Genomic DNA, 101714 nt, shown 5'->3' with positions numbered 1-101714 from the left:
ATCTCAGTATCAGCAAGATCAAAATGCCAGTCCAAATCCTCAGCTGATGTAAAGCATCATCATGCCTGTGAAGTCAACAGAGCTGCCACAATTTATGCAAGCTGAGCATCTGGCCCTCATAGGACTAATACCATCCTGACAATGAATTTCTGTTATTTTTACCCAACTTAACTTCTAGCAAATAAGGAACTCTTGAGATCTGTGATCCAGAAATTTCTGTGAAAATATCTAAATTTGATGTTCACACATTCTTAAAATGACTAGCTGAAACTTGAAGCAAAGTAATAAAAATAACTAAAAAAAACAGTTTATTTGAATAACTGAGGTCATCAAGAAACAAGATCTGGCTTCTACTGTTTCTTCCCCCGTCACCTGAGCAAGCTCAGTAACTTACCACACTGTCAAAAGAAATGCCAGTTAGATCAGGCACCAGTTTCAGCTGCACATTATTCAGCTCACTTCCACAGATTTCTGTATAAAAGTGAAGTTGCTTTTCAAGATGAAGGAGGGAAGGTACTTCAAGTGGAGGAGGATGGGAGAAGTTCTTAGGCACTGGCTCCTTTCAGGGCTCCCATAGCTAGGAATAACTGCTGACATCAGTGCAATTAGGAAAACAAGTGAGACAAATGCATTGCAATATCAGATGTTTTACTTGTAAGTAATTATGGAAACATAACTAGCAAATTCGGTTATAAAGTCACTTTGCAATTTTTCTTTAGCCCGCTTCAAATTGCCTGGTTTATTGTATCTTGACTGAGATTGGTATCCTGACTCATTAAAGGCAAATTGCTTTTTCTCAGCATCTTTTCTAAGAAAGGCTGCGAGGCTTGACCTGCAAAGGTACATAGACTGCCGTTTCCAAAATTTGAATATTTTTGTTTACAATAGTACTGTGTCTGGAATGAGTAGCCTATTGTAATCAAATGTACACCACCATTTTCATTCATGAACTTCTCTCTGAAATATCTGAGATAGGAACTGGGGATAGGAACTGTAAACAGTGCTGCTTGAAATTTCTCTCCAGTGTTATCTTTACTGACAATTTAAATTTGACAAAGAAAGTCAGTGGGCTCAGAGGGAAGATTTCCCCAGCTTTAACTGGAAGTGTTGGAGCCCAAAGTAGTTCCTACTCTCAGGACTCTTGCCTCAACCCACCTCTGATCTCAGGTGAGGAGGAGATGTGGGCACACGGGGCTATGGCTTGTTCCTGCAAACTCTCCAGTCCGGATGAGTAGAATGGAAGCTGTAAGACCTTCTAAGGATTTACCCACCTCACTGTATAGACAGTCACCCTTTCCCCATCCATGTCCTTGTATGATCTATTCTGCATTCCACTTCTACCTCTGACCATCATGGCAGAAAGGCAGTATCCCCACGCAATCAGTGCAGGTGTGATTGCCTCCCTATTGTGTGAACCAGCTGGAGAAACATGTAGGGTATAGGAAATCCAAGCTGAATTCTTGTTATTCCGGGGCCAAACCACATAACAGGCTGCTAACCTGATCTGGAAAGTAGGAAATCTTCTTCCTTCCTGAAGCTCTGGGCTGCACAAGCTCTAGACAAACTTCAGGACAAACTTTCTCTTCTCATCTTGACAGCAGATCTGCAGAGCCATCCAACTTGGCCAAAACTAGGAAGGGGGGTCTGAAGAAGAAAAAAAGCCTGGATCTGTCACCAAATTTCAAGTCCCTGTGAAAATAAAAATAAGGTGTGAAAGTGCCAGACTTTCTCAACAATGTGGGTGTTGGAATTTTTTCCCCTTAAAGAGCTATAAAACAATGCCTTTTTCCTCTATCACACTCTTGGATCTAGTTAAACTATATTTCACTCCTGCTTTCTCACACACACACACGCGTATTCATACACACAAAGACCAGCCCAAGCCAACGGCCTGCAACTGAAAATTTCAGCCTGAACAGTTACATGTTGGCAAGGGTATAACATTGGAAAACAGAATCTTTTAATGGGAAATGTCTGGCAACCTTAATTATAGGCACCACTGCCAGCTCCACCAATAATTATAGTTTAGTTTCAGAATCATCCGTGTGCTAACAAATATATTTAATGACAAGAACATTTGCCAGTGATATTCACCAGGAAAGACTTCCAACCGGTTAGAAGACAGCCATGGGATGCAGACATGACCTTACACTGCCTGTTTGCCTCCAGGTACTGATCTTCTAAGCCAGAGGTGAACCACTTCGTTGAGTATTTTAGATGAGCCTCGGGGCTGCTTTGTTTTCCTCCCATCTCTAGCCTCCCCCAGGCAGAGGGAGAACTATATCTTAGTCTTACATATAAAACGATACCTTAGTCCCCCGTGACCACCAGCAAGTGAGTCTCTTGCATCCTTATGTAGTCGGCAATGAATACAGAAAAGATAAATAAGACCGTCTCTCTCTGCTCCGCAGCTTCCCAGTGGAGCCAGGCAGCTTTACAACAGGGATACTTCAGATGCAAAAAATTGTTGATGCATACACAAATTTCAACAGCCCCATCAAAAACTTTGTTACTATCTACACGTGACAACTCTTGTCCCCCTCACAGGCTCTGGCAGAGAGCTCTACCCAGTGCTGAAATGGTTTCTGTCTGGCTCTTCACAGCTTTTTCAGCTGCCAGGTGTCTCCAGATTCACGTGTAAGGTGTGGAGCACCAAACGTCAGAAGTTAACTCCATTGAGTTCCATGGCTCTGGTCCAGGCTTTAACTGAGTCTCTGCTAGCCATGCTGTTCAGCGACTTGCAGCCTGGTTGCCCCAGTGCCCACAGCCATGTACATCAGGAAAGACATGTTGGAGCTCTAACCATCTGTGAGAAATCAGAGAAAAACGTCAAGTGCTGAATATCTCCAAAGATTAAAACCCTCCCAGCTCTCTGGTCCCTGTCCCACCACCCTCATTCTCTCCCCATTTGTCCTGGGCTCCAGCTCCACAACCACCTTGTTGGCCTCTGCTGGACTTGCTCCAATTTGTCAGCATCTTTTTTACTGTGGGACCCAAACTGAACATGGTATTGCAGACGTGCCCTCACAAGTGCTGAAGGGATATCCCCTTCTCTCGACCTGCGGCCATGGCATTATGCTGGGACCAACAGCCACTCTCCACTGGGCCTTATAAACACAATCATGACCAAGGACCAGACCTGTATGTCAGGCCATCAGCCTCTATGCAAGCCTAGAAGGCAACTCTATCCTGCTAAAGTTTCTAATTTTATCACTACATTAGTGTTAAAAAAAAATAAAAATAAAATAAAGTAAGTCTTTGATAACCGTAGAAAGATTCATAACTAACTCACATTCAGAAAGTAGTGAGAAGTAGGAAAACCTATGTTTTAAAAATTGTTATAATTTAAGATTTAAAAATTAGTTTCTCTATGCCTTCCACGCCTATGGTTTAGAAAACAGCTAGGCAATAACAAAGTTTAGCAATGGTTAGCAACTCACCGTTCAAAATGGAGCACTTTTCATTTTGAAAGTTTCCTGTTCTCACTTGAATTTGGTCTTTCCTTCGAAGCACAAGGATTCATACACTTTCCAAAAGTTATTTATGTTGATTTTTAATCCTGGCTCTTGCAGTTTTGGTGGTTATTGTTATTTATACTAATGTGCAATCCCTGACTGACAGGTACTCACTACCATGTTGGCTGCAGCAGACAGTGGGGATGGGATTTCAGACAAGAGGCCACAGGTTATGTATTCCAAAACAATCATTCCAGTATTGGGAAAATGGGGCAAAAACACATTTCACAAGCACCTGGTCACACATGCCAAAGGTTGAGAGCAAGTTTCAAGCTGATCCACTGTGACAGCCTATGTTGCACACACACCACCCTGCCCTCCCAGCTCCGGGATGGAGATGTGTTATGAGATGCCTGAAATCAAGCTAGGATCTCATCTGTGAATCAAAACCTTCTCAGACACAAAGTTTTACAGATGAACCTTATTTCTAGATTTCAGCTAATACTCTAATACTATTTAAAACCCAAATGTTCTTATTCTCCCTTTTCTTGAAGATATTAGCAACTCTTTTGTCTTTAATTCCACTTTAATAACATCCTTGTTTTAGAATTTCCATGGGTTTTAAATACTGTCTTTAGCATTTCAAGCCAGTCTCCAACATTTGGCAAAGTTTTCGAGTTCCCGTCAAATCTAAGGCGGCACTGGTAGACTGGCCTGGGAGTCTTGTTGTAGATTCAGAAACCAGGGTGTGATTCTCATTCCCTCACCCTCCCCATCCATTGTAACTGGAAATGGGTGTCCCGTCATTCCACCCAGGGAAGCCGATGGCAGGCAGCTGTAATGCTCGTTACAGAGCTTTGACTGGCAGATGCAGAATTGGTGTGGTTTGGCCACAAATCGGCTAAGCGGGCCTGCAACAACCCATTCTGGGCATTTGGCACCTGGATGCCACTGAAATTTCTTTCCAGTTGCCCACCTCAGCAGCTGGCAAAGGCAGCTCAGCAAGAGGATAAAGGAGATATGAGCAGGGCTTACAAGAGGAGTCTTCTCTTAGAAGCACTGGGGAGGACCAGTATTGGGGGAGGGCAAAGGAGGTGTCCAAATACCCCCTGAGAGGTGTCATGGAATACCCAGGAGAGCTCAGTGTATGGATACAGCATTTCAGATGCAGAAATTTACTTCGTGGGAAGGGTGTAAGCATTTTTCCCTGCCTGTGGACCTGTGCTGCAGAAGACATTTCTGCAGAGACTCAGAGGTTCTCCTTGATATGCAGCTGAAGCCACTGTCACAACACATAGCGCTGGCACTGAACTTATCCCAGGCACTGTGACTAGCTCACCCTTGCTTAATCTGTAACAGCAGCTGGGTCCTCAAAGGCTCCTCCCACTGTTCTGGTACCTGATGATGTATCAGAGGTCTCACAGCAGGACAGAAATCTCTGAAGCATCCCCAGGGAGAAGACTGTAATCCAGGCTCCTTGTCATCCTATTCCCAGTTTGCATGATGCTGTGATATGTAAATCAAACAAAAAATGGCCCTGGTTTCCAGGCACACTTTAAATTTAGTATCTCAGAAGCATTGCATTTAAGCTTAATAAAAGTTATGATACATTGATTAAATACCAGCTGAGGACTGAAAGAGTGCTTCCTGAGCTTTATAGGGCTGCAGGCAGTAAATCGTGTTGCCACCTAATTATTCTGTCTGACTGGGATCTCCAAAACATAACACAATGTATATTTGTCACAATGCCTGGGGAGGAGGACCCTGGCCTTTTTAAACTTTATCATAGCTCTGTGTTTGCAAGGGAGGCAGAGAGACCTGGTCCCAAGCCCACTCCTGCTCATGGCATAAAGCACAGACCTACCTCTGCCTGGTCTGCCAGAGCCTCAGCATATACCCTGCACAGCCACTACGTCCTGCAGCTAACTTCCCTGGGAGATTTATGCAGTCCATGAATTTTCCACCCTGAGACAAAAGCTCCCCCAGTGGGACAAATTTGTGCCCCATGCGTGATGGAGCCCAGAGAAATGTCTGTACCATCCCACCAGCCTCCTGAAAGGGGACAATAAACCTTTTCTACTGCAAGGCCAAGGACACCTAGAAGCATATTGTCTCTCCTCTCTAATCTATATGCATCATTATATTACTTGGCAGAGGGTGTTAGCTTTCTCTCTCAGCCCAAAGCAAGAGTAGGTTGGCTTGAACTTGGAAGGCTTGAGGAGCCCAGCATGGCCACTCGCTCTCAGTGGGCTCAAGGCAGCTCTCAACTTGTGCCCAGGGGCCAGCAGCTCTTTTATTGGGTGAATTACATCTGTGCACTGTGGGTCTCACTCTGCAGAGGACAGATGGACAAAACCTCTCCCAAAGCCCTAACTCAGAGGTGGGGAAGGGTGAGCAGCCTCACACATTGACATTTACACCTTTAACTCGAACAGAAGCTCTCTTGGAAAAGAGGAAGCTTCTTAAGAGGAAAAGCCATGTTGTTACTATTCTGATCATGGTTACCAAAATAGCTTTCTGTACTCACTCACAGTCCAAACCCATCTGCTTCAGATCTCAGGGAGAATATTTCATTGTGGGAAGGACGATGTTCAGCAGTGGAAGAAAAACGTCTTAAGGAAAATGCTTGGAATAAAACTTTAAGACACTGGAGAACAGGTCCCAGGCCCAACTCAGACTCACTCTGTGACCTTAGGCAAGTAATTTAGCTCTTCCGTGCCCACGCTTTCCACCAAGGAACCTGTTGCTACCTTGAAATATATTCATGAGGTACATGAGAGTTGCTGAAGTCTTTTTCTGCATGTGTACAGCCCCTAGAACATTGCAGACTCAATCTGTTATTTCTCTCATCTGAAAAACAATTTATCCTGGTCATGCAAGATGATAGAAAGAGTTCTTTAAAAAGGAATACAAAGGGCTGATTCATCCTGAATTAACCAATCTTTTCTTTATTTTAATGCAGATGTAATCCACTTGTTCCATGTAAGAAATCTCCTGCACACTGGTGAGTGCCAACCTCATCTCTCAAACTGCATATACAATTTTTACCTGTCCATCGGGAATATATCTCCAGGCACATGCATCTGGCCTCTTTGCTGGTCGGTATGGAGCACCCCATCAAAGCCCAGCAAGAGAAAACTCTCAGCATTCTGCTCGGGAAACTCTCAGGACCAGCCCATGAACAATGAACCAACAATAAAGATGGCTGTTCTTCCCATCTTATTTATTCAGCACTGGGAGCAGCAAGAGGTAAGAAGGGAATTGGTTTGGGTTTTTAACACCCTGTAATAGCTTCCACAGTCCACATGTCATTTCCAGATTCAAGCAGGTGGGAGTCTTTATCCATTGACTGCCAACTCATTCAATCCCCAAAACGCCAAATTAAAACAATGACACCAAATGCCATCCAACGATCACACATAATACTATCCTGAACTGTCAAGTGCACTCTAGCAAAGGTGAAAAGTGTAAAGTGATCCAGAGCTGGGTGTCAGGCTCTGCCACAATAGAATTCAAAATAATTGTGCTGTTGTTTGACAGGTAGTAAAATTCATGGTGGTCTATTAAATCAATGGCAATATAATGTGGAACACTGCAGATTAAAAAAAAAAAGCCAGAGAGTTCACAAAGGGAGGCCATTGGCAAGAATCCCTTTGGAGCTCCTAATAGGTTTGATTTGTGGCAAGAAAGGCTGATACATGCAAGAGAGAATAGATAGAGGGGAAGACAAGAATGGAAGAGAGAAGCAGGAAGAGGAAAAGCAAAATAAATGTAAAAGAGGAGACAAGTGATGGGAAAATGGGAATGAAAGAATTCTAAGGAAAGTACTAACAAGTTATTATTGTATATAGATGCCTCGGTCTTCCCACCTCTCACACATCATTGCACTGGTGCTTTTTTTGTCACAGCCAAGAGTTCCTTACGCCAGCTTGTGGATGCAGTCTGCTCCGGCTGCCAGGAAGAGACCTATTGATTAAGTTCAGGAAGTGAAATCTGCGTTTATCATCTTAAGCAGGATTCATCCCAAATGCAGGAATCCCCTCTAATTTTATAAAAAGAGCTTAAAACACTTGTCTCAAAGCCAGCATGTCAGACTGAGGCACGATGAGTATAAAACTAGCATTGGAAGAGTGCGACTTCCTGCAGATGGATGTATTATCTTCTCCTGGCTGGGGACCAAGTTGTAAATCCAGATAAGGAACCCAGGGTGCTTGGTGTTCACACTCGCAGGGCCAGCCAAGGATTAAAGGCCACTTGTGTCATATACATTTTAAAATGCAACGGGGGCATCTTTCACCCAGGAATTCCGGTGGGCCTACTATCTGGTAAATAATTTTGCCTTAAATCACAGTGTCCTCCTGAGATTATCCTTACCGGTTTCGTAGAAGCAGCTGTGCCAAAGATGTTTGTGAAGAGGAGCGGAGGTCTGAATACGTTACACCAAAATGAGTGGGAGCTGAGCCTGCAGAAGGCTGCGCTGGCCACGAGGGTCATGGAGGTTCACCTCCCAGGGACTGCAGTAGAAGGATTTCCACCTTCTTAAGACACCCGCAGCCTGTTCCATAGCAGTGGTTGAACTGGAGCGAACCTTTCAGAAAGCCATTTAGTTATGAATTAAGCGGCAAGCAGTCATGACGGATTCACTACTCTTCATGAGAGGCTGTTCCAGCAGTTAATTGCTCTCACTGTCAGCATCTTATTTTCCTTTGGAATTTATCACACTTAAGTCCAATCAAGTGCTCATCTTATGAGCACTCTGTTATGAGTTTGGTGAGAAGTGATGGGTCTATTAGAGCAAAGATCCTTTCAGTACCAGATGCAGGTGCTGACACTGAGATACCACAGCCAAATCACCCTCTAAAGCTTTCTTTTGGTACCCTGAATACAGTGATAGCTATGTCTCTGTGTGTAGGTGTTTGCTGAACCTCCAGCTTTATGACGCACGTGGGCATGCCTGTTCCCCCCTCCCTGCTTAAGGACCAAAACTGAATGTTGCCTTTCAATAATGATCTTCCCAGCTCCATTAGTGGAGGTAATACGAATTGTTTGCTCCAAGTCAGTATGCCAGGTGTCTCAAAACCCTTCATGCTTCAGGACAACGAAAGGAAAAACACATTCAGCTTCTTATTTACAACAACAAAAATCTCTTCAAATTCACTGCTTCCAGGATATACCTAGATTATAACCTCCTATAGCCCATCAGTGCTTCCTACATCTTTTGTTTCTAAATATTTGACCTTGCATTCAGTGGCATTGAAACATATGTTGTTTGATTTGTGTCAGCTTACCAGATCCGGATTCAGATAGCTATGTCAGGGATCTCTCTGCACCTCTACTTGTCATACCATCAATCCTGATTGTCTACAGAATCTAATTTTTTTCCATGCTATGAATAAAAAAAATAAATTCAAAGACCACAATCCAAACATACTGCACTGATATGATATCTAGTCATTGGTTACAGCACCTTGCTGCTTAACGTTTTGGAAATATCAGTGCATTTTATCAGTTCATACAGCCTAGATTAATTTTATAAAACCATTTTTTCTCACCAATTGAAACAGTCTGCAGTAGTAACTAAGTAGGTCCCAGCATTCCCATTCAAAGATTTTTTTTCTTTTTCTTAACTGAAAGTTATGATTTCATTGAACAGTTTTTAGGGGAGACTTTTTTCCCCATGGCACTGTTTCCTTTTTGTTAAAAATTCCTACTGTTCTATAAGAAAAGCTTTGAGATATAATTTTTATTAGACTGACTGAGGTGGTTGTACATGCAGAAGATCTCACTGGCTCCTATCAGCCTATACACTGCAAGTATAAGAACACCGTAAGTGTATTACATCTCTATTGTTAGCAACAAGTTTATCTTTGTCTTGTCAAATAAAATTTATATCCTTTTAGCTCCGTTCAAGCTCTGCTGAAAGCTGAAAAATTAGTTTCAGTGGAGTTTTCAACATTTCAAAACTTGTTCTAATTCTGCCTCAGATCAAGCTCCACCCTTGTGAAGTCCTCAAAGAAAAACAATATCTCAACTTTTTTTCCTAATATATTAAAAATACTTGATGTTTCATTTTGTCCTCAAACTTTGACATTCTGCTTCCTGTTTTCATGCAGTTTAATTGAGAAGCACTAATACAGTCACATAATTTTTCCATCACCAGGAATCTCAGATGTTTTCTTTCTCAGTTTAGTGTATAGCTCGAGAACAGACCACTCAATCATACCTGCTTATCAAAGACTCTTCATTTCAAGGGTCATCATACTTCTTAGCCTCAGAGTTCATCCACTCAACACAGATTGGGCCAGCTCTCAAGTTTCCCTTGGTCAGAAAGAATCCAGCAACCAAGGTTATAAAATGAGCCATTTTCCCAAAGGAATAAACCCCATCATGTAGAAAATTGTGAATTACACCAGCCCATGCTGGGCTTCATGATGGGACATGGTGGGTGACATCGCCATTGCTGATGGGCGCTAGGAGAGATAAGGGAGGTTCTCAGGGATGGCTGCAAGGGAAGAAGAGATGGAGAGAGACATTTTGGAGACAAGGCTGTCTTCTTTTGCATGAGAACATGACCCAGTGCAAGCTAAAAGCCAGAAGTCAAATGAAAGGCCCTGATGGCTTGTAGGACTCTCATCTTTCCCACAAGGCACTCACGAGACACAGGGCAGCCTGACTGCAGCTGGGCAGAGGTTAATCATGACCAGTGTCGCTTGTTGGCTGATCAGTGCCCACATTTTGGTAAAGGAGTAGCCCAGTGACGGTGCACCCCATGCCTGGCCTGCCGTTCTGTCTCATCCTCAGTTTAGGCCTTGAACACCATGGGCAGTGCCACAGAGCTGAGCCTGACCACAGCCTTTGGGTCACGTCCACAGTATAAAAGTGAAGCAACAATAATAAATCCCACCCAACCTTAATAATCCCGGTGAAATGCAAATCTCTCCCTCCTTCAGAACCAATGGTATCTTCATGGGGGCTGGTATATGGCAAGTTTCAGCAGAAAAATAAAACCAGCAGTACACAACTGTCCACCTTTGCAGAGCAGGTTTCCCTGCCATGTCTGGTTGATGGCAGCAGGACCCACCACAGCACCCTCTCCCCGTGGTGGGATGCAAGGAGCCCGCAACAGTCGCAGGTCACCAACAGATATCTTGTCCCCACAAGTGAGAGAAAATGACAGCCATCCCACAGCTGAGGGGAGGCCTATGATGCCTGCAAGCCCCAGGTCAACCTGATGCGATGGAGGAGGCCATTGCCACCTCGCTACTATGGAGGCAGCTCCAGGAGCAACCACCCTGGCTCCAGTGGAGGAGAAAGGCTGGAAGCCATCTCACACATCTTGTCTTCTGTCCTTAAAAACATATATTGCCTGAGTTAACAGAGAGGCTGATGTCAAGCATGGTCCTTCTGGCCCAAAACCAGAAGACTGGGACAACTAAAAGTTTGTCCCCTTTTCTGGGACAATGACAGAAAAGACAATAAAGAGGAGGGAAATTTCTATGGACTCCATCAAAGACCCAAAGTCATTGACTGAAAGAGCATGGCACCAGCTAGACATAAATCATGGAACTGCACAATGGTACTTATGTGAACATGCCTAAGTGTATGCTCGTTGCCAGTCTTGAAATAAAACCGGGTGATGAATCATTCAGCTTGTCCCAGACACACTCTCAGCACCAGATCTCCAAAGAGGCACGTAGTTTAATTTTGAATGCTACATACTGTGATTTCTAAGAAAAAAGTGGTCTGCAAGACTTTCTTTTAGATTTCTGCTGAAAGCAATCACCATGCTTCAAATTTGTACGAACCTTTTTCTGAATCCCCTACAGATGAAACTTAAACCTTTAAAAAATCATAACTAGCTTACCTGTGGGGATACCTCCAAGAAGGTCTCAACCCAGAGATGCTTTGCCTTTCCACAAACCTCCCACCTATGTGTTCAAAACATCAGAAATGCTATCAAATCCACACTTCACTTCTGCCCAAGGGCTGTCAGGATTTGATGGCTCATATAACTCTGAGTTCACTTCTTCAATTCATTTCTTCTCAATCTGAAGTACAGACCTCAGAGTCCTTCAGCTGAGGTTCCTCATTTTCCTCACTGTACAAGTTTGCAAGGCTCACTATATGAAAAGTTATTGAAGACTCAACGTTACTCCCAAATTGAGATATTGTATTAAATAAACTTGGAATACATTACCTGGCTTTCTCAAAATTACCTGCCTTCTCCGATTTCCCTTGACCACCAACGGAAACAGAAATCTAGACTTTCTACCTTGTCAAAGAGAAAGTTTAGGAACATTTTAAGAAAGGAATTTTTCTCCTGCAATTGTTCCATCAGGACATCACAAACAAGAAAATACGGACGGATAGAAAATGGATGCCAAATATTTTTAGGATTAATAAGCGGATGTAGAATGAGGATTTGCTTAGCATTTTATACTCTTAAAAATCAGTAGAATAACCCACCTGGCAAAGTAGTAGGCATACAGAAGCATATATGGATCAAGGCATTAAAGATAACTAGATATGAACCAAGCAGCTGTAGTAATTGAGTGAGTCATTGTGTGTGAAGAGTCACTTGGGGATTACATATAAGGAGTGTGCCGTGCCACCCCTGAACTAAAGCAGAAGCGTAACTGTTCAAGGAGTTTTGAAGAGACTTAACACTCTGGATTATAAAGTACTTGTACTTTTGTCTATTTTTTTTAAACACATTTTCAGGCATGCTTAATTATATCATGTTTAAAAGTCAGCCAAGTCTTGAAGTTACATTCTACAACAAAAAATTAGGAGTTTAGCAAATGAATGTGCGTGCTGTCCTTTGGATCCCACTGCAAAGAATTACTTTGGTTTAAACACTGCTGTTGTCAGCCGAGAATCTGTCATTTGCTAGTGGTGTCCTTTAGCTACCTATAAAACACAATTCATACAATAAACCCAGGTATTGCAGTGGTAATTAAAACCCAAAAGCAATTAGCCTTTTGTTTATTCCACTTGGGAATCTGACTAAAACCTAAATGAGAAAAACAAAAAAGAAAAGAAAAATCTCCAGTTTAGGCATAGGCCCAGACGTCTGAATGATGTCCTAATTAAGCTGTACTACAGCATCACAACATAAGCCAGCCCACATATATATGTATATATGTGGGTGTGTGCACTTTATTATGTGCTGTACAGTCCTGACAGCCTCAACAATTCATTTCCAAGATCTGAGCAGGCGGTGATTAAGGATTGAAGCACCGTGGGGGAAAAAACAAGCAACCTGCCTTTATCTTTCCTAGAAATGACCTGGGAACAAATGCCTTCATCTGTGAGGATGCAAAAGGGCTGGAAGCTACCTTAAAGGGAGATCCTTGTGAGGTCACTGCCTAGGGGTGTTTAGGCTAGAGGCAGGCAGGTTCAGCAGAATGAGGTGAAGATGTGTCTGAGGTTGAGTAGGGAGTTGCACACAACCTTCACTGCTTGCAGGTCAAACCCAAATCTGCCAAAGAGCTTCTCATCTGCTGAGATTTGTCCCTTCTGACCCACACAGAGACAGCCACAAATCATTTCTCCAGACTCTCAGAGGTGACCCCATCAACAAAGCCTCCATCTACTCTAGTATTTTTCAGTCTACTCCCACAGACTGTTGGTTTCACCCTTCTGGAGCCTTTCCAAGGTGTGACAGAGCAGGTTCCTGGAAGGAGTTAGAGACATCCAGGATTGGGTTCTCAGCCTGGGTGCAATGCCCAAATGGAAGTGAGACAGAAGAAGGGCTGTTTTCCAAGAGCAGAACTGCAGCTGTGGAGAAGTACAGGTCTGGGAGCAGAAGAAAAGAGAAATTAATTATTTCTGAAGGACACCAGGCCCAGAAAAACCCTCTGGAAATGCTGTACTCAACTTCAGACATCAGCTAAATAATACCTTGGTGATATCAGCTGCTTGACTATAGTATTCAGTAAAATCATATGCAGTACTCAGGAATATTTTTATGTATAAAAATAACAACTGAGTGAAGCACCTTCACGCAACCTCTCCCTTGTACATTATTAATGTCAAACCCCCAGATTTGCTTAGCTGCATAGTCTCCATACATGTATCCACAAATTTACCTGCAAATGTCTCTAGGAAAATGGAAGGATCACCGTCTGCTGTCAGCTATGTTGCAAATCTGAGCTACAAGCATGGAGCGAGGAGTAGCACCCGCTTCTAGCAGTGCAAAAAGAGAATAAAACTGAGGATTCTTAACCCTAATAGAAGTGCTCAGAATTTATATTTGATTTTTAGGGCACTATTTAAATAGAGTTAAATTGCATTTAATAAATCACATTTCTCGGTAAAGGGAACACGTTCAGCTTTACATCAGTATTTCAGGACTTACACAGATGCTGAGCAAGGAAGGTGATAAACCAGTTCTCACATGGGAGAGGTGGAGAGCACGCTCTCTTGTTCCTGTTATAGCTGAAACGTAAAAGGGGGAGACATGAGCGGTTAGATGTGGTTAGCTGGAAGGAGTTGAACTTAGCTGGCTGAAACACCCCCACATCCTAACTAGTCGCTAACAGCTCTTTTCAAAGGAGCTGTGTCCCCAGGGAGCAGGTTGGTTATGTGTTACCTGGGTGCTGGACCTGCCTGAGAACATGACAGCATAGACCCACGCCCAGCGCCACATGTGCCATACCGGTACATGGTGATAGGGTCAATACTCCTCTTGTGTCTTGCTTTGCAGAGCAAAACACATTCTATTATCTGCTAGACGCTGCTATCAAATCTACCAGCCATGCCTTTGTCCCTTGTGCTCCAGATCTTTATTTGTACCATCTGATACTTTGAACACCTTTTTTATTCCCCTCCTCTTAAAGGAAAGCACGCCCAGACACTGTCCAGCTGCATTGTTTTCCCCAGCCTCTGCAATTGTTTTTATGGTCTGTCTCTGAACTTTTTCTTTCCCACTGTCTTCTGCCTGTAGCAGGCATCCAAACTGACCACGGAGTTTTAGAGTAGGAGCATCAGTGTGGCTTTTCTAAGAATGGTTTAATCTTTCAGATGCTTTCCCAGAAGTCTTCAGCAGAGCAAATAAGCTTGTTTTCCTGATCTTTCTAGATATGTTCCAGCTACAATCTCCACTCCAGCCATTTTCCCCTCTCTGAGGTTATTGAAGGAGCTTTCTAGATTCTTGTAACTTGTGTTGAAACCAATCAATTCTTTGCCCTATTTTCTATTATCCTTGCCGTGATTGCTTTCACTTTTGTTTCACCATCTTCTTCCAGAGTTGCCCTTGCACAGGGAGGTGGAAGCCTGCCAAGCTCTGAGCAGGACATCAGTGTAGAGCCTGCTGAGGTCCCTTCTGACCTGAATTATTTTATGACTGGTATAAAATATATCTCTTAATCATCATGCTTCATCGTCCAATGAGATCAAAATAAAGATGGCACCCTGTAAGGTCAGGTGCTCTGTGTTTTCCCTGACTCTTCTAGATGACTATCAATCCCATTTTTCTAATGCTAGGAGTATTTCAAGGCACAGGGGAAGCAACTAGCTGTAGCAAGAACATGCTCGGTGAAGATTCCCCACTGCCCAGCTAGCTATGAGCCCATACAGCGGCTTAGCCTTATCCAGGGGTTTATGAAGAGCCTTTGTGCTGCCTATAGCTTGTATTGAACCTCCAGAAGGACGCCTTCAGAAAGCAAATGCACTGCAAGGTTCATGCTTCAAAGTACACATAGCCTGGTCTCAGAAATCTCACAGTACTACCTGCAGGCTCTCCATCCAGTGCTTTACTTTCATGCCCTGTAATAAGTCAACACACAAATTAGCATTAGCTTTCACTGTCCACTGAAGAGTTAATCTAGATCACCAGAATATAGCATGCAAGCAAAGAAAACAGACAAACTCAGAAAAGATCCCAGACTGTGACTGCAGTTTCTCCCTTTTCTGTTTCCTCCATCTTCCTCAACCTCCAAAACATTAATTTTGCTCTTTTCTTTGATGGAAGAACTAGCTCAAGCAGAGAAAGGGATAAAATACACCCAAATAAAAAAAAAAAAAAAAAAAAGAAAATAAAAATAAATCCATAACAAACCCCTTTCAAATACTCACCCTTCAAAAGGATGAAATTATTCCAATTTTGGTCTGTCTCATTCACTTCCCTCCCCCCTCCCTCCCTAGGTGTATATACATATCTGTATATTTAGGGAAGGTTTTTTTTAGTATTATTATTTAGTTAATATGAATTACAGGCCTCAAGCTGCCTCCCCTCTAAACCCAAAATGAAGAAGCTCGCTTTTTTCTCTTTTTTTCCCCTCTTCTTTCCCCCTCACCAACACGATTTACATTCTCAATGTAATGTATTAAAAAGTTGACAGGGCCGAAAGGATTCACATGATGTCGGCTAAGAAACCCAATTTCCATGATGAATTGCCCGGAGCCCCTGAATCACAAACCATTTTTTCCGCTGCTCAGAAGTTGATTTTTTTTTTTTTAAATCTTCTTAAAGCTTCTCTCCTAATCTTCGGCTAGAAGAGATGGGTGAAAGGATTTTTTTTTCTAAACTAAGGAAAGTATTAGCATCTTGGTTGTTGTGCATCAAATTTGAAAATGCAAGGTTAGTAATATTTCAAATCGGCTACGGTCCAAGCCACTTGATAAGTATGCTTGCTGTCTCTCGCTGTCTCTCCCCCAGCTCTAAGTTTCTGTTGGCAGGAGTACAGTACTACCGCAGTGATTGCGTGTGCAAGTGTGCGCACGTGCACACCGTATGTGCAGGTAGGGAAAGGACTTTCAGCCCCCCCACTTCAGCTCTTCCTCCCCTCTTTCTTTCCCTAGCGCATGATTTCCAGCAGAGGAGACCCATCCACCCCCATTCAGGGCTTACATGATTTGAGACAAGGCAAATGAAGCAACAGCCAAATCCAAAGCCAAATACCTACTAGGTTTCCCTTTCAGAAACAACCGTTGAGCTCTTCCCTGGGTACTGGGATAGAAGCCCTGTGCTGAAACAGTGTGCCCTGCAGGCACGCTGGCACATATATTTGTTTTTAAATGAACTCCTTCCCTCCATGGAGTTCCTGGAAAAAAACCTGCAGAGAGGAAACAAGTCATTTTGTCCACTCTAATGAGACATCCAGCCATTCCCAATAGCAAGACCTTTAATGAGATTTCCCTCCCTGCTCCCCTCCTTCCCCAGCATACAAAACCAGACTGTGATCAGAGGGGCTGCCTCTCTGGATTAAAGGAAGGACAGTTTCTTCCCCCCATGCTGCTGTTTCCAAACCGTAGTGTCTCCACCATTTGTAGAGTGCCCCTACTGCTAAACCATGAAGGAGGAATGTGCTGGCAGCCAGTGGATGGAAACGTGCTGTAACCAGCTGCCCAAATGCTTGAGGCTTTCAGGAAATGGCTCACACCATAAGTGCCAGATGCAAACCCCGGGGAAGGTGAAGCAGCACAAACATTAAGGACTCCCAGCAGCAAGTTCTGCATACAAAGAGTGGGATCAGCCTTAGCATAGCAAGGCATTTCCAGGGAATGCATTGCATTTGTCACTGTTATGTTCCCAGACAAAAAGGTATTTGCAGCTCTGGGACACTCAGAATATTACTGGGACCAAGTAGGGACCATACACTCATGCCATACCATGCCTGCTTAGCATTTGGGTCAAACAAAACCCTTACAAAGGTAGCCTAGGAATTTACCCAGCACACCCACTGGATGATCATCCAGCGCTAACAAAGCCAGCAGCTTGAATATACATTCTGCAAAGAAACACATCCTTCTGTCCACTGTGAAACTATTTCCTTACTACGGTCATCTGACGCCCCTTGTAGAGACCCCAGACTTCTCTACCTCTGGGAATACAAAGTTGTTATAAATCTGCTTCTGCAGTGGTATGTCTCACCTTAGCCGACCACAGCTCTCCACGCGTGCTGCCTTCTATGTTCTCCATCTCTTTTAGCTATTACCCTAGATGCCTAAAGGCAGGGAGTCAATTGTATCCATCATTTTGCATATAAATTTCTCCCAATGAGGAAAAAAACACTATGCTCTGCCAGAAAAGAAGCTGCCTCGGATGTCAGGTTTTTCTTACTGTGAGTGTTTCTGTTATGGTATATTGCCAGAGAGATGCTGGAAGGAGTGAGTCTTTCATGACGTTAGCAGAGCTACTACATGAGTCTCCACTACCTCTCTGTCATGATCTTTCTTAGCACAGATTCCAACAGCCTATTTTATTTTTATATATAAGATCCCTCCCTGGTCACCTTCAAGTCAGGATCAGCTTTGGGAGCAAAGCCAGAAGTTCAGGAGATCACCATCAGTGCACAGAGACCTGAGGATATCATCTGTTTGCTACAGGTATCAGAAACAAGTTTGCATCTAGGGGATGTGAGAGAGGCCATGGTGGACTAAATACTTCTGGGATCTGTCTGCATTTGAGTGGGAGGGACTGGAATCAATGACCTTGGAGATCTCCATCCATTGAGTGGGACCTACTAGTTGAGTAGCTGAAGAGGAAATATCCAGCGATCCCTAGCTGTAACCTGTGCCAAGAGCATGGCCTCAGACCCTCACGTTTCTTTGTAGCTGTTCTCCCACTTGCCCTGTGGATTTACACTCCAAAGCATCCCTCTGTCTTCAAATACTATCCCTCTCAATTGAAAAAAGAATCTCCTTTTCTCCCAAATTCAGCCTCTACACTGCAGCATTGCAGCACCCATTTCCACCCTTACCTTCAGTACCCAAAAGCCTGGGTTTTTGAGGCTGTTTCCTAAAGCATGTTGACAAAACTCTGGACTGAGGCATCCTAATACATTAAGCAAAGCCCAGTTCTCTTTTCTAGAGCCATGTTTGTTAGTCCCACCTCATGCAGAGCTGTAGGATCTGTGCCCAACAGCTGACTCAACTTGTTTCCCTGGTGCTAACATTAGTTTCATTGAGGAAGGTGATCCTGAGGATTAGAGCCCAAAGATAAGCATGATACTACTTTCTTTCAGGTACAGCAGCTGATTTTAATGCACAGCTGCCCAGGTGTTAGGCAGTTCTTAAACTCGGGAGTGTCTTGAGCAATTCTAGCCCTTACAGGTTTAGGAAAAACACAGGACTTCAGCAACTGGGCTTAGGAGCTGATCAGTCTGAGCTCCATTCCTGCAATCACATCACCAGACTTTGCTTCCCTGGATTTAGCACCACGAACATGTATACGAAGCAGCAGCAGGAGGGGGCTGACTCAGTAAGTATTGCTAGGAACTAATCCAGTCTACTCAGACTGATGAAGGCCCCCTCCCGTGCCCTGAGCTCTCAATCCCCTCATGGTTCTGCCTCACAGAGGAGCTGGGAGAGACCCCAAATCCCACTACCCCCTCCTGCTTCTCTGCTGCACGCTGCCGCTGAGCATACACCCAGCACCCACATACCCACCACACCAGGTGTAGACGAGGTGATGAGGCACACCTGAAGGAGCTGGACACAAACCAGACCAAGACAATGCAGACAGGCTGAGATTGAGAGGACTACCAGGACACTTAGAAGAAGGTGAGAAGCATCACCTGCAGTTGTTGAAAACTTGACAAACTACGTACGCTGAAGGCATTTTGTTGTGAGACATGAGACCTGTGTGATTTAAGGAGTTTTCCCACGTATTCCAAGGGCTTGATCAAATTATAACAGGCAAAAAAGCCCAGAGGACTGATTCAAAGGAAATCACCAAAACCCAGCTTATGGCAGTTGGAGAATTACAGAACTGTTTTCCTTAGACTCAGCATGCACTGATGTCTTTCAGTGAGATTGTCCCTCCCGATCCCTAGGGGAAAACATTATCCCAACAGTCAAGCAGATAAATGCAAGTTACCATCACCCTTACAAGCTATGTAATCTTCTCAGGACTTCGTGTCCTCTATGTCTGAAACAATTATTATGTGATTTTTATGATTTGCGTGCTCTGCACTCACCACATCCGTGGAAACTCTTGAAAACCAGCACATCACTCCCTCCTTACTTCTCCAGACAACACCAGGGAACTCAGATGACCTGTGTTCCCCATGGACACCACCTTTTTCTGATTACAGTGGAATGACTATCAGTCACAACATTGAACAAGTCTCAGCACACTTTTGGTCACTGTCAAATTTTTAGGAAAACACCTCAGAATGTGCTTTGACCTCTCACAGACAGAGCAGGTTTAAGGCAGCAGGCTAGTGCGGTGTCACCAAAAGCATCAACTTTTGCATGATGCATAAAAAGCAGCTGGAACATGGAAGCATGAGTGAAGCCATGTCTACAGGAGAAGTCAGGTCTCTCAGTGTTGGATGTCCAACTTAGGGTTTGCTTCACACCCAAGCTTTAAATCTAGTAGCTTTCAGAGTGTGCCCTATCTAGATTATCTTCCTCACTCATGAACTTCAAAGTAGTGAGAGCTTCGTAGGTCAAAGGAAAACCAGGTTCCTCAGCAGCAAGCTGCATAGAGCAGGGCAGCTGCGACCAGGCTGTATCTAGTACTACGCAGCAGGTAGCAGTACTGCTGTGCAAGGTGGGATCGAGCTGGGAGCTGAGGGTGATCCCAGCACAGACAGTGCCCTCACCCACCAAGACACAGTCCCTCAGCACCACAGAGCCAAGTGCTGGCAACAGGGTCCATCAGCAGTCCCTGACACAATGAGGGGATGGACGAGGTCCAGGGTCCATCCATAGAGTCCCCTTAGAAGATGAGGCAGTAACAAGCTAAAAACAACATCTATTCAAGATCTACCCAGGAGAGAGGCAAGACTGGAGAAAAGCATGGTCCAAGCCAGGAGCGAATGCCCAGGTCTGGGCTTCAATCGAGCTCCTGAGCCTATGGGCAGCAGGGTGTGTGGGGCACAGTCCTAGGGGAGCGTGCTCAGGGCAATTAAGGTGTGTTAGTACATTCAAGGCCCTGGCATTATGTGATGTATATAATGTCTATAATACCAGGGCTGTGACCCTTTTTTAACAGCTTCTAAATCTGAGAAAATATACAGAAAGCATCAAAAAGTCTGTATTTCTTATAAAAACACACCTGGGCACTGGTAAGTTAGAAGACCATCATGCTGCTTCAGCACAGAGACCCCTCTCCCATCCTAGGATCCGTTCCCAGCCTGTTGCCTTCCTTCCTTTGAAGGAGAGAAAGATAAGGGCGGAGGCTTCCCAGCCTTGCTCAGCCCTGGGCTGCTGGAGGAGGCCCAGGTGGCCTCATGTCTCAGCTGAGCTTGCCGGGCCGAGCTGTCGGTGGGTGCTTGGGGATGGCAGGCAGCTGCCGGTGGCTGCAAAGACAGCAGCAGCCTCCAGCGGCCAGCTGGCAAACAACACCAGCATGGCTCTGCGTCCGGCGTCCCACGCAAACGCCACTGTGGCCTCACGTCCAATGTCCCACGGCAAACGCCACTGTGGCCTCACGTCCAACGTCCCACGGCAAACACCACTGTGGCCTCATGTCCAACGTCCCATGGCAAATGCCACTGTGGCCTCACGTCCAACGTCCCACAGCAAACACCAGTGTGGCCTCATGCCCAACGTCCCATGGCAAACACCAGTGTGGCCTCATGTCCAACGTCCCATGGCAAACACCAGTGTGGCCTCATGTCCAACATCCCATGGCAAACACCAGTGTGGCCTCACACCCAACATCCCACAACAAACATCAGTGTGACCTCATGTCCAGCATCCCACGGTAAACACCAGCGTGGTTTCATGCTCCATGTCCCATGGTGAACTCCAGTGTGGCCTCACATCCAACGTCCCACGGTGAACACCAGTGTGGCCTCATGCCTGACATCCCACAGCAAACCAACATGGCCTCACATCCAAAGTCCAACAGCAAACACAAGCATGGCTTTGCATCCAGTGTCCTCACGTGGCCCGTCACCATCATCCCCTCCATCAGATCTAAGCCCACAAGGATTCACAGTTGGCCCAAAGCCAGACAGACATAAATGATACCCTTTTTACCAAAAAGGCAGCTTTTCAACAGCAGCATCGCACTTGCCTTTGCACGGACAGGAACGAGCCTTTTCACTTTCTGTCCAGAAACGATACAGACGCATGGGGCAGGCCCTTGCCCTTGTTGCATGGACGTGTGACATTGTGACAATGCCACCCCAGCAGCAAGGCGGTGTGAAGGGGTACGTCTCCTTCACTGCCCTTCACCCTGATGCAGTGATACAAAGGCACCATCCTTGGTCCAGAGTGGCTATACATATGGCCACAGGATCCGGAGGTCTCCCTGGGTGTTATTCCCCATTCTCCCCCAGAAGGATGGCCTTCAGTCCTCAGTGTCACCATGCCATCAAGGCCCTAAGTGATCTTCATGACAGAGCTTTGCCTGCCCTGTCTCTCCACGTCCCCAGTATCTCACCCCACGCGTTGCCTGGTTGTCTTCCCTGAGCTGCTGCACAGAGAACATCTTGCAGAGGAGGAGCCCACCCAGGTGCCTGGAGAAGCTGCAAAATAGGAGTGGATCAGCTTGTTTTCTTGTTGTCTGCTTTTTCTTAGTCCTTGGAAATAATCACAAACATAGCAATTATTGCAAAGATAAAACAACAGGGATTATGAAATCCTCACAGGCAAAATTCTCCATCAATTAACTAAATCAATCCTTACTTTAAAATATAATCCACAACAAGAAGCCACAGCAAGAGACAAATAAAATAAAAAGCACAACAAATAAATATTTTTGTGAAGAAAAGGGTGGGAAGGAGAGAGGAGAGATTTTTATCTGAGAACAGAATAATTTTGGGTGGTTGCATGTAACGTACAAGCACCAAAAATATCTCAGCAGGGAGCAGACTAAGACATACTGCTGAGGTTTTTAAATGTAGCTGAGGGACTTAAGGGGTGTCATAAGTTTGGAGGTACAACAAAAAAAAATGCCTGGATCAAGATTTTTAAAAGTAGTGCATAAAATTGTGTTCTTCAGTCCACATTTAGGGACATATAACTAGAAAAGCTCTCTGGGACCATGAAGTTCATTCCCCCACAGCACGGACAATGCTGGTGTTTAATCCTCTTCATCACTCACTGACCTCAGCATAAAACTAGCTCCTCTCCTGGAGGGGTTCAGTCTGGGCGATGTTGTGCTCAGTGCGCTGGTAGAGGGGCTCCTCCACAGCCTCCTTGCTCCACAGTCAGAAACCGGTTACTGACAGTCAGCTTAAGTTTCTCCCAGTTCAGCCCCATTTCTTCCAATATCAATATCCCTTTGTAATCCAACTAGCTGCCAACCACCCCAGTGCCCTCTGTTTGGGGACCAAAGTAAGCAGCCTGCTTCTCAGCAGCCCCGAGTCTCCTGCAGATGAGGCTGAGCACTTGCTTGCTTGCTTGCTTGATCAATTACTATTTTAATTGAAGTTTTGCCTAGTGACTCTAGCCAGGGATCAAACCTCAACGTCAGGAGGAGACGCCAACGTGAAGTCAATGACCGGACACGCGGCCTTCTGGGGCACCCCATAACTAACATACATGTGAAGGATTCAGGAGTGGTGGGCACTGATGAGGACCATACAAACCCCCAAGGCTTTGGAGAGATGCCCACCAAAAACTGTAGACTCCCATGACACTTGGGTTTGCCCCTGTAAAATGGAAGCAAACTGGTGTTGATGCACCATACAGCCTTAGCACCTTAGCACCCGGCTGGTGTCTTGAATAAGGGTAACTAGCCTTTGCTTGACCAGGCAGATTGAGGTTTCTGGCTTAGGTGAGCCTCCCATTTCTCTTTGTCCACCACTTCTCCATCCTCTACCAGGCGCTGCACGGCACAAGGCATGCGTGCTTTCCCCCTGTGCCCACGTACAGCGCCGAGCACAAAAACCTACCGTGCTGGAGGAGTGGAGAGAGCCCTGGGCTCGCTAGGCAGATAGAGCTGCATTTCAAACCTTTCTCTCGCGTGCTTTGTCTTCCTTTTGAACCGCAGAGCTCTTCTGCTGCAGCGGAGAGAAACCATAAGGGACAATCAAAAAGGTTAATAAAAAGTTGAGAACATTCTTAAATGGCAGCTCGGGCTTGAAATGTGAGTCTTCTGTTTGTTTTTCTTTGTAGCTTGACTTGAATATCCCTGCTAATTTTTTGAATATTGCTGTAGTGTACAGAAGAATTGCTGATGACACATTTTCCTAACACGCGCATTACACAAAAGGAGATTATATTTTAGCCTCTTTCCGAGACTATAAAATCAGATTCATCCTAACGAAACAGCAAATAAAAGGGGGTTTCCCTATTCTTTCTCAATCTCTTGGCATTTTTCCTCCTGTGGTTTTATTCTTCTCCTCCCCCCTTCTCTTTCTTACCTTATCTGTGTTTCCTGCTCATTTCAACTTGATGACATGTTGCTGGGACAACTAAGTCTCGTAACCTTCTTAACTTTGCCATTGTTACTGCCTGGAGTGTATTTAGGAGGAGTGTTTTAATTTCTTTTCGAATGCACAGCGCCTGCCCCGTAGAAAGATATTAGAAATGGAAGGGGGGGGGGGGGAAGGCTTTTCTTCTATAAATGTATGCTATTCAAATCATCTCTTTTTTTATTTCCTTTAAACCCATCATTTGTATGCTGTAGGTCGCTACTTTAAAACCCGGCTCGCTGTTGCTGAAAGGATCACCCGTATAATGATGTCATCCATATTCAGCTGAAATCTTGGCTCCGCTGGAGCCCAGCGCTTCCCTCCCCTCCCCCTGGAAGCCCAGCCACAGCCTTCCGACCAGTCCGTGTTCACCCAAAATTACCCCGTGGGAATGAGCGGGCTCAGGCGGGGATCGCAGAGGAAGGGGGTGCTGGCGGAAGGTGCATCGGGCGCGTGGAAAGGCACCGTGATGCACAGTTTCCATAGGAGCAAGCAGCAAGACCGGCTGTTTTGGAGACACCTCTCTTCTGATTTTTTTGATGGAAGGTCCTTCCTTGGGGTCTTCCCACAGAGGAGCAACGCTTGCTCTCGCTGAGACCAAAGGACTGGGTCCGACCTGGGTGTCCCAGCTCTTACAGCCTGGGGAGAGACAGGTTTCACAGCGTGGTGCGATATCTCAAACCCACAGTCGAGTGCCAGCTCGATGCCCCCGCGTCCACTCCGGTTTGACTCTATTAAAAACCTAATTGTACACGTGTTGTGCACGCGAACTCCCAGTCTCTTCAATGTCAGCTTGATGTCTCCCTGACACACTTATTGTACCTGGATCAATGCTCTTTTAACAACTAATTGATCTTTTATTAACGTATAATAACTTACTTATTAAATCTAAATTAAAGACTTAATTGAGACACTTAATCTAGAGTGGCTCAGTATATCACCCTCATAAGCATAATGTATAATTTAATTAATTGACAGAGCTGATAATAGCATGTCATCTGTCACCATTTCTCCTGACCTGGGAGCTGGTTGCAGCCCGAGGATTTTGCCATGGATGCAAATACAGGGCTCTCCCAGGGGTGGTAATACAGGGTTTGGGTTATGCTGCTCAACACACCGGGCGCAGACATCTGCAAAATGATCCTCACCCCTACCAAAATGCACACGCATAAATTGTCTGCCGCCTAGGATCAGAAATCAATATTAAAATTTTATCTGCTTAGAAGGAGAAGGCTGAACATGCGCCGGGCACACTGATGGTGAAGGACCAGCCCAGCTCCAGGGCTGCCGGAGGAGGACAGCAAGGACATCATTGCGCTGCCTCTCCCCTCCCTCCCAGCAGAGATTTCGGCTCCTCTCCTGCCTGGCAGCTGCCCCAAAAGCGGGGTGCAGGCAGCATCCCCCAAGTGGGGAGGTAGCAAATTGCCCCGTGTTCCTGGAGACACGAGGGACCAACCAGGAAGGGCTTTATTACTCCGCTGGTCACTATTCCTTCTGCTCCAACTAAAATTTGGGCCCGTGCACCATTCTTCACAGCCAGGCACTTACGTTCCCCACCCCCCCACCACCACCATCTCCCAGCAATAAAGAATTTCATTTTAAAAACTGAAAGATTTAATTTAAAAATACAAAATGGCAAAGGGAGGGTTTTTAAATAAAAAAATAAAGGTAAAGAGATGATGGTTGGAACAAAATGTTCTAGAAGAAAGCTGTTCCCTTGGGGTTTCTTTTCTTTAAGCTTTGCATATTACAATTTGAAATTTTTGTAAAGAGATCCCCATTTTATATTCACACTGGTAGCCTGAATTTAAATATCTCTCTCACCTGAGATTAATACAGGCTTCACCCTGAATTACTTCCCAGCTCTGAAGTACAGCTCTGGAGAGCTCAACTCTCCACAAATTCACTTCTCTTTTAGAGGCATAAAAGCTTATGAAATATATGAAATATTAAAATAGCGTGTGTGCTGGGGCAGAGAGGGGGGAAGGGAAGGCTGGGTCAGTGAGGGGGGGCTCCTTTGATATGAAAACACAGTTTTTGTCAAATGAAACCACGGATCTGTTAGCACAGGACAAGAGACCCATTAAACACTATAGGTGAAGATTTCATCCCAAAAGATAATGCTCTTCTTTTTTTTTTTAATTGTTAAGCCCTGCGAAGGGAGCCGAATGCAATCCATGTTGTGTGCGACAGAAATCATTATTCCATCAGCAACAGAAAATATCAAGTTTCTCTGGAGCAAAACAAAGTATTCCCTGCAAATGAGGTTATAAACAAAGTTGTAAACACCGACTCCTTGTTATGCTAACTCAGTATTAACCAAATCCACCTGACTGGGAAAAGTACTTTGTTTTACATGCTGAGGACCCATTAGCTAATTACCATAGAAATCTGGCATTTTATATAACGATTTAACCCTTGCAGAGCTGTCAGGCTGGTAGAAGAGGGCAGCCAGCCCAGGAGAGCAGGGTGGGCAGGGGCAGGGGGGCATCCCGGCATGCTCGCATGGACCACCTCTCCTCCTGGGGTTACGGCATCCCCCTTCTGCTATTGCCACAGTGTTTCTTTGCCGGGAGGATTTCAGCGCTGTGAAAACCAGCCCACGCTGCGTTTGCTTTCATTCTCTGCGTCTACAAAGAAATCAGCTCCAAGAAATTTAAGTTGTTTGCTTCAGCAGGTGATGCTCGAAGACCTGCTGGTCCCTGGTAGCCCCTCACACTGTCCCCATCTCTCTTTCCCCTCCCTGGCATTTTTCTGTGTCCTTCCCTCCCTGCCTTCCATCCCCAGCTTGCACAGCCCGAAGCAGGAGCTCCTGTCCCTGGCCAGCGGGGAGGAGAGGAAGCTCTCAGCCAACAAGGTGGGCTACTGCAAGGTGGGACCTCCTGGAGACCCAGCGTCGCTCAAATAAGTGATCAGGAGCTGGCAGTGCTGCAAAACCCTGTTTGCTCATGAGACGTGAGCAGAAGGTGCTGAGATAGAAATTGCTGGAATCTAACAGGGATGTCAGAGACAGCCCAGAAGAGGCCAAAGAGTGACTTTATATCATAGCTCTGCTGGCAAGCACTAGCTAGAGCACCATGCCTCGGGTCATCAGCAGGAGGATGCTGATGCCTGCCCCTGTCACGCCTTGCGATGCTCCACAACCCAGCAGATGGTTTGAGGCTGTGCTTGTGACCACCACAGTGACCCGCCAGGCTTGTGAACCACCGGCAGAGAAAACCTTCCTTCAGATGTATGGCTTCATTAGAAACCTTTCTCAAGGGTTCATCAGCATATAAAAACCCACCAATTTCCTCCTTCTTGGCCTCTGCAGTCTCCAGGGCTTGCAGGACACCCCAGCTTTGCAGCCCCAAAAGCCACTCCGGTTCACAAGCCCTTCTGGGCCAAACCCAGAAGGGATGCGTTGGTGCAGGCAGCAGGCAGCGGGCAGGCAGCCCACTGCTGCACATCAGCAACGAGCATCGAGCCCAGAAAACAGGCAGCCCACCTCCGGCCTGGGACACGACAGCGGGGTCCTGCTCCTGGATGTCCCCGCCGCACACATCACAGCTGCCGGAGCCACCCGGACGGGCACACCTGGGGATGTGTTCTGATGTCAACGCAAGGCTTGGCCATGGCGCTTTCTCTTCGCAGAAGCATTTTCCACGCAGACTGTGCACGTGTGTGCGCGCATGTACGCGCATGTATGCAGTTTTCTTGGAAAGGTCCTCGCTGCTGTGACAGCAGGACTTCTGTGCAGCTGCTCCATTCTGCCAGCTGCAATAAATTTCTTTGCTAGCTAGCGCTGCTCGTCTGAATCGAATATAGTTTATTTCATTTTAAGAAGTCTTTTTTTTTTTTTTTTTCATTTCAGGAAAATGAATGTTAGAGACAGATAAGAAACTATAGTCTGCTTTCAAGAAGGTTACAAGAAAACTGCATCTTGCATTACTAATCCTTTATCTTTCATGTTAACAAAAAGATTACTGACATATTTTTGAATGAAAGAAAATAAAATAGCAAATGCATCTAAAGAACTGTGTAACTTTCATGCAACACAAATTGGTTGTTAAACGTGGAAAAAAAAAGGAGGAGAATGAAGGGAAAATTCATAATACATTTCCCTTTGTAAACTGAGCAAACCAACTTTCTATAATAAGATAAACTAGTGGAGGACTAGAAGATGCTTCTTTCATAAACGGAGTACAACGCTATTTTTACCGGAGGCTGGATTCAGATGGCAAAGGAGGAAATCTCCCTGGCTCAGGTTTTCCAGGAAGGGGATCAGGCGGTGCCAGCCCCAGGGCAGCCGTTCTGCCCTCCTGGGGGCTGGGGAGCTGCATCCCCCAGCCCCTTTCACCAGCCTTGGCTTCAAAAGTGGCATCAGTCTGCCAAAAATCAGATGCAGGGTGAACACGTCCCACCACGTGGGCCATCTCCAGGACAGACAGCTGTCACGGGGGACCTGGACTGTGCCTCCCTCGGCGGTGCATTGCTCTGTCCCCCTGTGCCAAATCCGCCCAGGATGAGCTTTTCTGGTGCTTCTCTCCCCAAACCTCCCTGGAAAACCTAGTGCTGATCCTCAGCCCTGCTTTTCCAGGAGAAAACATCCCCCTGCCTTGGCACACAGTGGTTCATTAGGAAACCCGTAATTGAATTCCCTGACCATTCAGTTCTAAAACCCCTTTGATCGAGAATTAGTTAATTACATTGGGCCCAGTATATTCCTTGTTACAAATTTCGCCCATGTCCCCCAGATATGTGATTGCAGGCTCCGCTGGTATTGTGTCCTTTGAAATGCATTTATGAGCCTTTGAAGCTCTCCCCCCTTAATGATGCATTGTTCGTTAATAAGTTGCCTGTAACATTTCCCCATTAGGAAATAGCTGTCTGCGACTCACTTTGGCTTGAATGAGTAATAATAATCCAAATGTAATTGATAATGTTGGAGAATAAATGGGGATAGGCGCTACCTGGAGAATTGGCTCGAGCAGGGCGGAGGGAGAGATCGTGGTCCCTGCCTGCCTCCCCACCGGCGACCTTCGCCATGCTCGCCCTGCCAGAAATCCATTTGACTTTGAGACAGGGGCTGAATCAAAACTCCCGGCAGAAGATAAGAGCTGGGGAGATCACAGGTAGAGAGTCTCGGTGCGGGCAGCCGTCTCTGCCTCCAGCCGGGGGAGCGGGAGAAGCACGCCAGGTTTCTGGGGAAGGTGAGAGGAGATAAGGAGCATCTGGAAGCATGGCAGGAGAGGAGGCAGATGGGGAGATAAGGCTGAGATGGGGAGATTGCGCCTTGCTCATCTCAGCCAGGAGAGGTTTAATGAGGCAGATCGGGGGGCTCTGTGGAGAAAAGGTGGTGGACCCCCTTCGTTCTTCTCCTTTAGGGCTGGAGGTCGGTTGTGCCCTCTCCAAGCAGCAGCATCTCAACAAAAGTCCTATCCCGGACTCCCCAAAAAATGTCTATTTCCCCAAGGCTTTGCTCCCTGCCCCACACCACAGCAGCAGCACCGTGGTGTGAGTCTCTGCCCAAATAACCTCCCCAGCTGCTTGCTGGCATGTCCAACCCTCCTGGGCACCCTGCATCCAGGCAGGGTGCTGCTCCCCAGCACTCACAGCTCCCTGCCACGTGGATTTTGCCCTTCCTTTTCAAATAATTGCATTTGTCCCCATTAAAAAAAAAAAAAAAAAAAAAAGACCAGGTCTCAGCTCTGGACCCAGATGAGAATACTGCCAGGAAAGACTTCCCTGCAGTGTCTGTGCAGATGTCTTGTCCTGGCTGGGAGGGCAGGATCTGTAGGATCACGCTCCTGCCATGGAAAGCTTTCCTTGCTAAAACATCCCTGTGTAATTCCAAGCAGTGTGGGACAAAAAAAGCTGAAAAAACATATGTAGGAAATACACAAGCGGGATGTGAATACCTGCCAAGCCAGGCAGGAGCATGCAGGGAGCAGTAATGAAACGAGGCAGAGGCTCTTGCCCAAGCTGGTCCAGCAACAGGGAGGTGGAAGGGATGTTCTGCCTGCCTCTTCCCTGTGGCTTCCCCCCTGCAGCCCACTCTGGTTTTCCCTTTACAGGGCAGAAGGGAGCCTGCAGGCAGTGCCAGCCCCAGCCCAGCACGTCCCTCTGGCCAGGATGGAGGTTGGCACCCAAGGTCTCCAGGCACGTGTGACTATGGTAGAATTTGGTCTCCAAGAGACTAGAGCATCCAGAAAGAGACCCACAAACTGAGCTCAGCTCAGTCGCACAAACTGACTGGTTGGAATATAATCGGTGCTGGGAAATCTCAGAGCCTTTCCTTCCAGCACCATTCAGTGGAGGTGCTCAGCCATGCCTGTCAAGGCAGCACTTTTCACGTAGAAACTGACCTAAAATCAAGAAACTTTAAACAAAAGGGTTAACTATCTCCCCTTCTGTCTCCAGCTAAACGCAAAGCAATCAATTTTGGATTTATAAAAGCATTGTTTTGCTTTAACTCCTACCAAAATATCCTTGAATTGCTGTTTTGCTTCGACCCCCTTCTCAAGCCCCCCCCAAGCACTGGTCCCACTGCACATCACTCTGTCTGCACATCGCCCCCTCTTGCACATCGCTCCCGTTTGCCCGTCGCTCCGCTTGCACATCACTCTGCTTGCAGGTCCCTCTGGCTTGCAAACTGCTCCTCTTGCACATCACTTGCGAGGTCTTGTCTCTTCCATTTGCTTCTATTGCCCTCTGCTGGGGACTGTCAAAGGGAAGGCTGATCCCCTGGGCAGTGCCTTCTCCTTTCCGTCTCCCCCTGCAATTTTTGGGGAGCCGCAGAGCCCCGGGTCGGAGTGCCAGCACCCCACCGCAGCAGCGATCCCTTGTCACCGCTCTTAGGTCTCGGAGTGGCCACTCGCCCACGGCACTGCACACCCGCTCATGGACGTGGCTAGCCCCGTGCGTGGCCAGCGCATCTGGCCGAGAGGACACGCGTGACGGTGAGCAGGCACCAGAGACGTCCCCATGTGGGTGCACAGACATGTGTGAGATATAAAGCATCTCGGCTCTGCTTTCGCACCTACTTGTGCACAGCTCGAAAGCTCTGTGCGTCCAGAGCTGGGCCAGACTTTACCCACAAGCTCAAAGCAGGACAGAGCTAGTCCTGAGCATCACCTCCCAACACGCTTTGCTCTCTGCAACCTTTGCATTTCAGCTGGCGTCAGCAGGGGATGCATAGGGTGGTTCGCACATAGAGCAGGAAAAGAGGACATCCAGAACGGCCACACTGCCAAAACCAAAGTATGTGCTGTAATCTCTGGTGAGGACCTTCAGAGACTGACCAGGTTTGGGCTAAGGCAGTGGCTGAATCTACAGGACCTTTGTTTTCAGCGAGGGAGTGGTGGGAAGTGCAGGATCCAAAACGACAGGGCTCCAGGGGAACCAAATGGCAATGAAGTGTTGCCCTGAAGGGACACTACTGGGTCTCATTCATTAATGACCTTGGCTGGCAGAAGAAAGGTCCATCAAGTTACTGACGCCTCAAGACTGAAGAGCATCAGCAGTGTGAAGAGAAGACCCACAAAACCCTGAGGATTGCTGTGGGCAGCACAAAAGCTCGTGCACACAGCAAGCAGCAAGGAGGATTGCTGCTGCGACCTGGGAGCATCGCTGCTGGAAAGCCTGGAAGAGGAGGGCAAACACAGGAGCATGGGCTGATCCCGTCACACCCGTCACAGCGAGAGCTCCAGCCAAGCCCCTGCTGCGGCTGCGGTGCCAGCAAGCTCTCACCTTTAGGGCCTGGGAGCAATTTGGGGGGGCAAAGCTGAGCGCAAGTGTCCCACTGTGGCCATGCAGCAATCTCTCCCAGGCCAGGCAGAAACCCGAAGATGTGATGCTCTGTCACAGAGATAACCATGCCCCACGCTGGGCCGCCACCAGCCAGCTCAGAAAAGGAACAAATTGTCAGTATTCAGAGGAATATTCTTCATTTCCAAGCATATCATTTCTGTCCTCTGGCAAAAAGCCCCCCCGCCCAGATTTTTAGCAGCTTTTGCATTTCATCGGGCTGAATCCAAGGTGGAAAAGGGGAGGGAAGAAACTGGAGACCATTTTCCTTCGAGAGCTGGGGGGATTTCAGCAGCAGAGAGGTGCTGCAGGGGTCAATTGGGGCTCTCCTGTGCAGCATGGGGAACAGCGTGGGTCTGCACTCAGGGCTGGAGGGAAGGGATGGGCCAGCAAGGATGGGTCAGGAAGCAGGAGAAAGGGAAGTTACCAACCCACCAGCCCTCATAAAGGGTGTCCTGGGGTGCCCTGGGGGTGTCCAGCTTCAGGGGGGGATGATCTTTCCTCCTTCAAAGCGGTGCCACCTCCCACTGTTTCCCAGTCCCACCTGGACCTGCTTCTCCCCAGCAGCTGGAGAAAAAGTTTAGAGAAGAGTGTCACAGGCAGGAAAGGAGAGAAAAATAGCTGTGGGTCTTTGAGCACCAAGGGGACAGAAATGGAGGTGAGTACAAAATTTCAAAGCCAGCCTGTGCCCCTCGGTCACGGCCAGCACTGGGTGGGCTGAGGAGGGGAGACAGACGCCTGCCCAGCGGTCTCCACTTCCAGAAGTCTTTGCACACTCACCGGATTATAGATGATGGAGGAGAGGAACGCCTTATACCAATTAATTCCCAAAGTGTAATTAACGTCTGGGCCAGCTCTGTGTGATCCCCAGCTGCTAATGAAGCATGGCACCGCTTTAATTCCTGCTACGCTGCACCATCTTCTTATTAAATCCAGGAGTAAGTTCCATCACATTTCCCTTAGAGGGAAAAAGGAAAGAGAGAGAAATGGAGCAGGATTTGTCTCAATGAAATATGATAGATTAGAGTTTGCTGGATAAAGAAAGTAGGAGTGGGGGGAGGGCACGAAATGTGAAATTTCGTAGGTGTGTGCGTGAGCACGGGCATCTGTATATTCTCTCTCGCAATGACCTCCTTACACCCCATCCATCAGCCTGGGGTTGGCTTATTCTAACTAGCAGAGTCTTTTCTCGTGTCTAACAGGCCCATCAGACACAATCTGCATGCCAATTACCAGAGCAGACCCCCTGATACTGAAAAATGGAAATTAGCTGTCAAGCAAAAAACGGCATCAGCAGGCTGGGTTTGGATTGCCTGCGCTCCCCGCTCGCTCGCGCCGCCGCTCATATCCATATGCACTCTGCTCCGCGTGCAGCCGTGACAAGGGAGCCCCCGATGGAAAAAGTAATCTAGAATAATAATAAAATAAAAAATAATAAAAACACCCCCCCACACCCAACTAGCATATTTTATTGTTATTCGTATTGGTTGCCAACATTCAGGGCACAATGAAAAATTCACCAGAGGGCAAGAGCCAGCCAGAGGAGGAGGGGGGAAAAGAGTTTGGATAATTGCGTTTTCGCGGTGGGTAGATCAAGCGATGTAAGGGAAGGACGCAGGGAGGAAATGTTAGTGTAAGGGCAAACCAGAACCAGGTCTGGTTCCTCTGATGCTCCGGGGCGGACATACACCAGCAGCCACGGGGCTGTACCACCCTAAACCTGCCCACTGCAGCTCCGGCACCTGCTGCAGGGTGGGACAAGTCCCACTGCAGGGGATGTAGGATGAGGAAGCTGCCCAGGCAGACATTCCCCAGAATCAGGGTGGGAGATGGTTGAAATGCACTGGCCAGAGTACAGCTACCTGCAGATTTTTCCTTCCAAAATGGGGATGGCAACAGGCTCCCTGCAAGAAACGGTGGCCAGGCCATGCTTGAGCTGTTGCCTTGCACAGGCAGGAGCCGGTGGCCTCGGAGGCACTTGGAGAGCTTTTGCCATGAGTCAGGGGGAAAAAGGGAGCTGGAGCTGGGTGCTGGCAAGGCTGGTTGGTCCTGGAGAAATATTTTGGGGAAAAACACACCAAGACCCAATCGTAATGCCGAATCATCTGCATCCTGCTGACCCGTGGTGGAGAGGTGATGGAGGAGAAAGGCGAGGTGGGTCAGGAAGATGCATCACCCTTTGCAGCAAAGGACTGAAACAGGGCAGGGGGCTAAGGCTGGGGAGGATGAACTGCAGGGTCACAGCAGGAAGAGGGGGAGGAGGAGGAGGAAGGCAACTCTCTTCAGCCCACCTTTGTGCTAAGGGGAGCCCGTGGGGCCAGAGCTGCCCCTCTCAGCAGCCCCTTCCCACTCCTCGCCGGTGACTGTGTTCCCAGGGGGTCACAGCACCGTGGCTTGACAAGCATCACTTAACCTGCCTCCCTGCTCCGTAATAACCTCATATATCAACCGGAAAGAGACCGCAGAGCATGGCTAGAAGGGCTCTGCTTCTACATCCAGTGTCATTATCCCAAGGCCCCTCAGCTCGATACACAAACAGACTGCGGGTCCCCGGGGTGCTGGGAGGGGAGTGCCCTGCGCAGCAGACATCAGTTATTCCTGCACGGGAGGCTGTGCATGGGCACGTGGCCATGGCGTGGGCTCAGCCTGACATCTAGCAGCACTGGGCAAAATGGGGTGCTCCAGCTGGTGGCAAACTGGGCTGACTGGGAGCCTGACAGCCTCCTCTGCTCCCAGCACGTCTCAGGTACCCAGGGACCTCTTCCTGCCCTTCAAGATCATTCAGCAGTAACCTCCCATCTCAGGGCAGCTTTCAGAGGCACTGACCATCTCTGTCCACGTCCAGCCTCTTCCTCCCCTTCCAGCTGCCCAGCTTGGTGTGGTCTTTAGCCCCTTTTTAAGCAACCAGACCTCTTGTCTCACACCTACAGAGGGCATCCTGTACCTGGCACACTGGGCTGCTGAGGGCCCCAGCATCCCCCATGGAGACTGCAGCCATAACCCTCCTGCCTGCTCTGGGATCTCTGCCTCTCATCTCCACTTTCCCCCCAGTCCTGTTGCCCTGCGCATCATGAGAGGAAGATGCTCCTCCAGCAGCGGGATGTCTGCTGCCTGCTCAGGCTCCCTGGGGTGTTGTGTTGAGCGTGGCATGGAGGCAAACCTCATCCCTTCTCCCCAAACACCACAGAGCAGCAACACAGCAAGCAGGGACTCCCCAGGGCCACGATGGACTGAGCCACCCACAGCTAGCACCAAAAACTGGAGTCCCAGGGACGAGTTGTCCCACTGCTCCACTGGACTGGCCAAATGCCGGAGCACAAGCTCCAGAGAGGAGCAAGTGGGATGGAAGGGAGGGGATGGGGCCAACCTGGAGGACAGCAGAGATGGCAGCAACTGGGGCTGGTGGAGGGTGTTTTGCTTAGAGAAGGCTCAGCTCCACACCCATTCCCCTGTGGCAGGATAACTCGCACGCAGACTCTGGGAATAAACAGGACAGGTTGAGCTGAACGACTCAGTTGCTTTTATTGACGGCTTCCAGCAGCCCAGTCAACGGGCTGCCTCACTCAGCAATGCTGCGGAAGGACTGGACAGCGGGGCTTGCCGCTCCCCATTCCACGGGTTTGCGGTACTCCCCCTTGGGCAGCAGGTACTGCCTGCCCCGGTAGTTGGGATGCTCATAGAAAACCCAGACGCCCTCCAGCACTCTGCAGGCATGGACCTCGCGCATGTGCCACTCCTCCATGACAGAAGGGCAGTCTTCAGTGGCTTCGAACATCTGACCGCCAAAATCTCCCTTCTCAAATACCTGGATGTGGCTCCGGCCTCCACTCGGCTAGAAAAAGGGGAGAGAAAATAGCAGAGCACCGGAGGGAGACACCGACACATCCCCAGCTCCAACAGTCGCCAGTGGATGGGAGCAGAGCTGAAGCACAGTCAGACTCCCATCGGGTACAAACTACCCCCCAGCACACCAGGACAGGGCTGAACAGCTCACATCAGCCCCAAGAGCACAGCAGGGAGGCAGCCGGGATAACTCTTGACCCAGCATCACCCGCAAAGAGGGTACAAAAACACCGAGCTGGAGCAGAGCAGTTTCAGCTCAAACCCCCACCGCAGCCCCAGTTTCGCAGGCTGCAGGGAGGGATGAGACCACATCAGCAAGAGCCAGGCTCTCTATCCCAGGCAGCCTGCCCATCCCGCTGCTGGCCTGAACCCTTCAGCCACTCCACGTGAGCATCAGAAGGAGAGATGAACCCCCTCCACTCCCCGCTCCTCCGGGCAACAAGGAGTTTAATGAGCTGGTGACCCCAGCTGGGTTGTATTACAGGCGAACACAGCGTGGGTATTTTCCACTGTGATTTGAAGCGCTGCGTTGCCCGAAGGCACTGCGGCAGTTTTAATCTGCAGCTGCCTGGACACCGTCTTCCTCCGCCTCCCCCGTCTGCCCCAGCCTGCTCTCGTTGCCAGCCCCAGCTGAGCTCTGCGGGGTCTCTGCAGTTTCTCCGGGGCACTCGGACCTTCTGCCTGCAAGGGATGGGTCCTGTGCAACCTCCCCAGGTGCAGGAGGGGAAGCCCAGCACCAGGTGAACCTGCAGGATAAGGCCTCCACATTTCATCCTGATGGAGGAAGCTGTGTTGCTGTTACACCTCCCCGTGTGTTTCGGCTCCATCTCTTATGCCAGATCAGCGCTCTGAACTGGCTGGAAACTCTCCCTGCCTTGTGCAAAGGGATTTAGACCTAGCTCAAACCCAGAACAGGCTCAAAGTGGCCTTAGACCTCCAGACATAGAAGCAAAAGCCCTTCTCAGCTGTGAGACCTGCCTCACGCAATGGGAATCCACGGCTGTGCTATTCAAGCCAGCGATGCACAGGTCCCCACCAGTGTCTGCCACACTGCTGGCAAAAACACATCTCAACCCCAGTACACACCCCATCCACACTCCCATACCCGCCAGTTTTAAAGGGTGCTTCTCCCCACAGGCTTCCCAAAGGGATCGTTCCCTCTGTCCCTTTCTCCCCCCAGCACTTCCACAGGGTGTAAACGTTGCTCGCTATCAACCTACACTTCCCCCATCTTCTTCAGGACAGGCACTGCTGGAGGCTGCGGAAGCTTCTCCCCATCCTCAGTTAGGAGGGGATCAGCACAGCATCTATGCTGCAGCGGGGAGACATGCATCCCCCTGTGCTCCCCTAACACCAGGAGACACCAGGCTGCTCCAAGCATGCCCAAGGAGGGCTTCGGGCATCCTTCCCTCTCCTGGTCACTCCAGACCTGCTCCTGAGGCTGCTCTCCCCATGCCCAGAGGGGCTTGGTGATACTGAGATTCAGTTCCCCGTATCAGAAGGGAGCCCTGGCTTGCCAGAGAGGCAAACAAACTGCCCCTTATGAGTGCTCCTGCAAAATCTACATCCCACTGATACAAACCTTGTGCCCACCATCAGATTTGGATCAGTTGGCAGCACACCAGGGGGTAAGGCAAGAGGCAAACCTCAGAGCAACCTGCCCAGACGCTGAAGTCCCTAGAGGAACATGCAGATACAACTACGCTGCGGTCCCTATGGAAACTCACCTATAAAGCACTCAAAAGGATCTGCTTTTTCCCACTGCAGTCAAGAGTGGAAGAGATTTACCTTCTCCACTCACCAAACACCTTGCCATTCCCAGAGCAGGGCTTCAGGAGCAAAGCCCCTATAGCCATCCTCTCCAAGGGAGCTCCTGCAGGTCTCCAGGAAGATGGGGGCCACCCACAAGCGTGCTGAAACCCTTTAATGATAGGTGTGTAAATTAAAGTGTCCCTTGGGAAGAGGTCACACTTACTATCTGGATGGCTTTGCAGGAGCCAAGGCGGTCGTTGAGGCCCATCCAGTGGTGGTAGTCAGGATACTCCCCGTGTGTCAGAACATACATGTTCCCGGAGAAGTTGGGCCTCTCATAGGCCACCCAGGTGCCCCCATCCACACGGATGGAGTTGCAGCGGCTCAGGTAGGTGTGAAAATCAGGGCAGTCGCTGTCGCACTCGTAGGAACGACCTAGGAAATTCTTGTCTTCATAGAAGGTGACCTGAAACACAAGCAGAGGAAGGAAAGCAGGGAGGTTCCTCATCACTCAGCGTGTGCACATGCCTGCATCCGTATTCTAGCCGCATCATGGCATGAAATATCTGAAAACAGAGCCCTCGAGATGTCAAAAAAAAGTCATCAAGCCCAACCACTGAGCGGGATCAACTGCATCCCAACAAACCCTGGCAGCCAATTGACCAGTCTGGCCCCAACAACTCCAGCTGCCACCATTTTCTTGCCCTTCCCAGCACCTAGTTCTGTCCCAATCCAACCCAAAGCTCCCTTGGTGAAGTCCCGCTCCTCTTTGCAGGAGAACACTATTAAAACATTTCCCTCCCACCTTCTCTAGATCAGTAGTTACTAAATTATGACCAAGGGAGCCATAAATAGTCAACGGACAGTACTAAGCAGCATTTCATTTATGTCGGCTTACCGAGTGTTTGCGGTTAGACCTTTACTGATAAGGGCAGGGTGAGGTCTCTTTCCTCTTGGGTCATGTTTTCTAGCCCTGCGATCGTTCTCCTTGTTCCTACTCTAACGGTCCACAGCTCACTTTTGAAAAAGTCAATGCCAAAATCTGGACATCACACAAGCTTTACCAGTGCCAAGAAAAACTAAAGGAGCACTCCACGTACGTGGTGGATAGCACAGTTCTTCAGACATCCGAGGACTGCGGTTGCAGTTGGCTTCCTTCTGCTTTGGTTGCTGCAACTTTGTGATACGATCCATCACCACATTTCTTTCCCAAGAGCCGCTCCACAGCCAGGCAGCTGACTGCAAAGCACTTTGCTTAGCTATGCTTTTTCCCTACTTGATCACAACCTGTTTCAAAATCATCTCGAGAGCTGGTGAGCAAATCCCATTCCTCTTGCCTGAGGTATCACCCATCCAGCCAGCCCTGGAGAGGCAACATGTGCTTTCTTCAGAAAGCCCGTCATGGAAATATTGCCAAGCCCCAGACCCAGACTAGTCCTTTGTACAGCCCCATTTTTATATCCTTCCAGATGACAATTATTCATCAAGAGCTGCTCTTTGCAATACGGGTTTCCAAACCATCATGTCTATTTTGACTATATCCCTTGCTCGCTTATGATGCTGTTATGCCAGACCACACCAAAAATTACATTAGTTTGACACAAATCGGTCTCAGTAGATCACTTTCAGCTGCACCCAACCACCAGCCTATCTTCCACCCTAACAGGAGTTTGATTACTTACTCCAGTGTCTTCCAGAGCCTTGCGTTGAATCAACTGATGTGCCAGTTGGTTGATCCAATGCTGTACATACTCAAGACAACATTTCACCTTTTCCAGCCTTCCAGTATGGCACCAGCCCCATACATGCTGCCGAGTTATTTGGTAGCATCTGAGATTGCCTCAGCCAATTCCCCCAGATGCTCTGGAGATAATTTTTCTGGCCACAGTGATTTGAACATCTAACACGCAGTACTCCGTAATCCATATTTTCCATAGTTCTTCCATAGCTTGAGTAATAACATACACGATCCCCTTTTGCTCCTAGCTGGTTGTACTTCACCTATGGTGCTTTGCCTACTGGTACCAGTCTCACATCACTGCTGTTAAAATACGGTTCATTGTCACAGTTTCAATCCAGGAGATAGACTCAAATCTAGGACAACCCGCTCACTATATTTTTTTTCATTCACTTTGTGTTAAAAAATAAGTTAGCCACAGTTTTCCTAGAGCTGGTTGGTCAGTATGTCCCACCAACCTGACCAAGTATCTGCGGAGTCGGACTAATTATGCCAAAGGATTTATGTCCTTGGTCTTGTGGCCTGTTAGTAGACCTTTATTAGGATAATGTTATTTCACTCAGATTTTCCTCTGACTTTCAAGAGACTGGTCTCCCATTACGAAGCAGTCAGAACATACAAAACAACCTCTCCCCACGTCTCTCTCTCCTGAGCAAGCTCTTCCCAGCTTCAGTGCAATGGAGAGTTGGGAGATCTCTACCATCTTTCCAGCAAGTGAATAAAGGTTGTAAAAGGTGTGCACCAAAACGACCAATTTTTGGTTTCCCACACTGCTACTATTGGGTAGTTAACCATGTTGGTCAGCCCTTGCCAGCCACAATCCTGCTGTTGTTTTACAGATCCTGCTTCTGGATCTTTGTCCCTAGAGGCATCACCTGAAAACTCTGCCAGCCTGACCCTAGAGGCAACAATGAAAGCCCTGCTCACTGAGGTTTGGCAGTCACTCCGCACCAGCAATCCTCTTCTTGAAGCCAGTGGTCAAGGAAGCCACAGCATCCCTGTAATACCCTTTGCAGCTCAGCCATCGCCTTCCACTGGGACAGCTGATGAGCTCTCCCTCTCTTCAACCTCACTCCCCAGGCTCTGCAGCCCCTTCTGATCTGCAGTCCCGCTCCTGTCCAGTCGATAGTGAACTCTACCCAATGCCTGTAAGACCACAGGTCTGGTCTCTGTGCAGGCAGCACCCCACCCAGGCAGAGGGATGCCTCCTCCTGCCTCACAGCAGGATGGCTGGCACTGGGAAAGGAGTGGGTGTCCATCACCTCTGCTCCTGGCTCCGCATGAGCTGCTGGGATTTTGTGGCTGGCATTCAGCAGAACCAGCTTCTCTTGTGACGCCTTATCACAGCAACTGTGCACGAAGTCGGTTAAGTTGGCCTTTAATTTTGTAACAGAAGAGAAAAGCTCATTAGATGTTCCTTCCTCACCCAGCCTAACACAACTGAACTGCAATTTGGCAAAGCTACCTGGTGTTCCTAGGAGGGTATTTTCCCTGTACTTATAAAGCCACAAAGCCAAAGAAATCCGAGAGCACATTAAGGGTATGGCCATGCCCACAGAACAGTGACCAACCAAAAGTGTTGTTCATTGTTTTATTCTTAGACCGTTTATAGGGAGACTCAAGGAGAGGGTTCCTGTCCACCCATTCTCCACCCCAGCCCTTTGCACAATTCATTTCAGACCTTCACACTCAGCGCTTCTCAGCTTTCCTCCAATGATTTGGGCACAGACCAGACTGATGTTTTTGCACCCACAGGATAATGACAGGTGAATTACGGATTCCTGTTCCAAATTCATCGGTTTGTTTCAGTCACATCTCACTCCAACACAAATCGCCTTCCTTCGGTAAAGCCATCAAGTTGCTCTGCTTGCAGCACTAACCCTCGCTCACTGCCCAAGCTTTGCTTTTTTGGGGCTTACCTGGCAGATAATATTTGCCATAGCAGATCTTCCTTACAGGACTATAAAACTCTTACTCCCTTGGCCACCTCATAGCAGTTGTTACATTTCTTCCCAACAGCAGCTCTGTTAGAAGGAAACTCGTAAACACTAACTAGTAGTGCCCACTGCCTTCTAAAGCAGCATGGGGGCAGTGACCCCTCCCTAGGGCAGACCGCTCACTTAGGTTGTGAAAAATAGTGCTTAATTCACTCCCTCACCCTTTTCTTCTCCCTGGAATGTGCTAGACAAGAGCGTGGCATGGAGAAAAGAGGAGATTCCCACTCTTTCACTGACTTAACTCCTCTGGACATTTTGCTGTACCACAGCAGCACATCATCAACGAATTCCCTGTAGCAAGCTCACAGGGGACACGGCTCTCAGCAAGGGTAACGGCAGCACGTATTTAAGTCTCTTTAAGCGGACAGGAGACTCGAGCGTGACTCAGTTACATTTCCCCAGCACCTTCTTTATGCACGGGTACATAAAGACTGTACCACTGCTATCTGACAGCCACCAAGTTAGAAGGAAGCAGCGCCCCGTGTTCAGTTCCTAAAGACTGCTCAGAAATAGTCAAATCACTTCAAGCAAAGATCACAGGACAAAAGGTGTGGAGAAGCAGAGACTGAATCTAGATCTTCCATAGCATCGGCCAGTGCCTACCAAACCACTCTGCTTCTGAGCCCTCTGCCCCCTCAGGTCTTACAGTCTCCACGGGTTAAAAGGAACGTAACGCAAAAGCAAAACTCCTACAATGGAAAGACCTGCATCTGTCCACCACCTCTTAACAGTTGCTTAACATTTCACCGAGGAAGCTGGCTGCTACCCCAAAGTTCTTGCCCTCCTTTCCCCGCTGTTTATCCCTGCCCACTCCCAACCCTGCACCAAGCTCTGTGTGACCAGTCAGCTGGGCTCTGCTCACTTCAAGACAGAAGAACGCAGCGTTAGAGCTGGATCCCCACCCGATGCACGTCACTCTAGCTGAAGTTGAGCTTTCTGATCTACCTCCATCTCCAGTTTAAATTCACCTCTGCCGAGTCCACCAAATCCCAAGGCCGGTTCGCATCCCTCGGGGAATGCTATTGCCTTTGGTGCTAGGGTCATCATTCAGGCGTCTTTCTGTCGCAGCACACCCTTTGTTCCACCACGGAAGGGGGATGTGGCAGCTGCCACTGGTGTTGGGACTCAGGTCCTCCCAAGGAAGCCTTCCACGAGTCTCTGCTCTGCAAATGCAACTCATCACGTTTGCTGCTGGCACAGCAGCCTCCGCCGCCAATCTACAAGGCATCAGGTCCTGGTGCATCTTAAAATATCCCCTCACCAGTCACTGTGTCCGACTCGATCCTCTCGCAGAGCCACACCTAGAGTAACAGCCAAGATCTGGGAAAAGACTAGGGAGGGCTCCAGCCTCCCTCCATTTGAGCTGGGATTTGAAGCATCTCCTCTTGTCGACAGAGGGGGACTGACAGAGGGGTAGGCTGTCAGCAGAACAAAGATACCGAAATTTCTCCACAACTTACCCCTGATCAATTCTGTACTCCTAGCCACAGTCATGTATAGGCTGCAAATAAACCTACCTTGGTTCCAGCTCTGGACATTTTCTGTTCCAACCAAGCTCCCCAGTGCTGGAGGAACGTCAGAAGCTGTTACAAACAGTCAGGATCTGAGGCACCCTTTTTATAATGGGCTTGTTTTAAACCAGACAGCCGCTTTGTCATGAGAATAGGATCCAAAAATTGAGTCAGTGATTCTGAGGCTATAGCCGATTTCCAGAAAAGCAAACAGGATTATGGAATAAAGGAAGGCTTCGCCATCCTCCCTTTGTTACCATTTGCTGAGTCAGAACACCAAAACTCTGCCAAACACACTCAAAACACGCAGCCCCCTGCCAAGTCCTGGAAGACGGGGGGCAATTTGGCTGCTCTCTCCCTTTCAAGCATGTTAAACAAGAAGGCATCCTTGTCAGCTCTAAAAGGCCCACCCCCACGTGTAAGGAAGAAACACAATATTTATCAGAGAACATTCCCACGCAGCGAAGGATGCAGCTAGGAAATGGTCAACATGTGCTCAGGGCAGACACCACAGGCTTGCAAAGACCAGCCACTGCGTGGGGGCTCTGCTTCAAAAGCTCATGATGGAAACATCTGTGCAGCAAAGAGGCTGCATATTTTTACAGCACACCCTCAGCTTGAGCTGTATTGCTCCAAATGGTGCCTGACATAGAGGCAAAGAAGTATGTCTGGCCACACACCCCCAAAGAGAGTGATTTCACACATCAGAGAGTAAAGAATGATGCCCAGGTTTCTGACCATATCTGCTAGTGTCACAAATTCAACTCAAAACTCCTACACCACTGTCTGAGGTTTGAGCAAAAGTTTTTCTTTTAGCCACACTCTGGCCCACTGAGCAGGGAGGGCGAGGATTGCTGGCTTATGTACATCCACACCCCCCGCCAGTGCATTATGAAAAAACACCTCTGCAGCTATTCACTGCACCAGCCCAAAGGCTTAGCGAAACAAAGGGAAACGAATTTGGCACAGCGGCGCCTGAAACACACAGACCCTATTTCAAATCTGTCAGGACAAGCAGTCTCGCAACAGCAGCTCTGCATGCCACCATGTACACTGCCACAGTCCTGCTAAATGCAGTCTGATATGACAGCCCGAGACAAGACATGATCAGCAGCATCTCATCCTCTTCCCGTTTTACGTTCTTGAATTGCCTAGTGGTGTTGCTTACAGCTCTTACTCTTAGAAAGCTGTGAGGCCAATTAGATTTTTTTTTTTTTAATTCAAATGCCATCTTATAAAGATCAAAGTTCAACCACAATCCAGGTCCTATCAAAAGGCAATCCGGTAGGTTCACTATCACAGAATGATCTCGGTTGGAAAAGTCCTTGAAGCTCCTCCAGTCCAACCATGAACCTCACACTGACCATTCCCAACTCCACCAGATCCCTCAGCACTGGGTCAACCCAACTCTTCAACCCCTCCAGGGATGGGGACTCCCCCCCTGCCCTGGGCAGCCCATTCCAACGCCCAACAACCCCTTCTGCAAAGAAATCCTTCCTAAGAGCCAGTCTGACCCTGCCCTGGCGCAGCTTGAGGCCATTCCCTCTTGTCCTGCCGCTGGTTCCTTGGCTCAAGAGACTCATCCCCCCTCTCTGCACCCTCCTTTCAGGGAGTTGTAGAGGGCCATGAGGTCTCCCCTCAGCCTCCTCTTCTCCAGACTAAACCCCCCCAGTTCCCTCAGCCGCTCCCCATCAGACCTGTGCTCCAGACCCTGCACCAGCTCCGTTGCCCTTCTCTGGACACGCTCGAGTCATTCAATGGCCTTTTTGGAGTGAGGGGCCCAAAACTGAACCCACTCATCGAGGTGCGGCCTCACCAGTGCCGAGTACAGGGGTAAGATCCCTTCCCTGTCCCTGCTGGCCACGCTGGTGCTGATACAAGCCAGGATGCCATTGGCCTTCTTGGCCACCTGGGCACACTGCTGGCTCCTGTTCAGCCAGCTGGCAATCAACCCCCCCAGGTCCCTCTCTGACTGGCAGCTCTCCAGCCTTAGTTGAGATGTCCACTAGGACATCTCAAAGCTCCACTGTGGTCACTTTGCACATGTCTCCTTTAAAAGTCAGTTAAATATAATAAACTCACCTTGCATTGCATCACCTGCCTCCCCAGGAGCCAGGAGAGACCCCTTCAGGAAAATTCTAGCATCACAACAGCTGTGTGCACCAGAGCACTGAATGCCCTGCCTTCCCCTTCAGAAGGCTGCTGCCTGCGGTCAGCCATGCAAGGCCTTTGTCTGTTTTGCTTAGCTTATTTAGGTGCTCAGCTACAAGCACATCTCCCCAAGGCAGGTTCCACTAGCACATGAGAATGGTACTCACTCAAGTTGATACTCTTTACAAGAAATATTAAAGGTATGAAGCAGTGTTTGCATCAAAGTGCTGTGCTGGGGAAGCCTTCAAAACCTGCAACTCCATGGCTGTTAATAAATTAGCACTTTTCTCTAGCTGACTAGTTTATATGTCATCAAGCAGTAAAGATGTGTCCCCCTAACACCCACTGTACAGGTAAAACCCTTTCCCTAGGACATGTACCAGGCTTATCTGAGAACTCTGTTTTATTGACATTCGTCAAAACAATGCAAACATGTAAGAAAGTTAATTCCATGAAATCACATTGTTTAAGTGCTATCTTCATATAAAAAAAAAAAAAAATCCATTGAATTTCATTCATTAAAAAAATCAAACATTTCTTTTTCACATTTATAAAAACAGTGCAGCTGGCTCGTACCATGAAGATGCAGGCGATGGGCAGGGGCCTGTGCCCAGCTCTGCACCAGGAAGGGCTCATTGCTGGGCACTTGCTCACCACGGACACTAACCATGATGACAGCCTCCCCGCTAAAGGATCTGCAACAAGGCATACTTCATCATCCTCTAGCGACACGCACTTTCTCAGTTACCAACAGAACAGTTACAACACATTCCTGGGAAAGCGGTAGTGATAAAAAAATCCTACGCCAGGCAGACAGTCCAATCCACACCAAGGCTGGGCATCAGATCCACATCAAGTGCCTTGAGTCAGGATGGCTGCAGAGTCTTAATGAGAACTGTTTTCATGTATCGCTGCCTGTTCCCAGAACTCTGTAACAAAACAAGAGGAGCAAATTTTACTCCCAACGCTAGCAAAGAAAAAGCAACTCAAAGACTAAAGAAAAGGAAAAAAACCCCAACTTTCTAATGGTCTGAAACAAGCAATGGCAGAAAAGCATGATAAGGGCTTGTCTCTGGCTCCTAAACCACTTCTACTTGGGAAGAGAAAGACACTACAAAGCAAGAATTATTTGAAGTCTCACTCGATTCTCTTAAGCAAAAAGTGAGACAGGTAAGTACAGACATTAATACACACAGTCTCTTTGAAAGAGCAGCTATTAAACTAAGTTTTTACATCAGATTATGTACAATATGCCTATCTGCCTTTACAGAGGCACACATATGTCCCCAACAAATCAGAACACCTGCAGAGAACAAGAGAGGTGCTGAGTACACTGGGAACAGATTCAAACTGAAAACAGGTTTTGTCTGCAAAATAAGAACTAAAACCAAATGGGAGAATGTCCACTGAACAGCCTCCTACTACCTCCACCTCTGCCTAGGCTGTGCACACAAACATGGGGCAATTCTTCTAGATAGAGAAGAACCAAGAGAAACAGGCCCTCTACTCACCCTTCCTTTCTTTTTGCTGTACAGGAACACGATGCTATCCTGCTGCCTGCTTGGAGCCTGCTGCGGGAGGAACGAGGCTATCCAGCTGCTGACGGTTCCCTGTCTGAACCAGCCATTCATAGAATTTGTTTTCTACCAGTATCTGGAACTGTTTCCTCTGATCCCTGAAACCAAAAGAAAACCAGCAGGGAAGTATGTAAAGGTCACATTTATTTATAGTATTATCACAGAATCATAGAATGGTTTGGGTCAAAAGGGACCTTAAAGACCGTCCAGTCCCAATCCCCTGCCATGGGCAGGGACACCTTCCACTAGCCCAGGTTGCCAAAAGCCCCGTCCAACCTGGCCTTGAACCCTTCCAGGGAGGGGGCAGCCACAGCTTCTCTGGGCAACCTGTGCCAGGGCCTCACCACCCCCACAGTAGAGAACTTCTTCCTTATACCTAGTCTAAATCTGCCCTCTTTCAGTTTAAAACTTACCCCTCGTCCTATCCCCACAATCCCTGATCAAGAGTCCCTCCCCCCTTTCCTGTAGCCCCTTTAAGTACTGGGAGGCCGCTATAAGGTCTCCCCGGAGCCTTCTCTTCTCCAGCTGAACACCCCCAACTCTCTCAGCCTGTCCTCACAGGGGAGGTGCTCCAGCCCCTGATCATCTTCGTGGCCTCCTCTGGACCCACTTGAGCAGGTCCGTGTCCTTCTGATGTTGGTGCCCCCAGAGCTGGACCCAGCACTGCAGGGGGGGGTCTCATGAGAGCGGAGCAGAGGGGGAGAATCCCCCCCCCTCGCCCTGCTGCCCACACTGCTCTGGATGCAGCCCAGCACACGGTTGGCTTTCTGGGCTGTGAGCACACATTGCTGGCTCACAGTCAGTTTTCCATCCACTAATACCCCCAAGTCCCTCTCCTTGGGGCTGCTCTCCATCCACTCCTCGCCCAGCCTGGATTTGTGCTTGGGATTGCCCCGACCCATGTGCAGGACCTTGCACTTGGCCTTGTTGAACTCCATGAGGTTTGCACAGGCCCACCTCTCCAGCCTGTCGAGGTCCCTCTGGATGGCACGTCCCTTCCCTCCAGTGTGTCGGCCACACCACACAGCTTGGTGTTGGTGTTGTCAGAAAACTTGCTGAAGGTGCCTCGATCCCACTGTCCATGTGACCCACAAAGATGTTAAACAGCGCCGGTCCCAACACCGACCCCTGAGGACACCACTCGTCACTGCTCTCCACTTGGACATCGAGCTGTTGACCACAGCTCTTTGAGTGCGACCATACAGCCAATTCCTTACCCGCCATCACATCCATGTCTCTCCAATTTAGAGACAAGGATGTCATGAGGGACAGTGTCAAATGCTTTGCACAAGTCCAGGCAGACGATGTCAGTAGCTCATATACTTCTAACCTCACCTTCACTACCAAAACAAGCCTCTATATATATCAGCTAAGAGCTGGGCTTGGTTCCAACTGTCTGTACCAGGAGGAGAAGGCTTTTACCAAGTGAATATGACTACAATGAACCCCAAAGGCAGAACTTGGTCAAGTTAGAGAAGTCATGCAAACTTCCCCATCAAACTAGCACAGCAACCCTGTGGGCTGCCCCTGCTTTACTCTTAGAGCACAGATTAAAAACTGTCTGAAAAGGGAGAAAAAGATTAGTAACCAGGGTTCAAGCATTAAAGACACAAAATTCTGTTCTGACAGCATCTGAGAGAGGATGGAGATGAGGAAAAATTGCACCAACACTCCTCAAACAATTCCCATTACTGCTAAATAACTTTTGGGGTGTTTTTGCTAAGACCAGCAATAACAGGGTGTACCACTTAGCTCAGGTGCTGTCTCGCACCAGCCAGAAGCCCAAGAGCAGCACAGGCTCATGGCAGTATTTCTCCAGAAGAGCATCCCAGCCATCTGGGATCAGCTCAGCTCCAGAATTTCTTAAGCCAAAGGTGGCATGGGTGTTGAGTAGCTCCTGCTGGAGTGTTTTTTTCCGATGAGCTTACATAATTCCTTTCTGAACCCACGTAAAACATGAACATTTTTGATATCCTGTGGAGATTTTATGTGGTTTTGCTTTGAACCCTTTCCTAATCTGATGTGCTGATCCCATCCTGTACTGGGAAAAGCAGCAAACCAGCCCTTTTCATTTTTGTACCACTCAGCTTCAGAGAGGCTCAGTGTACCCAGACCCTTTTTTTCAGTCAAAGGCTCTTTTTTGTACTATTGCTTCCATTTGAGACATTCCCCAGAAAGCAGGGTTCTAGGACAGAAACTAACCTAAATTCCTCCCAGTGAACGTGAACACAAAGGCAGTCACTTCTTTCTTTCCTCATGGTTTTATCTTCTACAAGTGCTTTTTATATACCTTGATCTGCTACTGACCCTGAAAGACTTTCTGTCTGATATGCTCAGAAAATGAATAAACAGGATTTTATGCTTTTGCAAGTTGTTCCTCAAGCTGTCTTACTGGTCCTGTCTTATGGGGGTTTTACTTTCAGCCTGGCAGGATTTACATTCTTTTTTTGCCCCACTTTCCTCATTCAGACAACTTCAACTACTTGAAAGATGTCTTCTTTTTCTTAACATTCTCTTTCACCTCCCCGTTCAAGCATGGCAGCTTTTTTCTTTCTACAAGTCTGATATCCTGTTTGCTCTAAGCTTCCTAGTTGTCTCCCTAGTTGTTTCCCTGACTGCAAGAGACAGAGACATTTTACAGTCAGCTGCCCAGTTTCTTTTCAGCAAGCTTCTAAACTTGGCACAGTTTTCCCCCTTTTATGAAATAAGCCACTCCAGTAGTGAGCTCTTGCCTCCTGTGACCGCTGTGGAGGATGTTAAATCTAAGCACATCATCCTTATTACCTCACATTTCTTTAACAGTAAGGTTTTGACAGGCCAGACACCTTCACAAAACCCTGGCGTGAGAAGCAGCAGCCCTGGGAGGACAATGGCTGGAGGGGGAAGAACCTTAGATGAGGCTGACAGACACAATGGATGACTAACACAAGGGCCAAAGTTGTAACTTTGCTTATAACAATTTAACTTCACAACTCTCTGCTGCCCTTGAAGACTCAGGGCCAAGAGTTTTGAATGTTTTTATACCTCTGTCACTACTACTGGGTCACTACTGCTCAGCCACCCTCCACCTGTAGGAAAATCCTGCCCCAGAATCCTTTCTCTCTCCCAGTCTAGAGCTCTTTCAAACTGCACGCTCCACACTCAGCACTGAGGCACCTGGATTTCAGGAAGGAACAAGGGAAGTGGAGGGAACTCCTCTGAAACAATGAACGATCAAATGGACTAGAAATCCTCAGCCTGGTATGATGGTAAGTGTTGACAGTTTGACCAGAGAGCAGGTTTTCATATTCTGTGTTCCCCACAGGTTAAACCCCTCCAAGATCACTGCTTATCAGCACCCAGTTACATGCCCGTTACAAGTCTTCAACTAAGCACAGAACAGAAAGAAAATCTATACAGCTTAAGTACAGCTTAGGGAACAAAACTTGTTTTCATCTCTTCAAGTCTTTACAATTGAATATCTGGGTTTCTATCCCCATTCTATATTTGCAAAGGAAGCTGAGTCCTTCAGGTCACTGCATCAAAACAGTTCACAAAACAATAAAAGCAGCTAAACTGAAGTAAGCAGAGATTTGTACCCTTGCCCAATCTGTCTGGCTGCAGAAGAAAGCACACTGACAAAGGAAGCAAGCTGAACTTTTTCAGAACTCCACAACAGGTGCTGAGAAAGCAAACAGACGTGCACCAGTACATGAGCTGGGCTAGGACAGGCCTAGCTAGTACAGTAAAAGCTGGGCAGAGGATTCAATGCGGTCTGATAAAGAGGACTTTAAAAGCTACTGTCCACGAGGTGATCCACTGTAACGGTCCACATGCACATTCTTAGCTCACCTCAACAACAGATGGGACAGTAATTTAAAGCTTCAATCTCAGTGTAAAGGTTGGGCTAAGAGTGACCACCAATCAGCTGCAGGCCAATAATTAGTTGAGCTGTTCAGGGTACGCACCCAAATCTCACCCACGGCAGCACACGACACTGGAAGCAGAACAGAGACAGCAGAGAGACAGTAGCCAGCATGAGTTAAGTCGTAAACTCTTACTGCCAGGGTGGAGCCCTCACCTCAGCCCTCAACAGTATCTAAACATGCTCTTCCTTGAGTCTCACAAGCTAGGAAAATGCAGTCATGACAAAGTACCTCCTTCAGAGTTAGGACTGCGAGCATTATTCTTCTCGTTATAATAATACCAAAGACCAGGATCCCAAGATTGCTAATTACTAATGCTCTGGAAATGGCATGCAACACACGGCTCATGCAAAACAACCCATTATTAAAACATTTGTGTTGAACCACATCAAATGAGTCTTCTGTTGGTGTGTCTGAGCTGAGCTGCAACGCAGCTCACAGGCTCCTGGTCGGATACAGCACTCACTTGGTCAGGCCTGCCTCCTTCACAGTTTTCTGCCAGATCTGTACCTTCCGCTCTCGCTGACTCAGCGCCTTCTGATAGGCATGGGGAAGCCCACCCGGCGTCTCCGTGGTGTCTCCTTCCATCTCGAAAGGAATCACGAAGGTGTAGAAGTCCAAGGGCGGCAGGAGGCGGAAGACACTCGTGTCACTGCTCTCCTTGCACACCAGCATGGGGCTGTCCCAGTAGTTTGGCAGAGTGGCCAAGCCCACCTGAGCCATGTGGTCTTCCAGCATCGGATAATGGGTGTGGAAAGGGGCAAAGCTGACTGCTTCGTTCCCCGAGAGGATGAGAGGCTGGGTAGGTGTGAGAATGTAAAAAGTGCAGCCAGCAGTGGAAGAAAGGGACAAACAATGGCAAACCACAATGACCTTGACGTTGTCACAGCTGTGGACGTGAACAGAGGCCTGCACCGGGCCAAGGACAAAAGTGCTATTCCGACACTTCTCAATGGTCACAGATCTGCAAAAGAACAAGACAGCGAGGACAGAGTGAGCAGGAAAGAGCAAAACCAGGACTTTTTCACTGCTTAGTCCATCTAACAAGAATTTACCGCTTGAACAAACCTGCTGAAAAGACATCTAGCTGTGTCCCAGGAGAACAAAAACTCACCGGAGAGGAGAGAGGAGATAAATGAAGGACTCATTGCAGCGATGAATTCTTACGTGAGCCCCCACCAGGGTGTCCGAGCTCTTGGCCAGCGTCTGCTTGTACACCTGGCTCATTATCACCATGGGGAACACCTCAGGCGCCACACGACTATTGCAGGCAATCTTTGCTCTCCTGGTTGTTCCTTCAACTGCAAAATAAAAGTTCACCAATGCATTTAAAATTGAAAAAAAAAAAAGCACAAAAAGGCTATAGGCGATTCCTACGTAGACATGATGGTTCACTGTCCACATCACTCAGCAATCCCTCAAGAAAATAATCAGCCCAAAACTTCAAGGATGGTACCATCAGACTGCATCACTTCATGCACCAGTCACACCATCCACCAGTGCCTACTAGGCAGGTCAGCAGTACGTAGCAGTCAGAAGAGCTCCAGAAGTCAGGGCACATTAAAAGATCAAAAACACTTCACAAGTATTCAGGGGCAGCCAAAGCCTTCCACAAGCTACAGACAACCCTGACTGAGGCATCTCCACTTACAGAAGTCTGTTCCCGAACACAAGACTTAGCTTGGCACAAAGATCCTCAGGGCAAGCTTTATGTTGAAAGCAGGAACTGTACATTTTAAGACAGTGAAATGCTCCCTCTACAGTACAATCCTTGTGTAACCTCACTGTACTACCTAACGTGCCACCGCTCTTACAGCTGTGCAGAGAAACAAAACATTAATCTAAATTTTTTTCTCCTAAGGTAGAAGGTGCCTTGGCTCCACTGCCATGTCCCCGCAGGCGAGAGATTCAAGACACGGAAACCTAGAGCAGTTCTCAGCTTTGCTACAAACACATCACATCATCTATTCTCTGTGCCCAGCTGCACTTGAATAACAAGGGTAGTAGTAGTCCTGACCTCACTCAGAGGGGCCTTTGACAATAAAGTCATTAATGTTTGCTCACAAAAGTGATTCAAGGACCAGGAAAATACACAGAGCTGTCACACAGCACCCTCTAGTCACCCAGACTCACCTCCAAGCTGTCACTTTCCCCACCTCCACTGACAGTAAGAGGAAAAGGAGGCAAGCCTCCACAGCACTGCCAGATCCCTGGTCACCTAGGGGAGCTGAGACTGAGAAGTTATTTCTAAAAATAAAGGCAAGGCCTATAACTACCTTGCTGTGCCCACGCAAGTTTCTTCCCAGACTTGAGGCAGGCAGTCATTCCGAAAGGGTTTGTTGTCAGGCAAGACCGCAGCCAGCTCTCTAGCTTGGGGAAAGAGAAGGCTCTGGAGACCTTTGAGTAGCCATTCTGTCCGTGACAGGGCTGCCAGAGGGCAAGCTCGTGCAGAGGACGGACTGTCCTGGATTTGTTCACAGTCCCTTCAATAAGAAAGCTGAGGGCACAGACAGCTTCGTAGGACACCAAGCTTCTGTGTGTGGGATGGGAGGAGGCAGTGAGCTGCTCCGGCTCCAACAGCAGTTCCAGCATATCCGAGAGGTGGCTCTGCACAAAGGCACGGTGGTCCTGATCGTTCCAGTTCTTGGCAGGCAGAAAAACACAGAAGAAGGAGGTGAGTTCTCACAGAGCTCACAAGCTCCACTGACATTGTACAATGCATCTTTGCCTACACTCATTCTAAAAGAGGGAAAGAAAGTCAAATGTAGTGATATCTCCTGCTCACTGCTTCTGCTGTTCTGCTCTTTCCAAACATTACTGTCTTGAAACCTCTCCCCAAAAATAAAAAAGGATTTTATTCTAACTCCAAGTACCAAATATTTAATTCTAGAAAGCAGAAACAGACTCTCCTACAGTCCTTCCCACACAAATTCAGGCAGCTGCTACTGGCAATGGAAGGTAGGAAACAAATCAATAACTGACAGTCAAGGTCTTGCAACCGCTCTATTGGAAAATCGCTGCCTCTGTTCCAGACCTTCAGATATGATTCAGTGCCGCCTTCCAAGGCGCTGCGGGGCAAAAAGCAGAGGGTCATTTCTTCACAGCAAGCGGGCCAATAAACCAAACAACCTTTGAAAGAATCATTAGTTCAAATTCTAAAGGGCTCCAGACCAAAAAAAAAAAAGCGCAAGACTAGAATTATGGCAGACCTTAATAAAGACAAGTTTTGCTGGCGTGTGAAGAGCAGAACAAGCAACACACAGCTGTGATTACATGTTGTCCTCATCATCCGTGAGGGCTGTAGCCAAAAGGGCTTAGCAAGCATCTGCACGCATCGTGTCCAGCAGCTGGAGATCCCTGCGCTGTCCCAGAGACCCTCCCGCATCATTTCAACGGGGGGCACAGTTCACGTCGGGCATCGCTCAAGCTGGGGGAATCTCACCCAATTGCATAGAGAAAAGTAACACCAGTGGAGACAGACCCAATCCCATCGGGACCAAAACCCTTGGGAGGGGTACAATAGCAGCCAAGACACACCTCCTTCCTGTCCAGAGTTTTACGTAATGGCTACAGTTAAAAGAAAACATCGGCTTTTAAATAACACTGGGTGCTCCACAACCACCCAAGTCACAGCCCTGTGTCAGTTCCTCTCATTTCTTTTTTCATTTGCTCAAATCTTTCAGTATAAAGTTACCCAGTTCCTGGTTTTAATTAGTTCAGCTTGTCCCAAGCTACATTTCGCTAGCTCACAGAGCTCACAGCATCACAGTCATGACAGAAATCCCCTGAGGTTTGCAGCTGGCCTTTATAATGACATTGCCAATCTGTAATTCACTCCCAAATACAGCACTGCCCACAAGCTGCACCTGATACATCCGACTCATTTCTCTCCTTTCAAAATACTTGATAGTATTTTAAAAGGAAACATTAGCATTTCCACACGGTTGATCTACAGCTGACCAACTGCCCTCTCTGAAATATAACTTAATGCTAAGGACCACCCTGGAATCCTAATACTCTACAGAGGATCATGAGAAAGCAGCCTCAACATAAGCTTCCCGTTTGACTAATATGAAAATCAAAGAGGCAGCTGCTTCTTAAAAGAATTGCCAAGACACTGAAAGAACTTGCACAGTTGGTCTCAGACTCTAGGAAATTCCCATAGACAACTTTTGCTGGTAAAACTGCAGAGAATACACCAACTTTGTTTCATTTACTATTGAGCAAAATATCTCCAATTTGACTGTAGCTTAGACTTTACCACAGGCCAGGTTACACCCTCCCAGGAACAAACCAGCCACTTTTTGATCCACCTCAAGGCAGGTCTTTGCTGTTTCCCACATGGCCACACAAGAACCCTACAGCCACAAATACCTTATTCTCGCTGGCAGATTTTCCAGTCAGGCTGGGAGACTTGGTCCTGGGGCTGGGCCACTCCTCCCCGATCAGAGACCTTCGCAGAGAAACCTTGTTCACCTGTTGGACGTACAGGAACAGCAGGAACTGCAGGGTGTCTACCGACAGCTAGCCAAGAGGGGAGAAAAAGAGGCGTTAGGATGGGCTGGGCTCCCCCCACGCCCGCCCGGCTCGGGATGCGGCTCCTGCCTTGCTCCGCTCCCGCTCCAGCTCGTCGGCGCTGGCGCAGGCCGCCTCGGCCTCGGCCCACTCGAGGCGGCGCGCCGGGTCCCGCCGGAGGAGGCTGTGGAAGAGCTCGAAGTAGAGCCAGGCCAGGCCGCGGCCCAGCTGCAGCTTCCCGCAGGCGATGTGCCGCCAGCGGGGCCACGACAGCCGCGGGAAGCAGCCCTCCGCCGCCCGCGCCCGGACGTAGGCCGCCATCTTCCGCAGGTAGTGGGGACCGAGGCGGGCGGGCGGCGGGACGGGCAGGACCCCCACCAGGAACGGCTCCGTCTTCACCCACAGCCGCACCGGGGCCGCCGCCTCCATGGCGACCGCGGCTGCCCGCTTCCGGTGCCCACCAAGGCGCCGCACAGAGCGGCAGCCCCGCGGACCAACGAGAGGGCCCTTCTCTCACACCGTGGAGGACTCCGGCGGGTCCGCCCCCTCCCCGAGGAGCCGGTTTCGATTGGCTGCTCGAGCCAGCGCGGAGGCGGGAATAAGCGACGCGCGCTCTGACTGGCTGCTGCCGGGAGAACTCGTGCTGCTGGGCGGCCTGGAGCAGCGATAGGGCAGGGCGCGGCGTGACGCCCTGAGCCCTGATTGGTCCGGCGGGCTCAGCGCCGACGTCCTGGCAGACGATTGGCCAGCGGCGCCGAGGCGGCGGTGAAGTGTGCGCAGCCGATAGGCCGGCGGCACGCAGCGCGCGGGGCCGCGCCGCGCTCCCATTGGCCGGCGGTCGCCGCCGGGCTCCGCTTCGCGTCTAATGGTGGCGGGGCCGGGGCGGGCGGCTGCGGCGCTGCGGACCCGCCTGGAGAGCGCCGCTCCCCGCCACCCTCCACCACCCCCCGGGCAGCCCCGGCCGCTGCACCATGGCCCCCGGCTGGCTCGGCCGCCTCTGCCTGCTGCTGCTCTGCCTCTGCGGGGAGGCCGCCGCCGGGTGAGTGCGCCGGGCCGCGCCGCCGCCGGGCCTGTGACCGCCGGCCTCAGCGCTGGGCCTGCCCCGCCGCTCCCCCGCGCCTGCGCGGCGCTGACGGGGCCCCGCTCACCTTCCCTTCTCTCTTTCCCCCCCACCCCCGGCAGGAGGGACTTCTACAAGATCCTGGGGGTGTCCCGCGGCGCCTCCATCAAGGACATCAAGAAGGCCTACCGGAAACTGGCGCTGCAGCTCCATCCCGACAGGAACCCCGACGACCCTCGGGCTCAGGAGAAGTTCCAGGACCTGGGGGCTGCCTACGAGGTGAGGCCGGCGGCAGCGGGTTCCCCCCGCGCTGCCCCGCACCCTTCCGTGGACGCTGCTGAGCGGTACTGCTCCCTGCGGCGTAGGGCAGGGCGTAGCAGGGCCTGGGGGAGCTGTTGGGGAAGGAGAGGGGCGAAGTTGTGCACCGTGTTGTAAGGAACTCGGAGAACGTTAAGTCCTCCTGGCACTTCCCAGGCTGTGAAGGGTGAACGGGGTTCGTGGTAAAACATGCCAGGAGCATGAAAATGAGCTTGGCCAACCGGGAGTCTCGTGAGGCTTCATCCTGTAGCGTTCAGGGCGATGAGAAAGGAGGGCTTCTAGGAAATGTAAAGGCTTTTCTGTAAGGTGCAGGTGCAATTCATCCTCCCCCTATTACTGTATTGAAATTCAGACATTCTATCAAATAAAAAACAAAGGTAGCAAGGCTACCAGGTTGATTAGAGAGCTGCTTCTGTCAGAGGACAATAAAAGACCTTAGCTTGCTTAGCCAGAAGAAAGTGAAAACAGCAAGTTTAAAGTTATGTGTATTTATTAATAGTTCTTTGAGAAAGAAATAGTTGCATCAGCTATAAGTATTGATACAAGAACAAGTGTTTGTATGAGGCCTGGATGTAAGAAAGGCTGAGCTGATAGGAGATGAAAGGTGGTCGGTTTGCCTTTTAGAAGACACTAAGGTGGGAAAAATAATTGTGGGTCACATACGTGTGAGGATTCCTGTTGTTTCCATGATAATATAGTAACATACAAATGATACCTGCTACTAATAGCACGGTGCATTAGATAAATCACATATAGATTATTTCATTAGCCAAGTGTTTTAAGTCAAAGCCTACTTTCTCTGCCACTTACATACGTGTTAACGCAATTTAGGCAGGGTGATAGGAGCTGTTTCTTCCATGTTCTCTGTCCTTTTTGTTTCCCTTCTGTCACTGTTGGTTTCCATCTGCTCCTGCCATCCCCCATGGAGCAGAGGGCCCCTGAGGTGACCAGCAAGAATTTGTAGCAGCCACCAGGAGCTTGCCTGCACTGGTGGGCTGTTTGGGTGGGAGGTTTGTGTTCTCTTTGAGGAGTCGAGCTTCAGAAGGAGAGGGTTTGTGTTCCCACTGCAGTCTGGTGGTGCTGCTCAGCCCGCAGCTGTAACGTGGCTCCTGCTTCCATCCCTGATGCTCCTCTGCTCTTCAGATATGCAAATATATGAGGAAGTGAAACAGCTTGAATGTGTTTTTTTCTGAGCAAAGGGGAATGCATTAACTTTATTTTTGTATCAGAGCTGGGACCTCTTTTTAGTTCAGACTTAGCAATTCTTAAATAAATTGGGTGAACTATCACAGGGAGATCAGTGAACATAAAGAATTTTTTTCTAGAAGAACGTATTTGTTACCTGTCATTTGCAGCATCTGAAGATTGATGCATGCAGTTTACTTCAAAGCTGTGAGCTTGGTGCTGTTTCTGTCAGTTGGGATCTTGTCACATTTGACAGTGCTTTATGCATGGGAAGCATTTCTCTACCTCTTCACCGAGTCCCAGTTTATTTAAGTCTTTGCCATAGTAACAATTGAGAGTACTCTTTCTATTAAAAACACTGGGGAGAAAATGGTTGTAAAATCAAATCAGCAGGGGATGTAGTGGCAGGAATAGCTGAATGTTAACTTTTGTGAGCAGTGACTGAGTCTGCCTCCCCCTCACCAGGGTGTTATTGAAGCACAGCAGTGTCCTTGTTCAACACCAAGTGTGGAGTTCTAGTGCTAACACAGACAACACGAATGCAACGTGCTTTTGCTGGGTGCTGGTGAAAATTAAATTAAACGAGGAAACCTCCCTTCAAAGTCTTCATTCACGTGCTTCTTGCTGAAGAGAGATGCATCAGGATATTGAAATCCAGTATTGGCATATAGGGTTTTTAAAATAGGTTTGGAAGAAGTAGCATTTTGATGTCCTACACAGTCTTTCTTTTTGTTTAGCCAGTAAGCTTCCAGATCCTTCTGCTAAACTAGCTATGAGATGCAGTGTGCTGATTTGATTGTTTTGGGCAAAATGGAGCTATAATTATTTTTCCCTTATAACCTAAACCACGATGCTTTTTGCTATAAAGCAACAGCCTCTGTTAGTAGTACCACTGGCTAGCTGACTATAGTAAAGTCTTCCAAAAAAATTGTGGGGAAAATAGGTTAATTAAGCTACTGTCTCCTTCATTTTCACAGCCTAAGTGATTTCCACCCTGCAGCTGTGTGGTCTGAATGCAGTTGATTCAGTTAGAAAGGAGGCAGATCCCATGTGAGCAAGCTGAGACTCCTCTGTGCATAGTCATTAGTCTCAGGATGGTTTGGTGATGAAGTTTCCATGGGGGTTTTTCTAAGCTTATAGTTGCTTTGCTTTTGAGGCAACCTGATGTAACAATCACAAAGTCTCTGCACAGTACTTGAAATTGTGTTCTTGGAGTTGTGTTCTCCAACAGCCTGCAGAAAGGATGAAAATTAATGGAAAGGCAAATATTTTGTGTTCTTCATTCCTTTTTTTTATTACTCGTGGTGTAGTCAGTACTGCACAGTAATTTACCAGAAGAATTTTCCTCTGACACCAACAGATCACAGAATGGAAAGCTTATCCCAGTTCTAGGGAAATATGTGTTTTAATGCAAAATCTGAAGCGGCAAAGGGAGAATTAAGCTCTTACCTACTAGATTAATCTAGTAAAGACACTGTTGGGTTTTTCCCCCATTGCTAGCATTTATCATTGGTTGCAATTTCAGGCTGTTTTTCATCATTTAGCCAGCTTCTCCACCTGTTTCCACCTCTCTAGCAGTGTGAAAGCTAACCTGGCAATTTCAACCTTCCCAAAGGTGATCAACAGGGGGAGGAAGGGGAAGGAAGACTAAACGTGACTGGAAACTTCTGGGTCTCTGGGGGAGGAAAGAGCAAAGATCAATACTTAGGAATTAAAATTGAAGCTTTACAGTCTTGAAAGTCATGTGTGTTGGGATGTGTTTTTCTGCCTCAGTACTGAAGTTACTTCTAACTTTTGCTGCTATTAGGAATGAGGGCCAGCATTCAAACTGGTGCAGTTACCATATTTGGCAGGTTCAGCTTGGTAGCCAAACTCGCCATCCCTGCTAATTGCTATGAAATAGTAGCCAGAGAAATAAACATTCTGTGTAGTTGAAGAACAAACTGAGAAATGGGTGGTGGTATGTGATTTCCACCCACCCCCCCACCCCCCCCCAGTGTGTCCTGCTTTGTAGGAACTGATTTGAATCATTCCTCCTGATTTGTTTTTTAATCCTTAATATAAACTCAGTATTGTTTATATTTTCCTGTGTGGCTTTGGCTGGTTTAATAAGCTAACTGTACTTTTTATGGGTTTAACTGATAAATATTTAACTTTTCTAGTCCAGTGCAGCAAGCAAGTTCTAGCCAGTGTTTCTGTAACGTAAAGCATTGCTGTTTGTCCCTCAGTGAAGAGTCCTGATGAGCTTTCTCTCGGAGCCTTGTTTAAATAACTCAGCTAGGCTGTGGGTGAATGTCTTGTCTGCTCACATCCCTTTGCCAGGTGCTGTCAGATGAGGAGAAGAGGAAGCAGTACGATGCGTATGGTGAGGAGGGATTGAAGGATGGGCACCAGAGCTCCCATGGAGACATCTTCTCACAGTAAGATTTTACCACTTCAGGCTATTCTGCAGTTGGTGCTCTGATTTTGTGATGCTCATGCAGATGCTTGACGTGAGCAAATTGTATGTTGAGGTCTTTTACCCAGTCCAGAGGGACTGATCTGAAGTGACAGTTGATAATTTGGAGACATACATTTACAGTGGATATCCCATGTGCCTGTTTTCAGTTGTCCGTCTTGCATCAGTCCTTGGTTTAAGAGCAGTGAGTAGGAGTCAGTGGTGTCTTCCCACACGGGCTGCTCTTGCTCGCTTGACAAGCTGCATCACTAACGTGCATGATCTGTAAGATGCTGCAGCTGCATTAAACATGTACAAACTTGCTTGTGTTATCTGGTATGTGACTGATGTTTGACCTGTTGTCATAGATCATGTCTGCGCTTTAGGGGTCATTTTTCTTTTGCAAAGTAATGCTGTAGTGACTGACACTACACTTCAGAGCCACTGTAGAATTTGGATCAGTAAAATCTGAAGGCACTTGCATGTTGCTCAGGCAGAACCTGATTTTCTGTTTAAGGCCCCTTTGGTTCTGCGAAGCACAGATTTGCTAACTATTTACTAACAATTCCTGAGGTTGCTCATCTCGTGTAAACCTTCTGGATGAGAATTCACACCATCTGCTGGTCTGCTTTGAGGAAAAATATGCAGACTTGCTGGGAAGCTTTTTGTCATCCCCCCCTTGTCCTCAAATTACTGAAAACCAATCTACTAGCACTGACTTGCAGTGGCAGAGATGGAGCATCACTCAGTTTGCACCTTGTGGTGGTGATGCTGGCTGAGCAGCAGTGCAGTACAGAGAATTCCCTTAGGTGGTGGTCAGATTTTGAGGAGTTGGCATTCAACTCCCACTCCAAAACTTGATTTCTTTAGTACAGAAAACTCTTTCAAAGTGACCACTTTGTTTGAAGGCATTAGCTTGTGTCCTGGAGGAGCAAGAAGAGGTATCTGGATTTACTATGGTGCTTTTGTACTGTGAGGAGGCGGTTCCCTAGGGGACTAGAAGCATTTACCAAGCAGCATGTTGCTGCTGCCTCGGGTGACTCTCTCCATCAAAGCCTCATTTGATCGGAATTCCTTCCTGAACTAATTGATGTGCTTCACTCCAGCTTCTTCGGGGACTTTGGATTCATGTTTGGAGGTAACCCTCGCCAACAAGACAGGAACATTCCCCGGGGAAGTGACATCATCGTGGACCTGGAGGTTACACTGGAGGAGGTGTATTCAGGAAACTTTGTAGAGGTAAGTTTAACTGCTTGCCTGTTGGTCTCTCCAATGTGTTCTCAGGTTTGAGATGCCTGGCCTGGCCACTGCTCAGAACAATACCTTCTCCCAAAGAATAGAACTGAAATAGATGCTCTTTTTCTCAGTATCTGGCAGTAACAGTGGAGGATGTTGTGATGCTATTTGCTAGGAGTTAACTGAAGAAATAATATATTTATTCATCTTTGCCATCTGGCAATTTCTCTATAAAGGGATGCTTCTTGTGATCATAATTTATTTATTGTCTGTTGGTGACTAGCTGTAGCTTTTTTTATTGCAGTAGCCCACTTGGAAAAGTTGTAAGTGGTCTCTCCCTAGAACTTAGTGGTATTGAAGGCCCATCTATAAGCCTCTAATTCATTTTTCAATTCTTGCCAAACCATGTTGAGGATTTTTTCGTAGGCCAAACATGTTGCTGCAAATTTCAGGATTACATAATTGGCAAATTTATGGTGGCCTTTAATTATGGGGGGTTTTTTAAGCAAGCTACATTTCTGGTGCTGACAATCCCTGCTATTCTGCATGCTAGAATTTGCGTTGATTGAGTTTGTGTGGTGAATGTCTGGGTAAATGAGGAACTCCAAATAATTTTGCCCGTTGTGTGGGACAAGGAAGCTATCATAACCGAAGTGTGAGGTGTTTCATCCTAGCATTACCTTTCCTGTTTTGAAAGGTTTGCAGGAAAAAGAAAGGAAATGGTGAGAGTGGTGTTGGGGAGAGTTTTTCAGGTATTTAATGTGTGATCAGCAAGAGATGCAAGGTGAAAACTCCTGTCAGAATGTTTTGCTGAGGCTGTTTGGAGCTACTGTGGAGGCAGTACACAAAACCAAATTATGTTCAGGCTGTTTGAGAAATCCAGACTCTCGTGGAGACCCAGGAGTGCTGGCCTGCGTGCTGGTATCATGGTATCTTCTGCTTCCGTGCAGGTTGTCAGGAACAAGCCAGTGGCAAGACAGGCGCCTGGCAAACGGAAATGCAATTGCCGACAGGAGATGAGGACCACCCAGCTGGGACCTGGACGGTTCCAGATGACTCAAGAAGTTGTTTGTGATGAATGTCCAAACGTCAAGTGAGTTTCGTGCTCTTTACTGCTATATGGATGTTTATTCAAAACCTGCCACTAGGTGGAGGGAAGCGCCTGTGCTACCGGTACGACCTGGGGAATTTGGAAAAACTTGACACGGGTTTCTTATTTCCAAGGAGCCAGCCTTTATTCTTACAGTAGAGACAGCCAGCTCTATTAGATGTAGAGCTCCCCGATTTGCTCTTTCACCCTCTTATTCCTTTAACAATCATTCATACTGGAAGTTCCACAAGTAAATCTGAATAAAAGAAGTCAGGCAAGCCCCCAGTTTCCATCTGGGAAGAGCTGGACGTGGAATACTGTGTTGTAGTCACGTATCCAGATGCTGACAGTGCATTTAGGAGCTTAACTTTGCCTTCTTTATTAGATGAGTATCAGCACACAAGAAAGGCAGCGCTTGCCCTCCTGTTTGAGGTGTGAGTAAGGAGAAAGTACGTGTTAATTTGTGTGGGTGTTCTCATTATCCCAGTAACTCAACAGTAGGTGGTAGCACCTGCTGGTGAAAACTTAGTGCTTGCTTGCTCTTCCCCTTTGCAGGCTTGTGAATGAGGAGCGGACACTAGAAGTGGAGATAGAGCCAGGTGTGAGGGATGGTATGGAGTATCCCTTCATTGGTGAAGGTACGTCTCTGGGCACTGCCCTGCTGCTCAGCTTTGACTTGCTGCTTTTCTGTGATGCAGGGCTGCTCTTTATGGTAGTGATGGTGTCCAAGACCTGATTTGGGTAACTGATCAGCACATGTGGTTTTAAGTGCTGTGTCCTCTGAATGCTGCTGATATCCAGGAGCATACTCTTTGCTAAGTCTAGATAACTCTTGAGTTCCACTCCCTTTGCTGGTACTGGGGGCGCACACACAAAAAAAAGCTCTAAATCTGATGTTTCAGATTACTTTTGAGCAGGAGCATCAGTTCCAGGCTTGAGTATGTGAGGGAATCCCCTCTGCCCAAGGAGATGAAGTCCTTCAACAAGTAAAGGACATCATTAATATGCAGGCAAGTCTTTCAGAACAGTGGAGAGGTATGAGCTCATTGAGGCAATACTCAGAAAGTGCTAGACTATTAAATAACAGATATGTGTAAGCAGGGTTTTAGTCATGTGAAGATCAGCTAGTTGGTTTTTACTTTAACATGTGAGCTGCACATCTCTATTGTGTTTAATATGCTACTTGTTTCTTCAGGTTTTTACTAACTAGCTCCTTTAAACAGAACTTTTCTTTTTCACAGGTGAACCCCATGTGGATGGGGAGCCAGGTGATTTGCGCTTCCGAATAAAAGTTCTTAAGTAAGTTCTTAAGTAAAAAAGCTCTTAAGCTGGCCTGGTTAGACCAGCTCTTTCTGGTTACTGAAAAGGAAGCTGGCAAGCAATTTTCTGGCCAGTGTTGCCTGCTTGGCTAGCATGTAACTTGCCCTTCAGCAGAGTTGATGCAGCCAGGGATCTGGTACTCCGTGCTGTGCAGGATGTTCAACCCTGATGATGCTGGAGTAGGTGGATTCACCACTTGAGACGCTGCGATAATTCCACTTTTATTTTATGTGGCTCAAATTCTGGCACGCGTTAGTAGGTCCTGTGTGAATCACATGAAATATCTCCTTTTTCCATAAGCATACTATCTCCCTATCATAAGGAAATGCACTACGAAGAAGATTGTTGCATGAGTCACAACTTCTTGACACGCCTCACCACTCATTGCCCTAGAAATAGAAAGGTTTAGTAGTACGTACCTCACACAGGAAAACGAAGCTAAAGTTCATTCATTCTTCACTTCCTCTCTGATTTGTGAATTCTCTAAATTCGTAAATAGAGGGGAGGAAGCTAAAGGACCCATTTCCCCTATGGGGAAGGAGAAAAGTTCCAATGTCTTTTACTTCCACAGGCACCCAGTCTTTGAAAGAAGAGGAGATGACTTGTACACAAACGTGACAATCTCGCTGGTCGAGGCACTTACAGGCTTTGAAATGGATATCGCCCACTTGGATGGGCACAAGGTGAGGCAGTAGTTTGTCTTCTTGCTGTGTGTAAACAAAATTTAACTGCAGGTCTCCTGTGCTGGGGCTTGGCTTGCTCTGGGTGTCTGCAGCTGGTGGTTGTATACAGTATCTCCTCTACTAGAGCCTTCCAGACCAGTTCCCATGGAGCCAAAACGGGCTCTGTACAAGGGGTGCACAGCGTGGGTCTCGGTTCCAGGCTGTCACAGCAGTTACTGCGTGTGCTGTCATGGGGGGGGGTGTTTGTTCTGGCCTGTGTCCTGGCAGTAATACTGCTTGGACCTCTTGAATATCACTGACTTTGGCAATGAATCAATATCAGTTGAAGCTTTTCAGTGGGTTGGAAAGGGCATTGGAGTATTGGGGTACATACTAGTAATGTTCTGAAATTTCTTTTGTCTCTAGGTTCATGTTGCTCGCGATAAAATTACGAAACCCGGGGCCAAACTGTGGAAGAAAGGAGAAGGTCTTCCAAATTTTGATAACAATAATATCAAAGGCTCACTAATAATAACATTTGATGTGGAGTTCCCCAAAGAGCAACTGACAAATGAACAGCGGGAAGGTGCGTGTGGTGAAGCTCTGTCATGGCAGCGGGCTGCACAGACCTCTCGCCAAAGCTGATAAGAAACTGGCACAACTGAACCAGTGGCCTGTAGCGGTCAGGAGGGGCTCTCCTTTCCCTGTGCCCTTTGTACAACATAATCACAGGGCATCAGCCAACTCTCTTAACTTCCGTTTCCCTTTGAAGCAAGTGAGCTGCAGTTGTAGGGAACCAGATTAGGTTGGGATGTGCCACTGCTGGGATGTAGCACTTGGCAAGTTTGCAGGTGCTTTGTTTTGTAGCTGGCCATCTGTCTGAGCTGAAAGACTTACTGGGCTTAGCCTCTGTCTGCTCTGCCTCTGCTGGAATGGGATCACAAGTGGTTTTCCAGCCCCTGCTTCTACTTTCTTGGAGACAAGACTTGTGAAAATCCCTCTACTATCAAGGGTAGAGTGTGTCATGCAGCATCAAGAGAAGGATTGTTTCTCCCCACATCTCCTTCTACCCTAAGTGCTTTGTGGCCATATGGGGAAGAAGGGTGCAATGCAGATATCTTGTAGAAGAGATCTGCTCCAATGGAAACTTGATGAACCATGTAGAAATCCTAAAGTTGACAGGAGGGTAAATACAATACTCCTAGCCAGAAATTATTCTTTGCTTCAGCAGCCTCTGCGGTAGGTTCTGCTGCTTTGCGTGGGGCATCAGAGTAGGCATCAAGGGCCCCATCCACTGCTACGGGGTAGAGAAGTTCCGGCATGTACCAGTGCAGCTCTTTAAAAAACCCTCACCTCCCAGAACTTCTTCCTGCTGGTCAGGGCTATCGTATTTTCTTCTTCTGAAGGCACCGTTTTAGTAGATCCTGGCAGCTGTCCTGGTAGAATGAGGCAAATGTGTGGCTTTCCTGGACCCTTTAAGTTTGTAGAGGGAAGCCAGGGCCTGGGTGGGCTTTTCCTCAGCCCTAGGGCTCTTCCTGCTGTGTTGGCCACACTGCTGGCTGCCACTTGGAGCCCGGTTGGTAGCTGCAGCTCCAGGGTTGACTGTTCTGTGGCTCTCTGCAGCTCTTTGGGCTGTGAGGGCTCTGCTCTGAGTGTGTCTGGTTTGTGCTTTGACCCCTGTGCTTTCCTGCTTGTCACAAGTGTCCGTGCCCCGTGAGGGCTGTGGAGCACAGCGACTGCATCGGTGTGAAGTCTCATTCCAGGCTCTGCTGCCCTTCTTGAAGCTTCGTAAGGCGACAGCACCTCTTGAACAGATGTGAGGTTATTCCAGCTGTTGCTCTTGGCAGTTTAGAAGAGACCAGGCGAGGAGCAGCAACAGAAGCTTTTGTCTTTGTCAAAATTGCTTGCGTGCCTTTACAGATATCCTGGGAACAGATTGGTGATGGTACTGGCATGAGCATGTTCAGGCATGGGGCCTTTGGGTGTTCCACTCCCTCCTAAAGCAATTCCACGCTTCCCAGGGGAAGGTGACTTGGTAGGCAGGCAGATGCACTTCTGTGTGCTAGAGTATCTCCAAACATCCAGTGATTTTATGAGGGAATAGGTCTATTCATGTTATGTGGCAGCAGTTCAGTGTACACATTCAAAGGAAGACTGTAGGCTTCAGAATTCAAAACATCCCTTTTTTCTAATTGCTGGCAGTGGTCCTGATTTCTTATCTCATAACTAGATGTGCAGCTCCTGGGGCAGTCAGAAAATACTCTGACTCCGAGAGCACCGCTCTGGTCAGTCTAAGCTTTAGTCAGAGAAATAATATGCCTGCTTTCCTGCCAGTGTGACATCAGGGAATTTATTGCCTGTTGATCAGAGATGACTTTCTCTTCGATATATCTCTCATTTGCCTCTCGTGACACTTGTTTATTGTCTGTTTTGGAGCTTTGGATCCCATACTTTAGTTCTGAAGTGCTCAGAGACCAACAGCAGACAGCAAAGTGGCCCAGGTTGTGTTGTAACCTGTCCCCTGTTGGTGGCGTCAGAAAAATCTCAAAGTTGGCCCTAGTAAAAAATGCCTGAGGTGCAGTAACACCAAATGTCAGGATTCCTGGCTGGAATTCCTTATTGAACATCAGATATGCGTTGAAATATCCTGCGCACTAACGAGGATATCCAGGCCAGCAGGCAGCTGCCTAGAGGTAGCTAGCAGGAAACAAGTTACAGGAATGGTGCAAATCCCACTTTTTTCAGGGTTACTGGAGCACACCTTTCTCCAGCTATATCCTTCCTTTCAAAGAACTACACGTCCAGGAGGCACATCCTCTTGCCCATCAGCCAGGAAGTGTCTCTGGGCCTCCTTTGGCTGTGGAGGGGAAGTGAACTTGCCTTGCACTCCCCTGGAAAATGACTGATCCTTAACAATTAGCAGCTCCTGTATAGGGGCTCACTTTGCTGTTGAGGATATTTCTGAATGTAGAAAAGAGTTCAGGATTCGCTGGCCAGCAAGCAAGAAGCATGAATAGTTCTTGCCTGGCAGAGAGCCGTCTCAGTTCCAGGTACTACTTCTAGGACAGTTTTCCAGTATTTTAACAGAGCTACTGTGACACTGCTCTTGAAGGACAGTAGTTACTTGTAGCCAGAATGATTTAAAAGTAGACAAGCAGGACAAGGTTTATAGGGAGACATAATCTCTTTTATCTGGATTTTGTGAAAAAGGTCTTGAGTGCCTGAAAGGTTGGGGGGGGTCTTTCTGTACAAGTAAATTGGTTGATTTAATTACTGATCCTCCCTTACCATGCCTGTTACCTCACGTTAACAACTACAGTGTTATTTTCTTGGTAGCCTAATGTGACCTGTTGTACCAACACGTACAGTATGACACCGTGACTCTGGCTTCAGTGGAGCAGCAGAGCAAGCTGATCTGAGGCAGGGCTGTGATCCTGTCTTCTGTCATGTTGAGTGCAAGCCAGCTGCTTGTGTGCTTTGTTGCAAGACTGATGCTGTTTTGGAGATATCCAACAGCAAAATTATATTGGTTTAGCTTAATTTTTATTATTTGAAAGTTACCAATGGCACGGGAAGTTTTCCTCTCTGTTTTGGGTCCTGACAGCTCCTCCTCAGGCTCAATGGTTTCTGGTGCTGGTCAGAGCAGAGATACTGCCATGCCCTGAGGGGCCCCATGGCCAGGGCAGTGGGAGTCCGGGCAGTGTGTGACCAGGCTGACTTTAAAAGAGGGAGTCCCCTCTGATTATCTCTGGAAAAAGTGTGACACATCTATTCTTGCCCGTCCGCTTCCTCTGTTTTGTGTGGACTTGCCCTTTTAAGTAGCAGTGAAGACCTGCCAGTCTTGCCCTGAACGTGCTGATCCCAGTAGATGAGCTATTATGGTTTTAAGGGCTGACTCACTCTTCTCTTATTCTGTTCTGGTAAGAATTTGATACCGACAGGACTTCAGAGCAGTCAGTTCTTTGAAATGTTTTATGAATGGGCTTTCAGGGGTGGGGAAGAGGGTATTTGAAAAGTCATCTAGAGTCCTTTGGGAAACAGTGAGTTTCAAAAAAAGCTTGGTATTTTCAGGCCTTCAGATACTTAAGCCCACAGATAACAAGTTTACTTCTCTTTTTGCCTTCAGGGACTACTTCTAGTGGTCAGTAGTGTCCCCAGGCACCACATACCAGTGTGAAAACTTCTGCTTTCTAATTACTCATGTGGGTTTCTGCAGCTGCCAAGTCCAAAAGGGCTCAAGCATAACCCTCCCAAACTTGCTGCTAGCAGATTTCTCTTGAGCTGTAGAGAAAGCCTGGGCACATGAGTTAGAGGAATTAGACTCTGGAAATACTCAGCAAGCAGTTTGTTATTCCGTTTGTACTTAAGATGCCAAAATTGTTGTCAACTTCCAACAACAAAGGATCCCTGAGTGTCAACTTTATCCCTTATGGAGCTGTGAGGATCCTGAGGTGGTGTGCTGGGCTTTGAGTTTCTAGCAGAGGAGGCTTTCTCCTTGGAACCACAGGCCTTGTGTGATCCCAGGAGTGCATGAAAGCACTTACAGCATCACTAACCTCAGTCCTGTTTCTCCTTGTAGGATTGCTGAAGGAGCAGGAGTAAAGCTGTCACACCACTGGGTTTGGGGGGATTTTTCCTTTTTTTTTTTTTTTTTTTCCTGATGCTCTTAGAGTACCAGGGTTTGCATTATTCAGATATGTGGGCTCAGCCTTGAAAAGCTGGTGCCATGGGACCTGCGAGCCAGATGTGTAAATGCAGCAGGAACAGCAAATGCAGAGTCCCCCTCCTGTTTGTGCTGTGCAGTAACGCTTTCCTTTCTCTTACAGGTCTCAAACAGCTGTTGAAACAAGGATCCGTGCAGAAGGTGTACAATGGATTGCAGGGATATTGATGTGTGGAAAAATTGGACTTAACTGAAAATGAAAAGTCAGATTTGTTTGCGGTCTTTTCTCCTGCGCACTGTAGAATGGAAAAGAGGGAGGGTGGGGCAATTGTTGAGGTATATATAATTTTTTTCTTTGTAAATGGTGGAAGTGCTCAGACGAGTTGGGGGAAATACTACCCTTTTCAGGACATAACTGGTGCTGCCTATTACGTTCCACGTCCTGGAACAACAAAGACTCCTTGAGCAGGAAAAAAAAAGGTGGGGGAAGGCGTCTTAAATTCCATGCAGATTGGAATTTCTGGTTTTTAAATATATTTTGATGTGACTTTTCTTGACCATCTCAACATATTTTCATAGCTTCTCCTGCTTTTTATGTCCTTTGTGTCAGTCTCTTCCAAGTTTCTGTTGTTTGGGGGTTTTTTTATTCCCAGCCCATCCTCCCCTTCCCCTCTGAGCCCAGAGTCTGTTTTTCTGGGGCTGGAGTACAGGTGCTGTTGGGAGTGGACTGGCAGGAGAGCCTTTATGGTCCCCACGTATGGTGGAAAAGCAGGGGAATAGTGACTCTTAAGGCTCCTGTGGACTCTCTTTAACTACCAGGTAATCCTCTTGTCCCAAAAGTTAATGCTTGGTTTTAAATTTGAAGTCACAACAGCTTAACAAAGACTCCGCAGACTTTCATGGTGGGATTTTGGAAAATAATAGGAATGGTTCCTTGTGGCCTTGGTTCTTCCTCATTGCCCCTAAATGTAACCAACAACTTGTCTGGAAGAGTTCACTTACCTCCTGCACTCTGTCCTCTGTGAGGACGGGTGAAGCTAACAGCACAGAAATAAAGGTGTTGTGAGTTGGAATGGCAAAAACTGCCTGGTTATGTATTTCAGCAGCCCTTGCCCTGGGACAGCTGCAAGTTGTTGGTCTAACAAGGAATGGTCCCTTCAGTGATGTGAGCTGCTGTAAAGGGTAAAACCACAGCTGCAAATACCAGCAAAAGCTCTGCAGCTGCTTTGTTTGAACTGAGGGCCTGGTAATGTGGCAGGGAGGTACCTGTGCTTTGGTCTCCGAAGACCCAGCTGCTTTAAGTATCCCCATCAGAGACTCATCTCCACGTGTTCTTCAGGAGTGGTAGCTAAACAATTCCTCAGAGGTGCCTGTGTCAGACTTGTGCTTCACTGACAGGGATGTAGGCAGCAAGAGAAATTAGTTATTTGTGTAGGACATTCTGCTCCTTCCTTCTGGGCTCTTAGGGGCTAATAAAGTGGGATCCTTACAGCTGCTGCCTTACACCTCATCCTCTGCCTGGGAAGTGGATGGGATCTGTGTTTTCTACACAGAAATGTTTGCTGGGGAGCAGCAGCAGGAGATTCAGGGGGGTTTTTTTGTTTGTTTTTTTTGCTGTTTGTTTTTTCTTCATTACTCTAGCTCAGATCTGAGCTCGGAGAGGTGGAGAGCAGCTCTGGCTCTGCCCTTGTGTGCTGCCCTTGGTCTAGCAATGTCCCACCCAACCCTTAAACTCCAGTGGGAGCTGACGCAGTGGAAGCAGCAGCACTGGGAAGGCTTCCTGTTGGACCCTTTGTACATTTGCCTTGGCAGAGCAAAGTGGGGGCTTCAGGAACAACTGAGAGAGGGGGGCAAGACAAACCTGGGATGCCAAACCCGGTGTCTCAATGCTTGTCTTCCTCAAAATCTGTAAATGTAAACTGTTAATCCCAGCTGAGGCTGCTACTTAGGCATCTGCCCATTTGATGACTGGCTCTTTGCAGAGGTCAGACAGCTCTGTCCCTGCTTTCCCCCTTAGCTTAGATTTCTGAGGAACCCTGGATGTCAAAGAAACTCTTCTTCCAGTATCCCTGTGCGTGGGGTTGGTTCATTTTATCTCAGCCCCTCGAGGGTCTGTTTGGTTGCCTGCCTCCCTATTCCACCTGCACACAACCGTGCTGCCAGTGCTTGCCTGTAGCAATAAAACCACAAAGCCAGGACTCCACACCAAAGTCTCAACTTCTCCGCAGGAGAAGGTGGTGTAACCTTTCCTACCTGCACCCCTAGCAGCAGGCATTGTATTTATTTCAGACACTTGTTCCTGCTGCTGCTTTTCCTCTCCCTGCTAATCCTTTTCCTTCCTGTCATTTGGTTAGTTGTTTTTCATTGTTGGTCAGTACTACTGAGAGGCCGGTGATGTGTAGAACAGCAACAATAGCTGCAAAGCCCCAGCTCTTACAAGCATGAGAAGAAACACACAGAAAGCCCTGAATCATACCAAGCAACCCTGCTTCCTTCCGTCTTCCTCTTCCCCCACTGCAGTGGGGTGTGTGTAGAGCCAGGGTCTGCTCCCTTTCCCACCTGCAGACGGAGCTTTCAGGGTTGCCCCGCAGACAGCAGCGTACACTAGTGCTTACCAGGGTCTGGTTCAAACATTTGAGCTTGGTTTGGTTTTGGTCTGTTTGCCTGAGGAAAGTTGTGCTGCTTCTAGGATCATGGCAGGGGAGGTATTTGTCCTCCAAGGGCTGCAGGGTGTCTGGCCGGGGGGATGTGGAGGCTCTTCAGTGTCTGTGACATCCTGTGACATTTCAGTAACGTTTAGCTGGTGTGAGTGAGCCAGAGGAGTCCATGCACACTGTATGGCATATAAATGCTTCTTGGAGGGCTTAGATCTTCACATTGCTTCTTGCTTGGGGACCAAGCAAACGTCCTGAAGGTGGGAACCTCTGAGCTGGGAATCCTGTAATGCATAGCCCCTTCTAAGCAATGCTGTTGCTCCAAAATTGGATCAAATAAATAAAAAAATAAACCTAATTTCCTAGTTCCCTTTTACCCTAAATCCTTGCACAAGTCAAGGATGGTTGAGGGTTTAGATATAGGCATGTTGTTCAATTCTTCTAGCAAAGTACTTATCCTTGAAACATATTTCTAGAAGCCCTTGCTGTTTTCGGAGGGGGTGTTTAAACAAGCACATGGTCCTTGCCTGGCTAACAGGACCCTGATTTATTTCCGAAGCGAATGGTTTTGATCACTTCCAGAAGTTGTGTGTGTTCCTCCAGGGCCTCACCACAGGCTTGTTTTAAGATCTCATTGCCTCTGTCAGTGCTCTGTTACCCCCCCATCCCAGGAGAGCTGAAGGAGCAGGTGGGGTGAGGACTCCCTAGCAGGTAGATGATGGGGGTGAAAACAGCGTTCAGATCTGCTTTTCCAGAAAGCAGCGTGCCCTGGCAGCCTTGTCCCGCTTCTGTCCCTCTGCAGTCTGGGCTTGCTGCATCTTAAAACCCACATTGGCCATCCCAGAGCAGATGTTGAAGTTTTGGGGCTGCGCACAGGAGCTTCAGCGTTAGGGACGTGGGTCCTGGGGAGCAGTCTGGCCCAAGGGGGTGGTTTGTTCCCGATGGCTTCAGCCATGCAGAGGGCTGCTGCTGTCGTCTTTCTCGTCACAGCACTGCTGGGACAGAGCATCCCCTCCTCCCCGTGTCCGGGCCGGGGGTGAAAGTGTTCCCAAACAGTGGTTTCTATTCCATGGAAACCTCTGCAAGTACAGTGCGGGCGGCCTTGGTTGTTTTTTTTCCAAAGAGCTTGTTATTTTAAAGTACTTATCTATATCTAAACTTTTCTACTTCCAAGAGACAGGCAGTGGAGATAGGAGGGCAGAAGTGACTGCTGCCAGGAGAAAATTCCTCTGAAAACACACAGATTTGCAGCGTTCCTGAATACATCTGTTCAAATGGAGCCTGTGGGGGCCTCTGGCTGGGAAGGGGAGGTGAAGCAATGATTCCTTGGAATCTTTAATGGGATTTGTAGATAGTGAAACAAAGAAATTAACAGTCAGAATCGAAGATAACTGTTAAGCAGGTATTCTTTATTAGCAGCGACTCACATCACAGTCTTAATAATTGTCAGAAATTCATTTGTTTGAGCCCTTTCATTCCATCTGTGCTGCTGGGCTGATGAGCAGCGTTGCAGGAGCAGCAGTGGAGCATCTCGCAAGGGGTGGCTTGCTTAGACTGCAGCTGTCCCCAGGGAGGGGACAGCCCGGTTGGGGCAGGGCAGGAGGTGTAGTGGCACTCGCTGGTGGCATCCTGCTGCCCAGAAGCCTCCCTTCACCCCCGCTGCCCTGGAGCCCCGCTTGGTGTTGACTGTGGCCGGCAGCCAGCTTTCTCCTCCTGCTTCCTCAGGCTGTGTCAGGAGCTGAGCTGGGAGGTGAGAGGAAAGGGAAGAGGGCAGCGATGGCTCCTGGGCACCCGTGCGCCCTGGAGGAGGGGCTCACCAGCACAGCCCTTTCCTCTGCTGGTTAATATTTCCAAGAACCTGCCCGCTCTTGTGTGGGAGCAGGAGGCTGCTAAAAAGCAGATACCCAACAGCTTCTACTTCTAAAACGACGTTGCCCAAAAAAACCAAAAAGCATCCCTTGCTCAGGGAGGGCTGGCTGGAGGCTGTGCACGTTGCAAATCCCCTCACCCCCGTGCAGCCCCTGGGTTAAAAATGATGCCCTAAAGCTGGTGACACCCAAAATGAAAATGTGGGGCTGTGACAACGTGACCCTGGGGGGAATTCAGAAGAATGGAGCTGTAGTTCAGAAAAGCAATGATGACACCAGCGCAGGCACCAAATGCGTAAGGCTTGTTTACAGGAATAATCCCTTCCAGACGTAAATCTGGTGCTATCCCTTTTCCTCATAAGCCACTTTTTTTTTTTTTTTTTTTTCTTTCCCCCGGCTCCTGCCTTCCCCATCCCCACCCAAGCAGGCACAAGAGCAGCCGACCAGCCCCTGGGGCTGGGCAGGGCACGGCGGTTGCCAGACCAGACTCGGAGCCAAGGATGCTGTGCCAGCAGCTGGAGGCTCCCGAAGGACACGGCCGGGGACAGCGACCTTGTGGGGCGAGCTGATGTCTGAAAGGCAGTGGGGGGACCCAGCTGAAGCACCCATGGGCAAAGCCGGTTCCTAGCACGTTGCTCCAGTGAGTTAAGACGATGCCAAGGTTCAAGGCTGGGTGTTTTATCTGAACCCTTATCTAAACCAGCGATAGCAGAGCTGAGTAATGGAAACCGAGCGGCGCATGGAGAGCAAAGCCTCAGAGGGTGAGCGGTGCAGGCGCCTGGGATGGTTTGTTTTGGGGGAGACACTGCGTAGAGGAGTTAGTTAAAGCCTCCAAAGGTCTGCATGTGCGTTTGTTCACCCTCTTGCAAAAAAAACCCAACAAAACAAACAAACCCCAAAAAAAAAAAAAAAAAAACAAGGAGCAAATTGCAAACAACCCTGTGTTGACAGGATATGTGGTTAAGCATTGGCGCCTGTCCCAAGCTGCAAGCAAGGGTGGAAGAACAACCAAATTTGGGAGAGGATCAGCCATGGATGTGGCTACCAGCTGCGGACGGATGGTACATGCCGGAGCGGTGGTGGGGAGGGAGCCCAGCATGGCCCCGTGGCCACCACATGCTACACCTTGGTGGCCCTGTGATGAGGGAGTTTGGGGTTTTGGGATGAGAAAGAGAAATTCTGGGGGTGGATGCTATTACCATAGCCCCTCTGCTCTTGGCCACTGTGCCGCCATTGGGCGCAGATGCTGGTCACCACCAGGGAGGTGGCCCTGGGCTGGGGGGTGGCAGCGTTGGGTGCGTTGCCTGTGGGCATGGTTCAGGATGAGGCTGTTGTGCAGGATCCTGCAGTTTCAGGGGGAGCCCCGCTGCTGGGCGCTGCCCCATCCCCTTGTGATCGCTGGCAGAGACTCGAGAGACCAGCAGCAGGGTTGGCTCCTTTCTAGCACGCTCTCCTGCTGTGACTGACATGCAACAGGGGGGGGCCTGGGGGCAGCAAAAAGCCTTTTCCAGAGCTGTTTAAAGTGGACGCTTCCTCATGTGTCCAAAAGATGACACGTTTCAGAAGCACGGAGCAAAACAAGCCCTGTTTCAGACCTCCCCGCTTTCTCCAGCCTGTGTCCAACAGCACCTTCCCAACCTCAGGCCATGACTCCTGGGAGGTGCAGACCCCGAGGCCTCGCTGGCAGAATCGCTCCAGGGGATCTGGGGCCCCCCCGGTGCAACATCTGCCTCCGTGCGCAGGCAGCAGAGATGCCCCACACCCAAAAGCCAAAGCAGCGCTGCCAACGCAGCAGTTTCTCCCCGCTACAAGCGTGTTTACCCCTTTGTGAGGAGCAAGCCTACTGCGCTTGACCTTCCCCGTCAGCCTCGCGTCCCCTGATGCCCGCGGCGGGGGACGCGCAGCTCTCGGCCTGCGGCAGAGCTCCCACCAAGGGCACTTCTTTAGAAGCTGAGCGATGATGTTGACGTGCCTCAGCGTTGTCATTTTGGATCCTCTGGCCTCTTGGCTGCCCTCTCCCTTTTGCAAAGGAGCCCGCTGAAGGGTGGGGAGCATCCCGGCCCCTGCCCTGAGAGCCTGGTGGAGGCGGGGGCTGTGAGGGGGGTGGCTGGGGGCCAGGGTGATGAGATGTGGTCTTTGGAGACCTCTTCCTCCATCCCCTTTCTGTCCTAATTCTCTTTTTCCCATCTTCCCCCCCTGCCCACCCTTTCTTTCTTGCTTTGAGCTGCAGGGAAGGATATTTAGGAAGGAACAAGCTGGAAATTAACCCAGGAAAGCTCCTTGCTCCTGCGCTGTCCCCTCTTTCCATAGTCCAAGCCAGCTCCTGGCTAATCCCCAGCCCTTCCTGCCCTCGGGGCAGCAGAGACAAGAGGGGTGTCGTTTTATGGGCAAAAGAGAAACGCAGCCAAGAATTTATTAATAATATAACTGAAGTCTAAGCAATCAAAGGGCCTGTTTCAGCTCGGATCGAGCTTGCACAAAAGGCAAATAAAGCAACGAATGCTGTTGGACAGCACTAGTGATACAGCTCTGCATTTCTTTAGCCGGCCCTTGGGGAGCAGTTTCTGGTCTTTGGGGTCCCCAGCGCATCGCCCCACACCTGCCCTGCCCCTCGCCCAGCGTCCCCCCGCTCCCGCATCCCTCCCGGCAGCATCCTTAGGGGAGAACAGTGAACGTGTTAATCTGCTCAGAAAAACTGTTACAGCTGTCTGTACTCGACCGTAGCGCCTCGCACAAAGATGAGGAAATGAAAAATAAATGAAGCGTCACCAGTCGGCCATTGGAAAAATAACTTAATTGAGTCCAACCAAAGCTGCGGACAGATTGAAATGAGCTCGGGAGGCGCAAACCCTACCAGCCTCTCTCCAGAGGCTTTGCAAACACGGTGCGTGGCCTGGGGCTGACGCAGGGGCTGGCAACCCCCAGGAGCACCAGCAACCGGGGCTGCCCCTGTGCCTGCCCCCCAGGATGGATCTGCAGCCCCACATCCGTGCTGCCGGGGGGCGGGGGGGGGGTGTGGGGAAATATGAGAGCAACCAAATGCGCTGTGAGAGCTGACAGGTGGTTTTATTTACAGAACATCTCAAAGCAGTGCCACAAAGGTGTGACATCCTCCCTCCCGCGCATTTATCCCCACTGGAACAGGGATAAATGTGGGCTTCAATGCCATCCTTTTAACCCTTTCTTGGCTGTTTCTCCTGCCACTTTCCCCCCACCCCACCCCCCTTCCCCATTTTTTCCATCTGTGCCAAGTGTATTTCTGCATTAAGTCTCGGTGCGCTGTGCCAGCCTGGCGTGGGGACCGTCCCCGGAGGAGGGTGCTGCTGCTGGGGGGGTCACCCCAGCTGGGACCGGGCAGGGAAGCCACCAGCGTCCTTTGGGAGCAAAGCCTGCGGTGCTGGGGAGATGTTATCTCTTGTGAGGCGCAGGCTCGGTCCCTGCTCCACAGGGTGACGATGGGTCCATCCCCTGCCTCCACGGGGTGACGTGGGACAGCTGCCGGATCCGTTAGCAGCTCCCTCCCGTGCACAAGAAGATCCCCACGGCCATGCCCAGCAAGGCAAAGATCCCCAGGATCAGGCCCAGCACCAGCGGGGCATGTGACCGGCTGCTCTGTTTCCCTGCAAGAGGTGAGAGGGATGGAGGTGACAACGGCGGTCACCCCCACCATGCCACCACGTGTCACCCCCCTCCCAGCCCCAGCACGGACCTGTCCTGGCGCTCTGAGCCCGCAGGATGCCAACGCAGGTGGTGTTGAGGAAATGCTGGAGGTCCTGGGTGGTCTTGGGGTACTTCATCAGCTCCCTCTCGGCAAAGGTGGCCACCGCGTCCTTGCCAGGCCAGCGCCGCTGCCAGGTGGCATTGGGGACGTGGAAGCTGAGGAAAGCCGTCCCGTTGAGGGTCACCTCGTAGAAGCTGTGGGCCGTGCCGTCGGGGAAGAGGCGGCAGCCCAGGTGGCAGCACAGCATCTGGGTGTCTGTGGGGACAGAGGGAGGGGCCCGGGGTCAGCACGCTCCCACCCTCAGCAGCCCATTGCCGTCACCAGCATCAGTTTTACAGAGACGGGTGGTTTTTTGGTGCAGAGCGAGCTATTCATCGCTCTCATGGTAGGACACGGCACAGGGAGCGCGGGGACACCGGGCGAGGGGAGACATGGGGCTCACGCCAGAGACCCCGCGGTGAGAAAGTGCTCCCCAAGGGCCAGGTAAAGAAACACAGAGCTGGGACAAAACTGGTTTGGGGGTAACAAAGACAAGGATGTTAAAACAAACTCTGGGCAGGAACATCAGGGATAACGCAGGCTTGCGGAGCAATGCAGGCAGGGGTGTGAAACCATCGCCGTCAGCATCCCGCAAAGGCTGCAGGGTGCAGGCAGAGTGCAGGTGGGATGCAAGTGGGGTGCAGGCAGGGTGCCCACACCTCAACCGACCCCCCCAGGCTGCAGCCCCCAGCCCTTTTCCCAAGGGGCAGCAAGAGGTTGAGCATTTCCCTGCTCCCAGCGTGGGCTCCACAATTCCCAGCTCTGCAGAAAGGCTCCTTTTGCCCAGAGCAGGGTTTTGCAGGTAGCCGTGTCCCCGTCCCTTTGCCCAGCAGTCCCTTGAAGAGCCATCCCCGTGCCCAAGTAGTGCAGGGGGGGGGTCCCCTTCCCCAGCGGGACCTGTCCCCCCACCAGGCCATGCGTCCCCGTCCCTGTGTCCCCCAGAGGTACCACTCACAGTTGATGGGCCTCTCCATGCTGAAGAGCTTCACCAGCTGGCCAAAGTAGACCAGGTAGGTGGCCACGTCCTGCTGCCGCCTGGCCCAGGCATCCGGGGGCTCCAGCGGCAGCACCTGGGTGACATTAAACCCCTCCAGGAGATGGCTGAGCTGCCCGTCCAGGCTGGCGTTCCCCCAGAAGACGGAGCTGCCTTTGGAGACGTGGGTCCGTTGCAGCATGGTGAAGGCGAGCGGGGCTGCGAGAGACACCAGACATCACCCACCGCCCCGTCCCCTCCCCGTATGTCCCCCACGCCAACCCCAAGTCTCTCCAACCCCACCGCCACCGTGTCCTCGCCTTACCCGCCTGGTCTGCCCCGCAGCCCAGGGCGCCGCAGAGCAGCAGCAACCAGAGCATCGTGGGGACAGGGATGGGACAGGAATGGTGGCCCCACCGATGGTCTGACGCAGGGAGTTAAGCCGAACCGGGGAGGTGGGGCTGCGGGAGGAGGAGAGTGGGAGTCCGGCCAAGTCTCTCCCATTTCCTTAGCCCAAGCCACCCACACCCCTTCCCTGCCAGACATGCCGGGCCCTGCAGCGCCTGGGGATGGTGATGCGGGATGAGGCTCCAAGCTCACCCCAGGGCCTGCAGGACCACACGGCACCGCTCCAGCCGGCGGGAGTGAGTGGCCAGCACCTGCCTCAGTTTCCCCATCCATAGGCTGGGCAGAGGCCCCGTCCCCGCTCTCCTGGGGCGATGCAGGAGGCCAGCGGGGACACAGCGGTGGGGGACCACTGCAGAGGAGAAGGGAGGGATGCAGGGGAGCGGTCTTGCAGGCTGGGCTCGCTCCGTAGGCTTGGTTTTTAATTACACCTAAAATAATCATAGATTAAAATTAAAAACCCATGAAATCTATATTAAAACACCCAGCTCGCCCTGCTGGCACAGCATACCACAGCCTGGGGCAGCAGGTACCAGCACCACCCTGCCTGCCATGGCACAGTATGGCATGGTGTGGCATGGTGTGGTGCAGTATGGTGCGGTAGGGCATGGTATGGCACGGTATGACACAGTATGACACTGTATGGGGCAGTATGGCATGGTACAGCACAGTATGGCACGGTATGGCACAGTATAGTGCAGTGTGGCATGGCATGTATGGCACAGCGTGGCACAGTATGGCACAGTATGGCGTGGTATGGCATGGTATGGTACAGTATGGGGCAGTATGGGGCAGTATGGCATGGTATGACACAGTATGGCACAGTATGGCACAGTATGGCATGGTATGGCATGGTATGGTGTGGTATGGCACTGTATGGCGTGGTATGGCACGGTATGGTGCAGTATGGCGTGATATGGCATGGTATGGCACAGTATGGCACAGTATGACATAGTGTGGCATCGTATGGCACAGTATGGCATGGTATGGGGCAGTATGGTGTGGTATGGCATGGCGTGGTGCAGTATGGCACAGTGTGGCATGGTATGGTGTGGTATGGCAGGGTAGGGCGCAGTATGGCATGGTATGGCACAGTACAGCATGGTATGGTGCGGTATGGCACAGTATGGCACGATATGGCACAGTATGGTGCAGTATGGTGCAGTATGGCACAGCACGGCGCAGTATGGTGTGGTATGGTGTGGTATGGCACGGTATGGCACAGTATGGCACAGCATGGCACGGTATGGCACGGTATGGCACTGTATGTCATGGTATGGCACAGTATGGCACAGCATGGCACAGTATGGCACAGTATGGCACAGTATGACACGGTATGGCACGGTATGGCACTGTATGGCACGGTATGGCACAGCATGGCACAGTATGGCACTGTATGGCACGGTATGGCACGGTATGGCACAGTATGGCACTGTATGGCACTGTATGGCACGGTATGGCACAGTATGGCACGGCCTGGCACGGTATGGCACAGCATGGCACAATATGGCACAGCATGGCACGGTATGGCACGGTATGGCACAGTATGGCACAGCATGGCACGGTATGGCACTGTATGGCACGGTATGGCACAGTATGGCATGGCATGGCACGGTATGGCACAGCATGGCACAATATGGCACAGCATGGCACGGTATGGCACAGTATGGCACAGTATGGCACGGTATGGCACAGCATGGCACAATATGGCACAGCATGGCACGGTATGGCACGGTATGGCACAGTATGGCACGGCATGGCACAGTATGGCACAGTATGGCACGGTATGGCACGGTATGGCACAGTATGGCACGGCATGGCACGGTATGGCACGGCATGGCACAGTATGGCACTGTATGGCACGGTATGGCACAGTATGGCACGGCATGGCACGGTATGGCACGGCATGGCACAGTATGGCGCGGCCTGGCGGCGGGGAGGGGCGTGGCCCCGCGGCGGGGGGCGTGGCTTGGCCGGGAGCGGGCGTGCCCTGGCGGGGGCGTGGTCTTTAGGGGGCGTGGCCTTTAGGGGGCGTGTCTCCGCGGGGGCGTGTCCGGCGGCGCCGGTGCCGGGAGCGCAGCGATGGCGGCGGCGGAGCTGGAGCGGCTGCGGATGGCGGGGGCCGGCATGGCCATCGCCGTCCTCACCAGCGGCGGCGACGCGCAAGGTGGGGCCCGGCGGGAGGAGGCGGGGGGCGGCGCGGCCCCGGGCCCGTCCCGGGGGCGCTGCGTGGCCGTGGCCGCCCGGCCCTGCGGGCGCGGCGGGGCCGGAGTCCGCGGCGCCTCGGGGCGCGCAACGGAGACGCGGCCCTCGCTCCTCCCCGGGCGCCCGGGGCGGGGGAGCGGCGAGGCGGGTGGCGGACACACACCCCGCTCCCGTTTCCCCCCCCCCCACGGGGGAAGGGTCGGCGCGTCCCACCTGCGGCGCTTCCCCATCCCCATCCCCCCCCACGGACCCCCCTCCGTGAGAGGTCACGGACCCACGGGGGAACCCCCACGGTGCCCCCCCCCCCCCCCCCCCCGCCGATAAGCAGCGATTTCTAATACGTCTCACTCTCAGGCGGTTGCTCATCCGCAGCTCCCACCCGTGCACTGAGTTTCCCCGGCCTCTGCCCGTGTGGGTGCCCCCCGCTCGAGGGGACACTTCAGGGTCACCCTGTGGGGCGCGGGGTCCCGTGGGGCCTCCCCAGCTCACGTCTCACCTTTCCAGGGATGAACGCCGCCGTCCGCGCCGTCACCCGCATGGGGATATACGTGGGAGCCAAGGTCTTCCTCATCTATGAGGTTGGTGGACCCCCCTCTGCTCCCCGTCGTGGGTGGGGGGAAACCACCCCCCCCGCCCCGTGCCAGGTCACCCCTCACCTCCGCTCCCCGTTTCTCTGCAGGGCTACGAGGGGCTGGTGGAGGGGGGAGACAACATCAAGCAAGCCAACTGGCTCAGCGTCTCCAACATCATCCAGCTGGTGAGGATCACCGGTGGGGCCACGGGACCCCCAAATCCCACTCCCCCAAACCTGCGTGACGAGCTGTGTGTGTCGTCCCCCCCCCCCCATTTTTTTACTCTCCAGGGTGGGACGGTGATCGGCAGCGCCCGCTGCAAAGCCTTCACCACCCGCGCGGGCCGGCTGCGGGCCGCCCGTAACCTGGTGGAGCACGGCATCACCAACCTGTGCGTCATCGGCGGGGACGGCAGCCTGACGGGCGCCGACATCTTCCGCTCCGAGTGGGGCGAGCTGCTGGAGGAGCTGGTCCAAGATGGTGGGTGAACCCCCCTCCCAAAACCCTTGGGTGGGTAGAGTGATTCAAGGGGTGTGACCCCCCCCCCCAGCCCCACTAGGACCCCCAGGGAGGGCTGGGCTCCTCTGCCGCTCCGCAGCATCCAGCCCGATGCTGGGGGGAGAATGGGAGCACCCTAAAATAACCGTGTGTCCCATCCTCCCCCCGCCCCCCCAACAGGGCAGATCAGCGAGGAGGTGGCGCAGGAGAACAGCCGCCTGAACATCGTGGGGCTGGTGGGCTCCATCGACAACGATTTCTGCGGCACTGACATGACCATCGGCACCGACTCGGCGCTGCACCGCATCATGGAGGTCATCGACGCCATCACCACCACGGCGCAGAGGTGAGCGGGCTGGGGGCTGCGGGCTGGGGGCTTGACCGCTCCCCCCCCGGGCGTACGCACCCACCTTCCTTCTCCTCCCACCCGTGTCCTTGCAGCCACCAGCGGACCTTCGTGCTGGAGGTGATGGGCCGCCACTGTGGGTAAGCCCCCGCGGGCGAGGAAGCCCATCGGTGGGACGGGATGACACATTTTGGGGCCGATGCTGCCACCGCCGTGTCCCCCCCAGGTACCTGGCGCTGGTGTCTGGCCTGGCTTCAGGCGCTGACTGGCTCTTCATCCCCGAATCCCCTCCGGAGGACGGCTGGGAGGACCTCATGTGCGAGAGGCTCGGGGAGGTGAGGGGGGCTTCCTACAGTCCCGTCCCCCTTTTCTCCCTGGAAGGTCCCCACAGGGACCTGGGCTGAGCCCCGCAGCCAGTGCCCGGCCCCTGCGAAGCTTCGGGAGCTCCCGCCATTGTCCCTGTGAAACGGGGCACTCAGCCGAGTGCAAATCCAGCCCTCGCATGCCAGGGGCAGCGGTGGCTCGGGGGCTCGGCCGTCCAGAACCTGAGCCACCCCCGCCACACACCTCTCCGGGCTACAGCCAGTGGGGGCAAAGGATGCTCAGACGCGGCCGCCGGTGAGTTTTGGCTAAGCCGCGGCGGCTGTTTTCTTCCCCTCACACCCAGACGCGCAGCAGAGGGTCGCGGCTCAACATCATCATCATCGCCGAGGGCGCCATCGACCGCAGCGGCAAACCCATCTCTTCCAACTACGTGAAGGACGTAAGCGCCCGCTCCGGCGCCCGCTCCGGCACCCGCAGTGGCCAGCGGGTCCCCGGCATGACGTCTGCTCTGCTCCGCAGCTGGTGGTGCAACGCTTGGGCTTCGACACGCGGGTCACCGTCCTCGGCCACGTGCAGCGCGGAGGGACCCCTTCAGCCTTTGACCGTGTGCTGGTAGGTTTTGGGAGGGGGGACACGGGAAGGGGGGGGGGGTCACCCTGCAGAAAGGAGCAGGCGGCTGGGGCACCCCACTCCTGCCTTCCCTCTGCCTGTTGCAAAGGACTTGCTGGCTGAGAGGAGGCTCAGACAGGCTTGGCCCCGCTGTGCCAGGCAGAGCAATGCACCCGTTACCCCTCATGTGCTGCAAATTTCACGGGTTTTTAAATAAAACCAGCAGCTCTCTGGCTGTAAATCAGGCAGGCAAGCAGCTGCAAGGTTTCCAAGTCTGCGGGAGCGTTGCTGTGCGAGCCCAGGGGAGCATCCCGCCCGGCTGGCACGGGTGGCCCAGGTGTCATGGGGTGGCGGGGGTCCCTTTCGCTCCTCAGAGCAGCAAGATGGGGATGGAGGCGGTGATGGCACTGCTGGAGGCCACGCCAGACACCCCCGCCTGCGTGGTGAGCCTCTCAGGGAACCAGTCGGTGCGGCTGCCGCTCATGGAGTGCGTCCAGGTGGTGAGTACCGGGGCGGGGATCGGGCACACCAAGCCCCCTGGGTGGGGGTCCCGCTCCCCTCCCCGCAGGCGTGGGGGTCACAGTGCTGCATCTCTCCCCCTGCCAAGACGAAGGATGTGCAGAAGGCCATGGATGAGAAGAGGTTTGAGGAGGCCATCCAGCTCCGTGGGAGGTGAGGAGCAGCGACCGGGATGGGGGGAGATATCCCTATGGGGTGGCCAAAAGGAGGTGCTGGGATGGGGGCTTCTCCCTGGGGGAAAACCAGCTGCTCCTGCAGCCGGGGAGGGTCGTCCCCCCCCTCCCCAGGGTCCAGGCACGCCTTGGGGCCACGCTGCCTTGTCCTTGCAGGAGCTTTGAGAACAACTGGAACATCTACAAGCTTCTGGCGCACCAGAAGCCAGCACAGGAGAAGGTGAGGAGGGTTGGAGAGCGGCAGGGGACACCATCCCTGCCTTGGGGACACGCACCCATGTGCTGTCCCCATCCCTGTCCCCACAGAGCCCCTTCAGCCTGGCCATCCTGAACGTGGGTGCCCCCGCCGCGGGCATGAACGCTGCCGTCAGATCAGCCGTGCGGATCAGCATTTGCCAGGGACACACCATCTATGCAGTGAGCGACGGCTTCGAGGGCTTGGCCAAGGGGCAGGTAAGGGGAACGGTGAGCCTGGGTTTCCCAGGGGGATGAGTTTGGGCTTGGAGGGGGGGTGGTGGGGTGCTCCCCCACCCCAAAACCGAGCGCTGCTGCTTGCAGATCCGTGAGGTGGGCTGGCACGACGTGGCAGGCTGGCTGGGACGCGGCGGGTCCATGCTGGGCACCAAACGGTAAGCACAGCCCCGGGGGGGCTGGGGGATGTAGTGGAAGAGACGCTGCTGCCCCGGGGGATTGCAGGGACCCCCTGTCCTCACCCCGTGGTCTCTTCTCCCCTTCCCTACCGCAGGACGCTGCCCAAGACCTGCATGGAAAAGATCGTGGAGAACGTGCGGAAATTCAACATCCAGGGGCTGCTGGTCATTGGGGGGTTTGAGGTGCGGGGGACCCCTCAGCCCTGTTTCGGTGGGGGCCAGGGCGGGCTGTCGGCATCCCAGGCGACACCAGCCCCCCAGGCCATCCCTTTTGGGGTGTGGATCCATCCCCCGGGGCCAGCATCTCCCCAGCTCTCGGCTGCTTGCAGGCGTACGAGGGGGTGCTGCAGCTGGTGGAGGCCCGTGGGCAGTACGAGGAGCTCTGCATCATCATGTGCGTCATCCCCGCCACCATCAGCAACAACGTCCCCGGGACCGACTTCAGCCTGGGCTCAGACACAGCCGTCAACGCGGCCATGGAGGTGGGGAACAGGGCAGGGCGCAGCTCGCGGGGCCGTCCCGCTCCACCCCTCGACAGGCGGGAATGAACCAACATCCCATTCCGGGCAGCAAAGATGGGTTTTCCTAGTGTGAGCTGCCTTTCTCCTGGCACAGAGTTGTGACCGCATCAAGCAGTCGGCCTCGGGCACCAAGCGCCGGGTCTTCATCGTGGAGACGATGGGGGGCTACTGCGGGTACCTGTCGACTGTCACCGGCATCGCGGTGGGCGCTGACGCCGCCTACGTCTACGAAGATCCCTTCACCATCCATGACCTGAAGGTGAACAGGGCGGGAGCTGCTTTCTGGCAGCATCGTTTGGGTAAAATAAGAAGGAAAACTGGGAAAGGGAGGGCTGTGGGGCAGGGCAGGATTTGGAGGAACACGGTCAAGGCCTGGGTTGCTGTTAGTGGCACTTGGGTCCAACCAAGAGGACCAGAGGGACCCAGGATGCCTGCCAGCATCCTGGCGTTCATCTTGCAGGCCAATGTGGAGCACTTGACCGACAAAATGAAGACGGATATCCAGAGAGGATTGGTGCTGCGGTGAGTTGGGGGCCCCTGGGGACACTCGCTGAAAAACCCAGCCCCGTGGTGGGGAGCAAGGGCGGAGCTGAGCTCTGCCCGCAGCTGGAGAGGGGTTCCCGGGTGCAGCGGGGTTTGGCACGGTGGGTGCATGGCGTCCTGCCCGGGGATGCCATGCTCGGCCAGGGGGACAGTTCTACGCTGGATGCATCCGGGGCCATCCTGGGGAGATGGGCTGGGGCGCTGGGCCTCAGGGAGAACAAAACAGAAAAAAAAAAAAAAAAAGGTGTTTAGAGGAGCATGGAGGAACCCCCTGGGGATGCCAGATTAAGGAGCAGCCCCCCCACCTCTTCCCTCTGCTCCCCCAGCAACGAGAAGTGCCATGAGCACTACACCACCGAGTTCCTCTACAACCTCTACTCCTCCGAGGGCAAAGGCATCTTCGACTGCAGGATTAACGTCCTGGGCCACCTCCAGCAGGTACAGGGGACAGGACCACACAGGCCACTGCTGTCCCCAAGAGCTGGGTGGGCTTGATGTGCCCATTTCTTTGTCCCCAGGGGGGAGCCCCGACCCCCTTTGACCGCAACTATGGGACCAAGCTGGGAGTGAAGGCGGTACTGTGGATGTCGGAGAAGCTGGAGGAGGTCTACTGCAAGGGTGAGCTGACGGCTGGGGGTCCCGTGGGGGGTGGCTGGTGGCACTGGGTAGCCCCTGCTGCTCTGTTTAGCCCCTGGAAGGTGGCCATGGTCAGCTGTGTATCCCTCCCAGGGCGTGTGTTTGCCAACTCGGACGACTCTGCCTGTGTGATCGGGCTCAGGAAGAAGGTGGTGGCCTTCAGCCCCGTGACGGAGCTTAAGAAAGTCACCGATTTCGAGTAAGTTCCCACGCCCTAGCGGTTTATCAGGCCCTGGGCGGACCTTCCTGGGCCGTCCCTGGGGTCACTTGAGAGCCGTGTCCCCCCCCCTGCACAGGCACAGGCTGCCCCAAGAGCAGTGGTGGCTGAACCTGCGGCTGATGCTGAAGATGCTCGCCAACTACCAGATCAGCCTGACCGAGTATATCTCGGGGAAGATGGAGCACGTCACCCGCCGCACACTCAGCATCGAGAAGGGCTTCTAGTCCCACCAGCCTGAGCTGTAGCCCCCTCTCCACATCCTCTCCATCCCCATGTGCTGCTCGGGGAGCACCTGGTCCCCCCTTGTTCTCAGTAGCCCTGTAGCTTTGCCATCGACCCCTTGAAGCAGGCAGAGCCTGGTCCCAGCTCCCAAAACAGCACAATCCTGCCCCAGATCGCTGGTCCAGGGTCTGGTCCCTGTGCAGATGCAGACAAGAGGTGTTGCTAGAGCCCAGCTGCACATCCCAGACCCTTAATCATCCCTTAAGAGTTTATTCCTATTATTTAATGGTGGGGTATCTTGATTCTTTATTTAGCGGCTTGACCGCCTGAGCCAACTGCTGCTTTTAGTTGCCTGCCCTGCGTGCAGGAGGGGAGCTGAGGGGGATGCGGTGCCGTCCGCAGCAGGTAGGGGCTGGTCCCGGGGGCTTTTGGCTGCCCCATGAGCCCCGGTAGAGCTCCATCCTCCCCCGGCGTTTGCCCAGTGGGGTGTCTCGAGGGCTCAGCGCAGAGCACCGGTCCTGGCCAGCCCCTCTTCCCCGGCCACCTTGCATGATGCTTGGATGCGACCGTCACCGCACGGCCCCGGGTGCCGTGCCCATCATCTCACCGCTGCTCTGTAACCCCCAAATCTTGTACCATTTGTGGCGCTGCTCTCCTCCTCTAGAGATAAAACCCGCTGGAGCCAAACCTGCCTCGCTCCGGAGAGTGGTCATTGCACGCCGAGTCCCCGTGGGGAGGAATGGCGGGGGCAGACCTGGGGTTAGGATGGGAATGAGCAAAGCCAGATGGTTTGCTGGGGCCAGGTTGATGCTGGGCCAGGACGTTTCCCTGCTTCGTGCGTCCTCAAAGCCTGGGAGAGTGGGACTGTGGGCGGCCTCTCCCTGGCTGGGCTGTGGCGGGTGCTAGGTCAGCATCCCTCTGCGGGCAGACTTCGCAATCCTGGAGAAAAATTGCTTCTCCCATGGTTTGGTTCCCACCTTCAAAGAAAGCGCAGAAGTGATTTATCAAGGCGCTGTGTTTGTTTGTTAAGGCAGTTTCTCAGGGCAGCTGCCAAGCACACTGGCTCCCGCCTGCAGTGCTCGGGCTTGGCTGAGCTCTGCCGCGCTTGGCCGAGGCCGGACGGCTGCCTGTACCCCCTTTCCCAGGCCATTTTCCTCTTGGGGCTTTCAGCTGACGGCTCCAGCCTCTGGGATGTCGCCAGCACAAGGATGCATCACAGTCTTTTGGGTCAGATATGCAGTTATTTTTTTCCTCCCCATGGAGTTGTCCCCAAGTGACAAGTCCCCCTTGATTTCAGTGCTTTTCCCCTAGCTGGCTACGTTACTTGTTTTAAGCTCTGGAAGATGATGATAATCATTGTATCTTCCCTGCCAGAGCTGGACAGACGGAGAAATAGTGTTTTACTTGCTGATGGAAGCAGCATCACTGCTCTTCCTGGGCAAGTATCTGCTCTGGGGACGCCAGGCAGAGAGCGGTGGGCTCTCCCACCATCCCATGTGCTGCTTTCAAGGAGCCCCATCCAGCTCCCAAGCAAGACCCTCCATCAGCCATAGACCCCGCACCATGGTGGTCCCTGTCCCATCAAGCCTCCGAGAGTCCCCGAGAACAGTCTGAACACCAGTCGTGCTGGATCTGTGCCCGCAGGCAGACAGCTGCTGGCGTTTTCCATGACTGGGACATGTCTGCCCTCACCGCTCGATATCCCCTGCTGAGGCAGGTCAGGGTGAAAGCAGGTCACGCCGAAAAGCCCCACGGTTGTGCCATGGCCCGGGTGGAGCCTCGTGCCCGGGCGTAGCTGGCAGGCGTGTTTTCTCCTGCCTGGCACGCTCGGCAGCAGGCAGGGCACCGCAGGGGCTGGCACGGCACCGCAGCCCTCCTCCAGCAGCCACGTTTAGGGCGTGAATGGGGAAAGGGGTGTCCCCACGCTCAGACCAGCTGCATGTTTGGATGCAACTTGGGGACAGGGGTCACTGCAGCCCTAATACCTCATTTCCACCCAAAATAAAAAGCCTGGAGTGCCAAATTCCTGGCGGGGAGACAGACAGGCACAGCCCGTGATGGGCAACCACCCCGTGCCCTGCCAGGTCAAGCAGGAGCGGACGTGGCAACTGCGCACCCAGGCTCGCCAGCACATCCAGCCCAGCCTCTCCCTGTCCCCAAAGAGAGGGCAGAGCAAAAAGCCACCAGCATCTTGCAGCAAAGGCAGGCTGCCAGGCCCTTGAAGAGGCATGAGCTGAAGGGGCCAGCCTCCCCCCAGGCAGGATGCTGCAGGGTGACCCCGCAAGGAGCAGTGGGGAGCATCAAGGGCACCTCAGCTGGCAGCAGGAACACCCACAGCAGCCAAGTATGACAAGCGCAGCACGTAGGCGGCAAGCTCTGCTCGGGGACAGTCGTGCTGTCGGGGATTAACAGCCCAACTTCTGCAGCGGAGAGGGGAGGAGCCGCACCAGAGCAGCCTGAGGCCAACGCAATTGCTCCATTAACCACCTTCACCACAAACAAACCTCGATGAGAAATGATGACGCTTGCTCCGATCACTCTCCTCCCAGCAAAGCTGGGGAGGGGGGGGGGGTCTGGCACGCCCAAACGGCAGCTTTCCTGTTCTCTAACATGAACAGGCACAACTTCTACTACTGAGCAGGCTGTCGAGACAGCCTGGGAGAGGAATTGCCCTCAGCACAAGGGCAACAGGCGAACAAGATAACGGGTAAGTCCCTCGGGCCTTGGCTGTCAAGGAAAATCTGGTGTATTATAAATCACACTGGCCATTTAAACACAGCTGTGTTTCATGCAGAAGGTCACTGGAGGAGTTAAAGGCATCAGGAATCTTCACCCAAGTGATGAGGGTCAAACTCTGTCCCCTCCCACCAAGGTCAAGTAAACAGGCTTGTGGCCACCGGCCGTCACCATCCCCGAGGAGCGCTCGCTCCTTCCCGGCCGCGCGACCCAGCACGCGGGGGCTCAGATACCTCACAAACAGGGAAAGTGGGGACACGGAAAGGCCACGCTGCCCTGCGCAGCACCAGGGTCCACAGCCAAGCAGCACGGAGAGCTCGTGTCCTGTATCTCAGGGGCCGCTGTCCCACCCAGGCAGGCTGCGCACCTCTGCACAAGCAAGCGAGCTTTGCTCGCCATCTCGTCCGCTTCCCGCGCTCGGTGTGGACTTGTGGCTGCAAGAAGGCTCCCAAATAGCACAGTGCCTTTGAAAAACAGCCCCTGCAGCAGCAACCAGCACCAGAGGCGGGTGAGCCATTTCCCAGGTCCAGTGAAGCGGGAAGGTGCAGGGGCCCACAGCCCTCCTCCTGCTCCGCAGGACTAACAATGCAGGCCGTGAACCAGACATAATGGAGCAATGCCCAGAGTCAGTTGTTCTCACTATGTTTGCAGAACCCCAGCCACAACTTCCACGTCCTAGAGGGATAATTGGTTTTATTTGGTACGTCACAACGTTTTAGTTTGTATTTAATGGCTCTATGAAGTCTTAGTAAATGCAGCTTTTTTCAGTTAAAGAGAAACGCCACCCCTGATGCCTGTGCTAACCAGACAGTAATGCTTGGCTTATTTTCTCTTAACTGCAGAATGCACAGGGGCTTTTTACCTCTGACGCTGTTTCCTTAAGCTGCTCTAATGCCTGCAGGGGCACGTAGGGGTGAGGGTACAGCTGAGCGTTCAGGATCTGGGAGAGAGTAATTTCTGTTTCACCTAGACTGCACCGAGCTTTTCTTTGGGCTGCCTGACCACCAAGTCAGCTGCCACATGCGCTAACCAGGACCAAAAAAAGGCAGGAGTTGAAGATAAATTACAAATTTGACATTGACCTTCACAGTCTGCACCAGACAGTTCTTGGTAAACATTTCAGGCAGTGTCTCCCCACCAGACTTCACAAAAACACAGCTTTGTCGTAGAAACTGCCTTTAGAGCCTGCTACAGGCAGAGGCTGGCCAAGGGTTAGTCTGACAGGGAGCCACTGACCTTTCTAGCCATCAGCAGGCTTTGCCATCCCCCTTTGGCCGCGCGGCACAGCAGCACCTCTCGCTGCAGCCCTGCTCTCTTCTGCTTTTGCCGATTTGCCCGCCGCTCCCATCGCAGCGACAAGAGATACAAATGTTAACGGAGCCTGCTACGCAAGCAGGAAAGCTCCCGAGCGCCGGGTCAGGCGCTGCCAGCCCCAGCGTGATGCGCACAGCCAGGGGTGATGTCAGAAGCCAGCAGCACCCCATCCCAGCCCCTCCGCAGGGAAAGCACAGCGGGAAAACACCAGGGCTTTGGCTGCAGCCAGGCATGCGCGGGCAGAACGGCGCTGCGGGGCCGGGGCTGGCTGGTGCTCCAGGGAGGTTTGTAACGGGCACCGTCACTCCTCCTGCAGCTCCTTCTTCTGAAAGGCCTGGAGCCTCCTCCCCACTGTCTGCTGGACGATCTCCAGACCCTCGGCGTCCAGTTCCTTCATGAGAAGCAGGATGGCATTCAGGACGTTGTTCTGTCGGGAGGAGACAGACACTGCTTTATACAAGCACGTTAATGCCAGCAATTTTCAAAGAGCTGCTCTTTCTAGGAACTCCACCACCACTGGCAGCAGTTTGCAGCAGACACCTGCAGCTACAGGGACAGAACAACCAAGCCCTCGGGGCAAACATGGGCAGAGGCTGCATGTGACGAGGCCAAGTGGAATGCAGGACAAACCAGTCCGCTCAGTCCCACGCAGGCTGCCCACATGCCTCTGGCTCCTGGCCACCCTCCCAACTGGCTTCCGTAAGGAAAGGCCCATTCAAGAGCAGCTGCCCTCCCTCTCCAGCGTGACCGTGTGTAGGATGGGAGAGGACAGGAAGCCTCTGATCTGAGGAATGAGAAGAGCTGGCAGAATCGCCTAAGCACGAGCTGGAAGGGACTCTTGAAGGTCCCCAGCCCAACCCCCACCACCGATGCAGAACTACTGCCAACACCAAACCACGGCTCTGTCAAACCACGTCTTGAAAAGCTCCAGGGAGAGATTCTGGAACCTCTCTAAATAACTGCCCTTCTAGGGAAAATCTTTTTCCCAACGTTCAACCCGAACCTCCCCTTGTTTAATATTTTCTTTTCCCAAAAGCCAGGGCCTGCAGTACTCACAGTGCTGTGAACCAACACATTCAAGTATATTTAAAACATGAACGAAAGAGAGATCGCAGACTAATATCAAAATGAGGCAGAATGTGGTCTAGATCTCACCCTGCCGACTGAAGCGATGGCACTGAGCCCAGCAGACGGCAATTCCCAGCTGAACAGCCAAGATCCATGAGGTTCAGCCAAGGCTACACCAGGGAGCGGGGCTGAGGAACCACCTAAGCTTTCAATTCAGCAGCCTCCTGCCTGCCAGGCAGGCTGCCAGCTGCATTTCAGCCACTGCCCAACTACCACGCGTTCTCCGCACCACCCCAGCGAAGGGCCACACGCGTGCTCGTGTGCGGACAGACCAAGAGGACAAACCCCATCGGGCTTTCCTTACGTTGCATGATGTCTTCGATGAAAAGCAGTTTGGGCTTTAAAGATACTCACTCTCTTCTTTCGGTTGCAGTCTGTCTCTCGAGGTGAAAAGGAGGAAAATTTATCCCTGGGAACAGGCTTCATACCAAGCTCCTCTCGAATTTTGCTAAAGGAGGGGAGGAAGAGCAAGTGTTATTATGACCAGTTGGGAAAACCTTACTCTGCCAGGCCAATCCTTTCTACTCATGGGCAACCATGCAAGTATCTAGCTGAAGGACTCAAGGCACATCTGCTCACACACCACCACTGCCTACAGACCACAACACCCCAAGCCAAACTCCCACACGAAGAGCCTCAGAGCTATAAAATGGGAACGAGCACACTGCCACGAGGAGCCTGCTCCCAGCTCTACCTGGGACAACAGATTCCCAGGCTCGATGCTAGCTGGGACTGCAGACCCTGGAACACTGCACTTGAACAACACGTGCCACAGCACTGACATGCGCTGAAGCGTGCCACAGAAGCAGAGCTAAGCAGGAATGGGCTGGAGAGCTCACACTTCAGAGAGGATCCATCTCTGTCTGCACATGCAGCTGACATGCTTGAGAGTAAGTACCCACCTACAGAAGAGCCTGTTTTGCAGATACAGAACCAGACCCACAAGTGCTATTAAACCAGCACAGCTCCACCGGGGTAACTGGAACAACAGGAATTTGCACCAGCTGCAGGCCTGGCCCGTGGAGTATCAGGGTTGGCTGGCAGGGTCCTTTCATGCTACACGCAAGTTCAGCCCAGAAATCCTAACAGCTCACAAGCAAGCCCTCACTTTGTCTCCTCCAGACTGAAGTTCAGCAGTTCACTCTCGGTCTCCGTTGTGGATTCGGCAGCACTGGATTCAGTGGCCTCGGGACAACCGTTCTCCACGCTCCTCCTGGCTGGTGGGGCCGTGATCTCCTCACCATCAACCAGGGCCTGGGACAGTTCTTCCTCTGTCACAGCTGCAACAGCCAAAACAAAACCCCGCTGCAATGAACTCCAGCAGCCCAGGAAGATGGCATCTGTAACGGTGCAGGTATGGCTGCTGCAGAGCTACACCGCAGGTGCTTGCTCCCAAAATTGTCCTTTGTACTGGGCTTTTGCTTTCATCCTTCTGCAGTAAAACCCGCCCAGGAGAACGCTGGCAGCTGCCACCAGCCTCTCAAAGTGGGAAAGATATAAAGGAGGGATGCAAACACGCTTTGCTATTTCTTGTCTCTGGAAAAGGCTCCAAAAGCCACCAAGTTATTGCTACCAGACGGAAAAGCTTCTCACTTTTTTATGACAGCAGATCCAATTACAGAATCTTTGTTTTGCCACAGCAAAGGAGAGAGTTCTGAAAAACCACTAATTAGCGGTACCGTCCCAGCTATAAGGAGGCGCTCTCGGCTAGTGCTAACTCTGGCACTGCAGAGAAGGGAAGGGAGAAAACAGCTTAGAAGCAGCAGATCTTTCAGAAGGGACACCCAACCTCTGAGACATCCTGACTGAAGGAAGAGTCAAAGGATGCCTTAAAGACGGGAACCAACGCGTCACTGGTTTCCAGTTCACCCTGCCCATGGCTTGGGGCTGTTTGTTTACCTGCAAACACCCACCTTGGTTATCAAGCTTCTGCAGGCTGGGTAGGTTACGCAGCACCGTCATTCGGTAGCGGTGGGGGTCTGACCCACAACAGGGATTTTCAGATAGCCACAGGACCCTCAGCCGGGGTAGGTTTTTGAGGTAGAAGAGCTCATTTAGGCTTGCAATGTTGTTCTTCCTCAGATAGAGTTCACTCAGATTCTGGCACTGACTCAGCGGCTCAAGGTCCGAGATGCCATTCACACTGAAGAGAGATTGTAGGATCAGAGACCAGCGAGCCCATCCCTCCCTCCCCGTACTGTTCAGGTGGGAGCACAGCCCCTGTAGCACAGTGGCTTTCCAGCCCCCCTCCTGCAACAGCTTCACTGAGGAGCCTGACAGCACAGCAAGGGGCATTTAGGGGCCTGTGGCTTTGGACACAACAAAAAGATAGTGTTTTATCTTTCTAAACAAAGGAAAGAATTAAGAAAGCAGGCCCTCCTCTGTGCTGAAGATGACAAACAGCCTTTGCTTCCCCCAGACACCCATCACCCTTGCACTCCTTTCTGTAGCAGTTCCTCAGACTCCCTGAAGGAGAGCCCATGTAAGATTCCCAAGCTAAAAAGCTCAAATTTTCAGACAGCATTGGTTCCGTGGGATCCCCAGGACAGGTGAAAGGTGGGTGTATTGGGGGAGGGCTTATGGAAATGAAAAGTTTTGTGACATCCATGAAGCACTTCAACAAGCATTCTGCAAACTGGCCCCATACAGAGGCCTAGAAGATCCCAGCTGCACTACGGACTAGGACTTAGGGAGCAACAATCCTAAGAGGTTTTAACACCTCTCAAAACCAGGATTATTTTCTTGAGTAGTGAGGTGATATGCAGAGGCGCGAGCAGAAGAATAACCATTTAATACATCTCTGCTGCTTGAGAAATTGGGCATGAAGAGCCAGGCAGCTCAGACACACAACCACAAAAAGGTGGGTTGAAGAAACCACAGGCCAAGCCAGAGCCCCATGAGAAAGGTGATTTCCCCTGCCCTCTCCAAAGCTGCCAGGCCGACATTCACCTGAATGTGATCACCTCGATGTTGGGCAAATCCCGGCATATCGATATCTGGGCAGGAAGAGAGAGAAACAGCAAGCTGGCATTCGCAGAAAAAAAAATAATAAATAAATAAAAGCAATTTAAATCACAAACAAGCAAGATAACAGCAGGAACAGAAATTGAGGTTTGCTTCGGTCTACCCCAAGCTGAACACCACCAGAGATTTGCTGCCACAGCCAGTGCAGAGTCAGCAGCTCCTCTGCCTTCTCCGCGCAGGAGTGGAAGCGCAGACACCAGCCAGCAGCACGTCGCTCTTCTGCTCCAGCAACTCGGCAGCCTCCAGAGCGGCTCCCAGGCCCCGCAGGCAGCAGAGGATCCCTCTTAGGCCAGACAGCCCTCTCCTAACAGGGGAGTCCCGAACAGACAGGGTAGGACTCAGGGCCCTGCTCTCCAGGGGCCTGTGCAGGCCCTCAGAGAGGAATTTTCCAGGCGCTCTCTGGAAACAACAACAGCAACCTCTTTTTTTTTTTTTTTTCTTTTTTTTTTTTGTGTATGTGATGCTAATCCTGAAAAAGCACCGCAACTCGCTGGCACCGGGCCGGCCCCCCCTCAGCGCCCCTCCAGCTCCATCCCCTCCCCGCTCCGGCTGCCGGCCCGGCCTCAGGCTTCCCCCCTCCCCCGGTGGCGCGGCCCGGGGGCTCGTCGATGGCAGCCGGGAGCCGGGGGGCCTCTCCTCGCTGGCTCGTCCGGGCAGGATGGGAGCGGCTGCGCGGTACTTACATCCGTCAGCTGGCTGCCCCTGCGGGAGGAGAGCGGGGGGTCACCGGGAGGCGGCAGGGCCCATCCCGGCCGCACCGAAACAGGCCGGAGCCGCCCCACTCCCCCCCACAGGCTGCCTGCCCCCCCTCAGCCCTGCCAGCCCCCCTGAGGCCTGCCCGGCCCCGCAGGCCCAGCGCCCCCCGCCCGGCCCGTCCCCCGCCGGTGCCCACCAGCAGTTGAGGCGGCGGACACCGTCGAGGGCGGCGGCCTTGGCCCGCGCCAGCACGGCCGCCCGCGTCAGCCTCATGGCCGGGCAGGGCCGCGCCGCCGCCGCCGTCGCCAGGGGCGGGACCCAGCGGCCGCGCAGGCTCCTCCCGGCCGGGGCGGGCCGGGCCGGGCCCACGCACCGGAGCTCCCCGCGGCAGTGCCCAGCTTTCCCCTCCTCACCCGGCGGGAGGGCCGGCGGCAGCCATCCGGCCCCCCCGGGTCTCCTGCTTGGGTGTCTTGCTTGCAGCAGGCTGGGCGGCCTGAAGCAACCTCAGGTGCAGTTTTACTTAATTATTCCATATTTACGTGAAATTTTAGAATTCATTTCATTACATCTTATTAGAGAATGTTTCATACATATAGCTATACCTTTATGGACATATATCTAACTTTACACGTGAGTGTATATACCCCTTTATCTATATATGTATGAAGTGTGCATAAATCAAATATATATACATATTTCTACACATTAATATATAGAAATATAGGTAGCACTGCTGACCGCACCGGCACCAGGAGCCCCAAGGCCAGTCCTCCTCCATCCCATTTTGGGGTAAAATTGCTGCGATGTGTCTCCATTTTGCATCTTTAGGGCCTCCAACACGCAGCTTCCACGGTGGAACGGGGATAGCTGAAATGAAAAAGCCTGGAGAAGCGGTGTGATTAGCTTACAGTCCAAAATAAGGGGTGAATGCAGCATTTCTCAATGTTTTTCTGCATGTTACTGCCTCTTTCAGCAACAGAAACAACTGCAGGATGGGGGCTGGCGGTTATTTACTTGTTTACGCTGGTGTTTTGGTGCAGTGGTTCAAACACGATGGACCTGAACCCTCGGTTGCGGTGGTGGTGAAGGCCTTGTGCCAGGGAGAGGAGATGGGCGGCACTGAGCTCCCTGCCTTCCTTATTACCACGCTTCTAGGTAAGAGAAGGGCGGAGAGATGCGTTTATTGGGTTCGATGGGCTCGTGCTTTTCAGGGAAAATGTGGGATAAGAAGGTTAGGCAGATCATCATTCTGCATTTTCTTCTTTCTGTCTCTCAGCACTGGGCTGCCGTCACACCCGTGGACAGCTAGCCAGGACCTCGGGCTGGGAGGCCAGGGCGCAGGTGTTGCACTGATGTTTTTTGAGCTGGATATACAAGCACTTGGAGGCAACTGAAGCGATTTTTGGAGTTCTCGACTTTTCTGTGTGCAGCTGTTCACAGGCCAGCTGGCGTGAGGTGGCTGCTGAGACCTGGGATTTGGCCACTTGGGCCGTGTGTCAGTGAAGGCAGCTGCAGGATCCGAATCCTCGGTGTCGTGGGAGGAGCAGCAATGTACACAGCTTTGCCATACTTTTGTTCTCCAAATCCCAGGCTGCTTTCACTTCTAGTGAAACATGGAAACACCCGAGCATGCTTTCAGCTGCCTGGCTGCGCAATCCCAGCCCCAGCCATGCTTAGCTGCACTGTCAGCAGCAAAGCCTGTCCCTGAAACAGGCTAAGTAGATTAAGGAATCTTCTCTAGGTGCCACAGAGATATTGTCGTACTCATCTTGCTGACAAAAGTACAGTTCAGTCAGTTTAAACATACACATCCTCCTCTGTCTGCTCTGACACCTCTCCTGCAACTGAAACATGCACAAAAGACTGTTTCATTCAGGTTAATTAATAAAATTGATTTTAATCCCCAGTTTAATATTGCAAGTAGTATCAGTAATAATCTCAGGCATGACGAGAGACTCTCCATGGTCTTTTAAAAAGGAGAGAGCTTAAATAATGCATATAGACTTGTAAAGTGCATTAAATTAGCAGCCTGGAGAGAAGAGCAAAACAACCACTGAGGTCTGGGACACATGGCCTCGTCAGGCTGCGTAGGATCACCTACAGTCACCGGCACGTCCACTTCCCACTCGCAGCCCTGCAGTGTCGCCTAACAGATCGTGCAGGGCTCCGGTGCAGAGATTGAATCTCCCCACCATGAGCTCCCCAGGCTCTCAGCTTGTCTCATACTCAGCCGTGATGAGGTCCAGCTTGCTTCTTAATCCACGTGAGCAAAAGAGTGAAAAGCTCTTTGTACATTTGGGCTCCTATCTAGAGTATCTTCAGTTTGGGCTGCACTATGGGGTAGCCACACATTCTCTTCCCAGCTCTGTATCAGTGTTTTATACAATGAACCTATTTCCACTTGTTTAATTACTTTGTGGAGGGTTCAGGAAAGCTACTTCTTTCATGTAATCCTTATGTGTATTTTCTCATTTCAGAAAAGCTTTTTTTCTGATCAGTAGCTTTTGCTGTGACCTGTGATTCCTCCAGGCGGGGTCTCACAACTTACTTGCAATGCCCACAGAAGCTTCAGAAAGAGGCATTCTCAACTCCCGAGCGTCCTGGCTACTGAACCAAACCTTCCCTTGGACGTGCTGTGGGATTGCTGTTGGCGTGTGAGTCACAGCAAAGGGAGTCTGAAGGAGCTGGGAGCTGCCACTGATGATGACAAGAAGTGCTGCTGGTACTAATCCTGAGTGTCATTGTTGCTGCCAGGATCAGCACCTGCCCCTGGTGCCGGTAGCTGTCACACCTCCACACCGCTCTTCACGCTTGACACCACCATCACCTGTGGGGTGCCTGCTGTCACGGTTATCAGTGGTTCCTTCCTCCATTGGCCACGGGGTACTCACTACCATCCCCGTGCAGATGGCAGCGCCTGGATGCACACCCTCCTCTGGAGTGCAGGCAGCAGGCGGCCTCACTGCTGCAGCTGGGGGTCAACCAGCACCACCTCTCTTGGTGCTACCCCACTTGCAATGGTGGTACCTGCAGGTCCCTACCGAGCACCATCCCGGTTAGGAAGAGCTGTTAAGTGGGGTGGAAGGACCAGGATGGATTTGGGGGAGGCATTTGGAGAACCTGTTTTATCCTCCCGGTATCACCAGAGAGGTGGTCAGCACTCCTGGAGATGGGCTCTGCTCCCTCCCCTCCTGCGTGGTGTGTGGCAGGGAAGGGCAGCTTTCTTGGGAAAGCCCCACTTGGTTGAGAAAGTCTCAGCAGTTGTTTCTGGGCGGCGAGTTGTTCCTGTAACTGCTCCAACGTAATTTAGCGTCATGGCAAGCTTGGCCATGTCGTGGTTCAGAGGACGGTCTCTTCATGGCAGCTCTCCAGCAGCTATTCCACCCACAGGACATTCCCTCCATGCAACTGTCACTGCTCTGGGGTCAGCAATACTGGATGGGATCACTGTTTAGATGTTGGCAGGAAATGCTGTGGTTTGGTAAGAGCTAATGAAAAAATCTTGTCATCATGGAGTGGAGGCAGGCGTGTCACCGTAGACCTATGCAGGCTCCGTCAGAGGCTCAGTTTTCTCTCTGGGAAGCATCCTGTTCAGCCCCTCTGGAGAGCCCTCAGGGGAACACCAGGGTCTACAAGACACTGCCAGAGCCAGTGAAGGAGATGAGCACTCCAGGGGTGCTCTTTGTGCCAAGTTGACAGAGGAGCTTCTGCAGAAATTCTGGAAAAATCTTCAGAGAGGGCTTCCAGCAAAGCTCCTGCTAACTACAATTTCTACCTGCAGCGATTTTCCTGTATGATCACACCGGCACTGGCACTGTTTCACTGGAGAGTGGTATGGACACCACAGCAAGCCACCCTGGGACATCACGCAGTTATCTGACCAGGGCGAGAGATTTCACGACAGCCAAGACCCGTCAAACCCAACAAATATGAAATCTCAAGACAGCCATCCACAGCAAAAGGAAATCAAACCGGGCAACTTAATAAACAAAAGCTTAAAATTACATCCCTATCATGTCAAGCTAAAACATAGCATTAAATCGAGAACGTGCGAGTTATTTATATAGCAAATTGTCATATTATTAAAAGCTAATCTCATCAGAGCAGCTTGCTGTCCTCATAGCCAATTGCATAGAACAAGTATTCAATTTACTGTGAAGCCTACAACATCAAGAGTGAAGAGGCAAAGGCCACCAGATGCATGGAAAACTTCTTTCTTCAGACTCTTCTTCATTCCTGTGCAGGAGCTCTGTTGGTATTTCTTTCCTTTGTTTTACACACAGTCCTTACACCAAGGTAGAAGTGGCACCGCAGCATCGCTGTGCTGTTGCAGTCCGGATTTTAGTGCTTTGCCGTGTTGACAGAGCTAGTCACTGGTTACAGCTGAAATGCCAAAATAAGGAGCAATTTCCACTGCTCAGGGTGCTCTGCAGAGGCCATTATCAGTTCCTTTTGTCAATAATACACATCGTATGAATACATTTACATGGGAATTGGGATCCTGCTGATTTATGTATATTCAAAGTAAAATATTAGGCTTCTTTCTGCAGCTCTTGCAATGCTGTGAGATTCACAGGAAGGAGCCTGAAGGGATCAGGGTGCTAGGTCCCTCCCTTATAAAGAGTCCAAAAAACATGCAAAAAGGGCAGGAAATTAGACTCAAGGTGGGTCAGAAAGCTCCCCCCTGCCTTCCCCCTTTCTGAAGAAAAAACCCTGCAGAATTAGAGAAGCAGAGCAAACACAGCAGGAGCTGTATTGAACTGACTGCAGTCAACTTACTGCAAGGGGGTTGCATAAAATACCAGGTGTTGGGGAAGAGAGAAAAGGGAAAAAAGCAGAGAAATCCTGCAGAAGGGTTTATTAATCACTACAGACATGGGTGGATTACAGTACTGGCACTATGGCCACACATAATACTCTAGATTTTGAAATCACACCCAAGTGGCAAATCTAGTAGTTTTTTAAATTACATTTTGGAAAGGATCTGGCACAAGGAGCACAGAGAGGTACAAGGAAGTAAAGGAAACTTAACCAGCACTGTTTTCTCCACCCAGATCTGCCAAGGACAACGCCGCTTTGCAGGGGAAATGTCCCTTGCAGTTCAATTGTTTTATCTCTCAATCCTGCCCCTTCCTCAAATCCCCCATTAGGAGCTCAGTGTCATGGAAGAACAAAGATTAAGTGAAGATTAAGAACATTTAAATGAAGATTAAGAACATTTAAGTGAAGATTAAAGATTAGGAACAAAGAGTAAGTGAAAAGTCCTGAGTAGAAAACACCCATTCATGGCAAGGAACCCCCGTAATAGCTCCCAAAACAGCATTTTCACTCTGTCCGACAGCAGGAGTTACATATAATCCCCAAAATTGATCCCGAGTAGAGCAGAGCAGCTCATGTCTACACTGCTCAGGTTTCTGGAGCAGACTGGGCTACTCTTGCTGCTTCAAAATCATCTCGTCGTGATAACCTTTCAGCTGTTCCCAAGCTGGGCAAAGTACTAAAGTCCATCCATAGGTGCTGCTGCTGCTGCAGTAAGGTGGACTTGCTGTTTGGACTGCCACCGTTCACATTAGCCATGTCTGTACTAATCGAGATCGACCTTTTGGTGTTAATATTTTCAGGCTTTTTTTCAACAGGTAATAGACAAAGGACAAAATGAAAAAACAAAGGCGAAAGTTCCTGGAATTCCTGATTTCAAGTGCATTTGAATATTGTTAAATAAATCCACCAACATAGTTTCTTCCAGGATTGATGGAATGAAAGTCACCTGATATAAATGATATGTTTTTATCAGTATTTTTCTGTTCCTGATCAGCTGTCGTATCAAATTAGCAAATTACATGCTAATGGAATTTGTACACACTGGGCACAGTACAAATGCAATAGCTCTTGTAAAACATGTTGAAAAATGAAAGGTTTTTATCCTGTGCTGTTCAAAGCTGCTGAGCAATAACGATGAACCATCTCTGATCAGCTTCGAATGACTAACAGATATCATATGTAATTTCAGTAAAGGAAAAAATCCACTCCCATGAGTAATATAAGATGAGGAAAAAACGATTATTTTGACAAATAGATCTTTATGATGTAAAAGGCAAATAGTGATGTTCACTTGGGGGTTGCTAATTCTTTGGCATTTGCTTACTGAATTGCAGCCTATGAAAAAATCCGCACTTCTGGAAGTTATGAAAAGATGGGTTTTTTCAGCACACTCTGATTCCAACATGTCTGCAGCTGCAGAGCCAACCTGACGGCTTCCCGCTCCCCCTCCGCCTCCTCCTGCCCCTGCACCGCCCTGCACCGCATGCCAACACGCTTACTAGAGCGCACAGAAACCGCATTAGGGAGCGAGCCAGCTCAAAAATAATTAGTGAACTGGTGTTACACAGCTATGGTGCCAAGGGTGATGGTCCAGTTTCTCCAACAGCTTTTCAGTGGCAGCATGGGTGTGAGCTCCACCACCATCTTACTGCACCCCTTCTTCCTGGCTGTGTGCTACCCAGAACTGTGCCAGACCAAGCACTTGTGCAGCTCTTCGCTGGAAGGGGATCGGAGAACCGATCCTGCTAAGAATAACCTTTTTTTCCCTGAGCG

At 50.6% G+C, this 101714-nt stretch overlaps 6 protein-coding genes across 10 annotated transcripts; 2 read left to right on the top strand and 4 right to left on the bottom strand.

Annotated features, from left to right (window-relative positions):
* Window positions 1-35061: 35061 nt before the first annotated feature.
* CRYGS (crystallin gamma S) lies at window positions 35062-43877 on the bottom strand. Its single transcript, XM_074833447.1, has 2 exons — window positions 37383-43877; window positions 35062-35396 (listed from the first exon to the last, which is right to left on the bottom strand). The coding sequence occupies exons 1-2, from the start codon at window positions 37665-37667 to the stop codon at window positions 35124-35126; spliced, it is 558 nt and encodes a 185-aa protein (XP_074689548.1). The 5' UTR covers window positions 37668-43877; the 3' UTR covers window positions 35062-35123.
* A 1064-nt stretch (window positions 43878-44941) lies between these two features.
* On the bottom strand, window positions 44942-55076 carry TBCCD1 (TBCC domain containing 1). 5 transcript variants are annotated; one of them, XR_012624252.1, is made up of 7 exons: window positions 54644-55076; window positions 54413-54562; window positions 52315-52681; window positions 51153-51339; window positions 50549-51002; window positions 46068-46231; window positions 44942-45485 (listed from the first exon to the last, which is right to left on the bottom strand). XR_012624252.1 is itself a non-coding variant. In XM_074833443.1 (7 exons), exons 1-6 carry the CDS (start codon window positions 54980-54982, stop codon window positions 46102-46104), a joined length of 1671 nt encoding a protein of 556 aa, XP_074689544.1. In that variant the 5' UTR covers window positions 54983-55075; the 3' UTR covers window positions 44942-45485; window positions 46068-46101. The 5 variants fall into 5 exon arrangements, 3 of the variants coding, with proteins under 3 accessions (XP_074689544.1, XP_074689545.1, XP_074689546.1); XM_074833443.1 differs by having other exon boundaries at window positions 50505-51002; window positions 54644-55075; XR_012624253.1 differs by lacking the exon at window positions 44942-45485 and adding an exon at window positions 49965-50109 and having other exon boundaries at window positions 46111-46231.
* A 326-nt stretch (window positions 55077-55402) lies between these two features.
* DNAJB11 (DnaJ heat shock protein family (Hsp40) member B11) lies at window positions 55403-69606 on the top strand. Its single transcript, XM_074833442.1, has 10 exons — window positions 55403-55592; window positions 55736-55892; window positions 59439-59536; window positions 60660-60792; window positions 61740-61882; window positions 62435-62517; window positions 63121-63178; window positions 63771-63882; window positions 64288-64447; window positions 68688-69606. The coding sequence occupies exons 1-10, from the start codon at window positions 55525-55527 to the stop codon at window positions 68750-68752; spliced, it is 1077 nt and encodes a 358-aa protein (XP_074689543.1). The 5' UTR covers window positions 55403-55524; the 3' UTR covers window positions 68753-69606.
* Window positions 69607-76093: 6487 nt separating this feature from the next.
* On the bottom strand, window positions 76094-78191 carry PROCR (protein C receptor). Its single transcript, XM_074834511.1, has 4 exons — window positions 78105-78191; window positions 77762-77998; window positions 76756-77022; window positions 76094-76666 (listed from the first exon to the last, which is right to left on the bottom strand). The coding sequence occupies exons 1-4, from the start codon at window positions 78157-78159 to the stop codon at window positions 76554-76556; spliced, it is 672 nt and encodes a 223-aa protein (XP_074690612.1). The 5' UTR covers window positions 78160-78191; the 3' UTR covers window positions 76094-76553.
* Window positions 78192-80222: 2031 nt separating this feature from the next.
* On the top strand, window positions 80223-86909 carry PFKL (phosphofructokinase, liver type). The gene is made up of 22 exons (XM_074833441.1): window positions 80223-80351; window positions 80894-80967; window positions 81069-81146; window positions 81252-81441; window positions 81640-81805; window positions 81901-81945; window positions 82032-82140; window positions 82473-82568; window positions 82649-82741; window positions 83113-83238; window positions 83346-83410; window positions 83587-83650; window positions 83737-83883; window positions 83989-84059; window positions 84176-84263; window positions 84410-84562; window positions 84696-84860; window positions 85062-85123; window positions 85471-85582; window positions 85663-85762; window positions 85874-85979; window positions 86077-86909. The coding sequence occupies exons 1-22, from the start codon at window positions 80267-80269 to the stop codon at window positions 86222-86224; spliced, it is 2343 nt and encodes a 780-aa protein (XP_074689542.1). The 5' UTR covers window positions 80223-80266; the 3' UTR covers window positions 86225-86909.
* A 2724-nt stretch (window positions 86910-89633) lies between these two features.
* On the bottom strand, window positions 89634-95446 carry CFAP410 (cilia and flagella associated protein 410). The gene is made up of 7 exons (XM_074833440.1): window positions 95317-95446; window positions 95108-95126; window positions 94350-94396; window positions 93314-93543; window positions 92509-92680; window positions 91755-91848; window positions 89634-90699 (listed from the first exon to the last, which is right to left on the bottom strand). Exons 1-7 carry the CDS (start codon window positions 95391-95393, stop codon window positions 90574-90576), a joined length of 765 nt encoding a protein of 254 aa, XP_074689541.1. The 5' UTR covers window positions 95394-95446; the 3' UTR covers window positions 89634-90573.
* Window positions 95447-101714: the final 6268 nt, after the last annotated feature.

This window comes from Strix aluco, chromosome 9 (assembly GCF_031877795.1).
Source record: "Strix aluco isolate bStrAlu1 chromosome 9, bStrAlu1.hap1, whole genome shotgun sequence".
NCBI lineage: Eukaryota > Metazoa > Chordata > Aves > Strigiformes > Strigidae > Strix > Strix aluco.
This window is presented reverse-complemented; position numbering and strand designations above follow the sequence as displayed.

What these genes read in the sequence shown, in the direction of transcription:
- CRYGS (XM_074833447.1), bottom strand. Translation starts at nt 37,667, where the DNA reads ATGAGGAACCTCCCTGCTTTCCTTCCTCTGCTTGTGTTTCAGGTCACC. An exon ending in CCTGCAAAGCCATCCAGATA is followed by an intron (nt 35,397 to 37,382) that starts GTAAGTGTGACC and finishes CCCTTTTTCTAG; the next exon opens with CCGAGTGGAGGCCGGAGCCA.
- CFAP410 (XM_074833440.1), bottom strand. Translation starts at nt 95,393, where the DNA reads ATGAGGCTGACGCGGGCGGCCGTGCTGGCGCGGGCCAAGGCCGCCGCC. An exon ending in ATCGAGGTGATCACATTCAG is followed by an intron (nt 93,544 to 94,349) that starts GTGAATGTCGGC and finishes ATCTCTCTTCAG; the next exon opens with TGTGAATGGCATCTCGGACC. An exon ending in ACTGCAACCGAAAGAAGAGA is followed by an intron (nt 90,700 to 91,754) that starts GTGAGTATCTTT and finishes TCCTCCCGACAG; the next exon opens with AACAACGTCCTGAATGCCAT.
- PFKL (XM_074833441.1), top strand. Translation starts at nt 80,267, where the DNA reads ATGGCGGCGGCGGAGCTGGAGCGGCTGCGGATGGCGGGGGCCGGCATG. An exon ending in CTTCCAACTACGTGAAGGAC is followed by an intron (nt 82,569 to 82,648) that starts GTAAGCGCCCGC and finishes TCTGCTCCGCAG; the next exon opens with CTGGTGGTGCAACGCTTGGG. An exon ending in CAGCCTTTGACCGTGTGCTG is followed by an intron (nt 82,742 to 83,112) that starts GTAGGTTTTGGG and finishes TTCGCTCCTCAG; the next exon opens with AGCAGCAAGATGGGGATGGA.
- DNAJB11 (XM_074833442.1), top strand. Translation starts at nt 55,525, where the DNA reads ATGGCCCCCGGCTGGCTCGGCCGCCTCTGCCTGCTGCTGCTCTGCCTC. An exon ending in ACCTGGGGGCTGCCTACGAG is followed by an intron (nt 55,893 to 59,438) that starts GTGAGGCCGGCG and finishes TCCCTTTGCCAG; the next exon opens with GTGCTGTCAGATGAGGAGAA. An exon ending in TTCCGAATAAAAGTTCTTAA is followed by an intron (nt 63,179 to 63,770) that starts GTAAGTTCTTAA and finishes TTACTTCCACAG; the next exon opens with GCACCCAGTCTTTGAAAGAA.
- TBCCD1 (XM_074833443.1), bottom strand. Translation starts at nt 54,982, where the DNA reads ATGGAGGCGGCGGCCCCGGTGCGGCTGTGGGTGAAGACGGAGCCGTTC. An exon ending in TGGAGCGGGAGCGGAGCAAG is followed by an intron (nt 54,563 to 54,643) that starts GCAGGAGCCGCA and finishes CCTCTTGGCTAG; the next exon opens with CTGTCGGTAGACACCCTGCA. An exon ending in AATCTGCCAGCGAGAATAAG is followed by an intron (nt 52,682 to 54,412) that starts GTATTTGTGGCT and finishes CTGCCTGCCAAG; the next exon opens with AACTGGAACGATCAGGACCA.
- PROCR (XM_074834511.1), bottom strand. Translation starts at nt 78,159, where the DNA reads ATGCTCTGGTTGCTGCTGCTCTGCGGCGCCCTGGGCTGCGGGGCAGAC. An exon ending in CTGCGGGGCAGACCAGGCGG is followed by an intron (nt 77,999 to 78,104) that starts GTAAGGCGAGGA and finishes TGTCTCTCGCAG; the next exon opens with CCCCGCTCGCCTTCACCATG. An exon ending in CATGGAGAGGCCCATCAACT is followed by an intron (nt 77,023 to 77,761) that starts GTGAGTGGTACC and finishes CTGTCCCCACAG; the next exon opens with ACACCCAGATGCTGTGCTGC.